Source organism: Dermacentor variabilis, chromosome 3 (genome assembly GCF_050947875.1).
Source record: "Dermacentor variabilis isolate Ectoservices chromosome 3, ASM5094787v1, whole genome shotgun sequence".
Taxonomy (NCBI): domain Eukaryota; kingdom Metazoa; phylum Arthropoda; class Arachnida; order Ixodida; family Ixodidae; genus Dermacentor; species Dermacentor variabilis.
In genome coordinates, this window is record NC_134570.1 from 171,916,999 (window position 1) to 172,039,175 (window position 122,177).

The following is a 122,177-nucleotide window of genomic DNA, read 5'->3' on the forward strand; positions in this document are numbered from 1 at the left end:
GTTTTAGGAACGCCTTGGAGTAATGTTTAGAACTGGCAACATTTTGGAAGTGTTCGCCAAGGGCGTCAGCTTGGTCTTCCAAGCGGTTTGCTTCGCCGTTTACTAGGGGCAACGGATGAATTTCTTGCCCCTTAAGCCTTTTCAGCCCATCCCATACTTTAGATTCTTGAGTATATGAATTTATACCCGATAAAAACCTCTGCCAGCTTGCCCTCTTTGCCAGTCGTCGCGTCCTTCTTCCCTGCGATTTAACCTGTTTAAATTCTATTAGATTTTCTGCTGTAGGACTTTCGCGTAGTTTGCTCCAAGCTTTATTTTGTCGCTTCCTCGCCTCTCTACAATCGTCATTCCACCAGGGGACCCGTCTTTTGGATGAAGTGCCTCTTGTTTGAGGAATGAACTTTTCAGCGGCGTCAATGATAAAAGCGGTGAAGTATGAAACAGTATGATCTATAGTAAAATTATCTATAAAATCCCGTGATATGTGGGTGGATTCTCTAAAACGTTCCCAGTCAGCAGAGGCCAGTTTCCAGCGAGGGAAGTGTGGATGCAAGTCATGTTTGTTTACGAAGTTCAGCGTTACTGGGAAGTGATCACTTCCGAATGGGTTTTTAATTACATGCCATTCTAAATCAGGAAAGATGGAAGCGGATCCGATCGCCAGGTCTATTGATGAGTACGAGTTATGATGAATATTATAATACGTTGCTTCTTTCTTATTAAAGAGACACGCACTGGTGGTTAAAAGGAAATTTTCAATGAGTCGACCTCTCGCGTCGCATGGCGAGTCTCCCCACATTGTGTTATGAGCGTTAAAACCTCCCACGAGTATATAGGGCTCGGGGAGCTGGTCAATGAGCTTATAAAGGTCTGTTTTTTCGAGACGCTGGTTCGGAGGTATATAAATGGAACACACTGTTACTATTTTATTAAAAAGAATGGCCTGAACAGACACTGCCTCAAGGGGCGTGTTAAGGGCGACGGGTCGGCAAGCTACCGGCCTGTCGGCTATTATTGCTACACCGCCGGAGGCATTAGCCTCCTCACGGTCTTTGCGGAAGATGGTGTAGTTTCGAAGAAAATTTCTATTGGTAGGTTTGAGGTGTGTCTCTTGAACACACAGCAGCTTCGGATTATGTTTGTGTATTATTTCTCTAATGTCGTCGAGGTTATAGATAGATAGATTTATTTCTCTCAAAACAAAGTACAGAAATGAGATGAGAGAGGACGGAAGGGAAAAAGCTGCCGAATGCAGCTTGAGGACCCCCTACGCCCTACAGAGCAGCAGTGCGGTGAAAAAACAGACATTGTGGCAGGTTGCAAAGTATACACAGAAACAGAATTCAAGATCACAATACTCGTAATCTATTGCATAATTGTAATTTTTACACGGAATCTATTACATTGTCATGATTTTACACAATTAACGCAATTACACAATTTCTTCACCAATTCCTATTACACAATTCTAACACCAACGTAGACAATAATACAGATAAATAGAATTCATTCAAGTCCGCTACAATACAGTTACACAGGTGAGCTATTTGCTCGAAGGCCCGAAAAGATTTATCAATTCTTTGAAAGTTTGTATAGAAAGCAACCTAAGAGAAAAACGATTATCTTCGAGAACATTTAGGTACCTAGGCAGATTGTACGATAAGGATTGTGTGCGGTATTTGGTGCGACTTAACGGTAGGGTCCATGACATAGAGTAACGTACATCATATGCAGGTTCATGACGAACAAGCTGAAACATTGTTAGCATAAGGTTATTGTTCGTTGCAACAGCAGTTTTGTAAATGCAAAGAAGTTTGAACACATACAAGGTAGTTATACTTAAAATATTGAACTGCCTGAAATATTCTCTGGTGTGAGCATTCCACGGTATATTAGCTATCAGCCTTACCGCACGCTTTTGCGCAATTAGAAGGCGCTGTTTATTGTGTTGTGTCGTTGTACCCCAAACTGTGTGGCAATAAGTAATCACTGGCGCTATGTATGAATTATAAATGAGGAGTTTAACCTGTGTGGGAAGGGTTAACCTATGTTTACATAACACGCCATTTAACCTGTTCATTTTAGCACGAATATTTTCAATTTGTAGGTCCCAATTGAGTGTCTCAGAGAATATAACACCAAGAGATTTTATACTGGATACAATATCAATCTTGTCATTACCTAATAATAGTTCGATATCACCACTTACTACTTTATTTTTTTTCTATATATCACAGCCTTTGTTTTATTCGTATTAACTTTAAGACAATTTTTATTACACCAGTGACGCAAATGTTCCAAAAATTGGTTGCCACGGATGGATAACTCCGCTAGTGTGTTTCCTGTGGAAAGCATTGTAATATCATCAGCGTAAGCTACGAGTTGAACCGGTAAGGGGGTATGAAAAATGTCATTTATATAAACTAAATACAACAGAGGCCCTAAAATGCTTCCCTGTGGTACACCGGATAAGATTGGCTCAACATCTGATGAGGTTTCATTTAAACACACCATTTGTTTACGGTACTTTAGGTAAGACTGTATTAAAGCAAGACTGATGCCCCTAATGCCATAGTGACTGAGTTTCCGAGATAATACAAAGTGGTCAATTAGATCAAATGCTTTGGATAAGTCTATATATATCCCGAGAACAAGAAGCTTTTCTTCAAAGGCAGCAATTATAATTTCTTTTTGTTTAGTCAATGCCATCTCAGTCGACCTCTGTTTTCTAAATCCAAACTGGTAGTCAGAAAGAACAGAATGCTTACTTAGAGTCAACCGGCAATGAATAATTTTTTCTAATGCTTTAGATAGTACCGGAAGAATCGATATTGGTCTGTAATTGGAAAAGTCAGAAACAGATCCACTTTTATGTATGGCAACAGCCTTTGCGATCTGCATTTGTTTTGGGAAGACGCCGCTACTTAAACAAAGGTTATAAATATATACTAGTGTCGGGGCTAATAAGTCTATTACAAATTTAAATGGTTGGATTTGGAAACCATCTTTATCCTTGGATTTACTCGATCGGAGGTTCGAAAACACGAATATTATTTCAGATTCAGTAGTTGGAAACATAAATAAGGTTTCGTGAACGCTTGGTGCCGCACAGGCACAACCGACAGGGACATCTGGTGCGACACAAAGTGATTTTGTAATATTAATGAAAAACCTATTAAACTGGTTGGAAAGTTCCTTTCCGCACAGAACTTTGCCTTCTTTTTCAATGGAAGCAATAGGACGGCGTGACCGGAAGTTAAGCAGGCGATTTAATTGGTCCCATTGGTCTCGGGCACTGTTTCCCGAAGTGGGGTCAAAAAAGATGGATAAAATATTCCAATTTCGCCCTCTTCAGTTTTCGGTTTAACTGATTACGGTACTTTTTATATGCGCCTAATTTTTCAAGGTCTCGAGATTTAATGAACTGCGTAAATAACTTGTCTTTTACTTTTATTTCATGAATTAGTTCTGCCGTTATCCATGGTTTTCTATTTTTGCATTTTCTTGCGTGCCTCAGAGGAAAAGAAATGTCGTAAATAGCTTTCAGTTTGGATAGAAAAGCATCCTAAGCTGTGTCAGGGTCATTTATCGACAGGACGTATTCCCAGTCAGTGGCGGAAATCGCGCTCCGGAAGTTACTCAAGGTGTTCGGATCAATGCGGCGATACTTGAAATCATGCGGTTTAGGAGCGCTATCTGGTCTAGCGTTGTTAACGAAAGCAAAGATTGGGAGGTGATCACTGATGTCACAGGCTACGGTCCCTGCATCTATGTTAGACTTATCTGCATTTGTGATGATAACGTCGATACACGTTGCCGTGGAGCACGTTATGATATGCATCAATTAAGGCCACAAGTTCCTTTCCTGGCTTCGATACACATTTCATATCTAAGTTCACATCACCCGACAGATAAAGCAATCTTCCATTAGAAGACGCGTAATCAAAAAGCTTCTAGTGTTTCAAAAAAAAAAGTGTCTAGTCTTGCATTAGGGGGACGATACACAACACTGAAAATGCTACTATGGCTTTCTACAGTCAATAGCTCAACATCTTCTGTTGCCAACGTAAATTGCTCGCTTTGATCAACAGTTATTGCATTATAAATATGCATCGACACGCCCCCACTTTACGACCGGATCTGTTAAGGAAAAAGTGCTTATAACCACCTAGAGCAAAATATTCAGATTCATCAGTATACCACGTTTCACTGAACATTAGCACATTAAAGGAGAAACCCAGAGATTCAAAAAGTAACTGTAAATCTTCAAACTTATTGTTAATTCAGCGACAATTAAGATGAAAAATTCCTAGTGTATTCTCATTTGCAAACTTCTTGAGAACTGAAGGAGCTAAAAGTTCGTGACATTTCATCAGAACGGTAAGTTATACTAGATCATTTTAACGAGGTCCGCACTGCTGATCACCTTCAGCAGTCTGCTTTTTTCTTCTTTGCGTGCGAATATTTGGCCACCGCGCACCCACACGAATTTCCAGTTGACCTCCCGTTTCTTACTGATTGTCTGCCCAGGTAGACGCTTCCGTTCAGGGCACAAGTGCTCGTTGATGTGGATAGGGGTAGACGCAGTGAAACCGAGGTCCTTACATGTGATCCTTTTCTTTCTGGCTTTCTCAAGGACAGCATCGCGTTTCTGGCGGTGAGCGAATTGCACAATAGCGTTCATGTTCATTGAACCGCCAGGGACTGACACTCTGTGACAGAGTTCTAGATCAGTGGGTAGGATAGGCTCTCCAATTTTATCGCCGATTTTGCCGATTAACTCAAGCAGGTTTTCTGCACGGTTCATGGGAATTCCTTTTATTTCCAGGTTGCGGTTTCGCGAGTACTGTTCGCACTCCGTGATCCTTACATCTGCTTTGTTAAGTTGAACATTCAAGAGATTACATTGTTGTTTTAAACTTTCATTTTCTACCCGTAAGCGTTTGTTTTCATCCAACACCTTCTTGAGGTCCACGGTCATTTCATTAAATTTTTGGTCTGAAAAAGACAGGCTCGCCTTAATCTCCCTTAGTTCACTGCGAATATCACGTTCAAAGGACTCTCGAAAAAGCTTCAAGTCATTTTTGATTTCATTTTTCAGGTCGTCAAGAGCAACACTCAACTCTTTGCTAATTTTTGACATTATGAAAAACAGCACACAGATTTGACTCCCCAATGGCAGCAGTGGCGTGCAAGGGTCAATATGTATTGAGGAAGCCGCAAGTGCCAGGCACCAACCTGCAGTAGAAGGGAAGACGAAGCTGTGAGCCGCCTGCCCGTGCTGTTCACGCCACCGCTGCCATATGAGGGAAGCCGGCCAGGGCAGCTGAATTTGTAGCTGTATGTCGATGACGTCACCGGGCTGTCCAGTGGAAGCTGCGAGGGGCTATCACGCAGGCAATCGACGGTCCTTGTGCGGAAAGCCGGCCCGATAATGTTGATTCAGCGTGGTAGACTGTACCGGGTCGATGGCGAAGCCCACGGACGAAATCCTGCAGTAGAAGGGAAGACTAAGCTGTGAGCCGCCTGCCCGTGCTGTTCACGCCACCGCTGCCATATGAGGGAAGCCGGCCAGGGCAGCTGAATTTGTAGCTGTATGTCGATAACGTCACCGGGCTGTCCAGTGGAAGCGGCGAGAGGCTATCACGCAGGCAATCGACGGTCCTTGTGCGGAAAGCCGCCCCGATAATGTTGATTCAGCGTGGTAGACTGTACCGGGTCGATGGCGAAGCCCACGGACGAAATCCTTCAGTAGAAGGGAAGACGAAGCTGTGAGCCGCCTGCCCGTGCTGTTCACGCCACCGCTGCCATAGTCTGCGATGGCACGTTAGCATGATTCCGCTGAAGTAGAGGCAAAATTTCCCGCGGATATTCCTTCGTCCGTTGTCAGTGCCGTGGCGCGGTACATTGCGTACAGCGTTACATATGCGCGTTCATTTCACGAGCTTTAGTTCCTCCTGTCCCACATGGCCACAGCAACATCCGGCAGAGCACGGTGCAGGTAACACAGCGCAACAAGACACGGTGACTAACGCAAACCCGCCCATACAGCGCCTTTGCCACGGCACGAAACCTGTCAGAGCAACACGTGTGAGCGCTCAAAACCATTAGCGGCGAGAATTAGGAGTGGCGCCCTCTCGCGAGTGACGTCACGGACAGGACGCGGCTCGCTCGGCTGCCGCGCGCGCTTCGTGCTTGGGTGTATGCTTGGCTCTAGCCGTACGTATTGAAGGATACGTCGGCTTCTTTCAGCTGCCATGCCTTAACCACAGTTTCTCCTTCAAAAGCGCGTGAGTCGAGAAACTTCGGCTTGGATATCGCAAGCTATGTAGTGTTAAAGGGGTCTACTGGTTTTGCAATGCACATATGCGCAGTGTCTATTCGTCAATTTAGCGTAAAAAGAATGGCTGCAAATTCAACACGCGGAGTTGTGTATGATGCCTCGCTAAGCATTTAACATTCCCTTAGTATTTAGCTATGAGAGACGTTGCATTTTACATGGAAGAAAAATCTTGGTAACTGGCGTCAGCATGTTATCCGATGTTAGAAAGACGCTGCCCTGCGAAGCTGTCATCATGATTCTTATTACTTTGGTGTGTTGTTCTATTCAAATATGGCCATTCATTAATGAGTAAAAAAATAGGCGCGCATTTCTTATGAAAAAATTTGCTGCTACTTTCATCCTCCTCTGAAACAGGCCTCCAAAAAACGAATTGTTCATGGCTGCTAACACGACGGTGCGTCATGTAGAGTATTTACATAGTTAATTCACAAACACCATAGTAGCAATCACCCGAGAGAAAAGTTTCGTTGTTAAGATCGAGAGCGAATCAATTGAAAATGATAAAATGTTTCATAGTGGCCTTCAGTAGCCTTTATCAACAATATGGCACACCCTTGATCACGTAACGGTAGCAATCGACTGTCGGTATGGCGAGGCACGCTATGTTCGCGAAACCCATCAGTTCAATACCACTTCGAATTGAAACCATAAATAATTTTTTACAGCGCCAACTGGAATGGCTAAAGTATTCTCGAGCTACTACAGCGAAGCTTGGATTGCCTAGAAAAGGAAAATTCAAGCACCTTCTGTCTCACCATGTCTCCATCCAGCGTTCTTTAATTATACAAACGGATAACTATTCGCTTCGTCGGTACATAAAAGAGAACCTTGCCCAACTGCAGAGTAAATAAAGTTTGCTCCAATCAAATCGCAAACATTCATAAAGAAAGCACCACCTTGCATATACTTTCACTTGCTTTCTGACCCTTCACCGGTGGGGCAGGGGGGGGGGGAATTTCGATGTCTTCAATATGTCCCATACTACTAATGATTGACGCTTAGACTTCTTTCTGGCGGCAGCCATGCGGTCCAACAGGCATACTTCACTAAAAAAATTGGGCGGAGCAGCCTGTGTCAGTTCGCCAAACAGATTCGTCATGTATATTCCTCAAGCAACAAGCACCAGTAAATTTCTCAAGTGAGTTGAACGTGTATCACGGAAAAGGAAATATATATTGGTACATTCCTACTTGTATTCTGTAAATAGCTGTAAGCCTTCATTAACTTTACTTCAAATTTCTGCCGCTTATAAACACGGGAAGAACCGCCTAATGTTGACAAGCAGTTAAAGAAGCAAGTGGTGCTTGTAGAATCTAAACTCCAGTATTATTTAAGTCCCCGTGTTACTACCGAGATGCAAAAATTCGATATTATACCATGAACTACTCGTCGTGAGCAAACCTGTTTTAAGGGATTAAAATCAGCGTAACTGTTGTAGAAGTCATATACAGCAGCGTTTGTGACATACTTGTTGCACCGCGGCAGGTTTGGTATCGTAACTGGATTCCTGTATGCTATGTTTTTGCGATTGTCCATCCCCGCATGAAAAACCCGCAATGGGCTCTTTTGCGCTTCTTCGGCTGGCACTGTAGCGTTGCCTTTAACAGCTGCATTGTTGTCTAAAAATTAGCTCTTTGAATAAATGTTCGCAAAGGAAGACGTCGTAAAAATATATTTGAGACGACCACCATAAGTATACAAGCAGAGAGAACGAGGGCGAACAAACGAAAACACCGCAGAAAGCGCCCGGACAACGCCCGAACTGTAGCAGACGACAGGCGCGAGTCCTTGCCCTGACGTCACGCGAGCGGCGCTCGCAGCGCCCCTGTAGTTCGTTCTCGGGGCTCAGGTCGGGGCTAATAACAACGCCGTCATTGTGGCCTAAAAGGCGTGGCCATACAGCAAAAAAAAAGTTGCAAAAAAATGAGAACCTACTACGTCATTTCCGCCACACTTTTCTCCTAGCGCGCGGAGGGGGTAGGGCCTCTGCTTAGTTTCCTTCCTCCGTGGTATAGAGGCCAGAAGGTTTTCCTAGTGTCCCGACCGGGCCGGCGCAGCTGAAATAACTTGCTATGCGCAGGCAGATGGCGCTACCGCCCGCTGGCGCGCGGGCTGGCGCAAGAAGCCCTTATGGGGCTAGTGCTCTCTGGTTCAGTCGGTTGACCGTGTGTGTGCTGCTGTCACTGCCTTGACAAGGCGTTAAAAGTGCTAAAGACAGTGCAAACTCTGTCACAGGTTCTCTTGTAATTTAGATTCGACACGGACTAGCTGTAACACCGACACCGTGCCGGGGCAGGAGCAAATGCAAGCGTCACGTCGGGTCCGACCTACTGCGCCATGAAGAAGCGTAAAAACACATCTTGTACATCATAGCGCAACGAGAAAATGAAGCGGGACAAATTGCAGGGTGGAATGTCTTTATTACACAAGGTTCCATGGCAACAATATACTAATGCCTTTCCTTGTGCGAAGTGCCCTGTGCGAGGCTACCGACAGCGCCTCATTTTCAGCAGCTTTTTTTTATCGCTGCGCTCTTTGTTTACTGACTTTACAAGAAAATGCGTCCTAGTCAAGGCGTAAAACTTCATCACTTCTGCCGTAATTCGACGTCCATGCTCCTCGCAGCTCACACCTTGAAGCTCACGTCCCTGAAGAAAATGCAGAAAGCTGACCATGCTATCTGCGTGTAGCTTATTGCGACTGAAAAACACCGTAAATGCGTCCTCAAGCTTTGCTATGAGCTGTTCGATTGGCCTTGATGGATAAACTAAGCCTCCATGGTCAAAATTTCGAGTAAGCGAGGCATTGTTGTTTGACTCGGCTTGCAAAGACAAACTGCTGAAACAAGTTGCACATTCAGGGCAAGGAAATCTTTTAAGGATTTTTCTGACAACATACCCAGCTACATAAAAAAAATTAGTCTGCTGTCACTTTTTTTGTCTACACAGCCCTGAGGATCGCTCAGGCTGCTGTGCTCCTCGAGCAGCTCTGCATGCAGCAGAAGCCAAGTTTCTGCCATCCAGTACGTAAATTATGGACAAGTTCAGTTATTCGCGCATTTCATTCTTTGGGGACATAAGATAGTTGCAAGAGGGCAGTCACTACTTCTGCAGGCACTTTTGCTCCTTTTGGAGGCTTGGCGAGGCTGCAGAAAGCCAGGTGGTTGATAATTATCAGAAACTGCCCCACTATTGGATGATCATTGCAACCGAAGCAGCTGGCATGCAATACCAATACATTCTCCATCCTGTCTTGGCTTAGGTTTGCGGTCAACAAGTACTTGTATTGCAGGGACGTGGTCAGGTATTTTACAAGCGGCAGTGTGCTTTGCAGCGTTACACGCAGCCCAAGGGCAGTTCCTGCACTTAAAAAGTCACCACCATGCTGTGCAGCATATTCCTCCCATTCATTGAGAAAAACAATAAACTCATTCAAAAACTGTGCACTTCTTGAATCAGCACGAAGGCCTTTTGATGGGATTGTAGACGACATTATAAAAATTAGTCTTTCCATTAGTTTTACAAACCGTTATGTCGTTTCGATGTTTCTGACGTTGTCCCTTTGCAAATGCGGATGAGGAGCTGCGGGCTCCTGATCCGCATGAGGATACATTCCAACACCCACAGCTGACCGAACCGCATGGCCCGGGTTGACTTTCTGGAAGCTGCCTCTAAACATGTCTTCACACCAAGGCGCTGCTTTGGAGGAAGGCCTCCGACTTTCTCCTCCAGCACAATAGTTGGGATGGACTGCGTGAGTGCCCGGAGGTCTTTGACAGTCTTGCTGAAAGTTTTTTTTTGGGGGGGGGGGGGGGGGCGGATTAAGTCGAGGGATTTTCGCTTCCTTGCATTTATTTGTTTCAAAGTCGCTAGTCGTTTCTTATGCGGCCTGCTGAACTGGTTCAAGATAAGCTTTCTTGAGTATTTGCATCGTAGGCAAGTATTTCATATCGGACGTCGTCACACTGCAGAGTTTCGAGAAGTACGCTTTTCCATACTATGTATGTTGGCCAGGTGAGAGAGGCTCAATCTAACAGCCGGGACAAAGTAGCAATTTATTTTTTTTTCTTTATTGTTTGTTTCACGGATTCTCTCCGTGTAGGGGGCAGAGGTAAAGGCAAAATGCCTGACAGAGCCTCTGCGCCCCTACAGTTCAAGGCAGCATGACATATCATTCACATACATAGTTGTCGAACCTATCTTTAACACACAGCACACAGCAACGAAAAATTCAATTATTCAGAACACATGTCTCCAAAGCATTACTTTTGCTTCAACGGGATAGATTTCGAAAAAGCAGAAGATACATATGCAATAAGTATTATATAACAATAAAATTGGCTTACACTAGAAGTCAATAAAGAAAAAAAAACCATAGAATCACTTGCTCGAAAATAAATAGCACATACAGTAAGTAGATCAGTACATTGAAACGTATCAGAAGAAAAAAAAAAGAAACGAAGGTTTAGACTGATACACAATGTAAATGCCGAAACAATGGCAAACATGATGTACAAGCGCTGAGAAAAATCTAACATAACTGAGGTTACATGTGTTATCAGGGATGAGCACAAGTTACTGAAAATGAAAATGCAATGTCACTGCCCACTAATAGGTTTTTACAGTCATTTTTGAAACTGTGGAAGGATTGTGTGTATTGTACGTTAAAGTGATCACTGTTTAATATATTAATCGTTTGATAATTCAATGTTTGCTTTCCGTAATTAGTTCTTGTGGCGGACTTTACATAGTGTGGTTTACGTATTGGGTATGAGGTGCAACTGTCGACAGGTATTGTGTGCAGCCTATATTTATATATCCACTGGAGTAGTTTGAAATAATAAACTTGATCTGCTTTAAGCATGCTATATTTAATGAAGAGCGGTTCTGTTCGGAGTCCTCGTTTGTCACCCACATAGTTTTCACACATTCTCAATATTTTCTTTTGTACAATGATTAGTTTGTTGTAGTTTGAAGCTGTCGTAGTTCCCCAGACTAAAATGCCATAACTGAGTTTTGAATAGAAAAGTGAGTAATATAATGTTTGTTTCAACCAGGTGGGTAGTATATTTTGTATTTTATACATGCAGCCAGTAACTCGAGATAGCTCACTTTTTAATTTGTCAACATGAGTTTTCCAAGTAAGGTCCTCTGTAAACCATACGCCCAAGAACTTTTGCTCTGTAACTTGTTCCAGTAACGTGTCCTCAAAGTGCAGATGAACGCAATAGGGGTCTCTTTTATTTGCTGGCTTAAAAATTATATATTTGGTTTTGCTTGTGTTTAAACTTAGCCGGTTGCTTTTAAGCCACCTGGAGAGGTAAGAGGTAACTGTTAGCTGATGATTCTATGACCTCTTTTGTAGTGCCAGTAAAGAAGATATTAGTGTCGTCAGCATACATTATTTCAGGGGAGTTTGATATGGACGTTATATCATTTATGTATACAAGAAATAAGAGGGGTCCTAAGATTGATCCTTGAGGAACGCCACATTCGACTTTCAATTTTTGTGATACCAGATTGTCGACGCATACATACTGATACCGATTTGAGAGATATGATGTAATTAAATTCTGTGCTACTCCTCGAACACCATACGCAGCAAGCTTCTTTAGAAGGATATTGTGCTGCACAGTGTCAAATGCTTTTTTTAAATCCAAGAAAATCCCCAGAGTGAGCAGTTTGTTCTCAATATTTTCAATTATTTTGTCCTTTATGTTTGTTAAAGCTAGTTCTGCAGACTTACCCTTTTGAAAGCCATACTGCGACTTCGTAATTATTTTGTGTTTATGAAAAAAAGACGTAAGCCTATCATTAATAACACGCTCAAATATCTTGGGAAACACCGGCAAAACAGATATCGGCCTGTAGTTGGTAAGCTTTTCCTCATCGCCACCCTTGTAGACAGGGGTGATCTTAGCTATTTTTAATTCATCTGGGAACTCGCCGCGTGTAAGCATCTCATTTATTATATGGGTTAATACAGGACTCATATGATGAGCGACATACTTGACAGGTAAGGCCTTTATTTCGTCTTCTCCGCCTGCAGCTTTGTTTTCTAGGGTCGTGATAATTGCTTCAATTTCAGTAGGAGTCGCTGGTGTAAGCATAATGGAATCAACCTGCCCTGTAGTCATGAAAATATCCACTTGCAAGTCTTCTCCACTATATACCCCTGTGCTTACAAAGTGTCGATTCATTTCATCAACAAGCTGTTGCCCAACTACACTGGCATTATCGATTACAATTTCATTCACGATATGCGTTTTTCGCCCTCGTCTAGTTAAATCGTTCACTGTATTCCACAGTCTACGTTGATCGTTTTGAATTTTGTAAAATTTTCTTTCGTAATAATCATCCCTTGCCTTTTTCAAATCGAAGTTTAATTTATTTCTGAATTTTTTAAACTCAGTCAATATGTCACAATTACGAGAGCTAATGAAACTGTGGTACAAATTATTTCTTTTTTACGTATTCGTTTGTATAAGTCCGCAGTTATCCATTGTTTTCTAACTTTTTTATTTCTTTTTTTCTGCTTTCGCAGAGGGAAGGCTGTATTGTAGCACTGGTTGAATTTATCCAAGAAGATCTTGTACGCAGTTCAGGGGTTATGCTGATCATAAACGGCCTGCCAGCTTACTTGGTTGATAAGGCAGCTGAACATGTTTAGCGTAGTTTCGTTTACCGTGCGGAGCAAGAGGTTTCCTTCATCATTATGTTGTTTCTTGTAGGATGCATTTGTTAGGCAAAACACGGGCAGGTGATCGCTGATGTCATTCAAGATTACACCAGCGGAAAGACCATCGCTATCTATGTTTGTGACGCAGATGTCAAGGGATGTGGCCGTGTCAACGGTCACCCTAGTGGGCAGTGTTATCACATTGTTGCACGCGTACTGGTGAACAGCGTCTCGAAATGTGTTAGCATGTAAGTTACCGGATATTGTGTCAATATTTATATCTCCAAGGATCATAAACGGCGCATTCGCCGAGCTAAAAGAGCTAAGTGAATTTTCAAAAAATGACATGAATTCAGATACGCAGCCAGAAGGTGGCCTGTACACGGCGCAGACGATGGTGTTAAGCACTTTCACCGATAAGCTCTCGACATTTTCATCCATTCTGCACATGCTGTCTAATACCTTATGCGGTAAATTACCTTTTAAGTAAATGGCTATCCCACCACCTCTTTTGTTTTTTCTACTTATGCTGTCCCATTTGTAACTTTGAAGGTAAGGGGGTTCGATTTCATCTGACAGCCAAGTTTCCGTAAGTACTATAACGGTAAATTTTAAGCTAAATGACTGCAGAAACATTTCAAGATCTTGAACCTTATGTTTAAGGCTTCTCATATTTAGATGAATTGCTGAAAACTGTCTTTCGCCTTTTTTTGTATTTTTCATTGAAATGATCACATTCATAATAGTGGCATTCCTGTGGTATGTCTTCTATTTGAGCTGTTGTGCACTGTGCAGCTTGTACAGTTTTTCTATACAATTATCTGCTCTATGTCAGCAACGCTGCTAATTCTGTGGCTTGTGGTTCGCTCGTCCTTACGGGCAAAAATTTTCCCGCCAGTCACCCACGCAAACTTCCATCCTGCTACTTTTTTCTGAGCGATCGCAGCACCCAGAATTACCTTGTTTGAGCGGGTCAGGTGTTCGTTCACATAGATGGGTGTGCCGTCTCTACCATAATCAAGATCTTTTGTAGTCATCCTCTGCTTTCTTGCTTTTTGCAGAATTTTGTCCCGTTTTGTGCGTTGTACAAAACGAACAACAATGTTTTTTTCGGAGGAGTTTGATGTGGGCACACGATGGCAGATGTCAATGTCCGAATCAGCAGTCGGTTCATTCAGAGTACTCCCGATCCTCCTCACAACATCGACAACGTCACCTTCCTCAGGCACTCCTTTTATTTCCAAGTTGTTCATCGTTTGATACTGTTCTAATTGATCTATTCTTTTACTCAATCTGCAGTTTTCAGCTTCCAGTTCTTTGTTTTTCTTTGAAAGACTTTGGACTTCCTTTCTAAGTTCTTTCATTTCACTTATGATTTCATTGACACCATCACAGGTATCGTTGCAGTTTTTCACACTTTCTTTCAATGATCTGAGATCTGTCCTTAGTTCTCGCCTCAGGTCCTCAAGCGCCTTGGCAATATCTTTCACGTCCTTACTCATTTACGTTTAAGTATAGCAAGTGCCTTACAGAAGTACCCAACAAAAGCAATGGCAGTGTCAAATGCAATGTTTGCTGTGTTCGGCAGCAGTGCACAGTCAAGATTTCGGGCTTTATACAATAGAAAATAATATTGCTCACCTGCAGAAGATACAGAAATTTGTCGTTGCTCTGTGGTGCACCGCTTCCGAACTGAAGATTCAGCTGAGGCGCTGCTCCTAATATAGGCAGAATCGTCCACCAGGGGCGTCCTTGTGCATGCGCTGTTCCGCCACTCGAAGCTTGTAATGCTTGCAATTATCCGCTGACGGCCGCTGATAGCACCGGACCAGCGACGAAGCAATGCCTTGCTCGGTAGATGGGCACGTGCCGAAAGCTGCAGAAGATACAGAAATTAGTCGTTGCTCCGTGGTGCACCGCTGCGAACTTATCTCGTCCTTTGAACGTAGCGTTCGTCGAAATGCCTTGAGCACACGACACAGGTTTCGCCGAGAGCCTTGTCATCTCGCTTTATGTTTCGAGCCCATTCTTGCAACCGATGAGGGTCGGACAGGGCGCGGAACGACACTTTTTCTTTCGACAACTTGTAGCCACCTTTGCAGAGCGGCACGAAACACGTGCGACCTTTTTTGTCGGCATTATCACTCGTGCATCGAGAGGCACAAACAAATCACGCACAAATCCCAGCCCGCGCGCACTTGCAAACTGGCTGGGCGAACGGCGCGCCTAGAACAGCGCGGCCAAAGCCGCTCGCCTGGTAGCTGCAGCGCCACCTACGCAGTGCATCCAAACTGGTTTCACAGGGGCCCCTTGAAATGGCGGCCGTTCACGACACTAGGAAAACCTTCTAGCCTCTGTAGATATAGTGCCTAGAATATGCTGGCTAGTGTGCCGTCCACCCGCTCTATTCAATGGAGGAGCGTGGCGCCGCCTGCCATGAATGCCCACGGTGGCCGGCAGAGGTCGCTGCCACACCGGTCGGTGAAAAGAAAACAGTGAACAGACAGTGGAGATACAGGGCCAAGAAATACCTCTGGTAACAGAATATAAATACCTTGGTATATGGATAAACGAAGGCAATGGATATATGGAAACACAAGAAAAAACCATAACAGTAAAGGGGAAGAGAAATGCAGCCATAATGAAGCACAGAGCGCTATGGGGATACAATAGGTACGAGGTCCTCCGAGGTATGTGGAAAGGTGTAATGGTTCCAGGACTTACTTTTGGAAATGCGGTTGTTTGCTATAAATCAGGGATACAATCAGGACTCGACGGGAACTAAAGGTCAGTGGGTCGCCTTGCCTTGGGCGCTCACGGGAAGACTACAAATGAAGCTTTGCAGGGTGATATGGGCTGGACTAGTTTTGAAGTGAGGGAAGCTCGCAGTAAAATTGAGTATGAAGAACGGCTGAGGAATATGGAAGAAAGTAAATGGGCTGGGAGACTGTTCAGGTATCTGTACAGGAAAAACATTGATTCATAGTGGAGGAAAAGAACTAGGAAACTTACCAGCAAGTATGCGGCCTGTAGGGTGGACAACACAGCAACAAAGAAGGTCAAGCGGAAAGTCAGAGAGGCTGAATTAATCTCATGGGTGGCGGCAATGGAAAAGAAACCTGCCATGAGTAACTAATTCGGAGGAAAAAACGAAATCAGGAAAGAAACCATTTATGATAACTCAAAGGGAAGCTCGTTACTTTTCGAAGCGAGATCGGGATGCCTTAGAACACGCACTTATTAAGCGAGATATAAGAAGGAAGAAGAAGCATGTGCTTGCTGTGGTAAAGCTAGGGAAACTACGGAGCATGTTTTATTAGAATGTGAAGACGTCTACCCAGCGGTCGATTTAGGCACCACTGGCCTCCTTGAAGCCCTTGGGTTCAGAGGGAGCAGTGGTAAAGCAAACATGTCCGCAGTAGACATTAGTAAGAGGCGACTGGAGGATTGGTGGAAGAAAAGTAGGGAAACGACAAAAGACGGGAGACGTACAAAGCACAGTTTGCAATGGGGGATTAGAAAATTTGGGCGTGGTAGTTCATAGTGTTTTTTTGTTCTTTTTTCATTGTTTAACCTAGGTAGGATATTAGGCAGTATAGTAGCAAGAGCTTGGTGGCGCTACCCACCGCCCCGTTCCAAAGGGGACGCTCATAATATCCATCCATCCATTCCATGCGTGCAGACGCGCGTGTCGTCTGCTTCGCACATCAGTTTCGCAGCGATTGCGTCGGTTTCCATGTTTGCGTTCTCAGTGTTATTACAGTGTTGCGTGTTTGTTCTTGGTGTTGTCAAAGAGTGAGTGCGTGGCTGCTGTGTTCGCGTGCCTGTCATTACAAGAACTGTATGGCGGCGGTGAAAAAATGCTGAAGCTAAAGAGACAGTGCAAGGAGAGGATCTGCTTTGTGCCGTTGTGTAAAAGCGGTTACCGCTCGAACACAGAGCCTGTATCCTTGTTCGCTGCACCATCCGATGCGAAGCGGCTAGCAGAATGGGCAAGAATGATCAGGAGAACGGACAGAAGACTGACGCCAACTGCTGTGGTTTGCGAAAAACATTTCGAAAGCAGTTTAATCGAGCGCGCGTTCTCTGTCACCGTGAACGGCGTTGTCCACGAGATTCCCTGCGATAAACCGCGCCTGAAACCCGACGCGTGCCCACGATATTTGCTGAGTATCCTAAGGACCTTATGCCTAAAGTGCCAGAAAAAAGAAAAACAAGAAATCTGTGCGAGAAAGATCTAAAGCTTCCATCAAAGCGGCGCAAGCACGGCGAGTCACTTGCCTCTGAGCTGTGCTCAGCCATTGAGGGAGCAGAGACAGAGAGTCTCGAAGGCTTCCACCAGAATGCTGCTGTACCTGAAGAGTGCATACCACGCAGTAGCTTTGAAGCAGCAAGCGCGCAAAATCATGGAGCTCAGTACCTGCAAAACACTACTGAAAGTCGCCACCCGTTCAGCGACCCCTCTATTCCTGTCGCTTGGATGAAAGTGCCACCTCTGCCAGCAGAATCAGTAGCTGACGCTTATTGTGAAGCCGAAATAAATGACTTCGCCACCCTTTTCATTGAGAAAATGGCATTGTTCGAAAAGCCTTTGCCTAAGCGACAGTCAGTAGTAGCCACGGTTTACTTGAGAGGAAGAGAGAAATCAAAACAAGTCCTCACAACTCGTGATGAGGCCGAATCCCTGATCAAGTACGTTTCCTTGACAGTTCTTTGTGGTGGATGCGGCTCAAAGCCTGCTTCAAAGAAGCACACTTCCTACAGAGACATGTATTTTGCGGAAAAATGCTTGTTATCTACGAAGTCTGAAGGGGAGTTCTGCGTTTTCCGCAAGTACCAAAGAGTTCTAGCTCAAAACCAAGCCTGCAGGAGAAAGAAAAGGAAAAAGGCAAGCGCAGGGAAGCATGGCGAAAGGAAACACTGTAAGAACATTTCTCGAAATTTGTCGAGAACCAAGAAACGACTCGCAACTGCAAGAGAACAGGTGGCACACATGAAATAGCAAAATGAGACGGTTAGCGAAGAGACGTTTGAAAATAAAATTAAATATCTTCCTCACAAACAGCAACTCGCTGTCAAGAGCTGTTCCTCGCTGCAAGACGGAAGTCACGTAAAGGCATGCGATAAAATGATGAGTGGATCGTAGAATGCATGATGATGAAGATGCGAATCCCGAAGTTGTTCGAACATCTCCGCAGAGAAACCATTATGGTACTGCCTGGGAGAACTTGCCTGCAAATTAAAGGTATCTGTAACGCTTATTGAAGGGTGGCTTTGGCCTCAGTGCCAATATTTACAATGCCTTGACTGAAAAGACGAAGGCCATGGATGTTTACAGTCGACACGGTGGTCTCGTCATCGATGAGATCAAGCTTTCAGAGCACCTAAATGTAAAATCAGCAGGTGAGTAAAGCTTCATTACATATTCTTCAAAACTCCTGCGTACGTGAAGAATGGAGTGTTCTGCTAATCGGTATGATTTTCCTCAAAGGAAATGTATTACGATCGAACGCCCACATGTCTAAGGTGTTCTGCAATGTGTTGTTTTTTATTGCGGTGTTGATTATATGAACACGTATACTCCAGGTAAATTTCCGCCGCCGCCGTAATGTTCTGTGTGAAGTTAAAGTGCGGTAAGATCCATTCACACCCCGAGCGCCGTATGGTGTGCGTGTAACGGTGCGCCAAAAATTATGATGGTTTGATGCACACCGTCTTCCCGTGCGCTCAATGTTGGAGCTGACATACAAAAGCGGGGGGGGGGGGGGGGGGGAGTGTAGCTGGCTCCTCTAGCCCAGCCGTGGCTGCGCATGGCTGTTCGCGCGCCTGAGTGCATACGCTGTTCGCGCACCGTATCTTTGCGACGGGTGCATAGGGCGAGCCCAGATGGTTTGTGGCTACATAAACGCTCTCATTGAGTTGGAGGTCGTGTAACCTCAATTTCCGGAACGGCGGTGAAGCGAGAGGCATTTCCTCACCGCTGCATGTGCTCTCCACCAGAGTTCCTGTTCATCGAGTGCTGTCCGTCAAGAAGTACCGGTGCGCACGCGACACCGTACTTGTAAGTTTAATTAGCAAATCTTTACTGTAACCTATACGACTGATAAAACTACGAACCTTCGTGTGTGGTTCGTGTGGAGTGTACGAATACTTCGTGTGGTTTAATGCTTTGCCATCGCTATAAATTCCTCGCCTTTCATGTGAAACTATGTTTACATTGTTTTACTAACGACTGATATGTTCCAACCTTTCTTGAGATGTCAAAGTAAAACTGGATGTTCCTCATGTGCTTCTTTTCTACAATTAAGGTCCCATTGAAGGCTTTGTCGACCTCGGGGATCATACACCTGCTGACCAGAAGAATGTGCTGGCAGACCATGGCATGGTAGGGCTGTTTCAGCCATTTGCTGTTTAGCTGATTTCTTTTTCTTTCTTGCTTCGCTACCATATAGTATGTAAGGCGTATGCTCTCAGAAAATACTTATACCTTTATGCAGGAAACTGGACACAAATTCTTGGCGTTTTTGCCTCCAAGGGCAATGCGAAATCCGCGACACTGGCGAAAATCATTGTGGAAACAGCCATCGTTGCGGAAAGAGCTGGTCTCTTTGTGGACTGCATAACGTGCGACGGCGCCAGCTGGAATGGGAGCATGTGGCGGCTGTTTTGAATACACAGTGAGACATCTTATTTGAGTGCAATATGCTAAGTTGTTCTTGCAACGTTGTGCTAGTACTGCAGCACACGCTTTACGATTTTTTAAACTTGTGAATTAATCGCCAACCGTGGTGGAGCAGTGGCTTTGTTGTAGAGCGCGCTGCAAAGCCCGAGAGTGCGATATCAAATCATTGCTGCAGCGGCCGCATTTCGACTGGGGCGAAATGCGAAAACGCCCATGTACCGCGCATTGGGTGCACGTCAAAGCACCTCAGGTGGTGAAAATTAACCCGTACTCCAGTCACCCACCGCGGCGTGCCTCATAATCTTATTGTGGTTTTGGCATGTAAAACCACACAATTCAATTTCTTTTTAACTTAGGTAATGACTGCTTCTAATTGACTCGTTTTCTTAATTCTTTTACAAGGTTCTGCAAGCCACGTTCGGAGCAGCACCAAGCACCCAGTCGATCCGAAGAGGCAGCTGTTCTTTGTGTCCGATTTTCCACACTTAATGAAGAACGTAAGAAATGGATTTGTTGCAAAAGGGTACCTGACACCAACTGGACATGTCCACAGTGGTATTGTTCAAGCAGCTTTCGAAGCAGATCGGGAAAGTGTTACACTGAAGGTGATGCCGAGCATTACGAATGCACTCATTAAGCCGAACTGTTTCGAAAAAATGAAGGTGGACATCGCGTTTCAGCTCTTCAGCGATCAGGTCATCAAAGGGCTATTTGTGTGCAGGGAGCGCATTGAGTCTTCGTATGAGACTGTGCAGCCGACTGCAGATGTTGTGAAAGGAATTAATCGCCTGATTCGTGTCATGACATCACGGACAAGCGGAAAGGCGCTCAAGCCTGGAAGTCCAAGCATGCGCTTTTTGAAAAGGTTTCTTGAATATTTGCGAGAGTGGGAGCAGCATGCGAAACCGGCTGGTGGTGGTTTTCTTACACAAAGCACAGCTTCTGGACTAAGGGTTACCATCACAAGTATCCTTAATCTTGAAAGAACGTAGGTTAGGGCGTGTTGGTATTCCATAACTGAGGTTTTTTTTAGTGCACGAACAGGAACGAGAGACAGAGGCAAGACGCTGAGGCAAGACGACAGAGGCATAGCGCTGTGTCCGCGTCTTGCCTGTCTCTCGTTCCTGTTCGTGCGCTAAAAAACCTCAGTTATCCTTAATCTGTTGTCCTACCTGTCATCTACCGTGGGCTTCAAATATAATTTAACGTCACGCTTAAGCCAAGATAAGCTAGAAAACCTTTTTGGAATAATTAGACAATCATCAGGGTGCAACGACCATCCAACAGTTTCGCAGTTTCTCGTGACTGTCAACTTACTGGCATTTTATCATCTAACCAAACCACCCAGAGGAGGAAACTGCCCACAAGACTTGCTCAGAGCACTGCTGAATCCAAATGAGTTGTGTGCAACAACAGGCAGGAGCCTACTGGACAGGATAGACGGCCTTCTTGACCGCGGAAGTGTCAGTGAAGCTGAGGATGTCATTCAATCTCTTGCGTCCAGCGGTGAGCATGAAGCTTGCACAGAAAAAGGACTATAGTGCTTTGATATGCTATACTGCAGGTTATGTTGCACGAAAAATCATTGCCGAAAATTCTTGTCCCCAGTGTGCAGGCTGCCTTTGCGTAAGTAAAGCTGAAGCTAGTGCCGACGCTGCTTCATATTTCATTACCCATTTTGACAATGGAGGCCTTGTCTATCCTAGTCAGACCTTGTCAACAGCTGTGAAGGCCATGGAAGATGCTTTTACTGTGTTCTTCAGTAAAAACAAGTTGCATGTAGCGAGTCTAGCTGATTTTTCAAGTCATCTGCAGACACTGGCCTTTCCACTACTAGGGTCCCCAGAGCACGAAAAAGCAACTTTGACCGCAGTTGTAAAGTTCTAAGTTCTTATGAGGTTTCGTTTTTTTTTTTTGCAAAAAGCATCAACAAAGAGAGGGAAGCGCTAAGAGAACGGCAGAAGCTCCGAAACTGCGTCACTGCCACTAGATCTATCTTCATGTATGTCTGCATTATCTCATCTAGTGCAGTCTTGTGCCTCCGTTTGACTGTTGTTCCGCTTGAATAAAATATTTGTTACGCTGAAATAAAAGCTCTGTTTCCTATTTTTCTTCGAGTATATCAGATATAGAAAGAAAACTGCATTGTTTACCAGGTATAAAAGATTCATATAGTACACGGAACACCAGCAGTCCATTTTACAGGCTAACTTACTTATTATCATACCCTCGGGACCGAATGGGCATTATGAGCCAGGGGGTGGGTACATTGTTTACAAACAATCAAAAACATTCAAACCTATCAGGACAACAATAAGAAATAGGCAGAAACAACAGCAAATAAAAATATAAAGAAAGAACAGCGAAATTCGAGTCATTTCGAAAGATGATCGGCTACAGCGGTCTTGAATGGTTATGCATTAATATAACATTAATAGAACAGTAATATAACCTCAGCATTCTTTTATTTTATTAGAATAAAAATGTAACCTAACACTTACCTTTTAAAACTTTACGCTGCTATCATGGCTAGAATAAAAAACAGGCGTCCTTAGCTATCGCCTGAGAGACACGAAGGTGAACGCCTTGTAATGCTTACTGTAATTCACCCTAATGCTCATTAATACACCGTGGTCCCCCCTAAGTCAACCTAATCCACCTTAACCCAATCACTAATCAATCATTAACTAAATTTGGTAAACATCAATAATTTCTCATGCACGGCTGGGCATGCTTTGCTTCGCTTCTGGCCTTCCTTGGGTCGCGTGATACTTTCTGAACCTCACAACACAACCACTAAACATGGAGATCTAAGGCTTTTGCCTTAAAAATTACGTTTTCCCTTCGATAGAAACACTGGAGGTTCCACGATCGAAGCCGAGCTGGCACAAGCTTTTCACGCAAGCGACAGGCGCTTAAGAAGCCTGTTGTAATCAAAACACACCCTAATCAGTAATCAGCTGCCCACATTTGAACTGTGCTGCTGCTACGGCTTAATAAAAACAAAATGCGCAGCAGCCCGCTTGCCGATGCTGTGGAAACACGGCGGGCTACGAAGACAGCATGGATGGATGGATTGATATTATGAGCGTCCCCTTTGGAACGGGGCGGTGGGTTGCGCCACCAAGCTCTTGCTACTATGCTACCTAATATCCTACCTAGGTTAAACAATCAAAAAAGAAAAAGAAAACACTATGAACTACCACGCCCAAATTTTCTGATCCCCTATTGCGAAGTATGCTTTTGTACGCCTCCGTCTTTTGTCGTTTCCCTGCTTGTCTTCCACCAATCCTCCAATCCTCCACCAATCCTCTAACCTAGAGTCACTGGAAAAAAAAAAAATCAGAGTACCGCATTCGTTTTCCCCGCGCCGCCGACTTGTTCATTGGCCCAAACGTACCATCTGACCTCTGGGGTGCCATATACCTTCCAAGTGCCGGGCGGGCCGGCTGAGTTAGAGCGCAGGCAGCGCAGGTTCCCTACGTTTTTTTTGTGTGTGTGTGTGTGTGTGTGTGTGTTCGGATTGTCGCGCTCGCATTTGACTGCAAGGAAATCATGCCTGGCTGCTGCGCCTTCGGATGCAGCAACCGAACTGAGTCTGGAAATACTTTTTTCTAGATACCGACCGGGAAAAATGACCGAAAGCGTCGTTCTGCGTGGTTACACAGAATCGGCCGGGAGAACTTCAAGCCTACAAAAAACACCCGCGTGTGCGACGTACAAGTACACCTTGCTTGTGCTTTTCGGCACTGTTTTAGAAGATATTTAAGCGAAGTGCACGTGGTGTTAGCGATGCTACGAAAATAGAGAAGTGGTTCTTGTGGGGTAGGAGGAAAGGCTAGCACTATTTTCTGCAACCCATGCGGGAGCACGGCTCAGCGCCAGTAGGGTGGGGAGATGGGAATAAAAGAGAGAGAAGGTAGGAGGGAGAAAAGTAGAAGGTCGTCCTAGCAGCATCAGAGCAGCCCGGCAGGGAGGGCCCGGGAGTTCATTGCAGGGATCGTTCGCGTCTTGCACGCTTGACGCGGGTACACGTGTACGCGTTTGTTGCTCAACACACGCGGCTATTCCGTGCTCGTGGCACGCGAAGGCACACTTGTCGCGCGAGAATTTCGCGTCCTCACGTGCACCAGGTACTCGCATGATTTTTCCGCGCACGTGAGCGCGCTCTCGCCTCGAGTCACTCGACCCATATGGCACTTGTTTTTCGCAGATCGTGACGATCGCAGTCAATGAAAACATGGTCAATACGAGGCCCATGATACTTCCTTTTTTACACTTATCCTGTGCTCTTTTATACATACGCATTTCGGGCTTGAAACCAATGGCCAGGTGATATTCACAACACATGCTTCAAATTTTGAGCTTGTAAGCCGAGCACATGCAGTGAACTGAAGTCAGCATACATATTATGTTTTATGTTGAAATGCTACGGTGCATACCTAAAATGTTGTGGTTGATGCATAACAAGAAATACAAAACAACAGAACACTCAGTAGCTTTAGTTTCACTCTTTCACTATGCATGTTACATAAGCCGCTCTAAAAGCACTAGAATTGTATACATCGCCTATGTAACTTAGAAAAAAAATGCTGCGTCACCAGCGGGCGTTTCTGCTCTTTTTTTTTTTTACACAGGAAGCAAATCTTGGCAGTCTAAGAAAACAGTTATAAATAAGTTGAGAAATGTAGCCGCTCACGGAACGCACTAGACAGCCGCGTTCATAAATCGCAATGTAGCAAACTCTCGCTCATTATCAGTGTCCAGAAGTACATATACGTTGCTGTAATCACGCAAATGGCTCATATTGGCCTTCCACAAGATTTAATGCGCAATATGGTCATCGAAGTTGGTTTTTACGCCTGCTGTGTACAGATCGTCTTACGATCACGGCCAAACACCGGTGCGCAACCGGCAGTCGCAGTGTGTCGTGCGTATACGGCGGACAAAGTCGCCCTGCAGAATCGTAAACGCGCGGTATCCGTTTACAAACTAAATTAGATGTATCCTATTTAGCTTGTGAAATTATACAATGAACGTACGTGCTGTGACACTGTCAGGTGTTAGTTTCGTCCTACTTGGAAACATTCAATAGAAGACGGCGGTCCACGATGTTCATGCCCAAAAGCACAAGCTTGCCTCATTTCGGCTCGAAGTGACGAAATGTTTCCTTCGTAGCTCGCTCCGCGGCAGGGAAAGAAAAAATTGGAGGACGCTTAAGCTTCGCCTTCAAGAGTGGAACGCGACAGCGTTCCCGTCGACCCGCCAAGGGGTGTAAGACAATGGGCTACGGCCAAAGGCACCTAGAAACTACGGCCCAGCGATCACTTACGAGGCGCCCCGCATCGGACGCGGTGAGCGTCGAGCAACACAGCGTTCGGCGCGGCAACGAAACGTGCGCCTGAGCAAGCGGCGCACGCCTGAGCCTTAGTAACAGCTCGTTTCTAAGGCAACACCGCATTCACTAGAGGCGCTTTTGTACCGCTTTGAAGCATCGAACTCGTGGCTGAGTGGGACTTCCTCTTCAGCCACCGAGGTGAGCGGACGCGGAATGTCGGGCTCTTCACGAGCGGTCTCAGCGGCCAACCCGGGACGCGGTAACAGGATGGTAGCAGACGACGACAAGGATTTTGAGATTATTTTGCCGCATTTGCCAACAGGACGCGTCGTTTTGAACACATTGTTCATGCACGGAGATGTACGAGCGCGGCCATTCACGGTCGAAGACTTCCGGGACGCTTTGCACAAGGAACGGCTGCTCCCTGACGTTGTGGCTTTGGGTGCCTACCAGATCAACCATGTGTGGGCCGTGACATTAAACAGCCCAGAGGCGACGAAGCAGTTGGCTGGATTGAAAGAACTTCAGGTCAAAGGGCGACGCTGTCTCGTCATCGACCCGCAGGAGCAGCAGGTGAGGCTTCGGCTTCATTGGTTGCTGCACGGCGTGGCGGACGACGACGTGCGTACTGCGTTGGCGGCGTTTGGCAAAGTGACCGAGGTTACTCGGGAACGCTGGCGTGTGGAAGGAGTGAACGAGAAAGGTTCGACTACTCGGACTGTGCTCCTGAAGCTCAAGAGTGGTCTCAAGGTTGACGACCTGCCACACCAGATTCGTGTTGCCGGTGAACTAGCGCTGTTGGTTGCACAAGGTCGGCCTATGCAGTGTTTGCGCTGCCATGGTTCGGGACATGTGCGTCGCAAGTGCAAGGTGCCACGTTGCTCACACTGCCGGCGTTTCGGTCACTTCGACGCCGAGTGCGTTCGTTCCTACGCCGCAGTGACCGCAACAGCCGGTGTTGAGGATTCAACGGTGCACATTATGGACGTGACCGAGGCGGAGGACGCAGCGAAAGGTAGCGGGGATGTGAGCACAACTGGGCCACATTGCGACGCCTCAACGCCAGGAAGTGAAGATCGATCAGAGGCAGTACACAGCCCGCCGGACTCTGCGGCAAGAACGGCTGAGGGAACAGACGACTATGCAAAAGAAGTAAGTACTCAAGTGGCCGAAATTCCCACACACGAAGTGTCTAAAATGGGGGTCGTAAAAAGCGTCCCTCGTAGTTCAAGTGCGGACATGGACGCTTTCGGCGAGTCGCCGCACGCCAGCGGCGTCGCGGGGAGTACTGGCGTCAGCTCGGCAGTTAAAAGACCCCTGGAAGACGCCACAAGCCAAGGAGACAAGGTCGGCGCGCGAAGCATCGAGGGACCGCCTGCGAAGGCACCAACGGGTAGACGCACGAACCTCAGGGCAAGGCCTGGGGGCACGGCGGATAGGAAAGTTGACGACAAGCCACTTTCGCAAAGTGGTGAGACCGTCTCACCGGGCGGTCCCGGAGTCGTCTAGCATTGAGCTAGACGCGCAATGTAAGCGCCACGCTCCGGGCCTACCGTTTCCAGAAATCAACGATGGCTTCTCAAACGTCACTTACACTCGCCACTTTAACCGTTCGAGGTCTCGCCTCTAGGAAAAAGCAGTCAACTGTACCAGTTGTTAGTGGAAGAAGATCTGGACATTTTGGCTGTGCATGAGACGAAAGTGGAAGGAGCAGAGGAGACGGCGAACATGCTGCGGGGGTTCGCTGCACGGTACCACGCCGTTGTGAGCCACACTATCGGCAGGTCCGGCGGGTGCGTCCTCCTTGTTCGAAGGAATCCAGGACTGTCAGTGCAAAACGTTTCTTCGTGTTCTTCCGGTAGATTGTGCTGTGCGATTTCACATATAGTGATATTGCATGGCCTGTTATGTGTGTTTATGCTCCAAGTGTGGCGCAGGAACGCGTTAATTTCTTTTCTAACCTAAGTATTTGTGCATTGATAAGCAACTTGTTTTGGTTGGGGATTTTAATTGCGTTTTGAACTCAAGTGATAGGTCAACTGGAAGAATGGTTAGAGACAAAAGCAGTGATGTGTTGTCACAAATGATTGCAGATCATGAGCTAGAGGATATTGCAGAGTGCCTGGAGGGCTCCCGAGCTGTGAAGTACACTCATTTTCAGGGCAACAGCTATGCCCGCTTGGACCGACTGTACCTGTCAGTGGATACGATCCCAAAGTACCGCAGTTATGGTGTTTCGCCAATTTCTTTTACTGATCACTGCCTTGTAAAATGTCAAATAGGATCAAGGAAAGAGAGCAAGAGTTTTTCATGGGAGCATTGGGAATTGAATTCCAATTTATTAAGGGATGAATCTTTCAATGCAGCTGTGATTCGTGCAATTAAGAATATCCATGAAGATAGTGGGGAAAGAATAGGAGAGCAGTAGGAAATTTTTAAACAACAGATAAAAATTAAAGCGATAGAAAGTTCCAGCATTTTATTGTTTGAAGCCAAAAAGCCCCGCAGGGGCGTCTGCGTCAGCAGGCGTTTGGTGTGTTGCGACACCACGTACCCGAGCACACGAGGGTTGGACCCTCCCGCGTGTAGCCGTGCGCGGCTTAGCCGTGTCTGGGGAAAAGGGGATCCTGGGGGTTGAGCTGATGCCGGGTGTTTGGACCTTTAAGGCCCCCCGGCGGAGGCAACACACCTCTTTGGCCTCGGCTTCACATAGACGGCACTCTCGGGCTGACCCACCCGGGGGAAATCGGTAGTCGCCTTTTCCTGTCTCTCTCTCCTCAAACCTTCGTCTTTATCTCTCCCTTTTTGATCTTTCCTGTCTTCTTCTCTCTTCCATTTACTTCCTTTCTCCACGGCGGCAAGGGTTAACCTTGTGTATGTGCCCTCCCTTGGGTATAATATATTAGGTTATAGTGGCAGTGTACGGTTGGCGCCTGCAGCCTTACCCGTTTAAGTCCTGCAGCGTCCCCAAGTTGGGCTCCATGGTGGGTGGCCGCCATTGCTGCTGAAAACATACAAAACTACTATGGGAACACCCGCATTTCCCCGCCTACTTGATCGTCACCCTCAGAAGAGGGGACGCACCGAAGACTTAAGCACTTGTTTCAACCGCACGAAAGAGACCTACCCAAGATACCACGTAGTACACAGTGAGAATCCTGAAAAACAAGCTAGATTTATTTCTCCATTCACAGTAGCAAAATCTTTGACCGAAGCCTTAGGGTCAGGTTATAAGGTAACGAAAATGGCTAGCGGAGACCTTCTTCTTGAGATCCCTCAGAAACATCAGTACGAGAAGCTTGGCAGTCTAGTGACATTTGGTAACATACCAATCTCTATTTCACAACATCGTACAATGAACAGCTCACGGGGAGTCGTGTCAGAGGCAGACCTCCTAGACTTGACAGAAACTGAACTCCTGGAAGGGTGGAAAGAACAAAATGTTACTGACGTAAAACGCATTAAAATTAGACGAGACAACAAGGAAATCCCCACTAAACATCTTATCCTAACATTTTCATCCAGCGTACTGCCAGAAACAATCGAAACAGGATACATCAGGTTAAATGTTCGACCATTCATCCCCAACCCTAGACGGTGTTTCCAATGTCAGAGGTTCGGCCATGGCTCGCAGAGCTGCCGTGGTCAAATAACTTGTGCAAAGTGTGGAGTTCAGGGCCACCCCTCCGACAACTGCAGTGGCACACCTCACTGTGTGAACTGCACTGGTGACCATCCCGCTTACTCGCGCTCCTGTCCAAACTGGAAGAAAGAAAAAGATATAATCACCCTTAAAGTCAAGGAAAATATTTCGTTTAAGGAAGCCCGTAAAAGGTGCTCTCCTTTCCACAACACACCTTATGCTGATGCGGCGCGTCGGGGGGCGGCGTCGCAGCGGCCAATCCAAAGTGCCATGCCCGCGTGCAGCGAGCAGGCACCTTTGGCTCCTGCCCCCAGGGTGGAAGTAGGTAAGCCTACTCCATCCAACCAGCAACCAGGCCCGGCTACCCTTGGGTTGCCGGTCCCACAAGAGTTATCTGCGGAAACCTGCGCTGCACGCAGCGATCCCGCAGGACCGATAGCGGCCACGAAGGTAGGCGCAGCCGAGGCTGCCTCGACCTCCCCGGCCCCTCGCAGCGCTGGCAAAAGCCGGCGCAGCCAAATCCCACAGGGAGCCCCATCGACCTCAGGGCTGGTGGGCGCAGGTGTCTTGCCTTCCGAGGTGAGACACTCACGAAAAACTTCTCGCTCGCAAGAGCGCGTGTCCGGCGCCTCACAAGAGGCAATGGACACAACACCTATACCTACGGCGCAGCAAGCGCCTAAGGAGCGGCGAGGTTCCCTCGAGCGCTCCAGGAAAAACAAAACCCCGGTTACAGGGCCTCGAAAGAGCTCTGTAACCTAAGGCATCACCTCCCTTTCCGTAGACACAGCACTTATTTAAAATAAATATGGATACACAAATTATCCAATGGAACGTCAGAGGTCTTCTTAGAAACCTGGATGACGTACAAGAACTCATACACAAACACAATCCAAAAGTGCTGTGTTTACAGGAAACACACCTAAAATCAAAACACACAAACTTTCTCCGACAGTATATAACTTTTCGCAAAGATCGCGATGATGCTATCGCATCATCGGGAGGTGTAGCTATAGTTATCCACAAAAGCATTGCGTGTCAACATTTACAGCTCCAAACGCCTCTTGAAGCAGTGGCAGTTCGAGCTGTCCTCCTAAACAAACTCATCACCATTAGCTCGCTTTACGTACCCCCACACTACAAATTAAACAAACATGAATTCCAGTCATTTATAGACGAATTGCCAGAACCTTATGCTGTTCTTGGCGATCTCAATGCGCACAGCTCCCTGTGGGGTGACTGTCGTATAGATGCGCGAGGTCGTCTTGTTGAACAGTTCCTTTCTTCTTCTGGTGCGTGCCTTTTGAATAAGAAGAAACCCACTTATTACTGTCTTGCAAATAATACCTTTTCTTCAATTGATCTCAGCATAGTTTCCCCGTCTATACTGCCTGAACTGGAGTGGGAAGTTGCGAACAATCCTTACGGAAGCGACCACTTCCCCATACTATTAAGAACACTTAAAGAAAACGAATATCTACCACAGGCTCCTAGGTGGCAGGTCGACACAGCCGACTGGGAGAAATTCCGAACCATAACTAGCATATCATGGGATGACATGTCCTCGTTACAAATTGATGCTGCTGTGGATTACCTTACAGCTTTTATTAGAGATGCCGCATCTAAATGCATAAGTGAAGTAAGTGGCTCGGCATGCAAACGGCATGTCCCGTGGTGGAACAGCGAATGTAGGATCGCACGTAGGAATCAAAACAAAGCGTGGGGGTTGCTACGCGCTTCGCCCACTGCAGAGAATCTCGTTAACTTTAAGAAAGTTAAATCTCAAGGCAGGAGAACCCGCCGACAGGCCAGAAGAGAGAGCTGGCAAAAGTTTTTATCGAACATCAACTCGTTTACAGATGAGGCGAAAGTCTGGAACCGCGTAAATAGAATTAGAGGGAGACAAACATATTCACTCCCTCTGGTAAACACACAGGGTGATACGCTGCAACATCAGGCAGACTCACTTGGGGAGCACTTTGAGAGTGTGTCAAGTTCAAAACATTATTCGAAATCCTTCCTGAAATATAAGCAAATAGAAGAATGTAAGCCACTCAAAAGAAAATGTCCACAGAGTGAATCCTACAACTGCCCATTCAGTATTGCTGAGTTGAAAGCTGCCCTGAGCTCATGCAAGAGCTCTGCACCCGGATCTGACAGAATCATGTATGAAATGCTCAAAAACTTACACGATGACACGCAAGTTACACTACTCACACTTTTCAACACCATCTGGGATGCAGGGTACCTTCCAACCGCATGGAAGGAAGCTATTGTGGTCCCTGTTTTAAAACAAGGTAAAGATCCTTCCTCAGTGGCAAGTTACCGCCCGATAACCCTCACAAGTTGCCTTTGTAAGGTATTTGAAAAAATGATTAATCGGCGACTGATCCATTTCCTTGAAATGAGCAAAATGCTTGATCCTTATCAATGCGGCTTTCGAGAAGGGCGGTCCACAACCGATCATCTCGTACGTGTTGAAGCAAATATTCGGGAGGCATTCATACATAAACAGTTCTTCCTATCGATATTTCTCGATATGGAAAAGGCCTATGACACAACGTGGCGTTACGGAATCTTAAGAGACCTGTCAGAAATGGGCATCCACGGTAATATGCTTAACATAATGGAAAGCTATCTGTCAAATCGTACGTTCCGGGTAAAAGTAGGCAATGCACTCTCACGTCCTTTTACGCAAGAAACGGGTGTACCCCAAGGAGGCGTGCTCAGCTGCACGCTCTTCATCGTGAAGATGAACACGCTTCGCGCTTCATTACCTCAGGCCATCTTTTACTCTGTCTACGTGGACGACATTCAGATAGCTTTCAAATCCTGTAACCTCGCAGTGTGCGAGAGACAGGTACAGCATGGCCTGAACAAAGTCTCAATGTGGGCAGACAGGAATGGCTTTAAGATCAATCCTAACAAAAGCACTTGCGTTCTTTTTACAAGAAAGAGAGGAATGATCCCAGACCCTTGCTTAGAACTGGGTGGACAACAAATACCTGTAAACAAAGAACACAAATTTCTAGGTGTCATACTTGACTACAGACTCACTTTCGTCCCCCACATTAAACATCTTAAAGAAAAATGTCTAAAAACGATGAACATAATGAAACTCCTATCCCAGAGTACATGGGGTAGTGACAGGATGTCTTTATTGAAACTCTATAAAAGCCTCATTCGTTCACGCCTAGACTATGGTGCCGTGATTTATCACTCTGCCGCCCCGAGCGCGCTAAAGATGCTAGACCCTGTTCACCATCTGGGTATCCGTTTAGCCACAGGAGCTTTCAGAACGAGTCCCGTACAAAGCTTATATGCAGAATCGAATGAGTGGTCACTTCATATCCAGAGAACATACATCAGCCAAACATATTTTTTGAAAGTCCACTCTAATCCTGAACATCCCTGTTTTAACACCATTAACGACATGACATATGCTACACTGTTTCGTAATCGTCCTTCCGTAAGACAGCCTTTCTCGCTGCGTGTGAGGGAGCTTAGTCATGAAATGCATGTTCCACTTCTCGAACTTCGCCTAATGCATCCAGCCAAGCTGCTACCTCCTTGGGAGTGGCAGTTGATACAATGCGATACATCTTTCATGGAAGTTACAAAAAACGCCCCAGAGATTGCAATCCAAATGCATTTCCGGGAACTCCAGCACAAATACTCCTGTACGGAGTTCTACACAGACGCATCGAAGTCACACGACGGGGTGTCCTATGCAGCCGTCGGTTCATCCTTCTCGGAATCCGACGTACTGCATCCGGAAACTAGTATCTTTACGGCTGAAGCCTACGCAATATTGTCGACCGTGAAGCATATAAGGAAAACAAAACTCAGAAAATCAGTTATTTTTACGGACTCCCTAAGTGTTGTGAAGGCTTTGATATCGTTCTGTAAGCGCGAAAATCCTGTTTTAATTGAACTCTATTCCGTGTTATGTAAGGCATATGTATCTAACCAGCATGTGATTATATGCTGGGTGCCTGGCCATAGGGGCATCCAGGGTAACGTTCTAGTGGACCAGATGGCCACATCAATTTCATTACATGCAGTTAGTCCTACTGCTTCGGTCCCTGTCAAAGACCTGAAGCCTTTCTTAAGAAGCAAACTACGAAACCACTGGCAACGCACGTGGGACGAAGAAATAAATAATAAGCTCCACGTGATAAAGCCACAGTTAGGATTCTGGCCTTCCGTAACAAAATCACGCCGGACAGATGTCCTATTCTGTCGTATAAGAATAGGACACACATTCGGCACACATAACTATTTACTCACCGGAAACGAGCCTCCAACCTGCGGTAGATGCGGGGAGAGGCTCACCGTCCTCCACCTCCTTCTGGAGTGTCGGAAAGCCGAATATGAAAGAAACATTTTCCCATAGCATACCAGCAGCAGATCCCCCTTCATCCAGTAATGTTACTCGGCCCAGAACCGCTATTTGACACCGTCGCAGTTCTAAGTTATCTGAAAGATGTTGTGTTTCATGTTTTTAGCCCCACATGTTCTTAGCGTCTCCTCTCTTCAGAGGATGGCGCTATGATAATTATTTTTGAATAGCACATGCCTCTAGGCCCTTGTGGTTCAAGGGCTCTGGCGAGGCAGCAGTGCTCCAAGTAATTTTACCATCTTATATATTTTATAATTTGCATCATCCTTCTACGATCGATTTTAATGTTCATAGTACTCGTCATTAATCATCGCCATAATTTTATAGCACATAGATTTTACGCACTTTACAGCGACTATTTTTAGGCCACTTTACAGCCAAGCCACATCTCCATAATACATTGTCAACATCACCACTTGTCATGGCGCTCTTTGGCCACACCTGGCCCTTGCGCCATTAAACACCACAAATCATCATCATCATCAAGCCAAAAAGAAAGAGCTTAAGATGATTTTTGAAAAGCTAACAGCGCTTGAATGCGAAACGCCAGGTGTGTATGCCGAAGATCTGCGTAGTATCAAACAGAAACTGGAGCTTTATGATGAGAACCGTTATCGCGGAGCGCAAGTGAGAGCAAGGGTAGACGCGATGGCTATAGATGAATGTCCAACAAAACGCGCACTAGGACTCGAAAAAAGTCGCGGCCGGCGGAACCATATAGATGTCATTGAAGATAACGGGATAGTAATGACAGACAGTGACAGCATAGGACGTGCTTTTGCTCGACATTACGAAGCGCTTTTTGCTTCTAGACCTGTGAATGCAGAGAGGTTTAAAGAAGAATTTCTTGAGAGAATGCCACGACTGCAAGATGACACCAGAACAGAGTTGGAATCACCCATATCACAAACGGAAGTAGAAAACGCTATAGATAACTTGAATCTCGGCAAGTCCCCAGGGCCTGACGGTCTGAGCGCTTCGTTTTACAAGACGTTTAAAAAAGAATTGTCTCATCTGCTTCTTTTGTGTCTTCTTTTGGGATGTACTTCAGAGGACTATCAAAAAGGACTTTCCTTTCGATCCACAGGGTATTAGATATTTATGTATAGAAAACGATGATGGACTGCCATTCGACTTTATTATGCTAGTTGGCCTTCACTGTCTATGGCGCGCCCGTATGGCGGGGTATCACTGCGATCCGGATGCTCGGCCTGCACGAATGCTTTTCCGAGAATGCATGTCGAGATTTGTGGAAATTCAGAAAGCACAAGATTGTGTACCTGCGTGGCTGTCAAGGGTGGAACCCTTGACCGCGCTCAAAGAATTCTAAAATAGTCAGCCCTATAAGGCTGACACTTGGTGCTGAAAACTTGCAAATTTGTCTTGTCTCAAATGTCATTTGTTGTTTGATATAGAAGTACAAAACAGGCAATGAACAAAAAAAAAACTCGTGGCTGAGTGGTAGCGTCTCCGTCTCACACTCCGGAGACCCTGGTTCGATTCTCACCCAGCCCATCTTGCAAGTTGTTTTTTTATTCATGAAGTGTCTGCCGGGATTTATCGCTTACGGCCAACGCCACCGACGCCGACGACACCGGCTTTTCTGCGACACGAGCTCCTTAATGCTGTCGCGTTAAAACGCGTGCATAAGCTCCCGATAGCAGCGCTAAGCTGCGGCCCACAATCGTAGCACAGTCCCAGCAGTAAACACGATTGGCGTGCAAAACAACCACCGGCTGCATTACTTCGCACAACATAACATTTTATTCTCGTTCTTAGCAACCATTATCTCTGGGAATAAAGTATTTGCACTTCAGTAAAAACTCAACCCGATGTGTCACCGAATATCAAGCTCTTCCAACACGGCGGCCTTCCCGCGACGCAGTCGTCTTAGAAGGTATGTGGCGGTGGCCGCTCAGTGTTGCCAGTCAAATCCCGACCTTCGCGGTACTCTGAAATTTTTTCCAGTGACTCTACTCTAACCTCTATAATAGCGCCCCTTGAGGCTAAAATCCCTCAATAATTTCAAAGTATTGACAGGCTTTGATCCAGCCGACGACGCCAGTGATAGGCTGAACGGTGACATGTGACCTTGCTCCGCCCCTTTGCCGCCATGAAAACGGCGCAGTGCGCGCGTTTCGCCTGTTGTGCTATGCACATTGCTGCGATAATTTCGTTCCGGGAGGGCCGAAATGCCTTGTTGCTGTGCGGTTGGGTGCCGAAACCGGACGAAGGATGGCAAGAAGTTATTTTGCATCCCGCGCGGCAACCAGAACCTAACCAGAAGAAAAGTATGGTTGCACAGAATTTAACGGAAGAACTTTGAACCGTCGCTGACTGCACGACTATGCGAGGCAAGTAACGTAGAGCGATACGAAGTTGCGATAGAAAGTATACACGTGCGTGTGTCGAGCTGTGATAGTATTTCACTCGAGTGCATGAATGTTGATGGCCGAAGTTTGTGGTGAATATTTATTTTAAATCGTTATGAGCCCGCTAGCTGAATAGCTCAGTATGACCTAGGATGCGAAGCACCGAAATGCCTTGTTGCTGTGCGGGTGGGTTCCGAGATCAGACGGAGGACGGCAAGAAGTTATTTTGCATGCCGCGCGGCAAACAAAACCTAACGAGAAGATAAATGTGGTCGCATAGAATTGGACGGGAAGAATGAACCGTCGGTAACTGCACGTCTATGCGAGGAAAATAACGTGGAGCGATACGAAGGTGCGATAGTATTTCATTCGCGCGCATGAATGTTGACGGCCGAAGTTTGTGGAGATTATTGATTTTAGTGCATTATAAGCCCGTTGACTTAGCAAGTGCAGTATGACCTGGCATGCAAGTAAATAGTGTGGCAGAAGCGCATTAACTAGCTGACAAAATCCACATTGCGTTACGTGCGCAATTTCAGCAAATTTCAGCAGCGAATTCTACTTTTATACTTTCCTGTGTTTGTGCACGCGTTATTAACTGCGCTTCACAATATGTCCAAAAAGTCGTCCAACTCTGCATATGCTAATCGTATTTGGTGCATTCCATATGTGAATATAGTCCTATGTGCCTGCATTACTCTGATTTTGAAAACAAATTCTGCATAGCCACTGCTATTGGCCATCAAATAATAAAGTGTAATACAATATATCAAAGTACCTTACATACAGTTGCGAGCTTGTTCCGTCCAAGTTTCCCTTACACTGGAAGATGTTTCAATAATCGGCGAAGCCATTTTACTGATGAAAAACCCACAACTGCAAATTAACATAAGAAAAACGCCAGATCCGATACAAGGATTGACAGCAAAACACAGTGCAGTGATGGCTAGGGCAATCCGCGTGCGTTTCGTATAAGGGCCCTCTAATTCTTACGGGGCTTTAGCGGTGCACGGAGGCGAAAAGGCATAAACACAACAATGCGCGTCATGATTCAAGTTTACGTGACGACGTCGCACGGTTCACGAGAACAGTCTACCGCATTCACACACGCGCACACACTACGCTCTATGTTGGTGTGCCGCGAGATTAGATCGCTCTGGCAGCCCGAACACAATCGAGGAGACTCGCTGACACGATACCGCCGCTTCAGAATGTCACGACAGTTGCACTGCCTCGTAGCATTGAACCGCAAGACACAACAGTCGTCGTGTAATCGCTACACGACAGACATACTCAGCGTCAAGAAGACTTTGGCGCACTCGTTTCCACACGCACACATACACAAGATGTTAAGTTACCGTGAGGGTCGCACGTTTCAGCGACGTTATGTCGAAAGTTTTTCGGTTCAAGCGACTGTCAGCCTTCTTTTTTACACGAATTCTTCGTTCAAAGTAACCGCTATGTGTACGCAGCACACTTACAAACAAAATAATTAACAGAGCAAACGGGATTAAGCGCAAGCAAACGCCAAGGCTCGCGCGGTGATTGAGCGCAAACGAACGAAATGTAAACATGCGGATCGAGGCGATCAAGCCCTCATTCCGCTCTCCTGATCGTTTTTCTTTCAGCGCTCATTTGAAATTAAAGGACTAGATTTAGCATTTCGGGCCCTTCTTTCGTTTTTCACCCCAGTCAGGCACCAATAGGTTTTATTTCCGCGCGTGTGCAGATATTTTTTCACCTCACGAATGCCGCGGCGCCGCAGTTTAGCGTGGGCGCCGTCTGCTACAGGAACTTCCTAGGTGGCGCGCGCGGCAGATGTCGGTCAGGAAAACAAGGCAAGGGATACGAAAACTCAAGAGCTGGTGGGATGAAGAGGTTAAGAAGGCCATAAAGAAACGTCAGGAAGCCTCCAGGGAACACAGGTATTCCAAAAGTAAGGGAGAACCTGAAGCAGAAGTAGAGAGGAAATGGGTAAACTACATAAAATGCAAAAGGGAAGCATCTTATTTGATCAACGAGAAAATCAAGACAAAAGGGTCCCAATGGCTGTCAAAAATAAGCAATAAAAAAGATAAACAGGCAGCTAGAAAATTCTGGCAACATCTGAACTCCTTGGGTAATAGGACAAGCCTAGAGCAGAGGTATATAGTAACAGCTCAAGGTACTCGGTTAGAAGGAGAGGCGGCAATGGAGCATATAGGAACCATGATGAGGGAAAAATTTACAGAACAGACAAATGGTACATGCAGTACGTCGGAGAGGGATAGCCCGGTCAACCCACTGCTTTCACTTGGACAAAAAGAGTGGGAAAGGGCGGAGAAGAGGGTACCAAGTAGCACATCGGCAGGCCCCGATGGTATTCCAATTATGTTAATAAAGAAATTGGGCCCGAAATCTAAGAAAGCATTGAGGGAAGTGGTGAGCAAAATGCTAGTGGATGGTAAAGTACCTGACGAATGGAGGCTAAGTAGGATGAGAATGATATATAAGGGAAAGGGGGACAAAGCTGACATAAATAACTACCGGCCTATAACAGTGACGTCAGTGGTTTACAGGGTGGTTATGCAGATTATAAAGGACAGACTGCAGGCATGGGTAGAGAACGAGGGGGTACTTGGAGAGCTACGAAATGGGTTCCGGAAGCGTAGGAGGCTAGAAGACAATCTGTTCTCGCTAACACAGTGCATTGAAATAGCTGAAAAGGAACACAGACCCCTATGGCTGGCTTTTTTGGACATCAAGGGAGCCTATGACAGTGTACTTCAAGAGGGCTTGTGGGGCATTCTGGAAACTTTAGGAGTGCAAGATGGAGTAACCAATTTCTTAAAAGATATCTATAAAGGTAATCGGGTGATTATACAATGGGAAAAGCAGGTTTCGGAGCCTGTGATGATTCGGCGGGGGCTTAGGCAGGGGTGCCCATTGTCACCTCTGATGTTTATGCTGTACCTACAAGGTCTAGAGGCCAAAATACAGCAAAGCGGACTCGGCTTCAACCTATCATTTCTCAAGCAAGGAAAATTGATTGAACAGTCATTACCAGGACTGATGTACGCGGATGATATTGTATTAATGGCTGACAATGCAGAAGATCTGCAGGAATTAATGGACATATGTGGTACAGAAGGAGACAGGTTAGGCTTGAAGTTTAGCAAAGAAAAATCAGCAGTCATGATTTTTAATCATAACAGTTGCGGCGAGCATAAGATACAGGAGGCCACGCTGGAGATAGTCGATAAATACAAGTACCTTGGGGTGTGGATAAATAATGGCATTGAGTATCTGACAGAGTACGAAAAATATCTAACGACTAAAGGTAACAGAAGTGCAGCGATTATGAAGAGTAGGGCACTGTGGAACTACAATAGGTACGAGGTAGTACGAGGGATATGGAAGGGGGTAATGGTACCAGGCCTGACTTTTGCCAATGCAGTTCTATGTATTAGAACAGAGACCCGGCAACAGTTGGAAATTAGGCAACGTGGTGTGGGTAGGCTCGCTCTGGGAGCACATGGCAAGACACCAAATCTTGGAGTGCAGGGGGACCTGGGATGGTCTTCTTTCGAGGGCAGAGAGGCTAGTAGCAAGATAGCATTTGAGGAGCGATTGAGAAAAATGGGGGAAATTCGCTGGGCTAGGAAGGTTTTCAGTTACTTATACACGAGGAATGTTGACACGAGGTGGAGGAAGCGAACTAGAAAATTGACAAGCAAATACTTGGGCAGTAGCGGGGGAACAAGTAAGGAATCATCTGTCAAGAAAAAGGTTAAGGAGGCAGAGAGGGGTATGTGGAGTACAGAGATGCAAACCAAATCGGCATTGGAGACATACAGGACGTTTAAGCAAGAAATAGCCAAAGAAAATATTTACGATAACTCTAAGGGAAGCTCATTGTTGTTCGAAGCCAAGACAGGTGTACTGAGGACTAAAACGTACCGAGCCAAATACCAGGAGATAGATTTGGTGTGCGAGGCGTGTAGAGAGGAGGAGGAAACGGCGGAACACGTGATACTTGCTTGTAAACAACTTCACCCTGCAGTTGAATCTAACGGGGAACTATTCAAAGCCTTGGGTTTTAAAGACAGTGAAAGTAGAATAGACTTTGAACAGGTAGAAATAACTAAACGGAGGCTATCTGATTGGTGGACAATATCAACGCAAAAGTAAAGGAGTAAATACATAGGTATGCATGCATATAGAACCATTAAAGGCTAGGTGGCGCGCGCCGCCGCCGCCCGATTCAAAGGGTTGAGCCACAATCATCCATCCATCCATCCATCCTACCTTGCTTGAGGCCAGTGTTGCGCTGGCTGTATGCAGCGGAGGCAATTTTGGAACCGCAATTACGCGGTGAGATTTCGACACCGTTTACACCATCTATAAGACACCTGGAGAACATCATCAAACGTTTTGGCTATGCTTATAGCTACTTTTCGATAACAAAAAATTTCGATCTGGCTATTTTTAGGTTACATATTGAGATCATTTGGCGATCTTTTGTTGGGGCCATCTGGCAACCCTGCGCGGCGGGCATCTAGTTTTATTTTTTGGTAAAAGGGGCATGGTTTGCTGCAAGGTTTGAAGCATTGTGAAGTTGCGAAGTTGACCACAGTTGTCGGTCGTCCTTGTCATGCGTGTGTGTTTGTTGCGGACGCGGTGGCCTTAAAGGTGGTTTCAGCAAATGTAAGTTATGTGTGCACAGTTATCTCGCATCAGACTTTGTAACGTGAGTAGTTTGTGTACCTTGGCTGATGGTGGTTGCGTTGGAAGCATGTAAGGTTCTGACTGGTGTTGTATACCGGTGTCACACGTGCACTTTTATCGCGATCGGCACCGATCCGGATCGAAATTCTCGACTGCGATTGGCTCTCTCGCGCATTTTATGCAAATGAGCCAATCATGACCGAGAAATTCTATCCGGATCGGGCTTCATCGCCACCAAAAGTGCGCTTTGTGACATCCGTATAAGTCGCGGGCCGCTTGTTTCCGTTGCGACGATAGATTGGTTTTTTACTGGTACTGCTCCAGGAAAGCACATGTAACCGGCAAACGGAGGCCTCAGGAGAGCACGTGAGATTATAATAGAGGAGGCGGCGCAGGATCTCCAGGGCACCTAAGCGGTAGCGTGCTAGGGGGTGTTTGCATAAAAAATTGGCTGTCCGCTGTTGCGGACAGCCGATCTTGTACACCCCTGGCACGCGCAGGCCTCGGTGAGCCCCAATCCACGGACCAGTCCGGGTTGTAGCTTTGGTGTCCCCGTTGTCGCTTTGGTGTCCTGGAGGCGCCGCCAATAACCCGAAATAATGACACGTTGTTACTAGTCAAAACACGATTGAAGAAATATAATTACGTCCAGCCGCTGCCTTGTGACGCTAAGTTGTGAACTACCGCGTCCCGCAACTTCTGCAGCGCCAGTCAAAGATTTGCCTTCAACAGAACTCGCGCTCATGCTACCCATGGTTCAAGCAGGAGTTTCTTTTTTTGTGTGTGTGTCAGTTCACGGATCGCTTCGCCCAGAGAAAGCAGAAAGCGCTACGACCTTTAGGATCCTGAACGAGACGTAGTGCCGTCGACAGCTACAGGCAAGATAGTCCTCATTTGTAGGGAGCGCGTGCGAAGACTCGTCTTTCATGGCAACTGCAGAGACTGTGCTTCTTGAAAAAAAGTGCTTGAGCTGTGATAGTGACGTTACACCTTTGTTGTTTTTCAAGCTTATATGGCAGCAATGTTCCATCAAACATGTGCCATCACAGTGAACCATGACAACAAAAGTACTTTAATGACTCCGCAAGAGGTCCCCACAGAGCACAGTGGTTAGCAGTGGTGTCACACTATAGTCATTTAATTACCGTGGAAGCATACTACATTTCTAGTACAAATATACTAGTACAAAAATTTCATTTTAAATTTGTTCGAATATAAGGGTAACAAGGTCTGTTTGACTCTACAGGGAGAATGGCTGATGCAAATATAGACTTACAAATGGTTTTGTTGCCCGAGAACAGCGGTTGTTGTGCAGATGCCAGTTCCTGAGTGAAGGCATAGAATAGCCAACTTCTGCACAGTAATTTGCATTTCATTAAGTAAGGCTGCCCTGCCTCCCAAATTGCGCATGTGGCTGTAATGTGGAGCATTCTTTGCGAACTTCAGTCACTTTCGAGTCAATCTATCCTCCCACGTAGACGGGGCTCGCAGTGCCTACCAACTACAGATGGAGAATTTTATGACATTTTAAGGAGGTGTGAAAAACTGCCATGGTTCTTTTTCAGAAAAATACAAAAAATCGAAAAAAAAAAACTTGTGCACAGAGCTATGAGAAACCTGACAAATTTGTTTCTCTAACACTAAAAAGAATATGATTGTTACATTATTGCATCACAAAAGTCCCAGCAATGTTTCTGGGTTCAAAATCTAAGCATGATTTCAGATCAAGGCATTAATTTCACATCAAAGCGTCAAGACTGACATTTGTGTCAATCTGTGTCTGATTACTTTCCGTTTGACACATCAATGCTCTGCTGTGCAGCGGACAAGCCTTCGAGACTTTCAGGTTGGAGTGCGCGCACACAAGTTCATAAATGCTGCCCCCTGGGAGGCCGTTGCATAGCTTGGTGGGGACATTTTCACACTCGGACCAGTTCTGTTGTCATGCCGCGGAAGAGGGGGGGGGGGGGATCTGCAGTAAGCGACAAGCGAGGGGGCTCATGGGTTGGCTGAAGCAAAGTCCTTGCCCCCCCCCCCCCCCGCTGTTGATGGATTCAGGTGCTTCGCAGACTCCCAAACTCCTTCTTTTGACCAAACATTTAGGTACCTCGAAAGGAGTCGCATCACAACAGACGAGTTCTGAGGTGAAGCCTTCTTTTTAGTTTTATCCTGGTTTAAAAGAACGAGAAAAGCCAGGTTTTCTTTCTGGAATTTCCAGTGTTTTTTCAACCACTTAGATCTCTACTACCAACATGAGCTGTTGGGTACATGCTCATGTTCGCATTGCAAGCATGGTTGCGGCATTGTCATTTGAGCTCCTTCATCTGCCTCTCGCCTCTGATTCTTGAGTACTACCTGCGCCGAGCCAGCTGGCACGCGTAAGAAGACTTGGGTAGTGGTGGCCTTCGCACGAACAACAATTCACAAGCAAGTTCACAAGCAAATGAACATAAATTTCTAGGTGTAACATTTGACAGGAAGCTCACCTTCCTGCCTCACATAAATGCTTTGAAAAAAAAAAGTTTCTCAGTCCCTGAACATACTCAAAGTGCTGTTGAGAAAACACTGGGGAGCCGATAGGACTTGTCTCTTACAAATTTACCGCTCTGTAGTACGCTCTACCCTGGATTATGGATGTATAGTGTATGGGTCAGCAAGACCATCGTACCTGAAACGGCTAGATCCAGTACATAATTTAGGTTTGCGTCTCTCCACTGGTGCATACAGGACATCACCTATAAACAGTCTCCATGTAGAAACCAATGAGCCATCGCTTACAGGTAGAAGAGCCATGCTCATATGCTCGTACATTCTAAAAATCCATTCGCTTCCCAAACACCTATGTTACTCCATAGTCACAAGGTGCCCATCAAGAACACCGTTTAACAACAAACCACAAGCTATTAGGCCACTCCTCCAGCGTTTTGAAGAGATGTGCCAAAACCTCGGCATGCTAGACATACTGCCAAACATTGCCCAAAGGCGAGGTCCACTGCCGCCATGGCACAATTTTCCTGAAATCTGTGATTTCACTCTGACACACTTCCGTAAAAAACAAATTCCGCAACAACATATAATACAAGAATTCCTCACACTTGAAGAAAAGTACAGTAATTTTGCAGCTTTTTACACAGACGGTTCAAAAACGGATGCTTACATAGGAAGCGCAGCTGTACAGGAGAATTGGAATAAAATAGTCTGACTTCCACAGTGTGCTTTCATCTTCACTGCGGAAAGTTATGCCATCTGTGTAGTCATAGAAAAAATAGTAAATGAGAGCCTCACCAACAGTGTTATTTACACAGACTCACTGAGTGTGCTCATGGCCTTTCATTCTGGAAATGCAATGGCTCCTATGCTTGGAGACCTCATACACAGCATTACAGCAGCCAAAGCTCAAGGCCAAAACATAAGGCTCTGCTGGGTACCAAGTCAGGTCAGCATAAAAGGCAATGAAAGAGCAGATTTGTGCGCCGCTCAAGCTTACGGCAAGCAAATTAAGAATGTAAATATGCCCTATAGAGATTGCATGAACTTACTACATAGTAATGCAAGGAAAAAAAATGGCAGTCCATTTGGAACAACAAACTAAATAACAAGCTAGAATTAATAAAACGAGCTTTAGGTGAATGTGAGTCATGCGTGCACCAAGAGCGTTTCAAGGAAGTCATTATCTGCCGTCTCCGTATAGGTCACACACACATTACACACAACTTTCTGCTGAAGAAAGAAGACAAACCAATTTGCACTTGCGGAGATGAACTTACAGTCAATCACATTTTAATTTCATGTTGTAAACTGGAAAAGCTACGGAAAAAGTACTTTTCCCCGTTTTATAATCAGTGCATCCCTTTTCACCCAGCACTGCTCTTGAGTGATAATGCTCCTGATGCTGACAAAGAAGCTCTTGGAAGACTGTAGCTTCGTTGAGAGGGGTGTCAACTTGGACATTACTTTCCTCAATGGTTTAAGTGAGCTGCTCGAGGATTAGAGAGACAGGTAGACGGGGTGGGAAAGGGAGGGAGGTTATCCGGACAAGATTCTGGTTTACTAACCTACCTTGCACTAGGGGAAGGGTAAGGGGAAATGAAAGACTGAAAAAATACCAGAGAGAAAAAGCAAAGACACCCAAAAAATTGATGAGGTTGGGAACATCTGTGAGATCTAGAGTCTCTCTAATACGCCACTCGCACGCAAAAAATTCAAGAGTATGCATACTACGTGGGATGCTACACAGTGCAGAGGAAGGGGAACATATTTGCGATGATCTAGCTAGCTAGGCAAGCCTACATTCTTCGACTTTCAGCATGTCCTAGCTCCACAATGAGTACTTGCTCGAAGTCATTGAGAAAGAGCCGGATGAGGCACACTGCCGTAGGGGTGATGCCATAGCCAGCCACCTGCAAAATACTTTGCACAACTTATATTCCCACAGTAAGTGGGATCTATGTATTTCTTATTCCATGTTTTCTTACTGTTGGACTTACAATGCTTCCAGTGTCAGCGAAAGTGCCGAAACAAGAGCATTTGATATTAAACTAGCTCCTGAAGTCGCTTTCCATGCCAGTTGCAGCATTGTACATCAACAGTTTGTCTTACATGGTTTGTTTTGATTGATTGGGCATGAGGAATGTATTGGGCATGTTTATGCTGCACCAACAATGGCAGCACTAAAAATAAAAATGTGTTTCATGCTTTTTAATGCTACGGAGAGTGATATGAAGTGCTGTGCCACATGTGTCAAACATGATTCGTTTGTTTATGTTACGTCATAGGCAAGCAGCCTATATATATAGTTTGCTGTCACTGAAATAAAGCAGTGTGGTACGTGCTCTTGGATCGTCTCTGTCCCTCTGTCACCTGCTACAACAGTGGCGACGAGGGTGACCACCCCGCGGAGCCCCCGCCACGAACAGTGGCGTCTTGGTAGCGCTGGGAGTCCTGCTGGGTACTGGAAGTAATCGAGTCTACGGAGCATCAGCGGTCATGGTCCTGGCTACGAACCTCAGTACCCCAAGTTTCGACGAAAATCAATATAAGTGGTATATTTACTTGACTCGACTGGAGGCATTTTTTGAAGCAAATGATATTAAGACAGATGATAAGAAAAGGGCGCTCTTGGTTGCGACACTGTCAACGAAGACGGTAGGCGTTCTTGCTGGACACTGCGTCCCCCAGAAAGTAAATTGTCTGAGTTACAAGGACGCACTTACCATCCTAAATAACCACTATGCCCCGAAGACTAATGAGGTTGCCGCAAGTTACAAGTTTTTTACAAGGGACCAGGATGCAAACGAAGCTGTCCGGGACTATGTTGTTGAGCTACGCAAGCTTGCGGATAATTGTCACTTCGGCACCAGTTTGGACCGTATGTTACGGGACCGCATTGTTTGTGGCATCTGAAATCGGGCGGTGCAGCAGACGTTGCTTGAAAAAACTGAGCTCACACTTGCCCAAACTGAAACGATTGCCATAGCGGCAGAGACAGCTGCACTGGAAGTAAGCGCCATGACTAGACCTGATAATGAGGCAGCGGTGTGTACAGTAGCGAGTAAATCGCGCCAATATCAGACCTTCACCAAAGATAAGCAAAGCCATACTGAGTGCGCACGCTGCGGAATGGAATGGAATGGAAAACTTTATTGGTTCTTTAAGATATTTGCAGGTTGAGGACTAAGTCTTCATTCTTGAAAACTTTGGGTCCTCTTCAGCCTTGGGTGGGCCCCTAGTCCAGGGCACCACTGAGTCGGGCCACCTCGCTTGCGTGTGCTATGAGGGCCCTTTGGACCCCTAGCACGCGGCTGGTGAGCCAGCTCTCCCATTGCGCCGCACTTGGTGTTGTATGTTTGTGGAATGTCTTGTTTCTCTCGCATTCCCATGGGATGTGATATAGTGTTGGCTTTGCTCCGCACCACGGGCATACGGTGCAATATTGTGTGGGGAACATCCTGCTTAGTATGTAAAGATTTGGAAAGGAACCCGTCTGCAGTCTATGCCATCCTGCGGCTTCCTCCTTCGTCAAGGCTTTGTGTGGGGGGTGGTATTGCAATCTTAGCCCTCTATATAGGTTTAGCAGCTCTGAATAACTGTCCCTGCAAGTAATCTGAGGCTCTCTCGGGGGGACTGAGGTGCCCGCTCGGATGGTTAAGCCTCGAGTTAAGCTGTCCGCCCCTTCATTTCCCTGAATCCCTGCGTGGCTTGGTATCCCGATTATGTTGTGTGTAGGTTGTCCTTCATAGAGCGGTGCTCTACTAAGGATCTTGAGTGCCGTGCTGCTTATTCTACACCTGATATAGTTTCGGCACGCCTCTTGTTAGTCTGTTAGGATGTTGAGGGATTTTCCTATCCTGTTTCCTTCCTCTGCTGCCAGTGCGACAGCTATTTCCTCTGCTTTGGTTATGTCTAATACCGTTGCCGTGAGACTCGTAAATAGTTTGCTTTGATTATTAGCTACTACCGCTACTGCGTGTTTCCTGTGTTCTTTTGGATAGAGGGAAGCATCTGTGTAGACTGTGTTGTCTCTCTGCCCCATCGTTTTTTCACAGCATTCTGCCCTAGCCTGTTTCCGGCTACAGTCGAACCCGACTATATCGAACCCGTTTACATCGAATTATTCTATATATCGAACAATTTCTGGACACGATATACTTACAATGAGTATATATCGCGAAAATTACGCTTACATCGAACAAAAATAGCAGCAACACCCGATATACCGAACGTCAAGCGGCGGAAAGTGCCCCCGGAAGTTGGCTTTCCCTCGCGGTGGCGGAGAAAATCCGGATGCGCGGCTCCATCCAACCGCTCTCCCTACGTGACCGCACCCGACCACGCTGCCTCAGATGAGCCGTCGGCACCCCCCCCCCCCTGCAAAAAATGATCCTGGCCCGCCCACAGCGCTTGCTCAGACAGCCAATCAGATGCTCTTGTGCCCTCGTCGTGCAAGATGGCGAAAGTGCGAGTTGGCTCGCTGTTTTTGTGTGCGCCTTGTAGGCCTTCTCCCACAGTGTTGCCGTGATGAAGCGGCAGAATTCGCCTTTTGTCGTGAAGCTCGCAATCCTAAATCGTGTCGAATGTGGTGAGAAGTCGGATGTCCCCGCAGAGCACAAGATTCCGAGGAGCACTCTTGGCACGATCTTGAAGAATAAGGGGGAGATTAGGGCTAAAGCGTCCAAACTCGCGACCCGGTGCCCGTGGCGCCCGACCGTACGCATGGCCGCGTACGAGTGGTTAATCTGAAATTGCTTCAGCCGTGCTGACTTCCGCGTGCTCGGTGATGACCGTAAATTTTGATGAATGCGACGAAGCCGTTGCCAGTGTTGCCGAAGTTTGGAGCGAACTGTCAGAATTTCCGGAAGCTGTTGACGAATCAACGGTGGATGAGTTTGTGAGCGCAAATGACGTGTCGCGACCACGGGAGAGCCCGAAAACGAAGACTGCATTGCCAACATCGTACCGAGCACAAGTGAAAGTGGGCACAAAGAGGAAAGCAACGACGGTGCCACATCCTCCGAAATGATTGGTGCGCTCGCAATAGTCCGTTGCTTCCACACGAATGCGGAAAGTTGCGGCCTCAGCTGCTCCGACTCCTTAATGTGGAAAAGTGCGTGCGTCGCAGGCAGCGAAATTGCCAAAGCAGAAGAAAATGCAGGACTATTTCGTGCGAAACTAAGCTAGTGTAATCAATAAAGTGATTTTATAAATAGTATGTGCTTTTATGACATCCAATTATTTAGCAGGCTTATATCGAATTATGCTCTATATCGAACTGATAGGCGTTTTTTTGCGAGTACGATATAGCCGGGTTCGACTGTAGTATGAAGATTGGGGTCCATATTGCGGGGGACAGGTTGTATGCGTAGTTTCTTCCTTAGCAGGTCCGGTATTGTTGCCCTACTACTTTGCGGTTGTTCTATTTCCCAACCCAACTTTGTCGGGAGCGCCCTTCCTGTTGTTGTGTTACTGAGCCTTCGCGCTTGTGCCTTGAGCTGGCATTCTTTTAGTTCTTCAAACGTGTTACTGATTCCCAGTTGCATCAGCTTGTCAGTGGATGTGTTTCTTGGGAGATGAAGGGCTGTTTTGTATGCCTTCCGAAGGATTGCTTCGGCTTGTTCTCTTTCGGCTTTGATGGTTACATGGTACGGCAGGGAGTATGTGACCCGGCTGACCACCAGGCTGTTGACCAGCCTGAGGGTGTCTTCCTCTTTCATGCCGTATCTCTTGTGCGCAACTCTGCTGATCATGCGGCCCACTTGTTCCGCAGCTCTACTCAGCAGGCAGAGGGTGTGGCTGCACCTCCGGCTGCCTTGCAGCCACATACCGAGGATCCTGATCATTTTCCGTTCCGGAATGTTTTGGCCTTCGAGTTGTACTTCGAGTGGGGCATCTGTTGGGTGCCTTCCCACTCTGAGAAGCTCAGACTTCTCCGTGGAGCATCTGAGGCCTCTTTGCTGCGTATATTCCTCGATGCAAGCGGCGGCTTTCTGTAGCGCTTCTTGCTTGTCCCCTAGAGATCCTTCAGTGGTCCAGATGGTTGTCGTCTGCATACATGGCATGACTGATTCCCTGGACTTCGTTGAGCTTCTTCGCAAGGTTGACCATGGCGATATTAAAAAGTATCGGTGAAATTACCGAGCCCTGCGGAGTGCCCTTGCATGGCGTTTGAAAGCTGTCACTCCGCAGGTCTCCGAGGCCTATTGTCGCTGTTCTATCTGTGAGGAAGCTGATGACGTAGTCGTGTACTTTCTTCCCGCAGTTGGTAGTGTTGAGTCCTTCCATAATGGGGGCGTGAGATACGTTATCAAAGGCCCCTTTGATATCAATGGCCATGACGACGTTCTCCTTGTCTTTCGGCATTGTTTCAAGTACCTCTTCTTTTAGTTGTAGCTAGATGTCTTGGGTGGATAGGTTTGCCCGGAAGCCGAACATGGTGTTGGGGTACCATCCTCCATCTTCTAGGTGCGTTTGGATTCGTCGGGTCACAATTCTCTCAAACAGCTTGCCAAGGCATGATGTGAGCGAGGTTGGTCTGAGGTTCTCAATTTGGAGTTTCTTGCCGGGCTTGCGAATCATGACCACCACGGCGTGTTTCCACTCCGCTGGGACTGTTCCTTCTTCCCATAATGTGTTGAGGTAGAGTGTGAGTTGGTCTATTGCTTCTTCACTTAGGTTTCGTATTTTGCGAGTTGCTAATCTTGTCCGCCCCTGCCGCCGTGTTCTTCGTGGTTGCACGTATGGCCTGGACAACTTCTTCCCTTGTGATGGGCTGGTCTGTTGTGGGGTTCTTCTCTCCTTGGTAGTCGCCTTGATAGCCTTCCACCGAGTCTGTCCCATAGCATTTGTCTCGAACTGCTTGGAGTAGCTGGTCGTCGGTCCCTTCATATTGGTGAATTAGTCTCTGAATAGATTTGCTGCTTTCTGTTTTGCTTTTGCTTGGGTCCATTTGCATTCTGAGGATCTGCCACGTTCTAGCTGTGCTGAGGTGCCATTCAATGAGGTACTAAACTGTTGCCACCCCTGTCTCGCTAGCTGCATTGCATATTCCTCCGCTTGCTGTGTTATTTGAGCAGTTTTCTTCTTTAGTTTCCGATTTAGTTTTTGGCGCTTCCAGCGCTTGGTTAGGCCCCGTCGTGCCTCCCATAGTCTAAGGAGTCGCTTGTCCACTTCCGGCGCTTGTTCTGTTCGATCTACCTCTTTGGTGTAGAGGTCCCTGATTTGCTTGAATTGTTGGCCCCATTCTTCTACTTAAGTTATATCCCCTTTTAGCTGTTTGCAGTGGATTCGGAAGGCATCCCAGTCTGTTAGGGTTGCCTTACCAATTTTCCTCTTGATGCTTTCTGCTTCCGTGCTGATCCTAATGATGTGATCGCTTCCCAGATTTTTTTGCAAGTTTTCCCATTCCACTTGCTTGGCGCCCCTGCAAAAGTTAGGTCGGGACATGTGTCCACACTGACACTATTCCCCTGTCTAGTAGGGTGGCCCTCATCTGTGAGTAGTTCGCAGCCTATGTTTTCTGCTGCTGTACAGATGCTGCGTCCCTTTTTGTCTTCAACTCTGCTGCCCCATTGCGGGCTTTTTGTGTTAAAATCCCCGGCTATTATCAGGGTGTTTTGTCCCGCTAGCTTTTTTGCTTCTGTAAAGAGTTTAATGAAGTCTCCCTTATTTTTAGGTGGGCTGTATAATTAACTATGAAGGTACTTTTAGCTTTCCGCTTGCTCTTGAGGATTATCTCGGTTACTATGTGTTCGAGCTGTGTATCCACGAATTCTTTGTGTGCAATGGTGGTGATTTTGTTGCTAATGAGAGTAGCTGTTCGTCTGTTCTCCTGGCAAGTGTATCCTCTCAGGGCTGGAATACAGTTTGTCTCTTGTAAAAGTATGAGATCTGGTGGGGTTCCTCTAGTGCTAATGCTGCTGTAGGTGCTCTTGTTTGCGCTTGTAGCCCCTGCAGTTCCATTGCCATATCTCTAGTTGGTGTTGTCCTGCCATGTTGATGTATTAGAGTTTGCGTTCATTCCCTGGGATTCTGATCCAAACCTGCGCTCATTGTAGAGTCTGTCTCTGGCGTCATTTACAGTTCTCTGTGTGGTTTGATTCTTTACATAATTTCGAAAGTTGTGATCTTGCATGGCTATCTTTTGATTTAACTGCTGCATTTGCTGTTGCATTTGCTGTATCATTGTTTTCAAATCATCTGTTGGGGAGGATCCTCCTTCGTTAGTCTGTAAGCTTCCTACGCTCTGCTGCGGGGGTGAGGGTGTCCTGACAGGCGAAAAACCTGCCTTTCGCATCTCTTGCATTTCTGCTATTAGTTCACTTATTTGTTTTTTGAGCTGCCTGTTTTCTTCACGGGTCTGCTCCTGTTCCCTCTTAAGATTATTAATTTTGGCACTAAGCTTTTGCTCGTTTTCTGTTTGTGTTGCTGTTGTGCGGAGCAAAAAGCGTCTTGGGAGGGCCGGCTCCCCAGCTCACCTTAACTCCGCCGCTCTTCTTGTGTAGTTGCTTCGACTGCGCCCAGGCCTGCGGGCCGCCCAGGGGTGGGTAGGACTCGTCCTGCTCCCGGCTCTGGCCCTGGTCTCGGCTGCCACTGCGGCCCCGGCTGCGGCTCCTCGACTCGCTCCGGTAGTCGCCTTGCTGCTCTTGCTCTTTGTTCCGGAACCAGCGTGGGCGCCGCGCTCCACCTCTGCTTCGGCTGCGGCCGCATTTTTGCTGACCCTTGGGTCCCCATCGTAGTTCGCTTGTTGTCTTTAAACTTTGCTTGCAGTCCTTTGTGCCGGTTGCATGGGGCACCCCACACAGCAGGCACTTGGGTGTGCATTGATGTTGTTCCTCTGGATCCTTTTGGCCACACTGCCTGCAGGTCTTGATCCCGGGAGTCGGGCAGACGTCTGATCGGTGTCCCTGCTGACAGCAGATATAGCAGACCTGTCTCGTTGGTCTGTAGGGATAGCACCACATTTCTCCCCCATAGTACAGAACTTGCTTGGGGAGGATGGGGCCATCGAAGGTGATGACGGCAGTGCTCGACTGGCCTAGCATTCTTGCCGCCAAATCTTCACACCCTGCGTTCGGGTTCGTAGGTTTGCCTCGAGTTCTTTGGCAGGGGTTCCCGGGTCCACCCCGTGGATTACCCCGCGCAGCGTTCCCTCTGGCGGCGCCACGTGTGCGTTGATGTCGTAGCTGTGCTCTCCAAACTTCAGCTGCGTAATGCGTCTAATTTGTTGAGCAGCGCTTTCGTTGTCAGTGGTTATAATAATGATGTTGGAACCTGTGCGCAGTCGGATAATAAGGTCTTCTGCGTTGCATCCATGTCCGGTGGCTGCAACCACCGCCCGCGCCACTTGGTGCGTCTGCAGGTTCTTCACTGCTAGTCCCTTTGGCCTCAGGACTATTTTTAAGTCGTCCTTGGGTAGCGGAGGCAGCCTTCTCCTCGGCGCTCCTTCTCCCTCTCCTTGTTTCAGTGCAGCTGGTGTGCCACTTGTGCTCTTCGCCATGCCTAGGGAATTTCCGTTCCCTAGCCCTGTTCCCGCCAAAGATTCTGCTTCGCTGCCGCGTTGGCGTTGCTTCTGCCGCTTGGAAATGGCTATCTTCCATTCCGCGTCCTCATCGAGATTTCGACTTTCTTGTGACATTGTGGTCTCTGGGGTGCTGCTTTTCAGGCTTTGAGTGGCCGCCGCTGGTCCGTGGTCACGGGTCTCCCCGGCTCCGTCTTGGTAGTCTTCGTCCATGAGTTTGTGGTTTTTGGCCATGAGATTCGTCGGATCTCGTAGCGGTGTTTGTCCTGAGCTGGGGTTGACTATTCGGGCCATCGCTCCAGGCTCCTCTGCCGTTGGCCAAGGTTGGGAGGGCCGCAGAGCCCCGCTGCCGTGCTAGGCCTAATAGGCCTAGCTCTGGTTGGCCACGTAGGAAAACTTCAAGTCCGTAGAAATAAAAAAATATTGGACCCACCGGCTTGAAAGTGGTTTCCACGTGGTCCGCGTCGCTGTCGGTGTCGATTCCAATCAAATTTTCGGTGGTCCCGTCAATTTGGATGGGTCAAAAAGCCCAAAAACTGCAGAGCGCATGTGAAACGCGTCTGCACTCCTCGGCTGCTCGCAGCGCCCCCACACTGTGGAAACTACGATCACGAAGCAAGCGACTGTCCGCACAAAAAGGAGCAGTGTTTTCGCTGTTAAAAAACTGGTCATTTCGCAAGAAAATGCCGCTCCCAATCGGGGCTCCGAGCTGGTCGTAGGCGCGATGGCGTCGCTAACGCAGTTCATTATGAGAGCGCTGTATCCGAAACGGAGGAAGGCGATATTTCATCAGTCTTCGCATTGCAGCAATTACGGGAAAAGAAATCTTTGCTCCAGGCGTTCCGCAGATACTGAGTGCGCACGCTGCGGAAACTACGATCACGAAGCAAGCGACTGTCCGCACAAAAAGGAGCAGTGTTTTCGCTGTCGGAAAACTGGTCATTTCGCAAGAAAATGCCGCTCCCAATCGGGGCTCCGAGCTGGTCGTAGGCGCGATGGCGTCGCTAACGCAGTTCATTATGAGTGCGCTGTATCCGAAACAGAGGAAGGCGATATTTCATCAGTCTTCACATTGCAGCAATCACAGGAAAAGAAATCTTTGCTCCAGGCGTTTCGCAGATACTGAGTGCGCACGCTGCGGAAACTACGATCACGAAGCAAGCGACTGTCCGCACAAAAAGGAGCAGTGTTTTCACTGTCGGAAAACAGGTCATTTCGCAAGAAAATGCCGCTCCCAATCGGGGCTCCGGGCTAGTCATAGGCGCGATGGCGTCGCTAACGCAGTTCATTATGAGAGCGCTGTATCCGAAACGGAGGAAGGCGATATTTCATCAGTCTTCGCATTGCAGCAATTACGGGAAAAGAAATCTTTGCTCCAGGCGTTCCGCAGATACTGAGTGCGCACGCTGCGGAAACTACGATCACGAAGCAAGCGACTGTCCGCACAAAAAGGAGCAGTGTTTTCGCTGTCGGAAAACTGCTAATTTCGCAAGAAAATGCCGCTCCCAATCGGGGCTCCGAGCTGGTTGTAGGCGCGATGGCGTCGCTAACGCAGTTCATTATGAGTGCGCTGTATCCGAAACAGAGGAAGGCGATATTTCATCAGTCTTCACATTGCAGCAATCACAGGAAAAGAAATCTTTGCTCCAGGCATTTCGCAGATACTGAGTGCGCACGCTGCGGAAACTACGATCACGAAGCAAGCGACTGTCCGCACAAAAAGGAGCAGTGTTTTCACTGTCGGAAAACTGGTCATTTCGCAAGAAAATGCCGCTCCCAATCGGGGCTCCGGGCTAGTCGTAGGCGCGATGGCGTCGCTAACGCAGTTCATTGTGAGAGCGCTGTATCCAAAACGGAGGAAGGCGATATTTCATCAGTCTTCACATTACAGGAATCACAGGAAAAGAAATCTTTGCTCCAGGCGTTCCGCAGAGTTATCCGCTGGGCTGGCGTGCCCTTGAACATGATTATTGACACGGGATTACAGTTTTCTATCATTCCGCAGGAGGTGTATCTAAAGCACCGCCTGAGTTGGCCACACTTATCGATATGCAAACACACGCTCAGCTGTTACTTGGGCAAGCTACCCATTGTCGGTGAACTGCACCTTGAAGCCCATTTTGCGGGGAAGACTGTACACTCGCCCTCAAAATATTGCAGGGTGCGTGAGCGCATGGCGAAATGACCCTCCTCCCCTTCTAGGGGGGCACCCCTGTTGTCGTGACCGACGCCGGCACGCATGCACGTCCCTCCGAGACTGCAAGCGTGCATGTTTCCGCGCTTCCTCCTTGCGTGCCGGCGATATCCGAATGTAGCCGCGAGGTGCCCCTCTTGTGATAAGCGCTGTGGTGGCTTCGACGGGTGAAACTATGTGAAACATGTTTAGAAGCGTGAGCTTGCGCTCGCCACTGCGTCCGCCTTTTGTCGAGTCACGAGCGATGACGCATAGGGCCGGCCCGGTGGCGTGCGCAATAAGTCATTTTCTTTTTCTGCACTGCACCTTCTAGTGGCCAATCTTCGTTGTTTCTTTCTTTTTACTAATGGGGCGTTCTCCCGCAGAAGAGCGTGGCAGAAAACGCGCTCTAAAGAAGGAGACAGGCAAGACGAAAATGAACCATTGATTTTCGTTGCATAAACGAAGTTCTGCCCGTCGAAGCCGCCACGACGCATATTGCAAGAGGGGCACCTTGCGAATACACTCGGATATCGCCGGCGCGCAAGGAGGAAGCGCGGAAACAGGCACCCTTGCAGTCACGGAAGGACGCGCATGCGCGTAGGCGTCGGTCTTGGCACCAGGGGTTCACTGCGAGAAGGGGAGGAGGGTCGCTTCGCCACGTGCTCGCGCACCCCGCAATATTTTGTGGGCCAGTGTACCTGCCACACTGATAGTTACAGGCTGTTCGGGTCCCAGCCTTTGCAGAAGGGACTTAATCCAAGCGTTCTCGCTTTTGCCGTCCGGGTTTGTCGCTGCGCGGTTCAGTCGACGTCGGCAGATCCCGACAGCCTCAGGACTGAGTTTTCTGCCCTTTTTTGAGCCAGGACTTGGATACATTCAGGGGCCACTTTTGAAATTTCACATTCGAGAAGGCGCCCAACCGAAGTTCTACAAGGCGCGGTCAATCCCTTATGCTCTTCGTGAAAAAGTGGAAACTAAGCTGGACCGTTTAGTAGAGCAAGGCATATTATCGCCCATAGCACATTCTGAGTGGGCGGCGCCAATCGTACCAGTACTGAAGAAAGACTGGCCCCTTCGCATCTGCGGCGATTTCAAAACCACAACCAATGCTGCCTGCATAACTGAGCAGTACCCTTTACCAAACATTGAAGACATTTTCGCGTCGCTACGTGGGGGATCATTTTTCACAACACTGGACCTTAAGGATGCATATAACCAACTCCCTTTGGATGAGGAGGCAAGGAAGTTGGCCGTGATTAACGCTCACAAGGGGTTGTTCTGCTATAACAGTCTTCTGTTTGGAGTTGCCTCGGCTCCCGCGATTTTTCAGCGGCGCATGGAAACGGTCCTGGCCGGTCTTCCTGCCGTGCAGGTGTATTTGGACGATGTATTGATTGTGGAACGTCAAGACGGTAATGGCTCAGTGCTTCGGGACGTTTTGCGCCGGCTTCATGAAAATGGTATCAAGCTGAAGGCCGAAAAATGCCATTTTCGCAAAGACTCAATCATCTGCCTGGGCCATCGCATTGACAAAGATGGCTAGCATTCGCTTGAGAAGAACCTAGCAGCAATACGCGACTCGCCACGGCCTACGAATGGGAGCGAACTGCGCTCGTTTTTGGGTCTGTTGACTTATTGTCGCCGGCTCTTGCCACACATGTCAACGATGCTGGCCCCGTTGTATCTTCTGCTTCAAAAAGAGCATAAATGGCACTGGGGAACGGCGCAGGAAAATTCATATCTGAAGGCTAAACAAACACCTCTGAGTTCGCCTGTTCCGACGTATTTCGATCCCAACCAACTAGTGCGATTCGGGTTTAGGTGCCGTAACCTCGCACCTAATTGGGAAATTGGATAAGCCCATTGCCTTCCGTTCACGCACGTTAACACACGCCGAAAAGAATTATTCTCAGCTCGAAAAGGAAGCACTCGCACTGGTACTCGGAGTAACAAAGTTTCGAGACTACCTGTTGGGCCGCGAGTTTGTATTGGTCACGGACCACCAACCACTGGTGGGACTTCTACGAGAAGGTCGACCTGTGCCCCCAATGGCGTCGGCACGTATTCAGAGATAGATAGATAGAACAACTTTATTGAAGAATAAAACGCTCAATGGTTGGAGCCCCTAGACAAGGGCCCCACTGGCTTCCGCATGCCGTTTCGCTTGTCGGATGATGGCCCTTTGGACCTCTTCCTGTGAGCTGGACAGCGCCGCCTCCCATTGTGTATGATCCATAATTTCTGTGTTTGTCTTTTGTGTATATGCCGTGCACGCCCATGAGATGTGGTCTAAGGTTGGCATGGCTCCGCACCATGGGCATGTGTCCGCATATCTTTCAGGGTGAATTTTATGGAGAATGTGCAGGTTGTTATATGTATACGTTTGCAGCTTTTTCCATATAACCTGTTCTTCCTTACTGAGGTTTTTATCTGGGGGTGGTAGTTTCATTCTATTTCCTCTGTGGTAGTTTAAAATTGCAGAGTAGTTCTGGTCAATCGGGATCAGGTCTTCAGAGGTGTCCTGTGAGCACCCGTGGTGTGTAGCATGCGCACGAGCTACTCTGTCAGCCTCTTCGTTTCCCTTGATTCCCTCATGACTGGGTACCCATATAAGGTGAAATCTGGCTCGGGGTTTTATATCTCGTAGAATCCTATAGGCTGCGGTGCATACTCGTCCCCTGAGGTAGCTTCTGCATGCCGCTTGAGAGTCTGATAGGATGGTTATTTGTTGTTGGTTTGGTTCCGTCGCTTTGATAGCAAGGGCTATTGCGAGTTCTTCTGCTTCCACGATAGTGGTGTTGCGAGTGGAGGCGCTAATGATTTCTCTGCCCAAATAGTCAGTGACAGCAGCTACCGTTCGTTTCTGCCTGCCTGGGTATCTTGCCGCGTCCGCGAAGCGGGAGTTTGGTTTGTCGCCGTGCGTTTTCTCAATGTATGCAGCTCTGGCTTCTCTTCTGCCTGCATGTAGAGTTGGGTCCATATTTCTGGGTATTGGCGCCACTGTGATGCTGTTTCTGATTATTGTGGGGATGGGTTTAGCTTGGTTGTGTTTTTCTAGGAACTCGTGATACCCGAGTCTGCCAAGGAGTTTCCTACCCGTGGTCGTTTGTGCAAGTCTGTTTCTTTGAGTTATCAGTTGAGCTTCTGCCAGTTCTTCGAATGTATTATGAATTCCAAGAGACATGAGTTTTTCGGTTGAGGCGCATTGCGGAATTTGTAGGGCAATCTTGTATGCTTTCCGTAAGCACGAATTGATCGCATCCCTCTCTGTTTTCGTTAGCTCGTAATACGACAAGCTGTAAATGAAGCGGCTAACTACCAGACTTCTGATTAGGTGAAGGGTGTCTGATTCCTTCATCCCCATCCTTTTAGTGGCTACCCGCTTTATCATTCTTGAGACTTGTTGTGTTGCCGTCTTGATGAGGTTAAGCCCGTGTTGGCAGTGTTGATTTTATTGTAGCCACATGCCCAGTACCCGGATTGTGGTCTTCTCAGGTATTGCATCATTGCCAAGTCTGATTTCCAGTTTAAGGGCAGGGTCCGTCGGGACTTTACGATTCCCTTTCCCTCTCCAGACTCGTATAATCTCAGATTTCTCTGACGCGCATTGCAGCCCTCTGGCTCGCACGTATGTCTCGATTTCACAGGCAGCTGCTTGTAATCTTTCTTCTTTTTCACGTAGCGACCCGGTGACACACCAGACTGTAATATCACCCGCGTATAGGGCGCGCTGGATACCCGGTATGGCTTGTAGTTTTCTTGCAAGGCCTATCATCGCCACATTAAATAGCGTTGGCGAGATCACTGCGCCCTGGGGAGTGCCCTTGTTGGGTGCCTTGAAGGTCTTCATTTCTACTGCGCCAAATTTAATCTCAGCGGTTCGTTGGTTTAAAAAGCTGCGAACATAGTTGTATATCCGCTCTCCGCAGTTTGTTTCAGCCAGGCCATCGAGTATTCCTTGATGGCTTACGTTATCAAAAGCGCCCTTTATGTCGATGGCCATGACAACGTGTTCGCTTGATCTTGGTATATTTGTTAGGACTTCTTCCTTCAACTGTAGGAGGATGTCTTGAGTTGAGAGCTTGGGTCTGAATCCAAACATAGTGTCTGGAATGATTTCATTGTCCTCTAAGTAGTTTTGTAATCTAGAATTCACAGTTCTTTCAAATAGTTTCCCCAGACAGGAAGTTAGGGAGATTGGTCTAAGGTTACTAATTGCTAATTTCTTGCCAGGCTTGCGAATTAAAACTATTTGAGCGTGCTTCCACTCCCTTGGAATAGTACCCTGTTGCCAATGTTCATTAATAAAGGTAGTATATGCCTGTAAAGCCTCATCGCTTAGGTTTCTAATCATGGAGTTAGTTATCCGGTCCTTGCCTGCCGCTGTGTTTCGGGTCATTTTCGCTATGGCAGCTCTAACTTCTTCGATGGAGATGGGTTCATCGAGTTCAGGGTGAGGCGCTCCCCCGTATTTCCTCTCACAGGGTGCGGGAGATGGGTCTGTTCCGAAGCACTTGTTATACAATTCTTCTTTGAGTTCTTGTTCCGTCCCTGGGTACGTATGGATTAGCCGTTCCACCGCTTTACAGCCCTCGTTCTTGGTTTTGGTTGGTTCCATAATTGCTCTTAGTATGCGCCAAGTTTTTGCGGTACTCAGTGTGCCATTAAGGGAGTCACAGAAGCGTTCCCAATTGGACGTAGCTAGTTGCGTTGCGTACTCCTCCGCTTTGCGGGTGATTTCTGCAATGCGTACTTTTAGCTTCCGGTTCTGTGACTGTCGCTTCATTCTTTTTGTTAGTCCTCTGCGTGCCTCCCAGAGATGCAGTAAGTGAGGGTCTATCTCAGGTATATCACATGTGCGGGCTAGTTTTTTTGTGACTTTATCCTTTTGTGTTCTTAAATTTTCACACCATTTACTTAAATCATCGATTGTGGTGCTTTGTTGGCTTTGCATCCGGCGGTATTTCACCCAGTCGGTAATTTTGGCTATTCCTATGTGTCGTTTGATTTTCCCAGTCCGAATTGTGGTGCTGATGATGTAATGGTCGCTGCCTAAATCATTTAGGGTGTTTATCCATTGCGCATCTTCACAATTCTGCACTATCGTGAGGTCAGGGCTGGTGTCCATGCTCACACTGTTGCCCTGTCTAGTGGGCACTGCAGGATCCGTTATAATTGTCATGTCGAGTTGTTCCGTTTGTTCTAGAATGTTTCTGCCCTTAGCGTCCTGTTTTGGGTATCCCCAACTAGGATCTTTGGCGTTGAAATCACCTACTATTACGAGTGGTCTTCCCTTTACCAGGCGGGCAGTTTCCCGGAGGAGGCTGTCAAACTTTGTATTTCGCTGGCTTGGTGGCCTGTAAATGTTTAGTATAAAGGCACTCTTTTTGTTCAGGCCTTTATATATGATTTCTATTAATAAATGCTTAATATCCGTGTCAGTAAAAGGATCATGTTTGATTGCGGTGATCGATTTCGCTACCAAAGTAGCTATTGCTTTCTCCGAATCCGGGTGTGTGTACACCTCGTATCCCTGAAGGTTTGGAGGGGATCCGACTTTTTGAAGGGCTATGACAGCTGGTGGCTCACTCTGTGCGCTTACCAGCTGTGTCAAAAGTCCCCTTTTCCTCAGTATCCACGACAGTTCCACTGCCAGATTTCACAATTTTCCGTAATAGTTGGTTGATGTTTAGGCATGGTTGCTTTCCTGTGCAATGGCTACTAGCCCTGGTCTGGCGTATGGCTTCTCGGCTCTCTCTCTAATGTTAGCTCCGGTAATTTGCTTATGCACCGTTTTCATGATTTCAATTTGCAGAGCCTGGAGTTTTTTGTCGGACTTCACTTCAAACTCAGACATTTGTTGCATTAGTTGTTGTGTTATTTGGGCTGACACCTGTTGGGTTACCTGTTCTGCTAATGATGGTAACAGTTGTTGGAAAGTCTCTTGGATTCGTGTCTGGAGTGTTTCGACCGACTGTAATCTAGGGCGCTTTTGGGGTGCTGGTACAGCAGCTTGCCCCGAAGCTTGCTCTGACTGGTCCGGTTTAGCCTGTGTGTTCTGTTGCTGCGACTGCATTTGCTTTAGTATCGCATTCTCACGCTCTAGGTCGCCTAAGCGAACTCTCATGAGTTCTAGCTCTCGTTCTAGGCGCGTTATCTGTGGAGTTGTTTGAGGTGTGGGTTGGGAGGCTATTGCTGACCAGCTCACCTTGTTTTTGTCGCCTTCATTCTTCGGACATTGTTTCTTGTTCTTCTGATGGTTGGTGCTTTGCTTCTCCTCTTGTTTTCTGCCCTGAGAGTTGGATCGGCCTCGGGAGGTCGACCTGGTACGCGAGCGGGATCTCTCCCGCGAGTCAGAGTTCTCTCGATCCGAACTGAGCCACCTCTTCTTCGGGGTCCCTGTCACGTGGTTACGTTGTCTCATGCGCTGTCTTCCCCTTTGCGGGACGCGCTTCAGTTTTTTGGTGCACTCTTGTGCCGCTGTAGGATGAGCTCCCCCGCACAGGGCACACTTGGGCTCGCACTCATGGTCCGCTGGTGGGTCGCGGAGGCCACATTTCGCACAAGCCTTGACAGTTGGTGTTGGACAGACATCAGTCCTATGTCCTTGATTTTGGCATATCTTGCAGTATTGTCGAGTGGGTTGGTAGGGTATACATGGCGTCTCGCCACCGTAGTAATATACGTAGCGTGGCACGATGGGGCCATCGAACGTCAGCACTGCCGTCTTCGATTTGCCAAGCATACGGGCGTAGAGTATTCGTACCCCTTGCGTCCGCACTCTTAGGTTGTGTATGAGTTCGTCTTCTGTAGTGCCAGGCTCCAGTCCATGTATGACTCCCTTAAGGAGGTTGTCGGGAGTGGAGATGTATGTGTTCACAGAATGTTGGTTGCCTCGCAGCTCCAGCTCCTTGATCCTCAGGATCCGTTCCGCTGTTCGTTCTTCGGGTACGCTTGCTATGATGATGTTAGAGCCCGGCCGTATCCGCAGCAAGAAATCGTCTCCTGTGATGTTTGCAGGTCCGCCACACGCCTGGACTATGGCTCTGGATACCTCATGCGTCCGCAATTCCTGAATCGCCAATCCTGGCTTCGGTCTAATAATGATTTTCATGTCATTCTTGGGTAGAGGGGGTGCTTTTCGGCGTGGGTGGCCCCTTTCCGCCATGCGTCGCCTCATAGCTCGCTCTCCTGCAGGTAGTATTGCGTCACGGGCCCCGTCGCTTGCTCCTCCGGAGCTAGGGCGCCCCCGTTGTCCTTGTGGAAGCGCGACGCGCCGAGCGTCTCCGGCGCGTTGCTCCGCCCCTGCTTCGTGGTTGGGGTGGTTGACCCCGCCATTCGACTCGGCGGTCCGCGCTTCCTTTCTGATTTTCTTGCGCGTTCGTAGTGACAATGCAATTTGCCACTGACCTTGCTTGCTGATGTCCTCGGCGTTCTCGGCGTCGGTGGTGGACTCCTCGTAATTCACCTCGTCAGGTGAAATAAAGTCGTCATCAACACTCGTGACTGCCTCCATGTGACGTTCGGAGTCCTGGTCCGTGTGCATTGGGGTCTTTGGTTGGTCCGCGTCCATATCGGGTGGAGTGCTGCTCGCCACGTAGCGATTACACCGCGTACGGGCTCCTGGAGCCGCGTTCTCCGCACCAGTTGTTAGGGTTAGCGTGGCGAGTCGATGTGCAGGCTATGATCTTTGATTTCGGAAGAACCGGAATTTGCATCACCAAAAACTTGGTATTGGCAACATCCTTACGCCTTCCGGTATATCTGGTCCAATTTCGGGAGTTGTCCGTTGAGTTTGGCCGCAACAGGTACAAGGCCGGCAAGGAAAACGCCAACGCGGACGCACTCAGCCGCTTGCCCGTGCCGATAACAGATGTTTGTCGATCGGGCACCTTACCAGAATACGTGCTGTCTTCAGAGACCCTTGACAGCTCGTTCGTGCCAGCGGATGCCATACGGGCGCTGATGAACGGAGATGAAAACCTTAGCGTTGTGCAGCACTTTGTACTGAATGGATGGCCTAAACGCTTGTCACCGTGTCACAATCACCTTCAACCTTATTTATGCAGAAGACTAGAGCTGTCAAGCGTAGAAGGCCTGCTCTACTGGGGTCATTGCATCGTCGTACCCCGCAAAGCGCGAGTCTCCATGCTCGCTGAGCTACATCGGTCACACCAGGGTGCATCTGCGATGAAAAGACTGGCTCGGATGCTGTTCTGGTGGCCTGGGTTGGATGGTGAGATCGAAAGCCTTGCACGTTCTTGCATCTCATGTACAAGCTCAGCCAATGCCTCATCGACAGGTTCCTATCTGTTGGCCAGAAACGGGAACCAAATGGTCAAGGCTTCACATTGATTACGCCGGACCAATAGAGGGATGCATGCTGTTGATAGTCGTCGACTCTCATACTAAATGGATCGAGGCACTTCCCGTCAGGTCGGCGACCACAGAAGTCACAATCGCGCGGCTTCGAGAATTGTTTGCTCGTTTTGGCTTGCCGCAAACAGTTGTATCAGATAACGGGCCTCAGTTTGCAAGTCAGCAGTTTTCCCAGTTCCATGACTGTCAACAACATAACTCATCTACGTAGTGCGCCGTAGCATCCACAACCTAATGGTCTGGCAGAGCGCGCGGTCCGCACAATAAAGGATGGCCTTCTTAAGCACTCGATGTTGAACAATCTCGAAACAAAACTAGTGCGAGTGCTACTAGGCTATTGACGGCACTAGGCTATCGACTACCGTGCGGCAAGTCTCCAGAGATGCTGAACTACCAAATTCGTTCGCGCTTGGATACTTGCGTCCCTTCTCTACCTCGAAGTTACTCACAGCCTCCCAGATTCCAGTCCGGTGACCAGGTGTGGGTGCGCAACTTTGGCCAAGGGAAGCGTTGGCGTCCAGGCATCGTCAAGAGCACAGAGGGTTCACGGCTGGTAACGGTCGACACTCCAGATGGCCTAACCAGGCGTCACTTCGACCAAATTTTCCGTCACGTGCCTGTGTCACCCGTGACCCCAAAAGCAGAGGCTCCCGACTCGCTTTAACCCAGCCAGGACAACAAGAATCGGCCCACGTCAACGCCAGAAGGCCGGTGCAGCCTGGCCACTCCTGAACCAACTGGAGCCGCGCCTGTTCCTTCGACAACACCTCCAACGTCCCTCCCAGCCGAACAGGCTCTCTGTCCCCCAAGTCCGCCGGTCCTACGGAGGCCTACCCGACAATGAAGACCCGTGCAAAGACTGCAGTTTTAAAAGAAAGGGAGAAGTGATATGAAGTGCTGTGCCACACGTGTCAAACATGATTCGTTCGTTTATGTTACGTCACAGGCAAGTAGCCTATATATATATAGTTTGCTGTCACTGAAATAAAGCAGTGTGGTACGTGCTCTTGGATCGTCTCCATCACTCTGTCACCCGCTACAACATTTGTGCAATGCAAATTAATTTTGTTTGCAACTGACACTAGGTACGCTGTACAGTGGTCTGTACTTGAAGTATGCAAAAATAAGCATTTGCACATAGCATCTACGTAGGAACTCTGTGTAAAGTTGGTTTCGTATATTTTTGACAAACATCCGATAGCTATTTATAAAATGTACTCTGTGTGGGAGGGTGCATTTGCAGGCTTCACAACTACATGGCGCGGCCATATCTGGCTCTGGCATGAGGGGGAAAGGCCACTATGGGAAGCAAGCTTCCGGTGTCGTGGGAGGTAAGCCGCGTTTTGATTGAACTCACCATAAGTCGTTGCTGGGTGAGGGAAATGTGAAAAAGTATGCCTCTTGCTCTCTTCTGCTTTTATTTTGAATTAGCAAGTTGGATAACTTGCTTGGCTGCGTCTGTTTAATTCTTTTTGCATTCACTTCTGGATAACACAAGGAACACGTAATGCAGTACTTGGTGGGTATAAAATAGTCGCTGGGCCCATTTAATGGGGCAACCTTAATTGTCTCAAGGTTTTGCCCAAGAATCTTGCGACTTACTGCTTGCCTTTAAATCTTGACGCTTTACTATTGTATTACACTTGGCCCCTTCAATAAAGACAGCTCTCGACGAGCATCTGGTCATCTGTTGTTTTGTTTCATTACTGTCAATGTATTCGTCAGTGTTTCGTTACTATTGCCTTTCATTTGCTTCCATATACAAGCAGGCTCACTTTACCTGGCACGCAGGTGTGAATGGTACTGTTTATCAAATAATGTATATAGCATCTATTTTTCTTTGCCGACGAGACTGCTTGCAACCTGTCATACCTTATTTATTTAGAAATTAGGAATATCAGGTGTTCTATTCAGTGTTTGTCTATAGTTTTTCTAAAGTACAGTTTCTTTATTTATTTATTCGAAAATACTGCAGGCCAACTTGGCCCAAGTAGGATGGGCAGATACATGATTATAAAGACAGTGATAGATTGGTACATAAATTGGTACAAGTCAAGTAATAGACAACAATATGCTACAAATACAATACAGTAAGGATTCAACACAAGCTACAATGAATGCATAATAATTAATAACAGACTATCATATGGTTAATCGAACCCAACATCAGCAGGAAAAAGAAACCTGAAATCTAACATGAAATGTGTGCTTCCAGAGGCAATGAAATTTGGTGGCATTAATGCTGAACCTGAAAGTCTGATCCAGTCCGCTATAGTTCTCAGAAAAAAACTGTTTTGGAATGCTTTCGTTTTTGCAAAAATTGGTTACCAAAAATTAGCTCTAGTGCGTCTTGTTGCTAAAGCGCAGAGGTATGGAAGATCAGTTATCTTCGTGTAACCTGCCATTATAGTATGAAGAAATTTTATGCAATGGAATTTCCTTCTAGAGTGTTATAAAAAACTTTTGTTTCTTTTCAGGAGTTTACTTGGAGAATTTGATCTTTTATATTATTTAAAAATAAATCTAGCGGCTTTACGCTGAACGATTTCGAGCTGATTAATATCTTTCATTGTGTGTGGGTCCCAAACTTGTGATGCATATTGTAATTTTGACTATACATCTGTGTTCACAGTGAGCAAGCGCACGAGGAGCATGACTAGGCTTTCTGCACAAGAAGCACAGCTTCTTAAATGCCTTCGAACATGTCTCAGGTATATTTTTAGCCCGGATTAATTTAATAGTAAACTCCAAGGTACTTATAACAGTCAATGGTTTGATTAGAAATATTGCTGGAACAGTACTCAAATATGCTTCTTTCGAGTGACTCTTAGCAAAACTGTTTTCTGTGCATTTAACTACAAATCCCAAGAATGACACCAAGGATTTATGCTATCAATAGATTGTTGGAGCAAATCGTGGGGAGTAGTAGAAGTTACTTCATTAAAAATAATAATCATATGTGAACAACGTTACCGACGCTGATGATGAAATGTCCTCAGTTAAGTCACTAATATAAATTCAAAACAGGAAAGGCACCTGTACACTACCTTGTGGCACACCAGAGTTAACAGGAAGCACTCCAGAATGGCAGCCATTAACATCAACAAATTGTTCCCTGTTCTTCAAGTAAGATGCAATCCAAGTAAGGAGGTAACCAGAAGGCCAATTAGTTCAAGTTTATGCAAAAGTTTGGAATATGATAACTTATCAAAAGTCCTACAAAAGTCAAGAAATAGCTTATCAACATGGCCACCCTTATCAAAAACCATTGAAATTTCATGTACAGTTGTTACTAATTGCACTACTACCTTCTCGGAACCTATAATTCCACTACATACCTTCTCGGAACCTATAAGGTGACAAAACGTTGTTCTCTCTAAGATATGTCCTAATTTCTCTTGTGACGATATGCTCCGACAATTTACAACAGGATGAAGTAATAGACACAGGGCTGTAATTATAAATTAGGAGTTTATCCCATTTTTGGTGAACTGGGACAACTCTCACTTTATTCCAATTACTGAGCACTTCTGAGGAATTTAAAGAGACTTGAAATAATTTCGCCAAAAACAAGCCTAGCTGTTCAGCAAACTGCTTTAAAAAGGCATTTGACAGTCAGTCGGGGCCAGGGCTTGTTTTATTGCTCAGTTTCCATAGCATGGACTAAACACCATCCACAGCAACCATTGGCACATTAGTACCATCTATGACACGTTTGGGTTCCGCATGCGCGGAATCAATAGTAAAGACACTGAAAAAAGTAGTGAAACTATCTGCAATTATTTGTGGGTTCGTAACACTGTTACTATCTAATGTGATTTCTTCCATCTTATCTGTAGTTTTACCAAGATATCTCCAAAATTTATGAGGATGATTTTTAATGAATTCAGGCTAAGTGATGTTATAACATGTCAGCTTCAATAAGTTTCCGCGCTAAAGGTTTTTTTAAGTCATTTTACGGTTGGAGTGATACATGTCTGTGTTTGCGCAGGTGCTTTAGTTTACGCATTTATTGCATAACTTGTCTAATAACCCACAGATTTTTACGTCTTGCGTACATAGCTCTGGTTTGAACAAAATGTTCAAGACAGTATTTGACAGCATCCTTTAGACGTGTCCACATGTTTTCGACATCACTGTTTTTATTATTTTCATGTGTAGTGCCAAGGTAATCAATAATATCATTAGCATTTCAGTGTGCATATTCGTTAACATAATCAACTCGTTTATCAGTAGCAGCAATAACAGAGTTCATCCCAACAAAAAGAAAGTAGGCTGTGATCAGAGACACTAGGTTCTCCACGTATAACTCCCGATGAAAAGTGCTGTCCGATAAACAATAAATCTAAGACAGCATTTGCATGTGTGCACTCGTTAACAGCTTGCTCTAGATTTAGTGCTAACATAATATCTCAACTGTGAGAATCTCAACTGTGACAAAGTTCGGTCCTCATACCACTGAGCTTGCTATCAGTTGATAGAAATAGCTCATATTTGAAAATATTTGCTTCTGTATGCATCTCCTTTTTATTCGTATTTGAGAATGTCTGACTCGATTTGCAATTTCTTTCGAAGACATTTTATTTGCTGTGCATTTTACCAACCCCTCCTTTCTCTTCTCTTTTTGAATAACATAAACACTACTCTTTAGTATTCAAACCGACTTAAGTCGTGTTTTTAAAATTTTTTTTCATATGCTTATTAGAGAGTGACAGCATCGTCCAACGTGGTTTCAGCCCTTCTTAACATAAAAACATAGTTCTGCATCACTCAGGGTATTTTGCAAGGGCACTCACGGAAAACCTGGAAAACTCGGGCAATTTGGAAATGTCAACTTGGTAGAGACCCTGCTTCTGTGCGCGTTGCAGTGCGCCAGAAAGGGTACTTTATATATACCTGTGCGACGGAAAGGCTTTGCTTATTGCCAACTAAAACACTATGAGCTCCATGCATTCCCAAACATGCTTATCTGGGGGCGGCACGTTTCTCCCCCCCCCCCCCTTTTTTACCGAGCTGTTTGCAAACTGCATGAACATGAATGGGGATTAAGGTGATATCGGCCATGTTCTGCTGCAAGAGTGTCGGCTCCTGCAATCGCCGAAGCTAAGCTGCATTGATCTGAGCTTGTAAATGAAATGGAGGCCGCTTCCAGGAACGCCGACTGATGATAGCTCCGCCTGCCGTGGAATAGTTTGAATGTCCGCTTTGTGCGATACAGTTACAGTAGTGGCGGCGGGGGATGTCCCCTTCCTCCGCAATAACAATTCCTGATCACCAAGAATGCACCAAAAACTCAAGGAAGACGAACAAATGCTATCCACACAAAGGTCGGGGTAAGTGGACGCCGGCGCCGGAAAGTGCCCCTGCTCTCTGTCGATGGTCTGCTTCTCTTCTCGTTTGTGCAGGATGTCACCTTCTCCCCCTTCGACAGACTTGTTTCCTATTGTCCCACGAGCCAGCCAAATGGTTTTGGGCACTCATGGGTGTGTTGAAGCATTGCGGACAAAGCGGTTGCAATGTTTGTCATCAATATGGGCAGTGCTCAGGCACCAAAATACAGATAGGATAAACAGCAGAGATTTTCTGTCTCTACGACTCGTGGATGAAGTACAGACGGCAGCACTCCAGGGCATGAGGTCATGTGATGAAATCGGGATTGTGATACCTTCAATAACCAAAGTACAAGCGTGTTGTAACAATTCATGACGGTACTGACAACACTTGTGTTCTTTTATTCTGTCCATGTCTGCGGTTGTACTACCCTCATGTATGAAACTGCCTGTCAATTCGTGACCCATGCAAGTGGGGACAAATGTTTCCACCCACAGTCAATTATGAAATTTGAGGCTCCAGTTACAGTCAGTCATTTTTCTTGTTCCTCAATGAGGCGAATATTTATTGTTCTTTCCCATTTCATCAGAGACACTTCAGAAAACCTTGTTTTTCAGGCGTTTGCTTTGCCAGGCGTCTGAAAACCTTAGTATGTGTGCCAACTTTTGGCAGTGATTCGTGGAAAATGGAAGACAGCACCTTGTCTTATGATGAATGAAATCAGAATGCAAGTGTGGCAACTGGGGCATAGAACGCAGTGGCTGCATGATTCTGCCCATCCACCTACTCCCCCTGCCCAACCCCTTTCTCTCTCTAATGATGTCTTGCCGTTACGGCCACAAGGGAGAACAGAACGGGCCGATTCTGCGTTCACGTCTGGCAACACCCTTGTTTTGTTGCGGGCCATTCTCACAGTTTTATGGAAACTGCCACTTGCGCCACAAGTTGAGGCGACCTGAAGAGCGCGGGTCCCCAAAAAGTCCTCTCTCCTCCACTCTCCCTAAGCCTGCACCTTTCAAGATAGCAGTGCAGTGCGCTACAGAGAGTCTAGCTTACAGCGCAGATCCTTTTTTTTTTTTTTTTTGTAGCCCTTTCTGATCGCTACCAGTGAAAGCCTTCCCTTGATTTTTGTCAGTAAATGCTGATTGAAGTTAAGACTGTGCCTTGAGCATTCAGATTATTTTAAACTGATGCACAAGTGGGGTACCTGCTGTTTTCCTATTTTATTAATGTACACAAAGCAGGAGTGCAGGTATTCAGTTTGAAATCTAAAGGTAATGACTGCTACTAGTTCAAAACAAACACAGCCTTGAAGATTCCTGCTCTCCTGAGGCATGCTGGAGAACTGACATGGTGCTGCATGCCCCATATGCAGCCTAGCCAGATATATCATTTACAAATTGAACTTTTCAAAAAGGGGCGGCATATTAATTGCAGTGAACTGTAGGTTGCTCCACAACAGGGTGAAATACCACTGCGCTATCACTGTCTTTTTCAATCTACTGTTTGGCTGTAGGATTGTGATTTATTTTGTATATACAGTACACCCCTTCTAGACAAACTTCAAGGGACCAGAAAATTTGTTCGTCCTATCAGAAGTTCTCCATAATGAAAGTACCCCTAAAAAATATTTGAGCAGGCCAGGTGCACCCAAATGTTACATGTAAACACTTCATAAAGTAGTCTTTCAGAGAGAGGATGATTGCAGTTAAAATAGACTCCCGATTAACTTAATTAAGACGAAATCTCTGATGAGACGAACAATGCGAAACATTTGGTTGGTTTTCCATAGTACTCAATGTAAAAGAAATCTGCTTAAAGGGCTACTGACCACCCTCCAGCCTAAAATAGTTTCTCAATCTTTTTTAGGCTTGTAGTACAGCTCAGAACGAGCAAAAAAGGAAGGTGGAAGGGGTGATGAATAGGAACGGAAAACGGTGAGCGCTAACTTCCAACTGATGGTTTATTTTGTGACTCAGAAGGCTATACTTATACACTCAGCAAACCATGTGACATGAAGAGAGAACAACACAAAACCAAGGAACAAAAGCTAAAGGAACTATGTGAAAAAACATTCAGACAGCCTGTGGCGGTACTCCGAGATACGCCAATTCATTGCTTGATAACGATAATGAAGGTGAGCTTACACATGCATGATCAAGGCCTATGATAGCTTTTGCTTCAATGATTTCTCCTGTGAGCTGACTACGACTATGACCTAGAATGACACATTGTTCCAAAACAGGTATGCATCCACACGTTTTGCAGTGCTGCGTAACAAACCCCCCTGCTGTAATACAATTCTTAGCATTGTAACAACGTTCACGCAGCCTATCATTCAGACATCGGCCAGTGTGACCGACGTAATGTTTTCCGCGCTTTAGTGGAAAACACTTAACAGCACAATGTGTGCAATTAACAAACTTTTTATCATTCTTATCACAGCTAGGAGGAGCCTCCTTGTTCGGATTAGTGAGCTTGCAAGTGCTCATAAGCTTGTTAGGGGCAGAAAACCCCACACAAATATTCGCTCTTCAGATTATGTGAGACGGTGTGGATATACGGGATAACGCTTGTCTTACACGGAGTAGTTGTAGGATTATCTTCATGCCGGTTGTCTTTTCTAAACTCTCTTAGAATCCGTTCAGCTACTGACACTTGTAAGGACACGGGATAACCAGCCTGCGAAAGCCGTTCGCACTGAGAAGCCAAGCTAGACAAAATGTTGTGGGAGCACGATTTTTGCAAAGCATTATTTAGGCAAAAATTAGCAATGCCTCTCTTGACCAACTTAGAATGAGCAGAATGAAATGGAAGAAGTGGTTTGTTGGCACGAGTTTCATAGTACCAACATGTGTGAATGTCGGAACAAGCTAAGTGCAGATCCAAAAACAGGATCGTGTCATTCTGTGGGAGCTCGTGGGTAATGTCAAGGGGGGCAAGGCATTCTTTGACTATTGGCACCACCATGGCAACCTCAGTCTCAAGGTCAGCCAAGGTCACTATAGTTTAAAAATAGTGACACCCACAGTTCTTTGGTAGTCGGTGAGAATTAAACAGGCTGAGCGAATCTGTATAATGCCTGCTTTAAGCAAATGCATTGTTTTGTGGGCCACTGTGCAGGAAGATAGCAGTAGCATGGCATGAAACGCAAGCAAACATACGCTATCCCCTTTCCTAGACTGTGGTCTTGTGGTGTTGCATTAATTGCATAAAACTCAACCAGCCGGCCTGCCTGCAGTTATGCAGTGAGACATCTCATGTACCTTTTCAGCTCCCATCTTGGCAAACAGTCATGTACTGATATTTTTATGCATGAACAACAGTGTTTTCTAACACTGCAACATGTGTATTTTGGGCACATTACTCTCACCTTTTACAATATCTAGCACACAGCTACATGAGTGTGTGTAAAGAAATGGACACTTTCTTACCTTGCCGGCACTTCATAGAAGGAAAATGTGAAGGTTTTTGGCGCAAACCTCTTGATCAATGAATGGAATGACCACGTTCAACGTCTGGCATGATGGTGACGCTTGATGTTGATAATCATGTGACACTTCTCAACAATGTTCTGCAGCTTTACAAATGCGTTGGTGCCTTATCACGCAAAACAAAAGGATACAGCGTTACATACAGGCAGAAACATTTAAAAGGGCTGTCAGAATAAATCATGACGAGCACAGCAATGAGCAGGTATACAATCCTCATTTGAAATGCCTCAACCAAACCCTTTATCATAATCTGATATCAGAAGTGTCATTGGTGACCACCAAGGGCCATTGTTTAGATCTGCAGCCTAGGAACTGCAAAGGATATCCCTGCAGTATAAATGGGAAGTCACTTGGCATGATGTAAATACCTGCAAAAGTCCACTTTCTGGGCAACAGGTCCCCGTGTTCGCATTGTGGATAGTCATCACTGTGGTTACAGCTTATTTTGCACATGGTTTAGGAAAGATTTCCAAATGGCCACCGCAAGTTCGCCTCTGCTGCAGCTTCTTTTTTAGCCCTGCGCACACAAAGGAAACCAGGCAAGTGTTCTTTGCTGCCTTGCTTAATATATAACTGCATCCGCATCAAATAAACGAGAAGAAAGTGGGTTAACCGAGGGGCCCGATTTTTATTAGTGATATCATGAGAAGCCAACAAACACTGACACCAAGGACAACATAGGGGAAATTACTTGTGCTTAATAAATGGAACGAAGAAACAATAAATTAATGGAAATTAAAGTGGATGAAAAAACAACTTGCCGCTGGTGGGAACTGAACCCACAACCTTTGCATTTCGCGAAGGTTGTGGGTCTCGAACTAGGGTCTCGAACGAGGGTCTCGAATCTGGCAACATTGATGCCTTCAGGTAGCATATGTGGGTTTATTGACCAGTTGCCTTCACCCAAAAAGATCACATTCTCGTGACGCCTGCGGCAACAAGGACGTTCCACGTCCGCCGCCAAGGTCTGTGAGTGGTGGTGCTGGCTAACACTCCCAGGGTTTACTAGTACACACAAATACCGAAGAAAGTGGATGGGGAAACAGCGTCGCGGTAGCTCAATTGGTAGAGCATCGCACGTGGAATGCGAAGGTTGTGGGTTCGGTAATTTCCATTAATTTATCGTTTCTTCATTCCATTTATTAAGCACAAATAATTTCCCCTATGTTGTCCTTGGTGTCAGTGTTCGTTGGCTTTTCATGATATGCATCCGCATCACTAAGAACTGTCAACCAAGTGCAGTTCCATGATAATGAGGACACTGTTATGCCTAATTTTCTAAAAAATTTGGCAGTGTTCATAAGTAAATAGTAGTCTGCGCGAAAGAACCTGCCGATGAATGCTGTGTTGTGCTGAATAGTGCTTTCACATCAGTTTTTAATTAAGTGTCACCTGTTTGTAACCCTTTGATTGCGGTTTGGAATTTCCCGCCCATGGACCCCATTGTAATAGATTGGTATGGTGTGGCAAATCTAATTAGCAGCTTAAAAATATTTTCATCTGCAGGACCCGACGAAATCACGTAGAAAATTATAAAATGTACTGCCGTGTATTCATGTATTATTCTCTCTAAAATTTTTGAACAGTCCTTACAGTGCTCAATTCTACCCAGTGATTGGAAAGATTGGAAGGTGGTTCCTGTTCACAAGTCAGGTACCACACATTCACCCTAGAACTATCGCCCTATCTCATTAACCAGTATTCCTTTCAAAATTCTAGAACACATCATTTATTCACAATTAGTTCATTTCCTAGAAACAAATTCATTTTTAACCCTTGTCGGCACGGCTTTAGGAAGCACTTTTCATGCGAAACACGGCTATTACCATTTACCAATTACCTTCTCTTTAATGCTAACCAGGTTTTTGATACTGACTGCATTTTCCTGGATTTTGCAAAGGCATTTCATATGGTCCCACATAATTTACTGATCCTTAAGCTCAGCAAACTTAATATTGATCTTAACATCTTATATTGGATTAGAGACTTCCTGACAAGCAGAACACGGTATGTTACAGCTAATGATTACTCTTCTCCTTCCTTTGCTGTAACATCGGGAGTGCCGCAAGGATAGGTGCTGGGTCCATTGCTTTTCCTCGTCTGTATTAACGACCTCCCTGACTGCTTTTCTTTTTCCTCTATTAAGCTCTTTGCTGACGACTGTGTACTTTACTATAAAATTACTAATCCATCTGATGCATGTAAACTACAAAACAATCTGAATAATGTGTCACTCTGGTGCAGTAAATGGAAAATGCAACTTAACATAGTTAAATCAAAGCTATGCAAATTTCCCGCCGTCAAAATGCAGTAACACGCACCTACACTTTCTTAACGATAATCAGCTAACGCCTGTTGACTCATACAAGTATCTCGGCCTTCATATCACAAATAACCTCTCATGGCACACCCACATTGAGTACGTCTGCAATAATGCTAACCGCATGCTTGGATACCTGCATTGTAATTTTGCATCTGTGCCTTCATCCCTTAAAGCAATTCTTTACTGAACATTGGTACGATCAAAGAGTGAATACGCATGCGCCATATGGGATCCCGCTCCAACCACTGTAACGCCTGCCCTCGAATCAATACAGAACCGTGCAGTTAGATTCAGTTTATCCAGTTACTCGCATCATTCTAGCGTTACAGCAATGAAAAATACCCTAGACTTATCCGATCTTTTATCACGCAGAAAATGCGCTCGCCTTTCGCTATTTCATAAATTTTCCACTTCAAGCCTGTATTAAAAGAGCCGCTTCTCACACAGCCGTTTTGTTTCATCTCGTTCAGATCATTGCTTTAAAGTATGCGTGCCGTCATGTAAGGCTAATCTTTAGAGTGATTATTTCATTCCTCGAACAAGTACGGAATGCAACCATCTTCCCACTGTCATCGCAAGAATGTCATTCAACATGCCTTGGCTTAAATCCAATGTTATTTGCACAAATTGTTCATGTTTCCCCAACTCCTTTCTGTAGTGCCTTTAGGCCCTGAAAATAAATAAATAAATAAATAAACCGGAATGTGAACACACAACAGTTATTTACGATGAGACGAGTGTGCATGGTGAACAAAACACCTATGTTTAGAATGGTCAGAAACTGTGGAAGTACTGCTTTGTCACAATATGGCTGCTGCATTAGCAGCTCGCAAGAAAAGTTTTTCCTTCAGGATGGAACAGAAAGATGACAATACTTATGGCAGCAAAATCTTCCTACTCCGCTAATGTGACAACCTCTCCTGCTTGGTCTGCTGTGTTTCATGGCAGTAATGCTAGTGGTCATTCAAGATGTGAAGTTTCCCGGCATACACTAGACCAATGATGCACTAGAAGCGGTGAGGTGCTAAACTTTTACAGCATGCCAAGCAAGGTTGCGGTGGGTGATATCAGGCCGCTCTCTTTGCATATGGCTGCACACCTGGGTGTGCCTGTCTGTGAAAAGTTCTTTCACATGAATTTTTCCATCATCAAGAGCCTTGAGCGCCTTCGTCAATTCTTCCAGCTCTATGGCGCCACTGCTGGCGACTTCATTTGACTGCAGCGGGTAGTGAAAGAAAAGTTAAAGCTGACCAAAGCAAGTATGCTCCAGATGTCAAAACCAGAAAGGTCTTTCAACTGCACAAGCTGCACATATATTACACGGTTGAGAAAGGTGTCCAGCAGTTAGTGCGTCCCATACTTCACACTGTAGTCTGGAAAATCGGCATGGCTGTCACCTGCCAGCTGGCCGCAAGTATTGCTTAAGCAGGTCAAAAGAGAGTTCTTTGCATTCTCAATGCTATAATGAAAAGTAGACACATATATAAACAGTGTTATAGGGTCACAAGTAAGAAAAGATGGAAAGCAAAAGCTGTAATGCAATGCGACAATGCAACAATACAGCTGTAATAATGGACAAAGTAGTAAGACGTCAGAAATTCATGTCATACAGTATGTGAAAGCATTGCTGCGCCACAGCAGAGTTTTGTTTCCAATTGTGCCTGCTTTTGAGTCGGCAGTATTCAAGACATAAAGCGGCACAATGATCGATACTGTTCTCCAGCAATGTTTGCCCCATTTTCTCTTGCTGTGTTGCCTCAGAAGATCATGTTTCTTCTCGGTGATGCGTTTACACAAGTGGTGCGACTCCTGGATGCCCATGTTCTTCGTATATCTCAATCTGCGTTCCGATTCCACAGCAATGTTGCCCAGTGGCAGCTTTTTAGATCACTGAGTCTTTGTACCATTCCTGGCTCAGTCATGCAGCGAGAGATGCACCACTGCACCGGTATGCGGCTGCTTCCAACACAAACCACCCAGGAGGCTTGCGATGCCCGCGTTGCTCTACCGGAGCACCATCTTGCAACCAATATAAAATTTTGCTGCCCTGCCTCGGTCTGCACGGCAAGTCCATAGAGCGCTGGAAGTCCTTGTAATATTCTTGGCGAAGCAGGCGTAGCGGCTAAATGATGCACAGCTGTCCTAGCAGGTGGCTGTTTCCAGCAGAGCCACCCATGGGTCTTGTGCAACTGAGGTTGCTAGGTTGTCTTTTTGAACTCGGCCTCAAGCATACAATTCCTCTCCCTGCCATGGTGGACAGTTCCCTTACAATACACTGGGCAGGTTCATAGAGCAACAGGAATCCTCATATCATTTTTGAGAAAGCAGCGCAGCGGTTAAATGATACACCACTGTCCTGGCAGGTGGCTTCTTTCAACACAGCCACCCGTGGGTCTTGTGCAACCCAGGTGGCTAGGTTGTCTTTTTTGAACCCAGCCTCAAGAGCACAGCCTTTCCCCATGCCCCATGGTGGGCAGTTCCCTCACAATCTGCTGGGCAGGCTTATAGAGCACCAGAAGTCCTCCTATCTTTTCTGGCGAAGTGGTGCAGCAATTAAATGATGCACCGCTGTTCTGGCTAGTGGCCGTTCCAAAACAGCTGCCCGTGGGTCTTATGCGACCCAGATTGTTCAGGTTGTCGATTTTGAACCCAGCCTCAAGCCGACAATAACGACAGCTTTTTCAATCAATGGGCCTAGTAATGCTTTTGCATTAAAAACACGCTTTAAAGGCCTTGTTGATGCTAAAGGTTTTTTTCTAGTGGGCACAAACACTGTTAGACAAATCGTGCTCACCTTGTGCACAGCTAGGATCAACAGATTCCTCTGTATGTGGTCATATGTTTGCTTGGTGAAGCAAGCAATACCGGCACTCTGGAGCACCTGCAGCACTTGTGTGGGACTTGATCCGGTGAACAAGATTGAGGCAGCAAGAACAACATTGCTCATGGCAAACTGTTTCTTCTTTGGCTGACTATGCCAATGCAAAGTGTGGCTGTCCTGGGAGGTTCACATAAAAACGCCAAGAGAGCCAAAAGCCTGCACACACAAGAACACCCGTATAGTCCTCTATACATAACAGAATGCAAGATTAAACCTGCTGTTATGCCACTACTACTAAAAATTGAATGAAGAAAATGAGTGATAAAGCTAGAAGAGAATGATAAGTGATCACTTAAGCTTGGCTATTCCACTGAACACTGCCTTCAATGATAAGTGAATTATCTGTGTGGCCAAAGTATAGCCTGCTGTTTTCGTGGGTGCTTGAACACGAGAATCAAGAAATGTCTTTTCCAGTGGAACTTGCAACGTGCAAGAAATATGTTTGCATTGACTCTTGATACATACATTTCGGAAATGCAAGAAAGGAAAGAAAGGTCATGGGACTGGCAACATGACAGCATGAAATTTAAGAAAGTGTGTTGCAGTAGCTTTGCATAAAAGCAATAATTCCCATACCTGTACTGATGACTGCAGGAAGGTGGCATTTCCTGTAAAACTTCATAAGGGCCAGGAGGTGTTGTTCATATACAATGAACTTGCAAGGAAAGCCTGCTTGAATGGCAGAACTGTAAAGCAAATTTATATTTCCTTTAGCACAACTGCTTCGATTCTGCACTGAATCCTTCACATTTTTCCTGCACAAAGTAGGGCTTTTCAGAGTATTACTGCAGAAAGCAACTATTTTGCACGAATATCTTAACATTCTTTGGTTAAAGTACCTGCATTGACCAGCATACCTTTAAGCAAAGACCTGAGCTGTCAGACACTACCTCAACCTACACCACTCATATTTACACCCAACATTAACATGTATCTCGTAGACATGTTTCCAAAAACCCTAGTAGATAAAGCAGCCTAATGTGGCCCTGGAGCTGTGGGAGGTGAAGCTGACCAGCACATGCCTGGATTACCAGGCAACAGTCCTTGTAATTGCAGGCAGGTTAACAGAAGCCTCCAGAGCCCTGGACTGAGGGCCCTCCCACAAATGAGCCAGTTACCATCCTCACCAATAAAAGTTAAATGAATCAGTCAGACTTCCACATTCTCCAAAGATGGCTCATATGTGTCATCATTTGGATTGTCCTGAAAACAGTGAAAGTGCTTGTGATTGTGGCTTAGAGCACCTCTGGCAGCACAGTGTCTGCAAAGTTGCACTCAGTCTGACATTATGCAAAGCAAGAATAAAAGCTATTGTAAATGTGCACATGTTGAGGCTAGATTGTAGAGAGTGAAAAACACAGCAGCTCAGCAAAAACTTGTGTTCTCCTATGTAAACCCTTAGCAAGTAGCCGCAAGAGCGTAAGAGGCCCTCTATGCAACTCGACATGCAGCATTCTGCCACTCGCAGCTGTACATCTTGAAACCTCTTTTTCAAGCAGCAGAACGATGCCCTGTGCTCTCCCACCCCATGCAGCTGGTACACTATCAATGCTCTCAGCTGCCATGACATCTGATGCATGTTACCCCCAGTTCTGTGCCTGGCTCGTATTTCCAGCAACCGCCGCATGCTGGCGCTGCTGCAGGGCAGCAGAAGAAAGGAAAAGTGGGTAGAGCTTGAGGAGTAGTTAAATAGAGAACAAATAGGGGTGTTTGCAGTTACAGAAACACTCCTTAGAGACTCGGAAGTGCCACCAGTGGTTGAGAACTATGTTTGGGAAGGGTACAGCAAAATTAAATGGTGAAGAAAGGGAGGGGGAGTTCGAATGCTCATCCATCAGGAAGCCAAATGGAAAAGAATAAGTTCAATATTTCAATAGCATCTTTGGTTATCATGTACATTGAGTGGAAAGAAAACTTGGCTGGGCGTAACCTATTTGTGGACCGGAAATAATTGCAGAGAGAAGAATCAAGAGTTAGTGGAATGTCTAAGTGCTGATATTAAGGGTTTTGGGAATGGTGCTGAAATTATCCTATTAGGTGGCATGAATGCCCACATACAGGATCTAGATGGCTATACCGACAGCGAGAAGTCAATGCTAGATCTTTGTGAGCAACATAACCTCGTTATCGTGAATACAGGTTCTGAGTGTGACGGCCAGGCCGCGTGGGAAATCGACAATCGACCATTGGTTACTGCCTGATGAGAGAAAGAATTCATGATAAGTTGAGGGAAATGGTCATTGACGAGGACGGGTATAGCAGCATAGGGAGTGACCATAAATGCATCAATTTGAAAAGGGAATATAACTTGCGAAACAGAGCAAGGAGAACAAAATGACCAGTCCAAATTTGAACGCTGAGCAAATAACAAATATATTGACAAGAGTCGAGGAAGAACTTGGCAAATGGCCAAGCCAATAGTTGGAATACGGTGAGCTTCTAACTCTAATAACGACAGATATACGGAACGAGAAGCAACATGTTCGTTGGAAGGGAAAAAAATAAACCGAAAAGCTGGTGGAACAGGGAGATACAAGAAGCGATCGCAGAACGACAGAAAGCATGTCAAGAGCTCAGGCAGGCAAAGTAGGCGCAGTTGTCGCAGGATGAAGTAACCAGTAATGGGAAATATACCGGGAGAAAAAGTGTATGGTATTACTACTGGTGCGAGCAAAATTAAAAGGTGAAAGTGAACGTAGGTTGTCAGATATACGCGAGAAAAAGGCCTCACCTAGAATATTTTGGAACCACAAATTTTTGGGCTGGAAGTCTGCAACAATGCAACAACATATCCTAGACAAAGATGGAAACAAACTGGAAGGGGACGCGGCATTAAATTACATCTAAAAAATAACAGCTGAATCATTCCAAGGCAATGACGAGGTTTTACTTGAAAGAAAGAGCATGAAAGAGAACCAGATGGAAAAGTAGCTGGTGTGGACAAATTTCAACTGGAACAAAGCAGAGGAGAAAATTCCGAAGTGCTCAGCTACAAGGCTAGACGAGGTTCCTGTTAGGCTGATTAATGATCTCAAACCAAAAAGTAGGAAAGCTCTCTTGAAAGCACTGGAAAAAACTTTAAAAGCTAGAATACCAAACACTCGGCAACAAAGCAGAATGAATTTAATTTATAAAGGTGAGGGGAGAAAGATAGAATTCACTCATGTAGACCGTTGGCCATTGCATCAGTAACATACAGTTTAGCAATGCAGGCAATTAAATCTGCAAGCATGGGCAGAGAATGGCATTTTGGGAAAACTTCAGAATGGCTTCAGAATAGGTAGGCATCTGGATAATAACTTATTTGTCCTTACTCAGTGTATTGAAATATCCAGAGTAGAAAAGAGACCGTTATATATGGCCTTTTTAGACATTACAGGAGCTTAGGACAACGTAGACTGCAACATTTTACTGGATATTTTGGAAGGGGAAGGGTTAGGTGACGATTGTACACAGCTTTTGAGAGAGTTACCTAGAAAATACCGTTTGTGTTGAATGGGAAGGGATGAGGAGCAAGGATAATGTCGATATCAACAAGGGACTGAGGCAGCGGTGCCCTTTATCCCCACTGCTGTTAATGATGTACGTGGTGAGGATGGAAAAGGCACTAGAGGAAAGCAATACAGTAAAAGCTCGTTAATTTGGACTTCTAGGGACCGTAAATTATGTCCGAATCAACCGAATGTCCGAATTATCAACCGGACAACAAAAACAATAAATGCACGACTTTCATCAACATACCTTTACTGCGCAAAGTAATCAAGGATGCTCGTCTGCTTTTGCGCAGAAACCCGTGTGGATACTATTCTTCGAAGTCCTTCCAGGTGCTTAGCAGCTCGCATGCTGTCTGCAGTGTTCCAACAAAATTCTTCCAACACAGCAAGGGCCTCCACGGCTTCCTTCACAGGCGGAGACGGGGCCAAGGCGATGGTATCGCGTAAGTGTATCATTTCATGACATGCCCCTGGTTGTTTGTTTGTGTTAGTATTTTTAGGTCTCGCTATATTTTTGTAGAACAACTTTAGTTGCTGAGTGTAAATTTCTTATAAAAGGTAAGCATTATGGAAAAGCATATTTTTAAATAATTTAGGACATGGCTTAGCCTGTTTAACCAAGGAACGTGTACAAAAAACGTGTTTGAAGTGTCACCATGCCATGCACAGTTTCACTTTTATTACCAACTGACAAAGTCAGTTGTGGTATGTGGCACTGAGTTCTGTTCTGTTCTGGTGGTCTGTTCGGTTCTTCACAAGCAAACTGCATCTGCAAATTTTCTCTGTGACACTACATGAGTCTCTTCACCCTCACTGGATCACCACCTTCGTTTCAATGCTCTATGTCGGTGGGTGACTGTGATCCAAAAGTTGAGTGCACCGCTAAACCTCACTTCACTCTTTCCTTACCGCGGAAAACGGCCGTTATTGCTAAGTGTCTAGCTCACATTTTTTTTTCTTCGGAGCATATTGTTGTACAAAAGATTGTTATACATGAAAATGTAGCTGATTGTCTTGCCTTTCCAATGTAATCAAATACAAAGAAAGCACTGCCACATTTTTTGATATTTTAGTTATGAAAGTTGAAGAAAAGGAAGGAAAACATACATGCGAAGATACAAAATTGCCACTACACTTCACCACACATAGAATAAAAAAAAAAAACACTGGAATATACAAATGATTGTCCATGTCCTCAGGTACACTTCCTGAAAATTTGAGCACTCTAGGTAAAAAAAAAGTACATCTTCAGGTGACCTTTGACCTCAGCGCCCATGATGCATGTGCCAATTGGCAAAACAGCTAGGTGTAGTGGTAAAACAAAGGTGCGCTTCACAAGTGCTGCAAAAAACATTTGTCTTGACTTCTTTCTTGGTGTTCTCATAGCACTGCTTGCAGTTCCTTCGGTTGTCAACCTTCTCAGGCTTGTGGTCATCATCATTGATCATCATCAAGATTCAAAATTTGCTTCATGAGCATCTCTTGGAAAGAAAGCTGGTCAAAGCAGGCACTCAAATGTAGCTCAGGAATATCACGGTGCTCTTTCCGATGCTCTTCAAATAGAATAAAACTATTTCCACAAGCAGTATCGTATGCAGTGGAAAAAGTGTTTTCCACCAGCGCACACATTTACGAAGGACATTGTATGTGCCAATGATCTAGTCAGATTTGTCAATGCCCAGCATACATGTGTTGTACTCATGCACCAACAAGGGCTTTTTGTGGTCCTCTCGCTCCATTTGTTGCCCACTTTTGCACGTCTGTTTGCAGGGACATGTTCATTGGCTGTATGAATAGTGCTCATAAGATTTACTGCCTGACGGTCCTTCCACTGAAGAAACAAGATGTTTCCTTCCCTGATCCAACGAATGTCTCCACGTTGAGCTTTCTTTTCCCATTTTGAATCTTTCAGATCGCCAGGGAAGCTTTGACTATCTTTTCTAGTTGTTCCACATGCCAGCGTTTTTCACTAAGGAGGTGTTCGAAAAGGTGCTTCGAAGTACCAAAATTGTTCACATAAATTTTGTATCCCTGTCCTAAATATTTGTCGCAACGTTTACCGACTACATCAAAAGCCAATTTATGCGGTCCCAGTGTTTCCTACTTGCCCGTGTAAATGAAGACCTGCAGTGTGTATCCAGCTTCTGACTCAGCTAGAACCCACAATTTGTAACCTCACTTTGCCACCTTGTCACGAATATATTGCCCGATTCCTGAGCGTACTTTAGATTTCACCATTCTTTTGTCGACTGAAATGGCTTCCCATGGCTGAAAAAGTCGTGCCGACGCCTTGTTGACCTGTCAAAGTAGTGGGAATACTTTCCGCAGTTTGCCAGCTGAAGCAGCACTATCGTTCTCAGGGTCCGAGACATGCAAAAAAGCAAGCAGGGACAAGAAACGCTTCCTGTTCATGATCTTCCCTGGGAGTAGACTGCCGTAGATTGTTCCAGTGTTCCAATACAAATGGAGCCGAGGCAGTTGCACGAAACCCATATAAATCAACAGTGCAATGAAGCGCAACATCTCAGGGGGCGTGACCTCTAGCCAAGAGCCATCTGACTGAGCATAGCTGGGCTTCTCAAAAATCTTCATCCACACATACTTGTTAGTGTGTGCGCAGAAAGTGGTAATCATGTCAGCAGTAAAAAACATCATGAACATGTCCAGTGCACTGAGAAACCTCCGCTTCTCACTCTGGCATGTCACATTCAGGTGTACGCCAGGTGCACGTTTCGGTGAGAACTTGACTCGGCATGGTGTGTTTGGCAAAATATCGCCTCCATACGTAGTTGACACCCTAAAAGAAAAATTAAACAAGTGTCGTCACATACAAAGCACGCGCACCATATAACAGGATTGACATCCGAAACTATGCCTACCTTGCCACACTAGCTGAAGGTCCGGGCTGCATAGACGAATCATCACTGTCGCAGTCGAATTCAGATAATCCAATGTCCTCTATGGATTCCTCACTACTGCTCATATCAAGAATATTGGTATCAGAAGCAGCGGAATCACTTTGAGAAGACTTCTTCAGCGGCGCGTTTTCTGCGGCATGTTGCGAAAACTCGGTGCTATCTCCTCCACTGCTTTTTTTTCCGCAGGAGCCCTCGCACCGGAACGAAAAAATAAATAAATAAAATGTGCAGTACTATCACTGGCAAGATGGCGCCAGGTGTCCGTAAGCCCAGAGTTTTATTTTTGGCGGGGCCTTCAAAACCATCGATCCATAGTGATCGATGCTGTATGGCGCAGTAAGGAAAGAGTTAAAGAAGCGGAAGCAGTATTTAGAACTTGGACAACCTTTTGTGGTTCCACGAACAGTGCTCCGGCTCCAGGCAAACGACTCCACTCCAGCGTAGTTTTAACCCATCAACAAACTCCAAACCCAGACAGAGCCAGCAGATTGCTCCTCAGCAAAGATCGTGCAGTTATCTCGGAAGAGAGTGAAAATTGTGACCATCATTCAAGCGTTGTGCCGACGATGCAGTGTATGCACCGGACAGAGCTAGCATGCACAACGCAGACTTTGCAGATCTCACAGTGGCTACAGAGGATGCTGCCAATGTCTTATCAGAAATGGCTGTTGAACTAATACTCTCTCTTGGCCATGCATACAAAAAAGCTGAATATAGCTGTTGGTTATCAGGTTGATGCCCACGTCGTTGATACTTTAAGAGACCAATAACTGTCAGCTATTAGACCAGCAAGAGACCAATAGCTGCCAGTTATTTGACTGACACATCTTCTGTTAGTTCAACAAGACAGATAGGTGGCAGCTATCAGACCAATACACTCTCTATTATTCGAATAAGAGACCAATAGGTGGCACATTATAGTTTTCTATAGGACCAGTAGAATTTGTATTGGACCAATAGGGTCCTCCTATCTATTGGTTCCAATGGAATTCCTATACAGCCTGTAGAGCTCCAATAGGTTTCTGTAGAACCTATAGAGGTTTTCTATTGGTATTTTTGCTAGGAATTCATATTACAACATGTATTACACGACTTGTGTGTTTGTCAAAGGAAGAATTAGATTTTTTGACAGGCTGCAGTATCTTTATTATTCTGAAGTCAAGTACTTCTCTGTCATTTTGTTTTGTTCTTTATCTGTGTGGTAATCTTGAGATATTTCTAAGTGTCACATCGTCACCGATGATGGTGTAGACTGTTTGTCGAACAGAGGAGTGCATGCGCTTGGAGTGTGGTGAAACTTTCTCAGAAGAGGCTAAGAGTTGGGCAGGAACTGATTTTAATATCCACACAGTCTATGTATGGAGCTCTGTGACGTCGCATTGCATGATCACTAGGTGCATGCTGTATCATTCTCTCAAAACCAAAACCCTTGCCCCAGAGATTCGCGACAACATATCATCCCCCTCTCGAAATAAGGGAGAGACGTGGGACTGTTAATTGACCTTATGCGTATTACACAAGTGGGTACGTGATGACATAATGCAGAACTAATGTTGCAGATGCACTGCATACATGAACAGGTGCCATAACTTTATACACTACGAAGGCACTGAACAGAGTTTTCACATGCAATAACACATGCGTAAGGTTGCCAGTAACAATAGAGCATTTGATGCAATGTAACAGTTTGATGCACAGCCAATAAGACCCTTGTAGACCTTTATGCATTATAAAATAGCAACTTTATACAATTGTTATCACAGGTATACTGCAGGAGTGCATTCATTCTTTACTATTATAATATGATGGTTTTATATTGTGCAATGCACTGACCGATATTTCAGACTACGACTTGTGCATTATGTATTGCAATGAGTACGTGCATGACCTGTTTAGCATACAACAAGTATGTATAAAGCAATACTGTATTCACGCAAGATCACCTTGGCTCCTTCGAACGCTGGATTATATAAGAAAGGCATGTAAAAAACATTGCAAGTCATGTTGTAGAAATAATAAACATACATGGAAGAAAGAATATATGCGTATACTAACGTGCAAAGTCCCTAAAGGCGCCCTGAACCACTTTGTATCGAAGTGGAGAAAAATCATCTGAAGTGAAAATAAGCTATTTTGGAAATACTTTGCTGCAAAGAGTACTTCAGTGCATTCAGCAGAAGCTGAGTTATTAACAATCAAACATGGCTTGTGCGGTGCTTCCACTCCTTCAATTCCTTGCACTGCGAATGTTATGGGGCAGCAGGGTGGGCCCACAATGGTCCGCCTTGTAAATGTCACCATGGCACGCAGTTCAAATTTGGTTTTGGATGTTAATGATGATGCCACTTGCGATTTTGGCACTTACATCGCGCCAAATGCAAGCCATATGAGCTTGTCCTCAGTAAGCTGGAATGTGCTTGGCCAGTGAACTCGTCGCAGCACCCTGTAGCGGCTGCGGTATTTATGCTGCGTAGGAAACCGCAGCTACACGCATCTGTTGTGTGTATGTGCAGTGTTTGCTTTGTGCACGACAGGGCTTGAGTGTGCTCTCACTAATATGCTTGTCTGGCCACGCGTCATGGTGCGGACCGGATTTGTCCTTCACCAGCTTGACCAACAGATTGTAGCCGCATCCAAATTGCGCTTTTTGAAGTGCTGTCAATAAGTTTGACAAAGCATCTAACCAGGAGTGGCCAGGAGTGTGCGTGCACTGGCATGTGTGCATGTGGTCTGGCCTTAGGGGCTAGTGTGGGGCTAGTTGAGAATTCAAAACTAGTCGAAATCTGCGAGGCTCGACGGCTACGACACCAATAAATAGGGCGGCTAAAGTTTGATTACTCTGTGGTGGCTGTGGCAAAGTGGGAGCAGACAAAATTCATTGACAACAGACATTTTCCAGTAGTAACTATTATCAAAATTCGAAAGCACATTTACGCTTACTTCAGCCTGTTTATTGAACTTTGTGAATAAATATACACAGTAACAGTAGGAAGAAGTGCACTAATCGAAACACTCTTCTTGATAGACATCAACTTTTGGTCAAAAGCAGCTGCATAAGGGAATCCGCTTTATTACAAAATAAAGCATCCAGAAGAGATAAGAAGCAGGCTTCTGTTGAAAAGAGAGCGTTTGAAAGAGAGGTGACTTCGTGTTCCTGGTTTCTGGTTTATGTATTGTAAACTGAAGTTTCCTAGCAAGGCTGATCAAGATACCTTCAAGTTTTAAGAGTTTCTCCATGCCAGACTGCTTGGAGTGCTGTTTTGTTTCAATTATGATCCGGTCAGCAACAGTGCAATACTTTTTGGATAGCGGTGCCTCATTTTCACGTGCAGTTAACTGGCTGAGTAGACCTGTCGGTTGCCTCTTATATTATAGATGGTTTTGATGGCCTTCAGACACCATGAGGCTCCTTCAGGCTCAGCTGAGCTGCAATTGTGCTTGCATGCTCCTACAGCTCGTTAATTATGTTTTACGGTAATTGTGTCGTTAATTATGGTTTCAGAGCGCAGCCAGGAGATCACTTCGCAGAGATCCTCTGTTGCTAGCTGCAATGCAATATGTTGAGCACTGGAGAGCCCTCACGAGTTCTCCACAAAACCCGAAGAATGCAATGGAATTGTTGATACCTAACAGCATCTTAGATTCCTGCAAAAGCCTTTTGCAACCCTTCAAAATCGCCTAGCTGCTGTCAATCACTGAATATACTGTCTGCAAAGCACCTTGAGTGTCTGTTGAAGCCTGGAGTAATTGTCAAAGAACCTTTGCATTTAATTTTCTCTTCTCCCATTGTCCATTGCATTGGGCAAAGCAACAGCAAGGTATTTAGCCTTCATCAGGTCTCTACAGCAACTTCGCATCTCGCAAGAAATACTATGTCTGCATAAACACTTTTGTGCTTTGAGTCAAGCATTGCACTGAAATGTCTTTAACAGTACTGAGAGCCTCTCCAATTATGTCAGAGCTCTGCCTAGGCTCCTGCAATGTCAGGTTTATAAACATTGATTGCTGCAGTGCACATACAGAGACATTGTCTGGTTTGCCGATTGTTTTCTGTACACCTGAAAAATAGCCTGACATATTCACCGCCCTTACAAAGCATTGGCCATGCAAACAGTGAAGGTCAAGGCCTAGGCACAAGACCTTGATGGCCGACTATTATGTCTCAGATCTGCTGTCAGTTTCTTTATACAGGATGAAATACTCCTCAAATTTCAAGCATCTTTGCTGTGCACTCGCTGCACACAAAAAGGTTTTGCAGATTACATTTGTTTCATGCTGAAGCTTCTCTTCATAGCACTTCTTGAGTTTTTTTCCAATCTGTGGGGCTTGTGTCAGATATACTTGTTCTGAGGGCATGTGTGAACTTGTGGCCTCTCCTCTAGATCCTCAAGCTGCTGTGCGAGCTTCATTCGGAAAGCCAACTGGTCGTAGTGTGAGGGTCTTAGCAGTTCAGGTGCCCCTGCATACTGTTTGCAGTGCTCTTGAAAAATGATGACGCTGTTCACACAGACAATGTTAATAGGCTGGGAAAAGTTTTCCACCATTAGGCACGTTTCTTGAGCACATTATACGCTACAATCATTTGGTCAGACTTGTCAGCTTCAAGCATGCCAGCATTGTAGTCACTGTTGAGCTTTGGCTTTTCACCCGAAATTTCCTGCCACTTCCTATTATTGTTCACGCTTCGCTTTGAGACCACGTGGTTATTGGCTGTTTGAATGGTGCTCATCATGTTCACCGTTTACTGATCCTTACATTGTAGGTACAAAACTGCGCTTTCTTGCAACTGAGCATTTTCTCTTTTAGCCTTCTTCTCCCAGTCTTTTAGTTCTTTCGGAAAAACCAGGGCTATGTTTTCTTGTTCTGCCACAAGCCGTGTCCCTCTTTAGCATGTGCTAAGACAGAGATGTTCACCTATCAAAATTATATATAAAAAATGTGGTGCCCCTGGCTGAGGTACTGCTCAAACAGCTTTATCACTGCATCAAACACTAAGCCATTGGAACTTGGTTTCTCACACTTGCCCATGTATGCAAAAAAATTGTATTGTGTAGCCTGTCTGGCGGTTGGCAAACACCTTCACAACTTTGTCCTTGATATCTGCCGGATTTCCGATCATGCTTTTGACTTCACCATCTTTTCACCAACCGAAAGGCTTCCTTGTTGCGGAAAAATTTTCCCGACTGCTCATTCATCTCCTGAAGCAGCCAAGGACGTTTGTCCAACTTTTGTTCGCTTTCTTCATCAGGGTCTGAAGCATGCAAGACCAAAAAGAATAATGTTTTCTCAACATTATTCTGGGAAGAATGAGACCTGGAAACAAGGCGCCTCTGCTTCAGTAAAGATGCATCCATGGTAGCTTGATAATGCCCATTTAGATCACTTGGCCAATTAATTCATCTCTGTGGGCCTGACCTCTCTCCACAATTCATCAGTCTCAGCTTAACCCAATGCCTGCTTACAGAAATGGCCAGAGAAAAAAAGATATCTCGTTTAAGGGCTCACTGGACACAAACGAACATGTCCACAAAATTTAGTGAAAAAAGTTGTCCGTATCAAAAATATAATTCGTATCGTATTTGATACAGTAGGCTTTCATTGAAGGATTTTGAGGGCACACGAAAGTCGTTCTTCTCGATGTGGCATTTGAAAAAAACAAACAATTTCTTGTTGAGGCAAAGTATAATGCCACATTTTAAACAAATGGAGCTAAACTTATTCTCCCTTGCCACACAGTTATTGCAGTGCAGCTTCTTGTTTGTTACAAGTGGGAAGTGCCCAACACCATCTTTCCCGATTTCAACATTCAACTTTTTTGGCATGCCTTTCCTTTTTTTTTTTTTTTTGAGCAGGTTATGGCAAGCTGGATGGCTGTCCCTTTTTTGTTTTCCCAGACATCAGGTACATCAGGACAGCGCTACAATAATTGCAATAAACTACAAGAAAAAAAATATCAGCATCGAACATTGGATATCAGTTCCAACACTTCGATACTCATTTATTCTACTCAACTGGCACAGTCTATGAGAACTACGAGAACTATGGAGAAAGAGAAGGCACGCATTCCAGTAACACCTGCTGTGTCAAGCATGATACAAGCTAAATTATCACACTGCTGCACAGTCTGAAGCTCGGGTCAGCTGTAAAATTCAGGATGGCAACCATAAAATTTTTTTTTCTGAAAAAAAGAAAGATAGTTCGTATTGTTGGTGCAAACAGCAATAAAAGAATTTATTGATGCAATGATGTAATCACTTTTGAATCCATCAAGGAACTCTCCGGAGTTGTCGGCATCCAATAAGTGTGGTGAACGTTGTTGCCTGGCTAAAGTGTGGCAGTTGTTGCAAGAACACCTTTGGCTTTAGCTGCGGGACAGTCACAATCACTCTGACATTATGTTCTGTGATTGGAAAATGCTGCACGCAGATCCAGCCAAGTCGTGAGCAGAAGCCCTTGACCAGCAACAAAAAATTCTGGTCATGTAGTGCAGCTCATGCAGCCTACGATATTGTTATGACACCACACTGGGCACTTTGGCATGCCGGAACAGCGGCCTAAAGAGATACGTAAATGGGGACCGAGGCTGAGAGCAAGTTTATTGAAGCGCAGCGCCTTAAATAGGCGCAGCATCGCTATCACAGCGCCCCTTGAGGGCGAGTAAGTTTCGGCCTTGAAACCGAAACCTCGATATAACACCATCTCCCTCGTTTTGAAAGTGATTCTGCAAAGAAGCAACGTCATGCATTATACAATAGTAATTGTCAGAAGGCGTATTGAACAGAAGGCACGGGAAGCATCATTTTTTGTCTGTTAATGGTATACATTACATGGCATTCTTTCCCAACTCTCTCCTCCCTGAACAAAAAGTAGCAAAATACAGCACTCCTTTTTTTTTAGAAATAAAAGCATGTAACAAAAAAATGAACATGGAACACAATGGACTGCACAGCAGCCAACAAAACACCTGAACACCTGTCCAGGTATGTCACAGAAATGCAAGTAAGAAACTGCACACATGAAATAAAACCTCGTAGGTGACATGGTTTCTGCCGCCACCTTTCTGACCACCGAGAAAATTGCAGTACATGAGGCTGCGTTCCTCTATAGATGCCAGTAATGGCTCCGAAGTTGCTTCTCAACTTTGCTACTCAGCTAAGCACCGACTAGGCGAAACAGGGGACGGAGATGAAGACTTGATATTTCAGCTTCCTAGCTCACTGAAGCACTTGTCAGATGACTCTGAAGGCGAAGAACAAGATCCAAAAGAAACCGAACATTCGCTGAGGCGCTCCTCAGGCACAGCTGAGAGCGAATACTTATGAGGAACTGCATGTGAGCACGAAAGCTTGGAGACATGAGTGTTAGGCTTTTTAGACAAAGCATGGGGACTAGGCGCATCAGTCACTTGTTTTGAAGGTCCCTGCGTTGAACCACTGGGTTCAGTTACATGCCTATCTAGTGAAAGAACATGTTGGCTCGGCACCACAGCTGGATGTAAAGCTGGTGCCTGAACAGAATCCTCAGATCCTATGAAGCGCTCAGCAGTTGGTGCTGCTGACAGAGCAGTTTGACTGGGCACATCAGTCAGCATAAGTAATCATGCCCAACTCTTGTGCCTTACGGCCGAGCATGAAATACTCATTCGAGCTACTTTATGAGCTGTATCAAAACGCACTCGCGAATGAGAGCTGCATTGAAGGCATATCTGAAGTAGCTGTTGCATCTAACTGTTTTAGAAAAGAATTTGCAAGTGGGGTATATGCCTTAGCATGTGTGTGACTATAGAAAAACCTGGTAGAAATGTGCTCAACACGCAAATTGACTCGTGATGCATAGTCCTCAGCGGTTTTCCGTGGAGCATGCTGTCGCGATGCTTTAACTAGGGTAAACGTTCCAGCACTCTAACTGGTTCACTCTCGCTGGTGAAGTCGAAGAGACATTGGCCTGTGGTGCACCGTCAAAGTTTGCTGCACTGTATAAGTTCAGTGAAGTCAGATGACATTCGGTCCAGTGGGAACCGATGTCGAAGTTCAGTGGGGAAAGTGAGGTTTGGACACACGACAGTCGCCCCATCGATCACTACCTTCAATACCTTAAAGGGAAGCTGAAGAGTGTCGAATTCAATAAGACACTCATGTACGGATGCGGGAACCTTATAAACCATGCACGTAAAATTTTGGGCGGGGTTTTTCACTTGGGAACAACGTAATCGCCGGTTAAAATTGCACTGTCGCCCCGCCCCCCGTCGAGCGCTGCGCGCTGCTGCTGACGCTGATGATGCGAGCGGAGACCGGAAGCCGTGGCGTAGTGATGTCAGCACTGGTGTTTCGCTCCTTGTCTCCACGACCGTGCCTGACCACGCTTGTTTCTGTGTGCCGTCATAATCTGCCTCGCTCGAGCCTGCATTCCTTTGTTTGTGTGTATGTAGAGTGGTAGTTGACGTGCGCAGCATCAATTGAAGTTGTGGGCCGATCATGCCAGCGTTCTGTGCAGCCCACGGTTGTACGAACACCAGCGGCCGCGACGATGTTCCATTACTCCCTGTAAGACAAGAAGCTTGCAGCTAAGTGGGAGGCTGCTGTGGATCGAAAGAAATTCAGGCGCTCAAGAACAACATTGCTGTTCTCTAACCGCTTCCGTGACAATGATTACTACCAGAGTTAATCAATAATGCGTGAATGAGTGAGAATACGACTTTCTGCTAGCAGGCTTTCTAAACGCAGCGCGAAAAGGTCGGGGCAACGAACGCACAAAGGCAAGACGGGTGCGGGTGGATGGATGGTAACTGGTCTTGGAAGACCTTATGAATACGCAAAGTCGTCCAAACCTGGAGTTTTATTTATTGCTAGCTCCTTCGTGTTAGCACGCTGAACGGAAGGTACATGTTCATCTCCCACCCTTGACGCAGGTTTCGTCGCAAACCGCCGTTAATTTTCTATTCGCACATGTGTTGCGAAACAGCCAACATGCAGCTACCATAATGATGTGCAAGTGTAAAGTTTTCATGTGTTTGAAAGCCGGCACACGCCAGGACGCTGCGCTCCCCCTTGCGCACAGAGAGAAACCGGCTGTCTCGCGTAGCCGACGGAATTCGCTGCGCCTTTACGGCTCCGTTACGAGTAGCGTGCAGATGGCGCGCTGATGAAGGCCACTACACATGCTACAAGAGCCGGAAAACTTTTTCCGCATGTAAACCGTCTGTGTAGATTGCCAATAGATTTAAGGTAGCGCACAAATGCTGACGATCGCATCCCTCCTTACGTTCCACGAGGAGGCATGCAGGAATGTAACAGTACAGTTGTCTGCCCGGAAAGGAACTCACTGGATCGCCGAATACAGCTTTGCAAAAAACATATTCACCAAAGAACATTTCTAACACGAGGAGATGCTAACACTTCGCTTTCGTTCGCATCGAAAGTACTGCTTGCTACCAGCATCTTTTGCTTCTTGGAGAGGCCGGCTACGTATACATGTAGGGAGCAACGCCGAACTCCTCAGAGAAACGCAAGCTCTCGAAATTCACCATTACCGTCTCGCCAAGCCACAGCAGGTGGTCCGGACGAACACCAATGTTGACGTCACGAGGCACCCGACCAATCACAGGCGGAAACGAGGCGCGTGAGCTGTCCGAGTCTGCTGCTTCACTTTTCGTCGAAATAAAATCTGTTTGCGCTTTCTTTCGCTCAATTTCGATGCGACATGAGAATTTGGAGGATTGAAAACCATTACGTACGGCTATTCACTCATTTTTTCTGGAGACTTCAGCTTCCCTTTAATAGCATCAAGTCCAAGTGATGAACTGAGTTCAATTACGTTAAAGTTCACCGAAGCTGACTTCTTGAAATTTGACAGTTGCGTTGGAAAATCCCAAGTTCTTTACCACTTGCGCCAAGTAGCTCAGGATGACTAAATGCGATTGAAGTAGGCGGATATGTGAGAAGTGACTTTTGTAGTTTTGAAGATTCATCATAGACACAACTGCTGTGGTGTCAACCATCAACTGTAGACTCAAGTTGCTCACCTGTATGGAAATGTGCATAAGCGATAAGGCACCGACAGTGTCTTTAATGTGTAGAATGGTTGCTGTCTTTATAGCAGTATTTCAGAGTTTCCAACTCGTTGACTGGTCCCAATCTACTTTCCGATGAACGGCACAGTTGGAAGTAATGTCCCGTCTTGCCACACGTCTGGCAGAATTTGTGGCGGGCAGGACAACCTGGAAAATTCGCCCAATGATGTGGCAAGCTGCAGCAGAAGCAGCTGCCGCGCTGAACTGATGGCGCGGAGACAGTTTAGTAGCAGCACTATGAAAAAATTATTTTTCTGGCAAACACTTCCCTCCAAGCAGCATCTCCCAAAGTCATGATTTTCTTAATGTGCCTGCATGAAGTTGTGCATGGAAAAACGGCAAAGAAAGTGGAACAATAAAAAGAGTACAAGTGAATTTATATGTTCTTTGGCCACCTTATTGTGCATGACAGCATTTCCATACTGAAAGCGTTCAGTCTGCTTCATGCTAGCCCCACTCGTATCACTTGGCAACCATGTTACAGTAGTCTGCTCTTCATAGTACTTTTGCCTCAAAAGGCACTGAATGAAGTTCGCTGTGAGCGAGCATGCAGTATCAAATTTGGATTTGCAATTGAACTTAGGACCGGACTTGAATGTATGTTGCAAGCTAACAGCCCTCCTCATAAGCATAGAAATGGTGCCACATATTCCTTATTTAAGGTGGGGCCTCCTATGGTACCTTTTCTTGCCTATGAGCTTCAGCCGCTTCTGTTTCTTTGAACATCCAAGTTGAACATTCACAGTTGCTTTCACGTAACATTTCACTATAGGCTAAAAATATTTTGCTCAACATGGTGGACCTTTGCTTTTAATATAATCTTACAAGTGCACTCCAGCGATTCCTCCAGGGCTGCTGCACTGGTGTGTTGAAGGGCACGGGCTTTCTCTTCCTGAATAACCCACTGTGATACAGGTTCTTAGGTTAAGAATGGGTCACTGAGGCAGAACTTTAGAGCACCTAAATGATGACAAAGCTGTTTGTTCATCATCATCATTTATTTAACCTTAAGGGCCCCTAATGGGGCATTACATAAGGAGGGGGGTAACAAATGGTAACCACGGGTAACAAAGATAAAACACATTAATACAGTTTGCAAAAACTGGTAAACACAGTAAACACATGAAAATGAAAAAGCCGATAAAAGGGATTACTCCTGGGGCTGTGAACAAAACTGGTGGAATAATAACAGTTTAATTTCTACAGAATTTGTTTCACTAACGATAGCGTCGGGAAGTACATTTCAATCCGATATAGCAGTCGGCAGAAATGATTTATTGAAAGCATTAGTTGGGGCGGGGGAGAACCATGAATGCGTTGAACACTGACAATTAAGCAGACGTCGTGATGATCTCATGGGTGGCAGAATCAGGCTCTCACGTAAATGAGAAAAATGATAATATAGCTTATGAAAAAGGCAGAGAGTTGCTATCTTACGACGGGATGCCAGGGGGGTTAGACCAATCGAAGCTTTGATGTTAGTAACGCTCAACCGAGAATTATATTTGGATGTTATAAAACGAGCAGCTCGATTTTGTATAGCCTCTAACGCCTGGATTAGGAACTCTTGATGGGAGTTCCAGATAGGGGATGCATATTCAAGTTTGCTACGGATGAAAGTTTCGTATGCGATTAGTCTAACCATGGGCAAACGTGAGTGATCGTCTAATGAAACCTAGTGATTTGCAAACGCTTGCAGAGAGCGACATGATGTGCTTTGACTAGCTTAGATTACTTGTTATTGCTATGTCTAGATACCTAAAAGATTCCACTTGTGATATCGCGATAGTGTTTAGTGTGTATGATGAGTGTAGGTTGAATCTTTTACAAGATACATGCATAAACTTACATTTTGGTACATTTAGCTGCTTGAGCCAGGTTGAACACCAATATTGGATTAAGGTTAAATCATCCTGCAACAATGATTGATCGGTAATATTAGAGATACGTCGGTAGAGAATACAATCATCTGCAAACAGACGAATGGATGATGAAATTTTAGCAGGAAAGTAATTGATTAAGATTAGGAACAGAAGCGGGCCAAGAACAGAGCCCTGGGGACTCCGGAGATAACGTTAGTAGGGGCAGAAGGATGACTTTCTATGACGGTGTACTGCGAACTATTAGTTAAAAAGCAGTGAATCCATGAAAGTATCAGCGGGTCCAGTGAAAGGCAAGAAAGTTTAGTCATGAGACGCTGGTGAGGAACACGGTCAAAAGCCTTAGAAAATTCAAGGTAAATAATGTCAGTCTGAAAGGATGAGTCTAGGTTTAGGTGCAGGTCAGTCATGAACTCAAAAAGTTGAGATTCACATGAAAAGTGAGACCGAAATCCATGTTGGTTTGAGAAGAAAAAGGAATTATTCAGGTGCTTTGCCACATGGTAGTAAATTATATGTTCGATAAGTTTGCATGCAGTGCATGTTAGCGAGATAGGACGATAATTTGACGGATTGGAGTGCCTTCCTGCCTTAAAAACCAGTGCCACTCTGCTTACCTTCCACTGGGACAGAATTTCGCCACTGGAAATAGACTGCGTGATAATTCACTGCGTGAATTACTGCAGACGTGAAAAGCTTTCTGTCGTCTGCAGTACACATGAGCATCACCGTGAAGCGCGAATGCCCATTCCCTGCAGAAAGAAGCTTGACTTCTTTTGCGCCGCATTCGCACACTATGGTGGGCGACGGCATGTCGAACCACACCAGCGTTTCATCAGCGTTGCCGATCTGTCCCAACATGTAGCCATGCTGCTGCCGGAGACGGATAACATAGATCTGTAATTCGACCAGCTTGTCCTCATATGCCTTTGGCAGCTTCTGGCAGATTGATGTGTGCCGTCGAAGTGTGAATCCCTTGCGTTGCATGAAGCGACGAACCCAACTGAATTGTTCCTTGGGCAGTCCGGATTCTCGGGCGATCTCAATAGCTTTGACGCAGATGAGTTCTGCAGTCACTGGCAAAGATCTGGCACGATGCTCGCGGACGAAATCCACCACCTTGTCTTCGAGCTCCGGGTGCACCATGCGGCTCCCGTGAAAGGATGTCTTTTGCGCGTTGCAGGCAGACAGCTTGACTTTGTGCGTTCGCCAGTACCGGACGCTTTTTTCCAAGACGCCAAATTGCCACTGGGCAGACATGTTCCCATGCATTTCAGCATATTCGATGACTTTCCTTTTAAACGCCGCGGTGAACTGATGTCGAGTACTCGTACTCATTTTGCGGGTTGTCAGGAACTTAGCAATGCCAGGAACGATCGCTGCACGAAAAGGAAAGATGGCGTTGGTCCAACTGTGTAGGCTGCATTAACGTTGGGCCGTGTCGGTCACCAAGGAGGCAATAACGATGCGGATGCCGAAAGGTCTGCGCTCCTACATGTTGCCAGACGACTATTCATGTTGTGCCAAGGGCCGGTATATAAGTCGAGGGGTGAACTTTTAGTAATATCTTTTGGAAAAAACCTCGACCTATATTCCGCACTATACGGTAGTTTGCAGGCCACTCTTCAAGTGTTGTTAACTCCGGCGTGCTGTTACATCATCACTGCTGCCTCTGATTTGTGTGCTCAGACACCGTCCAGATCTAAAAGCACTTACATGTCCTCTGAAACTGTAGCCAAAGCTTCGTGTGGTCCATCCAGTCACAGTGTACCATATGCGTCAAAACAACAGAGCTTTGTCTATTCATACCGGGACTTCATGCACATCCACCGCAAACACGGAGGCAACAAGGGAAAGCAATGGACACATCACCATGTGATCAAATAAGGCGGTGCCCATGGGGTCACCATGAAAAGGTCTATACTCTTTTTACATACACAGAGATGATTGACGTTTTCCTACCAGTCACTCCCATTCGCGATTACGCTGAGGGAATTACCTACTGCTGGTCTTCAGGCACCCACCACACAGTTGTTTTGCTAAATATTTCCAGGTTCATGGGACTTATCTCCAAAAGTTGAGGTTCACAGCAGCTGCACATAGCAATGCCATTTGGGCTTGTCCCCAAGGAAGTGGATGGCTGCCGCATAATAAGTGGATGGCTGCCTACCATAACATGTCATTCTCGATGCCATCTAGGGAGTTGCTAATACAGCATTTCGTGAACACGCATACTACCATGCTGCTGTTGGGCAGCAAGCAAGGACACTCATGGGCAAACCATGGCGAGAGCCAGCCTACGCAGTCGTACGTTGGGGGATGGGGGTCCTTGGGCTTTTATATTACTGTAATCATTCATAGGGAAAACAAGGGAAAGGAGGGAAATGGAAATTCAAAACGATGAGCAAAACGAAAAAAAAAAAAAGATTAAAGCAGGAGCCAACGTTTTGACAAGTGGACTTGTCTTCTTCAAGGTGACGTATGCTTTTCTCACCACAGTATATATAGGCGGGGTTCTTCTAAAGGGCAGGGGCGTAAGGCGTGTAAGTGCGGCAACGATTGAAGGTACGTTAGTTGCGAGGGTGTCGAATTGAGAATAAATGAGTGCTGTGCACAAGGCCAGTGACACAATCACGTGTCAATGGTCGTGTGTCAGCCGGCATGTCAGCGGCTTGCACAGCACCCCTCTATTACTTGTTTCGCTGGTAGGCATGGGCTATCATGTCTCTGAAAGAGATAATAGAAGGAGCGGCGGAAGGGAGTGCTCATGAAAAACAACAACAATAAAAGCAAATATTGAAGTAGAATGAATAAATAAAAGAAAAAAAAAAGAGAAACTTTTTAGCTGTGTCCGCGTGATGTCCATATAGTCTTATGTTCATTGTTACGTCGGACTGATATATTGTTTCTTACAGAAGGAACATTCAAGCATATAAATCGCATCCGAACTTGTACAAGTAAAGCTAGATTTGACTTTGTGTGTATAACCACTTGCGGCGCTTTTAATTTTTAAATCATTCATAGTGAGATACCATTTTCGCTTGAAAGTCTTAGAGCAGGCTAAAAAGAAGCTGTCTGATTGGGAAATAACATGTTTAATGCATTCACATTCCTCTAAGTACTGCCAAGACAGTGCCACTACTAGAGTATTGGTGCTAGTTGCACGCATGCTGACCACTTACATTTGAATTATTAGGTGAAGACCAATTTTAGGATCAAGATATCAAGATCAAGATCAAGAGGGTGCGAGCTTCAGTTGGGATCAAACAACTAAAAAATTGATTTATGCAGAGTCAACTTAACAAAAGTATACTGTACTTACATTCACACAACATTAACAACATAGCTGCTCTCAAGTGGGCTTGCCTCGACTGTTATGCAAACATATTTTTAAACTTCCTTCGTATTTACTCCCATGAAAGTTGAAATCTGTTCTGCAATGTATATGTTCCTGGTGGGAGGACTGATTTCATGCTTTATCCTTATCATTCAACTTCCTCAAGAAAAAAAGAAGTCATTGCAATTGCAGCCTTTGCACATGGTTCTTACATGGTGCACAAGAATAGACGTGACCTGCCCAAATACCGGTTCGTCTTATTTGACCCAAACATAAAAATTCATCAGACGGGATTTGTCCGTTCTTTAGCAATAATGGTGAAACCAGTCACAACAATCTTCATGTATTCATTCTGCAATCTTGTCTTCTATCCCATGTCAATGACTGTGTATACTGGCAGAACTGTCCAGTGGACTCTCCGCCTACACCCACTCGTAATGATGAGATCACTCCGGTTTTGCAAAGTTCAGGCATTGGCAAAAGAATTGGAAATTTCTCGACAATTTTCAGGTGTGCATGTCTTATACTGCTCACGAGTCATACGAGACGGCTGTTCATGTTCTCATTTGGTAGGCTGAAAAATTCTACAAAAGACCTAACTCTTGAACACAGTCAGTGATATGCAAGAAAGAATGGGTGTTGAAAGTAACATTCTCTTTCCCATAAAGTACCTCGCATTCATTTAGAAATGAAAAAAAGTGCTTCACTGATCTCATGAGATCAAAAAAAGGCACACTGTCTGCAAGAAAGACATGCATCAAGCACATGAACTTCATCCATTTACTATAGTATTGCTGTGGAAGTATTCCAAGTAGCACAGTGGGTGAAAAAAAAAAGAAGCCAGTTGCACCACTGAGAGAACTTCAATATTTTCTCTGTGCAAGTGACCTTGGAAGGCGAGGCATCTCAAACACTGGCTAGATTTGACACCACCTAGATTAGCTCAAGGCCTCCGCACGTGTCCGTGACGTCGGGCTCAAGAGATCGGCCTGGAAGTCAGCTTCACCCGACGCAGTTTCTCTCACCTGGCTTTCAGAGCACCTGTTTTCAAAGATACCGAGTGTTTTGTGCCAGCTTACTGTTATTTAAACTGTCCCTATTAATAGATGTACTCCTCGGGAGTACGACACATTGTTTTTAGGCTAATTCAGGCAAGAGAAGCTGCAGGCTTTTGTCAATTGCTGCACTGAACGGCGAACTTAGTATTCGTGCTTGTTCCTTTTCTCCCTGAAATGATTTTTTGAACTCAGCTTTGGAAGGAAAAAGCCCATTTTTTAGCCATTACAGCAACAAATCCATAACTAATCCATCGTGGCCTCAGATCCAACCTGCGGCATGTTTTTTTTTTTATATTATAACTAGTCAGTTACCTTGCAGCCACAAAATGATTACCATACTCACTTCCCATTGTTTACCACTACTTCTTGACTCCTACACTTTCCTTGTTTGTGGGGCCTGTTAGCTTCCCTCATGTATTAATCTATAGCTACTTCATGCTGCACAGATATCTCTAAACAAACCTGAAAGACTTCAAAGAGATATGCAATGAATACAGGGCATGAAGAGTTTATTTCAGCACTTCACACACACACACACACACACACACGCACACACACACACACACGCACACGCACACGCACACACACACACACACACACACACAAAGCAGCTGCCACCAAATTGTGTGACAAGTTGAGATGTGAACTCAAGCACAGAACAACCAAGTACAATTTGTTGACCACCACAGTGTGTCAAACAGCAACAAGCATAGACATTTACATATATATCTCCGTCATACAAAAATGAAATATTTTGGAACGCAAGTTCTCACCCAATACAGTGTTATATGGAGCCATCGCTTAGTATAATAAGAGTGTGTACAAATATAAAATGACTTGATACAGAGCTATCATAATCATGTAATTAGATGTACATGAAACTAACTACTAAAAACAGTTGCCAGTAAACCATACGAACATCAATTTTCAACTCTTTAGCGTTTGCAATTTACGCTTCTTTTTTAATACATACAGTTGTTTTGTCATTTTTGGTTTTACACAGATTGTTCAACAGCATGTTGGCAGCTGCACTATGGTGCATGATTTTTTCTGGCGAGTGGCCAGAATCACAGGCACCAAGGTGATCAAGGCCTCCAGAATGATGCAGAATGGTTAACACAAAAGCTACAAGGGCCTCTTCCTGATTTGGAAGAGCAAGAAATTTTGATACAAACTCCTCACTCCTCAATTTATCAAGGACTATTTCTGTACAAAGCATAGCATTCACTACAACAGCACATGGAAACTTCAGTCCTCGTGTCATACCTGTAATGAGCAGTGTGTCTTCGTGGTCCAAACTGGTATTCTCCTATCCCTTTCAGCCCTGAATTATTTTTATGGCGCGGAAAATTTTTTTTTTGCCTTAAGTACTCTAATTACCCAACAAAAAGCATGTTACAATCAAATATTACCTTTTGGACTCATTGGTGTTCGAGATTGGATCATGTCCTATATATAGGACATCAGGGCTTGGAGGTTGTCAGAAATCAAAACACAAAGTTGCAATCTGAAGTTTATTTTCAAACAGAAACAGTTGTTTGGAGCTTTTTCTAGCAAAGGCTTAGGCTATTGCGTATGGAAGGCTCGAAAGCAGTTCTTTGCTGCAGATAAGCAAAGGTGCACATTGCACTTTTGGCACTTCACCTTGGGCTTGCCTTTGCATCCTTCAAGCTTGCATCGCTGCTGCTCTTCCTCTACTGAAGGCCAGTGACCAGTTTGGTCGTACCGAATGTCTTGGATTGGCCTCACTTCAATCAAGTTCGGCCTCTTCAGCGGCTGAAGTGGAGAGGAAAATGGCCGTCCGCGCTTCCGTGGCAACCCGGCAGAGCAAGCTTTTGCCAAGCTCTCTATTACATTCAGAGTGAACTCTAGTAAATCCATTTGATCCTTCATCTTGATTTTTTGGTGCTCGGCATGGCGCCTGTATTCCAACCACGAGTTTGTGACGCACAAATTGAAAAAGTGCGTTATTACACGCAGTGTCCATTTCTTCGATCGAATTGAGGTCCTGTAGAGGGACACCAAAAAATCTGTCTTGTCTACTCCCCCCATGCTTTCGTTGTACTGCTGCACAACTGCTGGGCGTTTCACATTTATGAAAGCCCCGTCTGCTTTGCTCCACCTTGTCACATCGCCTAGATCATCAACGCCAACAAAATTCGATGCCAGGTTTACTGCTCGATTGTCCATCCATCGTGTGATCACAATTTTTCCGTCGCTGCTCACGAGGTAGTCTGATGACCCTCTTCCTTCTTTTTTCAGTTGTTTTTCCGTCTTCAAAGGGCATTTTTCAGTTCTGTTCTGGCGAATAGTGCCAGCAGCATAAATTGTTTTCTCAAGCAGCACACGGAGCACAGGCAGGGAGGTGAAATAGTTATCAAAAAACAACTTGTGCCCGATGCCATCAGGTATCCTGGATGCTAAATGGAGAACAAAGGCGCCTGTTACTCCGAACGTTTTCTTGATTTCTGAGCTAAGTTCTGTTGTGGAGCCTTGGTAAACGAGAAAATCATAAATTATTCCCGACGCACCACACAACATGAACACTTTGACGCCCCAGGGGTTTGGCTTGCCTTTGATGTATTGCTTGATATCAAGCTTCCCTTTGAACGGAATGATCTGTTCGTCAATGCATAGGCGCTCCTCCAAAGGAAGATTATGGCATCTTTCTTGAAATGAATTCAGAAGTGGCCTCACTTTCCACAAGCGGTCATTATTGTTGTGATCTCCATTTACATCTACAATATGAAGACAGTTCCTGAGCTTTTCAAAGCGATTCCTGCACATGTTTACAGATGCCAAAAGTTCTGTTTTCATTGAAGGCTTCCAATACATGCGCAGCCGTGGATAGCGCAGAACACCCATTGTCAAATGAAGTGCAATAAGTTTTCTGATTTCTTCTTCATTTGTCAGCACTGATTTTCCATCTTGGAAAACTGAGTATGTGTTAGTCTTGTCGGCTAACTCAATAAACACGCTTTTGGGCACATACTTTGAAAAATACTCGTAAGGCGTGAGAAGAGGATCGCGATAGCTTTCGTTCTCGTCAGCTACCGGCTTGAATTCAGCAGCTGGCTTTTCAAATGGTTTCCTGCACCAGGAGCCGTACTCTCGAGCGCTCTCTTTATCCGGCTCTTCCTCGTCAGACGAGTCAGATAGCTCCTGCTGGTTGTCCCAGTCGCCGTCCACTGCATCGTCTAGCTCACCTGCTTCGTCTACCTCTTCTTCGTCATCGTCGATGTCCGATATATCGCCGTTGCCCAGTGCAGCAAAGATAATATCCGGATCTTCGAGACGTGGCCTTCTTGAGCGAGGCAATCTCCTTGCCGAGTAGAACAACGCAGTAGGTATTGTCGCACCTACATAAAAAACAACGCGAAATTATTGCTCCCGTAAAAGTAAACACCGAACGCCCCGCAGTGAAACCTCCCGCTGATTGCTAACCCTTGAGCCCTGGTGTCCTTTATATAGGACACGACATTCGTGGCCTCTTGTGACCGACATACAGCCCAATGTAGAAGCTGCTCTATGATTTTAGCGTCTCGAAGGTCTTAAAAAGAACGTATATAATTCTCAGGGGCAGCATGCAAATTAGTCGTTGAGTAAACCAATCGCAAAATCTCGCTTACCTTCACTGCCGTCGCCCGCGCCGTCCGCCATTTTCGTCGTCGTCTCCAGTCGTTGCAAACGCCACAACATTGGCATTGATGCCCATATCAACAGCGATGTCCCAAGTTCTGTTTCGGTTCTTGTTTCGGTAGTTTTGGTTGGTTTCTAGCCTCATGTCGCGTGTTTTGCTATGTGTCCTATATTTAGGACACCAGGGCCGAAAGGGTACCTGTAATGAGCAGTGTGTCTTCGTGGTCCAAACTGGTATTCTCCTATATAAGGTTTTCTTTGCATGACACACACATGAGCTTTTTCAGTGTTACATGTGCACAATACCCAGCAACATATGTAACAGCAGGAATCATTGACAATTTTTTAGCAACATCAGCATCGGTCACGGCTATAGTGAACTGCCCACGAAGTGAATCAACACTTATGGTAGGGATTGGCTGTGCAATAACATCCAGGTAAGGCAGGTCCAGTACTTTTTGAAGCCTGAGCTTGTTCTCAGATTCATAGATCTGCCTGATCGAGACGTGGTATTGGGCACCAGATAGCTGGCAGTACTTACCAAACCTGTCTTCAAGGCAATCTGTTTGAAACTTTCCATTGAGCACATACCGAAATCCTAGCTCTTCCAGGCAGTATACAGAGATCTCATGCAGAGCGTGGCTCGTGTGGCCAAAAGCCAACTGCATGGCCAGCATCGTGCTTGAGACTAGCCCAGTATTCCAGGCAATCTGCTTTTTTGCTCAAAAATTCCAGCTGTGGACATGTTGACACAATCGGATACTGCATTTCATCACATAAGCGTTGACCCTTTCTCGGTGTCTTTACATTTACTATTCGCCACCATGTCAAATGGTGTTAATGAAATCTGCCGTTCCTTTGGCGTGTAGCACTGTGTAGCATTGCAATGCAGCAACTGTCAATTCATTAAATATTCAGAGAGCCAGCTTAAAGTTCTAACGCTCTATAGTTGATGGGTTTAGTGAGAGCATTGGTGCCAGCTTCAACTCTTTCGCGGAAAAAGGGCAGTTTTTACTAGGTGGAAGGAAATATTTTTTTTATGGATAGACTCTAATGCCTTATTTACATTGTTTGGTATCAAAATGTAGCTAAAAGAATTTCATATTCAATAACATAAATCTTGCATATATATTTATTACACAAATTAATGAAAAAATGTTTATATTGTAAAAATTTATACAGTGAGGATATTGTTCTGCTTGAAAAAGGTGCACAACTTTAAAGATATTGACAGTGAAAAAATTTGAAGATATACATTTTGTAGCCTATTATGTCCTAAAGAGATGACACCAAGGTTCAGAAAGTTTTGCGGAAAACTGTTCTTTCCGCAAAAAAAAAAAAGTTAGCTTGGTTGGGTGGCGTGCCATTTTCCAAAGCAGTCCCTTGTCGGGATGAAACACAGATACACACCGCATGGCTCGCAAAAAACTGCAGTCTTCATCTCTGCTTTGTTTTTCTCGTAGCAGAGCTTGCAGTTATGGTGCTTTTTTTTGCACCTGGGGCTTGTGCTCTCACTTCTTTTAAGGAGGTGGAGGGTGACCATGGCAGTCGTCCATCCCAAAAATCTGGTTTGCCAGCCCGATTCGAAATGCAAGCTTGTCAAAACCCGTCTTTCTAGAGAGCTCCTTTATCTCGGGGTGATTCGTTCGTCCACGAAAAAATTTCGGTGTATCTGAAAAAGCTGATCTGACACGTCATTCATATGCTGCAGTAGATGTGCGATCCTGTGCAGCTTGCCATCGCGGACAAGGTCAGTCTTCTCTGGCTCCATAACACTGAGAAAAGCAAGGAACGAAAAAAACCGGCTCCTGGGCATAATCTTTGGAGGGATGAGGCCCAAAAATAACTCCGAGGTATTTCAGTATACATGGAGGCGAGGCAGTTCCACAATTCCCATGTCGATCAGGATTCCGATGCATTGCATTACTTCACTGGGACTGAAATTTTTCCATGAGCCGTCCTTTCCTGTGTCAACCTTTACTGCGGCATTTGTCTTCACTACTATCCTAATACGGCACGTTTCCGCTAAGGGTGGGGGAATATCTTAGGTGTGTTCCTAGCGTCGGCGTATGAATAGGGCACACTTATAACATATCAGTGTAAATATGGCTACTATCGTTGCCGCTCGCAATTTGTTGCGTGCCCACGAGTGCGGATAAGAAGAATCGAAAGGCACCTTTTTTGTTGTTGTAACCATTATAAAGCCTACACATAATAAAGGCAAGTTTGGTTGTACCTCTTTTTGTCATGGAAGTCCTGAAAGTGATGAAAGTAATGAAATGGGGCATCTGCTTAAGGTTGTTTGGTGCATGCAGACCGCTTGGTTTGTCTTAAAGAGTCATTCGCGTAGCATTCGGCAGATGGTAAGCATGATCGTTATTAGCTAGACTTGGCACACGACATATCGCTGTGGCAAGTTCAGTGTGCGATCATTACACGGGAAATAAAAAAAAATCTAATTTTGATGACAAAATTTAGGGGTGCGATTATTATGCGAGTAAATACGGTAAACCTCAATAGCACAGTGCATACGAAGCTACTGGCACTGGGCACACTTTGTCCAGATCGCAAATCGCTTTGAAGATGAGGCCTGTGTGGGCGTGCTCTTTGTCTACATCACATTGCTTTCAAGATATGGTGCCCATGTGGCCATGCCGTTACCCAAGTAACCATGGATATCCGGGCAACGTCCGACGGACGTCCTTTCTGGATATTCAGGATGTCCGTGGGATATCCATAAATGTCCGACGTACGTCCGAGGGACGTCCCTGGGAAGTCCAAAGGCAACCGCTTTGGTCGTTCGTAGTACGTCCGACACGGACATCCATCATGGATATTCAGGGGACGTTCAGGATATATATATATATATATATATATCCGGGGATATTCCAGATATACACATACACCTTGAAGCGGCAATAGTGGCCGGGACACATTCAAGCACTCGACCATTGTTATATATATTACATTGGTCGAGTGCTTGAATGCATTCTGCTATAGTGACTCTGTTTTAAATAAACAAAAAAATGAACCTACAGCAACTTCCATATACAAATAAACTTTTATTGTCACCTTATACATATAAAGACGAAAAAGCACATATATGCATATCGTTCAAAGAACAAATATATGCTGATAAAGAAAAGGAAAATTTGCAATTCCAATAGCACAACAGAACAGAACAGCAGAACAAAAATTATTGCCACCCTGCCCAGACATTTTAGTTTGCAGCATGGAATAAAAAAAGAGTGAAGCAACAAGAAGATACGACTTAGCATTATTAAACTGCGAAAGCAACAAAAATGCCATAGTACTGAATGCCATAGCACTGAAAACGCCTGGGGTTAAGACATGTGCAGCAATGGAATTGTAACAAATTTGCCATGCCAGGGTAACTTGACAAGCTTACGCACATTCCTTAATGGCGAACATTTAGCATCAGAAAACTGCGAAACCACAGAAACATCAATGGTGCAAAAAGAAAACGGCTTTTCATAGAAGTTTTCCTTCACCGTGAATTCGCAACCAATGATGTAGGGTGCTTGTGTAGCTCTAAAGTGTGCGAAACTGTCTAGAATAATGACAGAGCCATCTATTATGCAGCAGTTATCAGGAACATCTACACTGAAGATGAAGCTAGCAAACATGGCCGGTTTGTACTGGGGTGATGCACAGGTAGCTAAGAGAGATCCATCTTAATGTTCTTTTGTTAAATTAATCGTTTTGAGTGATGGAAGGGTTGCCACCACCTTTCCCTCTCACTCCTTTAAGCGATTGTGTAGCTGGGCATGTGGAGTCCTGTGACTTTTTAGAAGCCACCCGAGGAACTGCATATTATTTTCAAAAAGAAATGCGCTGAACAGGTCCAGTGGTGCATGCTTGCGTACATAATTTGCAATATGTAATACACAGTGAACATTGTAGGAAACCTGGTTATTTCCATAAAATTTTGCAAAAGCTTTAACAAAGTACTGAAGAAGAGACTCAGCACAATCAGTATGCTGCCGGCACAGACTAGGACTTGCCAGAACGTAGACTGCACAGTGCAGCGAAAGAAAGTTCATGTGAAGATCTGGAGGCAAAACGGGCATGTGTACTATAGTCCCGGTGCAGAGAAGTAATCTAAATTCTTTTGCCTTCCAACGCTCAGCCTTTGCTACACTTCTAGGTTTGTGGGAAAACTCTTTAAGAACATACGGAGCTAAAGAAAGAAAGCCAGACAACCGTCCGTGCTCTGCAAGTCCGAGACGGACCTGTAAATGACCACCGAACCAAGCACTAAGCAACTTTTTTATAATGCCCAGACATAAAAGGTGCATGTAGTCAAGGGGTGCAGAGGCAATGCAGTCTATGGGAAGCAGCGTCAGGACTGAGGTGCCCAGGTTATGGTCAGGGTCAATCTGACGCCTGAATGAATCTTCAGTGCGCAAAGTGGAGGATCTTGTTGGAAAGCAGAGTCGGCTGCTGCTGTGTGTGCCCTCTACTGTGCATTTTGACACGCAGAATACCCAATGTGTCCTTTAATTAGAAAAACAAACGACTGTGCTGGTGCATGTAAAACAAAACCCGCTGACGAAACCTCAATTACTCACTGCTCAAAAACCATTCCATGCAAAAGAAGCTGTTGTAGCTCAGTGACAAGAGGGCTCAAAAAATGATTTGCTTAAACAGGCTTTGATGGGCCAGCAAAAATGCCGACTACAAAGGGGGAACTCTGCCATGTGCACCATAACTGCATGGTAGAACTCTTTGAAACTGGAAGTCCATCAATTTTAAATAACAAAGAAACATGGCTGCCCTTAAAACGTGCTTCCGACAAGGCATTTTCTAGTCAGCACTGCAAGCAAAAGTGTTTTTTGCTCATGAGCCATTGCAGTTAAAGCGGGTGCACATTGTGTACCCCTGGGCATGGAGAGCAAAGTGTGAGCGTCACTTGGGAGAGATGAGTGGTCAAAGCTACTTGTCTTGAGCATCTTTAGCAGATACGTGACCGCTGTATGCCCAACATTTTACTTAATGGCCCAGATGCACAGTTTTTCAGCAACATCAAAGGGCGCCGATAAAGAGTCCATGGTAGCTAAAGCAAATGTAGGCTCTGGGGTCCTGCTTACCAGAGAACCCACATTGACTTGTGCATACACCCCTCCTAAGGGATCATGTTCCATTCTCACAGCGAAGTGAACCATCCAAAGAGTCATGTAGAGTCGATCCATCAGGGAAGCAAGGCACATTGTCCTTAGTGCACGTAGTGTCACAACCACCGTCCTGAACTTCCGATGTCGCCTCGGTGCAGCGGCCAGCATCACAAGGCGTACAAATGTTTGCAGGGACAGCACGACCGCACATGTTAATGCATGTATGCGGTGTATATGCACCACTGCACAGTTCTAGACTTGCGAATTCTCAAGCTGTTGACTGCTGGCTGCCAGTGCGAGATCTGAAGTCCTCGAATATCGTCTTTGTTTCCAGCGACTCTTTTGCGTGTACGGCTTCTCCCGCAGTCTAGGCATGCTGGCACCTGTGAAGAAAACACATTTCAATACTCAAGCGAATTAAAAAAGAAATCGATGTAGCTGTCATACTTTAGTAGCTGAGCAGGAGACTTCGGCAGGCACGAAAGGTGACAAACGCTGCTCCGCTTCCTTTAAACAATCGCAGAATGAAAAATGGTGTGGCGACACTGGCTAGAACTTGGATTGGATTGGATCACTGCAGGGCTCTGCTTTGCCAAGGTTTTAACACTTCAACGTGCACCTGCGCAAACATAAATAGGTTTTTAAAATATTGTATTATTACACAGTAAAATATTTACTTATTCTGGGAATATTCGGTATCTGATTTTCGGGTTTTTAGTTTCTGCTAACGCCCTCGGTGCCTTAAGGGCAGAAAAACATAGCCTTTGAGATTACTGTCAATGCATGGCGGCTCTGACAAATGCGCAGCTTTTGTAATCGCTTTCAACGCACACAGCCACCAAAAGCATAGCCTTCGAGATTTGTTTTTGTTACCTACAGTGATATAACTGTATGCAAAATTTAACACGCTAGACTACTTCCTGTTTTAAGAAACCAGCCAAAAACAGACGCACACAGGAAACATACAAGAAGACAGGAAAGAGGCTGGAAGAGGCCTGTCTTGTGTATGTTTCCTGTGTAGGTCTTTTTTTTTTGCTGGCTTTTTCTTAATACGATGCACCAACTAGCTTAACAACATGTTTTACTTCCTGTTTCAATGATACAGCTGAACCTACATAGCGTAAGCCCCTGTTACATGTTCGGAGGTCGGGACCTTTTCATGATGAGGGATAACTTGAGTGCTTGGCTCTAGGGCAAATAAGTGGCTTCAAACGGGCGCTTATATATTCTGCTAGACATCCACAAGCATTTTTTTAAAGCAAACTCCAAATTGTTTGTATGACCCACCGATAAAAAAAAGACGCATTTTATTACTACAATATTAAAGTGGGCAGAATTTACATAAAGTCGAAAAGATATTTGTTCTGCTTTGAAAAAAGAATGGGCTGTGTCCGATAGAGAACAAAAATAAACAAATATAATATGATCAGACTAAAATGTTTGGCAATATTTGTATGTTAGTTTATATAACTCACTAGTGTATATATCCTGGACATGCCTATTTATGAACAGCCAGCGGACGTTCAAAATGGGATGTCCCATGGGCATCCCGTGGGGACATCCTTCGGACATCCAAACAGGATATGGACTTCTGTACGTCCCACGGACGTCCGTGTTGGATATCCGGATGGATGGACGTTGGGACTTATGGTGGACGCCCCACGGATATCCGTGGTTACTTGGGATAAGAGCAGCACTGGAGTAGATCCTCCCTCCCCCCCCCCCCTGCCTCGCCTCCTCCGTGCCTTGCGCATGAAAGACTGTGCGCTTCCACCTTGCTTTCCTCCCTCGTGTGCATGATATTGAGCCGCGATCGTCGGCTGACCCTCGCAAGTCAGTTGCCAGCCCGTGTCGACACGGCAAAATTAAGTCTGTTTTATACGCCCGATTTTGACAAAAATTGCCGCTAATTTTGTTTGCTGTAGCAGATATTCTGTTGTAACGTGGTCCATTAAAAGCAAACTTTGTTGCATTAATGAAATGGGTAAAGCAAACTAAGTTTGAAATATGGTCTGGTATATCCATAAGTCTGTTTACAAGGGTGTGCTGTAACGAGCATAGACTGTATATGGTACCCAAGCAGATAACAAACGAGGCACATGAACTTCCGGGGAGTTTGCCGCATGCCGATTGGCTGCTCTCCCCCTCCCATTCTCACAAATTTTGTGCACTGCCCACTTTGTAATGTTGCAGCAACTGAACACATTGTGTTTCGAAAAACCTTTCCGATCGCGCCCCATCTCGGTAATGTGTCATAAAATAGAGTAATAACCATATGTAGATGTAAAAAATTCTGGCTATCCCGTAATCGAGAGTAGATGTACATGTGTGTATCCCAATCGTTCTGCGAGCACCTGCACTTCCAAGTAGCGTTCAAGCCCTTAACCACGCATGCTTGGGCGTGGTGTTTGGCCATAGCTCTGCACATGCAGAGGTATGACCATACTGCTGTGTATGCAGCGTCGTTTATGTATAGGGATCTCCCGTGTTGTGCATGCACAATGCACGCCGAGGTACGGTCGAAGTGTCACATTGTACGTGAAACTTCCGCGCTTCCGACTTAAAATCGCGTACATGCGACGTTACAGAAAAGAGAAAAAACCAGTAGGTGCCCTATTCGAGACTTTAAGCAAGTTTCAAGCTGAAGTCGAGCTTTTACAAGAGGAGAACAAGGCTACTTGACAGTAACCTTGCTAAGTCCCACCTGCAAGGTACAGAAACGCCTATCCTTAGTAATTACAAATCACTTCAATTTTTCCTAAATGGAACGAAACAGAGGTTTTACACAGCATTTCAGAATTAACAGCGATTTATTGATTTTATTGTACCCTCAAGACCGAAGTATTACAGAGGGGAGTGGATAAAACAACATACACAAATAACACAGCAGCTAGAAATGATTCGTTATTACAGCAAAATTGATTAGCTAAAGGGGCACATGGGTTGCAAAGATAACGCCACTTATATCTTAACTGAATTAGGTGAAACTGCACAGACTTGTTCAGTTTCTTGATCTGATTTTAAATATGTAATTATATTTGAAATATGTCAACTATTTCCTGAGATAATTAGTAATCACATACTATTGTTTGCTGAAAGAATAAAAAATGTATATTTTTAACATAACATTGTTATTAACACATGGATAGATACTAGAATACATAAGTAATACAGCGCTGCAAGCAGATTTAAAATTGAACAACTACTTCTCAATTTACAATACAATGAATTTTATTGTTTATGCATAATGAAAAACAAGAAATTTTTAAACTAAAGAAAGTTTTTTTTTGAGCTGTGAATGAAAAATCTGCTCTCAGCGCTGCTTTATCTGCACATTTAGCTTCATGCTGCAAAAAAAAAAAAAATAACAGCTCTAGCTCTTCTAGGTCCAAAGATATCAAAGCAACAAACAAAGAAAGTGGCCAAAATCTGCGTTCTGAGAAAATGAGATGAAATGGTTGATACTTTATTAAGCTCTATACAGTTAAAAATATCATGGTATGTACACTCCTAATGGGCTAATATGCACCAAGCATGTAGTCAGATTGACTGTTTGCGCCCATGTGCCTTTTCTTCAAGGTGTGCTGCAGGTGGTCGGCAAATCATGTGCCGACAACCTGCACATTCTTAAGAAAAGGAAAAGACCATGCCTAAATTTACTACACGACTATTTTACTAATGCATATATTGTTTTTTTTTTCATGAAAGTGAAATAACTATATTTCATAATACAGGTTACACTGTAACCTCTTCTATAGAGTCTATAGTTATTTGGTTTTAAAAAAATGATATGTGAATTAGTAGAATAACCGTGTTATAGGTATTTTTACTAATACCTTCGAAATGTTGCACCACGGTGCATGATCGGTGGGAGTCGTGAGACAGTGCTCGAACAACAGCTGTCAACGAACGACGCCATCCTTTGCCAATGATTTGCCAGAAGACACGTACTGAGCGAAACAGCACTCGCAGAAACGGAGGACAACAAGGAAGACAACACATACAGTGCTCTGCGAGCACTCTTTTGCTCGGAATGTATCTCAACCAACTCGCCCAGCAATGCGCACTTTGCCAGAAGACCCGGCTCTGACTGAACGGTTCGGCACGGCTCACTGAACGAGAGAGAACCGGCTCTCCAAAAGAACCGACTCTCAACCAACTCGCCCAGAAATACACACTTTGCCAGAAGACCCGGCTCTGAGTGAATGGGTCGGAATGGCTCACTGAACAAGAGAGGAGCCGCTCTCCAAAAGAGCCGGCTCTTTGAACGGCTCACTGAATGAGAGAGAAGAGGCTCTCCAAAAGAGCCGGCTCTTTTGGAGAGGCGCTTCTCTCTCGTTCAGTGAGCCATGCTGACCCGTTCACTCAACCAGCTTTCTCGTACTGCCTGGTGGCGCGCAAATCACACCCAGCTCTGACGGAACGGTTCGGCACGGCTCACTGAACGAGAGAAAACCGGCTCTCAACCAGCTTTCTCGCACTGCTAATAGATGGTGTGCAAATCGCACCCGGCTCTGACGGAACGGTACGGCACGACTCATTACGGCTCACTGAACCGGCTCTCCAAATGAACCGCCGCTCACATTTACTGAGCCATGGCTCACTCGCCCTTTTAGAAGAGCGGCTCAAAAGATCCGGCTCTCTAGGATCGATAGATCTCTAGGAACAGGGCCTCTCCAGGCAGTGTTTGAAGATGTGGACGATTGACGAATGCAGATGATGAAGAGAGGAAATATATTTACATAAATGTTCATAGGCAAACTGAGTTACAGAAGCAGAGTCACACAGACGGCCGAGCTAACAGTAACTAAAAGAAAAGGTAATTCTCACACAGAGAACACACGCTACAAGACCTTACTTATCGACCCACATGTTAAAGCCTAGGTACTTGCAGAATTACAAGGCACTGCACGGAGCCTCTAGCTATACTAGACAATACTGACTTGTGACTTCTAATGCATTTGCTTGCGTTTTTCTAAGTTTTAAAAACAAAGAAGTTAGGGCGGCCGTATTTCGCGGCCCGTCCTAAGCTTCGATAACCAATGAAGGTAGCCATAGCCCCTGAAGTTTGCCACAACCTCGAACCCAGGACTTGGCTAAAAGAAAAACAAACACGTAACGAAAAGATTCCGAAAGACCTCTCCTTACGGGAGCCCTTGCCCTTATCGCGTGATGCTCTTTTCCTTCCCCGCCGCACTTGCTTTCTTGGTGCCCTGGTGGATGTGCGCGCTGTTAGGATTGGGGGGCTCAATCCCACCGTTCGTAACCAGTTGTCAAGATTGGAGTCTGGCATGAATCGGAAGGTAGCAGGCTCATGCCGTCGTCCAACTTATCTACGCTGAGGACAATGTTGAAGGGAAGGACTTCTTATTGAGAACGAGGAATATCTGTTTATTTACAGCATCTACATAAGGACGTTGCAGTTCACTTTAGCATGACTGCGAGAGAAAGTGTTGAGCAGCCGCACAACAGCGGTTTATAAACACTCGGTCCTCCCTCGATCCCAAGGTGAGGGAAACGTTCGTCCAGTCATCGTAAACAAGCTGCCTCTCTGCGGGACGGCTTACACACACACTTACGCACAGGTTCACGGTCCGGAGCCGACATCAGGCGGACTTCATAGAACTCGGGGCTTACTCCAGGAAAGGCACCTTTTATTCCCCGAGCTGACCCCTGCAGCGCACCGCCAGGTGCCCATTGCCTTGCCTCTTGAACGGCGCGTGAGAAAGAGCCTTGAACTACGTTCCCTCAGGGACTCCCTCGTTCACGGCAGATTAGTTTGGCGGTGGCGGCTTCACTCACAAAGCCTGCTTCGTTGCACTCATCTTGGCTCCAGCGACGGAGAGTCGAGGACGCATGTATTGTTCTTCACACGCAGTCGACTTAGTGACGGCGTGGCTAGAGGTGTGCGGTGGCGTTCCAGGAAAGTAGACGCTGCTGTCACGACTGGCTGGCAAAGCTTGCACCTCAGCTGGGCTGTTCTTAAAAGCGCCTCCATGGCCCGGAAAATCTCGACTGTCCAGCGCTGACAACCGCTGGGCAGGAGAGAACGGCTGGTGGCCAGGGGTTGATGCCTTGGCTCGCAGCAACCACTTGTGTAATGATGTTACCGCCCCAAAACATCCAACAAGGAAAGGCAACTGCAAAATGAACCCCACAACACACGGCTCTGCGCCGAGATGACGTACCTTGGCTCTCACTTTAGACCCACTAGGCTTCAAAGAAAACATAAGTGCAGAAACAAAAAATGCTGCATTTCGCTATGCCAATTTTTGAAGCAATTTCGTGCTTACAAATTCAGCAATCATGAAGGGAATCCTGCTAAATGAGAGGGGATCTTCTTGGCTTAACAAAATTAACACTAGTAACCCTAAAATTTAGGCGGGACCCTTAAACGCAGAATTCAAATTAGCCTGCTCAAATCATCGGCATTACTATACAACTTTCCCTTCTTATATCTATTGGAGAAGTTGTACTTTTGGAGAGCGAGACTCCATCGGAGCAAGCGGCCATTCTTGTGTGACATTTCATTGAGCCATGTCAGAGGACGGCGGTCGGTCTCGAAGATGAATTTCGCTCCGTACAAGTAACACAACAACTTCTGGCGGCCCAAACTAAACAAGCACATTCCTTCTCAGAAGCGCTGTAGGCTTCCTCTCTTACAGTTAGTTTATGGCTGGCATAGAGGATAGGATGCTCCTCGTTATCGTCACCGTCCTGACTAAGCACCACACCCATACCTCTGTTGCTTGCGTCGCATTGAACTATGAATTCCTTTTTGTAGTCTGGCGCGTGAAGCACAGGATGAGAAACCAATAGCATTTTCAAACTTTGCAAAGCGTTCTCTTTGTCCTTATCCCAGTGTACGCTACTTGGTGCTCCCTTTCGGAGGGCGTCCGTTAATGGACTTTCCATTTGCGAGTAATTTGGAATGTACCGTTGATAGTACCCCACAAGTCCCAAAAATGAACAAAGGTCTGTTTTTAAGCGCGGCTGAGAAAATTCTCCAGTCGTAGCTACTTTCAGCTCGGCTGGCCGTTTCGTGCCTTGGCCGACAATATGGCCCAGATAAGTAACCTGTGAACAACCAAATCTACACTTTTCCGCTTTCATCGTTACGCCGGCTTCCCTTAACCATGAGAACACCTGTTTGAGGTGTGATACGTGTTGTTCCCAGCAGTCTGAAAAAATTGCTACATCATCAAGATATGGCAAAGCAAACTCCTGCAAGCCTTTTAGGACAATATCCACTAACTTAGAGAAGCTAAATGGCGCGTTCTTCAGCCCGAAGCTGAGTGCGAGAGGGCGAAAAGTGCCTACAGGTGAGATGAATGCGGCATAGCGGCTGGCACATTCTGAAAGGGGAACTTGCCAGTACCCCCGCACAAGGTCTATAGTTGAAATGTATTTAGCAGCGCTAACTCTTTCAATTCATTCCTCAATTCTGGGTATTGGGTACAGCTGATCCCTAGTTATGACATTTAACTTCCTGTGGTCAACACACGGACGAGGGTCCTTGTTAGAGGTTTCTACCAGTATTAGCGGTGACGTGTAGCCACTCTCAGTGGGCTCAATAACTCCCAACTCTAGCATGCGCTGTATCTCTGCCTCCATAATTTCTCTCCGTCTTGGAGACACCCTGTAAGGCATTGATCTTACGGGTTCGGTCGATGTCAGCTCTATTTCATGCGTTATTAGTTCGTTTCCACCTGGCTGATCGCTGAATCTGTCGAGATATTCCCCTAACACCCCTTTTAGCTGCTCGGGTCTGAGAGCGTGCGAGCTTACCGAATGTTTTACTAGTTCTTCTAGGCCGATTTCAGAGTTGGAGGTCGCCCTATACTCCTTAAACTTGGTACTATGTAGTGCCATCCTGCTCTTTGATGGTATAGTTAACGACTCCGCTCTACTCTACATACGGCTTCATCAAATTGCAGTGATATATCCTCACCTCCTTCCTGCGGCCGGGCATTTTCAGAGCATAGTTAGTATCTGAAAGTTTGTGCAACACTTTAACGGGCCCGTCCCAGCGAACTTCAAGCTTGTTCTTTCTTGAAGGTTTGAGGATCATTACCTGGTCTCTGGCGTTTAACGTATGAAACCTCGCATCCTTGTCGTAATAGAATTTGGCGTTCTTTTGAGCTACTCCCATGTTCTTTCCAAATAGTTCTTGGGTTGCGTTTAGCCGTTCCAGCAGATTTAGCACGTATTCTACCACTGTTGGACTCTCTCCTCTTTCCTCCCACATCTCTCTTAACATTCTTAGTGTGTCCTCCCATATAGTAGTTCTGCTGGCGAGAACCCTGTAGCCTCATGTGGAACCGTTCACAAAGCAAACAAAGTTGCCAGCAGACAGTTCTCCCAGTCCTCCTTGTGCTCGTAACAGAGCGAATGCAAAGCTCGCTTAAGCACTGAATGCCACCTCTCTACACTGTTTGACTGAGGGTGATAGACGGAAATGTGTATTAACTTTACCCCACACTTTTGCAAGAATGTGGAAGTCAGTGCGCTGGTGAATACTGATCCTTGATCCGCCTGAATTTCGGCTGGAAACCCAACTCGTGCAAATACTGTCAAAAGCGCGTCTACTGCTTTGGTGGAGCAGAGCTCTTTTAGAGTGATTTCTTCTGGAAACTTTGTAGCCGGACACAGCATGGTAAACAAGTACCTGTAGCCCGATTTTGTTTTTGGAAGGGGCCCTACTGTGTCTATTGCAAGTCGTCTGAAAGGCTCTGTTATTAACCCATATATGCCTGAACTTGGGGAAATTAAGAAAAGTGATTTATTTTCCCGTAATAATTGCTTCTGGTACCTCAGAAAGTAGAATCAACCTTTTATTCAAAAAAAAAATTTTTAGAACTGCGTTTTTGCAGCCATCCTACATATAGGACACTAGGCACATATACTACTCCTTTGAGTGGTACAATTTGAAACATTTCACATGGACTCCGATGTCGCATTTTTCACAACGTGTTGTGGTCTTCTCATGGCAATGAGCACACCTTGTTTGCTTCTCTTGAGGAATCACTGTGTGGTCAATGCGGTCAAATCGGCTTTGGGCTTCCAGTAAAGATTGCCGGCTTTTTCCACGCAATGGCTTGGTGCCATAACTCTTCATATACGACATCGCTATCGTCCTTCGAAATGTGAGGAGCTCTGTTTTGGTCGTTCCAATTCTGTACAACTGGAATGCATTATTCACACATGCATCAACCAGATATGTCATGAGTGAAGAATACCACTTCTTTCCTCGAATGGCTGTGCGGTACTTTGAAATATTTTGGTCTAGTCTGTCAACTCCTCCCATGTTGCCATTATAGCTCGAAATCAAGAACGGCTGCTCCACCGTGACTCTGGACTTGTTTTCTCTCGAATATCTTTTCACCATTTGTGTTGGCTCGACCCCGTGAGCATTTGAGACGACGGTCACTGTGCTGTTGTCCTTCCAGCGACATACAATAATTTCAGATTCAGCGTCGACTGTGTAATCGTAGAAGCCTCGATTCTTGCTTTTCATTTCTTTCTGTGTCAGGATGGGACAGTTTTCTATTCGGTTATCCCGCACGGTGCCTGTGCACTTGACACCCATTGACGAAAGCATTCTAACAAGTTTGAGACTTGAAAAGAAGTTGTCAAAGAACACATGAAAACAGTAATCAAGCCTTTCTTTCAACCTGGACACCATTTCTGTAACAACAGATCCTGCTAGACCAAGCTTGTTTTTATCATCCACATTGACGCCATACCTCCCTTGGTAGGGCTCAACAGAAAGCAAATAGCCCAATGGGGTGCAAATGCACCACAATTTATAGCCAAATCGGATTGGTTTCCCTTTCATAAACTGCTTGCATCCATGCTTTCCGAAGTACTCGCACATGCTTTCATCAATGCTGAAGCAGTCTAGTAATGGAGCATACAACAGAAACCGTTCATTCAAGAGCCTAAACAGTGGTCGCAGTTTTGTGAATTTGTCTTCTTGTACTAGGTTGTTGTCAGCCACATGTAGGTTGGTGAAAATGGCTTCAAATCGGTCCCGCCTCATAGAGTTCGCGACGAGTTCATTATGAGAATCACGTGAGTTTTCCCACAACATGCGACGCCTTGGAACCGGCACATAGCCACTGAGAAGCAGAATGCCGAGAAAACATCTCATCTCACCTGCGTTCACGTTCAACAACCGATTCTTCTGTTGTGCATAGGTGTTGGTGTTTGCAACAAGCAGGTTGATGACTTCATCATCGAAAAATTTTTCAAATGCCTCTACTGGAGTTAGCGGTGCTCCTTCAGCGGAGTCTGAATCACACGAGTGGCGAGTTGGGAAACTCGCGTTCAAATCGCGTTTATCCCACTTGACACGTCGTTTCTGTTGCTTAGCTGGTGGCTCCTGGTCGTTCTCGTCCTCACTTGACTCTGAACAAGTGTCCAGAACTTCAGCACGAAGAGTGCTCCCCGGCAGATGGTCCATGCTGGTGCATTCTTCATCACCGCTTTCTTCATCTGTCACTGCCGCCGCGTGATTTTCGGGCGGAAGAATGGCCACCGTAGACGATACATCTTCCCCAGCGTCAATCTGGTTTAGAATGTCGTTGAGCGTTTGCGGATCTCTTCTGCGGTAAAATGAACTGCAGGGAATCTTCTGACTGCAATTGGAAAAAAAAAAGTTTCTGCCATACGTCCATATGTATTTTACTATGCTACTTCAACGCTACGCGCGCGACGCATCGCGCGTTCCAGAGTGACACAACAGCGACCCCCGATCTGCCTAGCGTCCTACATATAGGACACCGCTGTTTGACAGATCGTAAACAAAAAAATGTTGCCTATACCACATTGACATTGTTTTCACAGCATATTCAATTACTCAGGCATAACTGACAAAAATCTCGAAAACATCAAAAATCATTTCAATTTATATTACTTACATTTTCTTTCTCGGCATGGTGTTCGTCGAAGCTCACGCGGAACGCCGATTTTGAAACTGCAAGCACGTGGCGAGCTGTGCTCCCACGCTAACCAAGACTTGCACGCGAGAAGGCCATAGCCTCAGAAACACCCCCTAGGGGGCGCTAGCTTTTTGACAAAAAACAATTTTCGAGTTATTTGAAAAATTTCAGTGTCCTGCATATAGGACACTAGGCATATATGGGTTAAGGGCACTACCTTCAGTGGAGCTTTCCATGTTTCTCCTGGTTTACCAGAACGCTGGCAGGCGTCGCATGATCTTACAAAGTTTTCTACGTCTTTGAAACAGCCAGGCCAGTAGTATTCCATAAGCAATCTTTCCTTTGATTTGTTTATGCCTAGGTGGCCGGACCACCCATTTCCATGACAGAGACTCAAAAGGTCCTCCCTGTACTTAGTAGGTATGACTAACTGATCTAAAATCCTACCCTTTCGATCTCTGTAGTGCTGATACAACAATCCTCCTCTCTCATGTATCGTCACGTTGCGCCTAGCAATGTCTTCTTTAGCTGTGTGATGTAATTTAGCTCAGCTGTCATCATTCTTTTGCTTGGCTGCCAGTGACTCTGTCCACACGTAAGAGCTAATCAAAGTTCTTTGAGGCCGGTGATAATACCGACCCTGTCTCGCTTGCGAGTGTGTCAGCTTGCTCTTCCTGTAGGCTAAAACTTTGACACTCTAGTGATATGCTCTCATTGAGCTGGTCAGCTGGCAGGCTCTCCTCAACTGTTTTTTTGTCCCTCGGGCCTAGCTCGGATTCGGGTATAGAAGTTATCCCTTTTTCTGCTTCCGCTGGAGCAGCTTGTGCATTTTCAGCCAAAAGCGATGCGATTTTATGAGCTTGGCCTCAGGTCAATGCCTGTACTGTGCCCTCTCCCAGTTTAAGCCCTTTTTCACGTAATAACCGATTTGAACGATTCGAAAAAATGTAAGGGTACTGTAGTGACAAAAATTTGGACACTGCAGCCTCGGTCACTAGCTCCCCGAATGGTCCACTGATTTTGACTTTGGCCATGGGCAGACGCACGCTATGTTCTTCTACAACCTGTTTGATCCATGCTACTTCTCCGGTGAAGTCATCTACCGTCACGTAAGACGGATGGACAATGTCCATCATGGCGGCACTGTCTCTTAGCACTCGGCATGGTTTGCTATTAACTTGCAGGTCGTGAACATATGGGCTCAAAAGTTCCGTATTCTTGTCTTTTTCATCCACGTAGGAGAAAACTACGCTAGGCTTTCTGCAGTTCACAGCGATATGTCCCAGTTTGTGGCACTTATAGCAGCGGATCGGTCTAAAAGATTCGAATTTTCTTTTTTGCTCTTTTTGTACAGTTTCACCGTTAGCTTTCTCCTCGCTCTTTTCTTCGGGCTTTTCCTCCACGTCTACAGGCTCCGGTCTAGTCTGCGAACCCTTTTTGAACGGAAATGGTTTCCGCGGTCCATTTCGACCGTCCCAATTTCGGTCCTCGGCGTCCAACTTTCTATGTGTTGCGTACTCTTTGGCCAATTCAGCCACCCTTTCCACAGTGTTTACATTCCCTCTGTCTTGCCCCCACAGTTTCACAGCTTGGGGGATGCTTTTGTAAAACTGCTCTAGACATATGCATTCAATGATCATGTCTCTGCTGTCGTATGCTTCCACGCTTTTCAGCCACTCGACTAGGTTGGCCTTTAAGTCGTATGCAAACTCCGGATACCCCTCGCTATCTTTCTTGCCTGTGCTCCTAAACCTTTGCCGAAAAGCTTCGGCTGAAACATAGCTTCGAGACACATGCATTCAATGATCATGTCTCTGCTGTCGTATGCTTCCACGCTTTTCAGCCACTCGACTAGGTTGGCCTTTAAGCCGTATGCAAACTCCAGATACCCCTCGCTATCTTTCTTGCCTGTGCTCCTAAACCTTTGCCGAAAAGCTTCGGCTGAAAGGCGGCATTTCTTCAGGAGACTAGCCTTGACTTTTGCATAATTATAAGCATCCTGTGCACTCAGTCAGGCAATTACTTCTGCCGCCTCACACGGCAACATAGACAGCAACTGCTGTGGCCATGTACTCGGACCGAAGTTCATCTTCTCTCAAGTCCTTTCAAAATTGCTTAGGAACAAGCCTATGTCGGTCCCGACCTCGAATGGCTTTAATAGCCAGTCCATGCGGTATGATTCTGCCTCACTTGATCGTGCTAGAGCCCCTTCACTTCCTTGAGACAACTCCAAACATTTGCTTTCAAGTTCAAGTTGCATTTTTCTTAACTCGCTATCTTTGTCGCGTTCCTCTCTCTCTTGTTCTTCTCTCTCTCTGTCCCGTTTCTCTCTTTTTTTCAGAAGAAACAGGACAGAGAGTTCCAACCACATTTTAATTTCTTCCTCACTGGCCTGTTCGGAAATTAGCTGCAATAATTCCGATTTTAGCATTTCCTTGCGTACATCTAGGCCCAGTTCCTCACCAACAATCAACAATTTGTCTCTCAGCAGTGTCCTAAACTCCATGATTGCTGCTTTACTGCCTTGGTCCTGCTCGCTAAATCCAACTAGGAAAACACAACCTAGCTAACAATCAACAATCTAGCTTCCCTACAGTTCTAATCAGAACAACCACAAAATGAAGCCTAGAGAGTCAAAGCAAGAACCAAGCACTCACCGCAGACACAGCACCATGTCGCAAAGTCCGTCTCACCACTGTCTGCCAGTTGTTAGAATTAGGGGGCTCAATCCCACTGTTCATAACTAGTTGTCAAGATTGGAGTCGGGCATGAATTAGAAGGTAGCAGGCCCATGCCATCGTCCAACTTGTCCGTGCTGAGGACGTTGTTGAAGGGAAGGACTGGTTGTCATCGAGAACGAGGAATATGGGTTTATTTACAGTATCTACATAAGGACGTTGCAGTTCACCAGTCTAGCATGACTGCGAGAGAAAGTGTTGAGC

General features: G+C 45.7%; 1 long non-coding RNA gene and 1 pseudogene across 1 annotated transcript; both read left to right on the plus strand.

Annotated features, from left to right (window-relative positions):
- The first annotated feature begins 16,881 nt into the window (after window positions 1-16,881).
- On the plus strand, window positions 16,882-21,772 carry LOC142574902 (uncharacterized; annotated as a pseudogene).
- An 18,251-nt stretch (window positions 21,773-40,023) lies between these two features.
- On the plus strand, window positions 40,024-72,098 carry LOC142576524 (uncharacterized). The gene is made up of 3 exons (XR_012826864.1): window positions 40,024-40,144; window positions 65,366-65,444; window positions 72,019-72,098. It is a non-coding gene; the product is annotated as an uncharacterized LOC142576524 (long non-coding RNA).
- Window positions 72,099-122,177: the final 50,079 nt, after the last annotated feature.